Source organism: Pituophis catenifer, unplaced genomic scaffold (assembly GCF_029215685.1).
Source record: "Pituophis catenifer annectens isolate HBS135680 unplaced genomic scaffold, rPitCat1.0.hap2 SCAF_9, whole genome shotgun sequence".
Lineage (NCBI taxonomy): Eukaryota > Metazoa > Chordata > Lepidosauria > Squamata > Colubridae > Pituophis > Pituophis catenifer.
Window position 1 is genome coordinate 11205420 of NW_027256889.1, and position 144179 is coordinate 11349598.

Genomic DNA, 144179 nt, shown 5'->3' on the forward strand with positions numbered 1-144179 from the left:
TTTTTAAGAGGAGGGTGGAGAATGGTAGCCTGCATTAGCATGATATCTTTGTCTGGGAGGTTTTGAATGTATCATGATTTCTTTCCCCAATTACCTCCCTTCTCCTGTTTTTATTTGAGGGCTGACATCTTTTTTTAAAATATACATGTTTCCCTGAAAATAAGACCCTGTCTTATATTTTTTTGAACCCCGAAATAAGCACTTGGCCTTATTTTCAGGGAGGTCTTATTATTTTGGGACACGTGGAGGAAACCAGAGGAAATGGCGTATGCGTTTAAATATTTTCAGGGAGGGCAAATTTTCAGGGGTGGGGGGCTTATTTTATTGCATGTGCTCAAAAGCCCGATTGGGCTTATTATCAGGGGATGTCTTATTTTAGGGGGAACAAGGTATATATTTGTGTGTGTGTGTGGGGGGGTATTGTGTGTGCCTTCCCTTCTCCTGTTTTTATTTGAGGGCTGACATCCAGCAATTAAAAGTGAAATTAAATTTAAGAAAAAGAAAGAGTAAAGAAAAGTATTGAATAGATAAATAAAAGAAAAAGAAAGGAACAAGGAAAAGAGAAAAAGGGATAAACAAGCAGCTTCTGGTTTTCTTTACAGCACTTACCAATAAATTTATCATCTATCCTCCCTCTTTACAGTTACAATTCCCTTCTTCCTATCTGAGGGCTGAAGAACTATTGGCTTACAGATGACATGAAAAATGCAGAACTTACAGGCATCAGATATAGTTGAATCTTTCAGTCCTAGCCAGTTATACAGCAAGCCAAGAATTGCTCTTGGCTCCTTCCTTCCTTCCTTCCTTCCTTCCTTCCTTCCTTCCTTCCTTCCTTCCTTCTTTCCTTCCTTCCTTCCTTCCTTCTTTCCTTCCTTCCTTCCCCTCTCCTCTTCTCATTCCAAATTATATGGCCACCCATCCCAAATTGAGACCACAATTGAGCTGAAAATTTCTGCATGAGACACTTATTAAGTTAGTTTTGCACCATTTTACAACTTTTCTTGCCACACTTATTAAATGAATCGCTGCTGCAGTTGTTAAATGAGTAACATGGTTGTTAAGTGAATCTGGCTTCCCCATTGTTTGTTGGAAGGTTGCAAAACGGGATCCCTTGACCCTAGGACACTTGAATTATCATAAATATGAGTCAGTTGCCAAACATTTGAATTTTGGCTTCATGACCATGGGAATGCTGCAACGGTTATGAGTGTGAAAAGCGGTCATAAGTCCTCTTTTTTCAATGCTGTTGTAACTTTGAACTGTTACAAGCCGAGGACTACCTGCAGCAGTGAAATTCCCCCGGTTTTATCCGGCTCACTGAACCAGTAGCGTCAGTGGCGGGAGGCTCCGCCCACCCGCCAGGATGTCATTACATCCCGTTTTTTAACCATCTGCACCAGTGGTGGGTTGCTCCCGGTTCACACCGGTTTGGGAGAACCGGTAGTAATGGCGGTGGGAGGCTCTGCCCACCTACCTGGAAGTCATCAACTACGCTCTGCGCATGCAAACTGGTAGTAAAGCGAACCGGTAGTAAAAGTAAATAAAACCCACCACTGATCTGCACATGCGCAGAAGGTTCTGTGCATTCAGAAGAGGCGCGCATGCGCTCCCGCGTGAGAACACACCCAAACCGGTAGCGAAGGTAAGTGGGTTTCACCACTGACTACCTGTACAGAATTACAAATCTGGTGGACCATTACATTCCACTAGAGAATGGCTCCATCTTGAACTTCTCCCAGGTGCTTAGACATTAATTTGGTCTATTTCAACCTGGCCTTGAAGGTCATTTGGAGGTTTTGGCTAGTCGAGCAGATGGCGATCCAGTTAATTATAAGCACTCTGACGATTGCCCATATAACACCACTGCTATGACAGTTGTATTGTTCTGTCAGCTAGCTTCCAGATGGATATTTCTAAGACCACTTTCCTTGGGTTGAATTCATCTCGTGAGTTCAAGGAGAAAATGGCTTGCTGAGGATCCCACTCTGAAAGGAAACTCATCTGCGCTGAATCTGATGTCAGATCTTCTCACTAATGGCTCCTTCCCTTTGGAATAGTTAATCCTGAATATCTATTCCTTACTACCATGTTTCCCTGAAAATAAGACCCTGTCTTATATTTTGTTGAACCCCGAAATAAGCTCTTGGCCTTATTTTCGGGGAGGTCTTATTATTTTGGGGCGCATGGAGCAAAACGGGGATCCTCTTGCCATCTTACCCGATTTCCAGCTCTGTCTCCCTAACCCTAACCAGAGGAAATGGCAGGGACCGGCTGTGCATGCAGTTAAATATTTTCGGAGAGGTCTTATTTTCGGGGGAGGTCTTATTTTTGGGGAAACAGGATACCTTTTCAAAAAAACTTAAAACTTTTAGGACCACGGACAACTATAATGCCACCAACGAGTGGGGCATCAGGTTGGTGGCAATATGTTGAAATTGATTGCTAAATTTATTTGTGGTGGTCTAAGTGGGGGAACACAGTGGAAGGTGAGTCAAAGCAAATCACTAAATCAATCAATGAATTCCTACAATTCTGTGCACTTCTAGTTGGTTGTAGTAAATAGAAATTGTAGAAATACATACATTTTCAGCCGCTGGAAGACTTTACATTTGGGAGGTATCTATGTTAGGAAAGATTGCTTTAGAGAATAATAGCATATCCATGCAGTAACACTTATACACAGCATTAATATTAATTTAAAAACCACAACCACCTCTTAATTCCTGCTCTTGCTGAAATTCTAGCCTCTATTATTAAAAATATGTTCATTTCCCACCCTTGCTTTTCGTATCAAGCTGTTCAAACACAATGCCTCCTGATGCCTGGGAAACCCGTTTCAAATCTGTTTATTGTTTACAATGAAAGGGCACACTTGCAATCACTTTCCAAGGCAGAAGGCTCTCACAGTGGTAAACAAAGGGGCATCTCTCCTTAAGCAACTGGAAAAGAAAACCACCTGCTTTTATCTTAGACCGAGCAAATAACAGAATAACAGAGTCGGAAGGGACCTTGGAGGTCTTCTAGTCCAACCCCCTGCTCAGGCAGGAAATCATCAACCCTACAAAATGATCTTGAATGTAACCATTTAATTCATTAACTACGGTAACTTTTTAACGTTCCTTCCTCATGTATTTCACTATTTTCCACTTTGGTCATATCAAAACTTACATTTTGGCACCGTTTTTAGATATTATTTGATGCCACGTTATTAGAAGTACATTATTTGGTGGACTTCTGCACTAAACACTCAGCTACAACGTCCGTTCCCTGAATACGAGATTGCTGAATTCTGATATCTTGAGGTTCCCCCCCCCCACCTTTCCTTCATCCGGAATTGCAAAGAATAAAACATACAGGAAGGAAGAGGAGAGAAATTTGCTGCAATTCACACTTTCTTGCTAGAAGAACAAAAGCATCTCACGGGGATAGTTGCGTGATCTTAAAAGGATTGGATTAGCCAGTTTTATACTATGCACAGGGGACAAATTGCCTTCCAGCTAATTCAATCTCAGTTTCAGTTGACTTGCTGGTTAATTTGATCAAGAGACACAGAGCTAGCCATTTGCATTCCCAGTATCAAGGTTTTGCTGCACGTTTGGATCCATTGGGCCATAATTTATAGTAATATCTTAGTACAAGTGGGGAAAAAACAAACCCCGGTGTCTCATTTCTGGACTTCATTGAGGGCTCATCCGTTTCATAAGTAATAGTCTCTGTCAATTGTTGGGATTATCTTTGAAAGTGACAACACTGGAGGTTTACGGTATTACTGTTTAAAAGCTGCAGAGTTTTTACAAAACCAGAGCTCAGTTTCTGAAATGTCCTAACCAGGGAAGATAATGAGATGCCAGCAGAACTGCAGTGGAGTGGAGGAGGCGGGAGTTTATCCAGAACTTTTAATATCAGCGTTGTTAATAAATGGGTTTTTAAAAAGCCAAGAGGACCCCAAGATTGCAAAAAGAATGTGGTTTTGGTTGCATGGCTATGACCGCGATGTTGACTTTTTTTTTGACAACGCTCTCCAAAAATGCCTCCAAATGGCAGTTGGTTGTTGAAGCATCTTTTTGATACCAGCTTCCTCCCTCGTGAACAGGCATCGATGTGAAGGCTCTCCCTGACAGGCAATTTAACAGAGAAAATCTATTGGTTAGGAGATTCCTCAGAGCGGAAAGGGTTTGGATCTCTGAAATCCTTCTAGAATGGTATAAGATTCTGCTTAAGGTAGTTCCGGCTGACAATTGAAATGCTTAGAAACGGCATGTCAGCTGGAATTGTCAGGCCTCAGGAAACCAAGCAGGTGGAACAGTTTCCTTTCTTGTTCCTCACCTGTAAACCGAAATCTTGCCAAAATAAAGCAACTTATTTGCTTCGCTCTAGATATTATTATTATTTATTAAATTAATTGACCACTCAACTTACCACTCGGTAACTCTAGGTGGTTTACAATATTAAATATTGTATGCTCTGAGAATTCTTGGGAGGACCCTTTCCCCCCAACCAAGCTATCAAAGTTTCATGACTACTTTGTCCTCTGGAATGAAGCCCCTCCTTTAAAACAAAACGTTAAGTTATATTCAGGGGGCAGATTACTAGGAAATCCCAGGCTGTAGATCAGGGGTGTTAAACTCAAGGCCCGCGGCCCAGATCTGGCCCAAAAGGCTGTCCTCCGTTTTCACTAGCAAAGAGGGTTGCAGGAGGCTATCACAGCCGAAAATGGAGCTTGGGAGCCTGTTTTCGCTGGCAGAGCAATCGGGCCACCTCAGGGACCCCGACACGTTGAGCTGGCCATATCCACCCTGGCCATGCCACCACCACCCTGCCCCCCCCCCCAAGGTCAAACACAACCCTGATGTGGCCCTCAATGAAATCAAGTTTGATACCCCTGATGCAGATTAACTTTGAAAGATGTTTTCAGAAATCCTGGAAGATCGATGGCTAACCATTTCTGGTATGAAAAACCAACAACATGGATACTTTCACGTAGTTACTGAAAGTAATATTCAGTTCTCTCTTTATCTTGTCATGGGCCATCACCACAGTCTCTGGAAATGGCAAATAACTAAGGAAAAGGGGAAATGTTTGGCGTCCCTTGAATGATGTGCCAATGTTTAAGAACAAACAGGTTTCACAATCAGTTTTTCTCCCAAAGACCCTCAATGTCACAGTAAAACTTGAATCCTGATAGGGCAAGTATTTCAATCTTCTGGCATTGAGCCAAATGACAGCTGTCTAGGGATGACACTTACTTTGGTGGTTGAGCTCTTTTGAGTCCAGATGTAACCATGTTTCATGGATTCATTCTGACATCTAGTGGTCACATCCTCTATTTGCACACTTGTGTTGCACATCCATTATTTGCACAGAAAAGCAATGGCAGATTACTTCTGCCAAGAAAAATACACTGGATAGATGTGCCCATAAAATCACCAGTAAATAAAGCCTTTATCTTACAGGAGAATGCCATAAACCTGATTCACACATCATGCTAAATTATAATGTGAATTTTGGTTTTAGCTCAATTCAGCATGTTATGTGAATGTAGGCACTGCGGTTTATAAATCAGGGTTTATGCTTAGTGTGTTGTATGAATCCAGACAATTGTGATTTCTTAAAAAAATCAAGATTAGGCACATAATAGCTTAGTGAGGTATAAAAACCAACCCACCCACCCACTATTCTCTGCCTGAGTCCCAGCTGATCGGGAGGAAATGGGAATTTTGCAGTATCCTTCCCCTGGAGTGGGGTGGGAATGGAGATTTTACAGTATCCTTCCCCAGCCACGCCCACCAAGCCACGCCCACCAAGCCATGCCATGCCCACCAAGCCACACCCACAGAACCGGTAGTAAAAAATTTTGAAACCCACCACTAATTTACTCCAGGGGTGGATTCTAACCGGCTTTACTACCGGTTCTCTTTGTGCGCGCGCTTCACGCACAATCGCCTCTTCGGTTGCGTGCTTCGCGCTTTGCTCAAGCGCGTTGTGAATCTGCCCAGCTGAAGTGTGGCAATCCGTGGATTGCCGCACCTCTCAGCTGGGCGAAAAAAGAAGAAATATAAGGTCGGAATAACGCAGGGGCGGGCGGGAGGGCCCAGCTCCTGAAGAAAAAGAACCGGTTCGGTGACAAAATAGCGTCACCGCTACCGGCTCGGCCGAACCGGGCCGAACCGGGAGCAACCTACCACTGATCCACTCCAATAACTTTTGCCTTCCTATTATATGGCCAAATATTCCAGGTTTACCTTTATTATTCCTGCATCCAAAACCAGTCTGATTTCACCTCATCTCTTTTTGAATGAGTTCTCTTTTTTGAATCCTCTCAACCATCGTCTCTGGCGCCACAATTCAAAGGAGATTTTCAATCATCCAGGTCATGGTTGTCCCAAAGGTGCTTTTTCAAAAGGCAAAGATGATGACTGCAAGGAATATAAATCCTTCCATTACCCAATATTCCATCAGAACTGAAGAAGCTTCTTGGATGAGAAGCAAAACATTTTAAAGGAAAAACAATAAGTCCAGTTGCCTTTTGAAAAAGCACTTTTAGGATAATTGGAAGATATCTATTTTTCTGTGTTCAGCCTTTCTGTTGTCCAGTATTCACAGTCATCTGTTACAACTGGCAAAGCCATGATCTTAACAATACACTTCTTTGTTGTCATTGTGATGTCTTCAATATTTTGTCTAGATCTGTCATAGTAACAGGCATCACTGTATTTCATGGCTACAGTTACCATCCCTGTGAATTTTTGAGCCTAGAAACATGAAACCTGTCCATTTTTAAATTTGCTCAAACATCAGGTAAGGTTGGCACTACTTATCAAGATTTTAGGATTTTTATTAATACTAATCTCAATAGAGCTTTTGTCTTCATTTTCTTTCTACCAGTACATGTGTCGGTATTTTTCTTCTTCTTTAATAATGTCACAACTTTCGATCCATAATTCTTCAAGCGATCAAATCTAATCCATTATTTTTTTCTTTCCCCCTCACTTAGAAAATCTATGAAAGCTGCAGAGCTTTCAGTTGATTATGTACTATAAAGTCATTTTTGATTCCTAGGAACAACTTAGATCAGTGTTTCTCGACCTTGCAAACCTGTGGACTTCAACTCCCAGAATTCCCCAGGCAACTGTGTAGGGTGGGTGATTCTGGGAGTTGAAGTCCACACGTTTTAAAGTTGCCAAGGTTGAGAAACATTGATTTAGATGGATTTTCTCCATGGTGGTCTGATCCTAACATGGTCCTTCAGTTCTTCCAAGGGTGGATCCATCACCACTGTAACTGAGATCATCCATTTTACTGCTTGTCATCCTCTTCTTGTCTTTCCCTCCAGCTTTCCCAGTGTTAGAGTCTTTCTCAGGGAGCTAAGTCTTTGCATAATATGTCTGAAGTCGGATAGTTTGAGTGTAGTCATTATTGCCTAAAGTTATTATATAAATCCAACTTTCGTTCCATAGACTGTGTTGAATATAGTTATATAGATGATAGATATAGAGAGGTTTAAATTCACCGTGAGAGCTCACCAGTGCAAAAAGGCAGTGCTATACTGCAGGGCAGTGGTGAAATCCAATTTTTTTTACTACCGGTTCTATGGGCGTGGCTTGGTGGGTGTGGAAGGGGAAGGATATTGCAAAATCTCCATTCCCACCCCACTCCAGGGGAAGGATACTGCAAAATCCCCAGTCCCTCCCCACTCCTGGGAGAAGGATATTGCAAAATCTCCATTCCCACTCCACTCTGAGGCCAGCCAGAGGTGGTATTTGCCGGTTCTCTGAACTGCTCAAAATTTCTGCTACCGGTTCTCCAGAACCTGTCAGTACCTGCTGGATTTCACCCCTGCTGCAGGGGTTTCCAACCTTACCAACTTTAGGATTTGTAACTCGGATTTGGTTGAACAGAGTATCCCAAACACAACACCTTGCCAATGAGTTGGGACTACAGCTCCCATAATTCCTAGCCAGCATGGCCCATGCAACAAGCCACTTTTAGGAACAGCTTCTTCCCAATCTCTAAAGCAGGGGTCTCCAACCTTGGCAACTTTAAGACTTGTGGACTTCAACTCCCAGAATTCCTTTGCTGGCTGAGGAATTCTGGGAGTTGAAGTCCACAAGTTTTAAAATTGCCAAGGTTGGAGACCCCTGCTATACTGGACATCAAATGCACTATCCCCTCCCTGTCACCTTCGCTCATTCATTCTGCTGCGGTCAATCTCGGACTCCCGGAGACACGCCCCCCCCTCATCCCGCCCCCTTCTGAAATCCCAGCCTATAGAAAAAGAACTTTGAGAAGAAGGCGGACCAACCGCGCTCTCCAGGTTAGCGCAGGCGTATACCCAACCAAAAAAAAAAACAACAACTAATATAAAATGCGTTTCCATCGCGCCCGCCCGCATTCCTTGCCCGCCTCTGGCTCCGCCCTTCTCTTTCCCCCCCGCCCCACTTTCCGCTTATGTTTTAAGCGCGCGCGCGCGCCGGCTCCATGCGTTCGTAGTCTGGTTTTCGTCCCGGCCTCGCAAAGATTCTTCTCCAGACGCGGACGGGCTCTTTTTTTTTTTTTTATTTATTTGAAAGAATAAAGCCTTGGGAGGGCTCCGCGTCCACGCGCCTGCGCAGTGGACAGGCCCTGTGGAGGGTCAGTATCTGGAATTGGGGGCAGGGGAGGGGGGGCTTTTCCTGGGCCTGGCCCGGGAGGAGGAGTGTGGGGGGGGGGACGCTCTCGGGCAGCGCCTGTCAAACGTCTGAGCCGGTCTGCTTCGTGCTGGGATAACAGCTGCACCGGGGTTGGCCCTTGACACGGGTACCGGGAGGGGGGGGAAGGCTCTCCCCCCCACCTCCTCGGACTACAAAGCCCATCATTCCCGGCTGGAGCGGCTTTCTGCGCGGGGATGAATCCGACCCTGGATCCTCAGCGGGTGGGGGGACTGGACACAAAGCGGCTGTCATTGCTTGCCTTTTCGGGGTCTCCCCCGACCCCCGCGTTGCCACGTGGACGCCTGAGGGGTGGCGGCTGCAGACGAGCAAGGGGTGCCCGGATCTCGTGAGAACCACGAGGCGAGACATCCAAGCGGCTGCTCGTCAGCTGAGTTTCTTTTGGGAGCCACCCCGGGACGCCCTTTCAGCGAAGGGTCTGGTGACTGGTCCTCCTGCATGACACCCCCCCCCCCTCTCCCCGTGCCTGGAAATGGGTTGGTTTGTTGGGTAAACTGGGTGCAACTGGTCGTGGGAAAGCAGCAGCCCTGGAGAAGTCAGCAGCCTCTTGGGAAAAAAGGTCCAGGAGGTTTTGCGCTGGTGGCCCTAAATGCGTGTGCGGTTCTGGGCATCATCCGTGTCTGATCTCTTCTGTCACTCTTTGGCCATCTTTCCTTTTTTCTCTTAGCTGGCTTAGACAGTGTTTCTTAAACTCTTGTCTCTCGAGATGCCTTCCTTTCTACTTTTAAGTTCATTTTTAAATTTATATATATATATATATATGTATATGTATATGTATATTTGTCTATGTAAGTTTCGGGAAGAAACCCGAAATATTAACTATACACGTATATGTATATGTATATATGTAGGTCTTTGGTTATTCGGGTTTTCTCCCGTGCAAAATTGGAAGTGTCTTGGCGACGCTTCGACTAAGTCTCATTCGTCATCTTCAGGCTGGTGTTTTCGGCTTCGTGCTTCTAGGAGCAAATTTGTTTTCTGAGCAAACCTCAGAAAACAAATATATATATATGTGTATACATACACACACATATCAAATTTACATTTTGCTGATAAAGAAATAAAGGGAGACTAGCATAGATCTATTTCAAGCTATTTAGCTCTCATCAGCTAGCTATACCCTTACTCGGATTCGAACTTGGACTAAAAAGTATGAACTTGGTATAAAATGGTTTGTCGTGAATGCGACTGCTTGAGGGCTCCTGGATTGGAGCTGAAAGGCGAAAGGGAGAAGCAGTATGCTCCCTCTCATATTGGGGTAGACCAGGTGCTTCGATAGAAAAACACTTTTTATATATATATGTATATATGTATCCCTAGTGCCGTGTAACGGGGTGAGCTCCCGTGACTTGTCCCAGCTTCTGCCAACCTAGCAGTTCGAAAGCACGTAAAAAATGCAAGTAGAAAAATAGGTGGGAAGATAACAGCGTTCCATGCGCCTTTGATGTTTAATCATGCCGGCCACATGACCACGGAGACATCTTCGGACTGCGCTGGCTCTGGCTTTGAAATGGAGATGAGCACCCTAGAGTAGCACATATGTTTGAGGGGAACCTTTACCTTTATATATATATATATTTGTCTTGGGGTTCCCCAGAGGTCCTCAGATCACATTTTAAAAAATACTGGCTGAGGAGGATAACATGGATGAGGGAAAACACCATGAAATCAGCGATGTGAAAATTAGCATTGATTAAATGTAATGCATTTAATTATGTTCAGTCTTTCTCTTGTGCCTTTTCATTCATTCTCCCACCCCCAAATGTGTGTCTAATTGCAACCTTGTTTTTTTAGTGAGATAGCCTCTCTTAGATTCAACTCTTGTTTCCAAATTCCTTTGTGGTTCCTGGTTGGTAATTCACTGGGATTCTGTTCAAACAGTGACGTGAAATATCTCTCTCATTTCTAATTATTGTAGGGGATTTGTTGTTGTTCAAGAACCAACAAAGCCCAGTCCAGAAGCTTTCATCTTGTTCTTGAAATAATTATTGTTGTAAAAAATGGAGGATAAATCTCTCAAAATAGCACAGAATGGGACCATATTTGGTGTGGAGGAAGAAACCTGGGAGAAGAAAGATTGAGTTTTAAAAAATGGACCAGATTCAGCTGGGATTTTGAGGGGAATAAAAATGCCCTCTGTTTTTCCCAATGCACCCCAATGGGAGAGGCAGTAAGGCAGTGACTCCGGTTGTTGACACTGCTCCATTCTAAGGCCTCCCTTCTCCCTCTAGGTCACATGGGACAAAGTGGAGCACATGCTGCCCACCCCATGCTTCTCAGTGCACACCTGCATGTACGGTTATTGCTCCAGAAGAAGCTGTTACTGGCCTTGTGTAACTTTTTGGCAACCCCTGTTAAGTTAGGGAGTAAAGTGGTGGGGATTTCAAGACGCAGGTTCTTCTGGTTCCCCACATTACCTGTGATAACATTCTTTGTCATCAACTCTGCCTGAAGGTGTATCCCAGCCTTTAAAATATGATGAGGCAAACAACTGGGAAATTCTGGAACATCATCTTTGGCAGGTCTTACCTTCTACATCCCCTCTGATTTTTCACGGCAGCATTCCTGTTTATTGAATTATTATATTGTTTTACTAAATCTTTATCCCTCTCACTTCTGATCTAAAAATATTCTCTTGTTACTTTTCTCTTTTCCTGGCTATGCTTGACAAGAGTCCTTCAATGATTGTGTGTCCCTCCCCAGCTGCATTGCTGCTTGTGCTTATATGAATTTTCCTTATGTGAAGCCTCTTGCGTGACCTGCATGAAAGAATTATGCATCCTATATTGCTTTTTCCATGATTTCATTGAGAATATTATGTTACACCTCTACAAGACCCTATATTATCTATCTTTCCGCCTACCCAAACATCCATTCATCCATCCAATTTCTATATCACCTATCACACATAAGTGACTCTAGGCGGTTTATATACCTATAACTGAGGCTTTCTTATTTCAGATTTTTAATCTGATGCAAAATATTTATTGCTGCTGTCTTCTTAATCTTTCTCCTGATCCATTGTGCTCTTCGTTTCTTTTAATGTATGATGGGCCCATCTTGTGTTCTTTTGTGGAAGAAAAAGATATAAAATGAATTAGCTAATTGCTCCCGTTTCCACTCTGTTCTTTAGCCTCATATTGATCTGGGAACACATGCGTTTTGCTGTCTCACGATCCTCTTAATAAAACATTGTTTTTCAACCTTGGTAGCCTTTAAGATGTGGGTCAAGGTTGAAACACACTGTTTTAAAGAAAATGAAGGATTGTAAATAGAACAGTCTTTAGTTGTTCTGGCCTTTAGTTGTTCCGATCTTTAGTTGTAAAGTCTTTAGTTGTTCTGACCTTTGTCAAAGTGAATAACTTGGTACTAAGTTATGTATTGTAGAAGCCATGAAGCGTATAGGTACATTTGTGGTTAATTCCTTAAAAATGCTAGTTTATGGGGAGAGGCAAAAGTGGAAAGTGACTCTAATTTTCATTAGTATCTTATTTATGAACTGGGAGCATGGTGCTTTATTTTATTAAACAGTACTGCATATATAAGCAAAGTAACTTGCAAAACATAAAGACAAGTGCAAAACAAGATTATAGTGTAATCTTACATGGAAAACAAATGGGCAGCACAATCAATAACAAGTTAAAATTGAACTGTGGCTTTAAATCTGCAAGATATACAATAAATATAATCTTGTTTTATGTTAAGAGATACTTATCGGTCAGCAAGACTGATTAAAGCCAAAACCAATAAATCAGTAGCAATATTTTATGAAATTCAACTTGTTTTCTTTTTTTAGACATTGAAACAAATGAAGTACATTTTGGTCACAGGCGGTGTCATCTCTGGGATTGGAAAAGGAATCATTGCCAGTAGCGTTGGGACAATCCTCAAATCATGTGGATTACACGTCACTTCCATTAAAATTGACCCTTATATTAACATTGATGCGGGCACCTTCTCTCCTTATGAGCATGGTAAGACAAGATGAAAACCTCTTATTGATATAGCAGCAAGGGCTGAGTATCTCCAGATTCTAGTACTGAAGGTACGTAGAGTAGAGTAGAGTAGAGTAGAGTAGAGTAGACTAGACTAGACTAGACTAGAATAGAATAGAATAGAATAGAATAGAATAGAATAGAATAGAATAGAATAGAATAGAATAGAATAGAATAGAATAGAATAGTTGGGAGGGACCTTGTAGGTCATCTAGTCCAACCTCCTGCTAAAGCAAGAGACCCTATACTCGTGATGGTGAACCTATGGCACCCGTGCCAGAGATGGCACGCAGAGCCCTCTCTGTGGGCACGTGCACTATCGCCAGCTGCTTTTTCGGGTTCCGGTGCGCATGTGCACGATAGAACCCGGGAGTGCAGCTGGTCACCGCACGCATATGCACCAGCCAGCTGCTCTCTTCTGGGTTCTGGTGCTCCGGCGCGCATGCGCTCCAATTTCGGCACTCGGTGCCGAAAAGGTTAACCATCACTGCCCTATTACCATTTCTGACACATGGCAGTCTTGTCTCTTATTTCTCTACTTTAAAAAAAATAGAATACGGTACAGAGAGTCCAATCTGTGTATTGCGCTATTTTATATTATTGATATTTAAAATTTTTGCTTTTGTTTTTATTCTATTTTTACTTTCTTTAACATCAGCCCCTCTCCTAGTCATGTCTATAAAATGGGCAGCCGTATACATGATAGATACAACACATTGAAGTCCACTCATCTTAAAAATGCCAAGCGTGAGTAACACTGCTGTAGATGGTTCAGGCAACGAAAGTGACAGGTGGCAGAGTCCTTGCTGGGGTTTGGTCTACAGTGGGCAGCAAATGTTGATGGCTCCTTCAGAAGGTTGTACAGTAGATCCTAGGTACTAGGATGTTCAGCTGCCATCGCCATTGCTAACCAATCAGGAATATATTAGACTTGGGAAAGGTGTTTTGGAGGACGCTTTCAGGACACAAACATGGATATGGGAGGAAGGCGACAGAAAGCTTACCTGTAGTTGTCATTTTGTTGTAGGTGAGGTCTTTGTGTTGGATGATGGAGGAGAAGTGGATTTGGATCTGGGTAACTATGAACGGTTTCTTGATATCCGGCTCACAAAGGACAATAATCTGACCACAGGGAAAATATACCAATATGTCATTAACAAGGAAAGGAAGGGAGACTACTTAGGTAAAACTGTGCAAGGTAAGGTATTCAACATGGATTCATTCTCCTTTGACTGCCCCCTTTGGCTGGAGACTTTGTTTAATTTCAACCACAAAGATCATGGCTAGTAGTTTATGTACTCCAGCTACTGTCCCTCCTGGTTGTTTTTAATAACCTGGAGATGAGAAATTTGAGTCCAATTGAAAACATTCTTTAAAAAACATTTCTTTCCAGTACTATAAATAATAATAATAATAATAATAATAATAATAATAATAATAATAATAATAATAATAATAATAATAATAATAATAATAATAATAATAATTTTATTTCTATACCGCCCTTCTCCCGAAGGACTCAGGGCGGTGTACAGCCAATTTAAAAACACAAGACACAACAATAATTAAAAATTAAAATAATTAAATAGATTTGGCCGATTTAAAACCCCAAAAATTAAAATACCCCAATTTAAAATTATTATATTGACAGCCCTGCCTGGCGGAACAACAGGGTCTTCAGTGCGCAGCGGAACACCCGGAGGTTGGAGATCTTACGTATTTCCGGGGGCAGTTCATTCCACAGGGTTGGGGCTCCCACAGAGAAGGCCCTCCCCCTGGGTGTCGCCAGCCGACATAACTTGGCTGATGGCACCCTGAGGAGACCCTCTCTGTGGGAACGGACTAATAAATAAAGAAGAGAATAATGGTTAGAGCAATTCAAGGATGTCTTTAGGGAGTGGTCAGAAAAATTTAAGATACCGGCCAAGCTTCATAGTGATCAAAGCTTCATAGTTTTTATGTGTTGTCAATTGCATCATTAAAGTCGCCATCTTGACTTTTTTGACCTTACCCTGCTGAAATCCCTGGAACACCTAACACTATTCTGGTTGTATTTGCATGTTGCTATAAGCCAGACAGTGGAGCGTTTAGGATTTTCACTAGGGAACATGTTCATGAAAATGCAGTTCACACTAGCCAAGAGGAAATGGTCAGGTAACCTTATTGGATAAAATAAAATAGCCCAATTGGTTAGAGTTGGATAGCATCCAGATTGAATTAATCAAATCAAATCGTCAGAAATTCACCAAGAAATGAATGTTCAGGGTTAACATGAGATGATTCTAATTGAAACCAAGTATGTAGCCAGAAATTAGTGAAACAATATCTTTTTTTTAATTATTATTTTACAGTTGTGCCCCACATTACTGATGCCATCCAGGAATGGGTGATGAGACAAGCACGGATCCCCGTGGATGATGATGGCATGGAGCCCCAAGTCTGTGTGATAGAGGTTGGTGTCCACGGCCTTCTATGTCTCTTGCCAGGATTTCAGACAAACTAAACCTGTAAGATATTGGTTGATGATTAGCACCTGGGTATTGCTAAAGGTACTGAAATCCATTACCGTACTTTATGGTCATTCATCAGCACAAGACAATTCATATGCAAATATTCAAAATATCCAAAGGTAAATTGATAATGCCAGGATAGCTGGGGGCAATATGCTGACTCTATAAACCACTTAGAGAGGGCTGTAAAGCAGGGGTCACCAACCTTTCGGACCTCAGGGACCACTAAATTCATACTTTTAAATCCCGCGGACCACTAATATGATCTGCTTAATGACCGGCTGGGTGGGAATGGCTAGGTGGTCATGTGACTGGGCGGGCATGGTCAACTCAATGTCACTCACATTGAGCGGTGCCTTGCCGGCCTCTACTCACCCCTCCCCTCCCAGCCCCTCCTCACCTGCCTGCTCAGGCTCCTTAGTGCCCCAACAGGAAGCAGTTGTTGGAGCTAAGCAGCCACCGTAAGAAAGAGTTGGCAAAAGAGCTCAGTTCAAATTGGGTCTGACTGAGAAGGAGGCTCAGCAGAAGCACCTCACTGAGGACTAGGAGCATAGGCTTTCCAAACAGAGGGAAGACCTGCGGGAGTGCAAGGTCAGGTACCGGCGCCTGGAGGCTCAGCGGACTGAGATGGTCAGCCAGTTCCAGGCCATGATGCAGTCCCACTGGAACGAGGCCCTCCGGCTCTTCGCCACCAGTGACGCTTCCCTCCAGCCTTTGCCCAAAACCCCGCACCAGGAGGCTGAAGCAGACCCCAAGTCGGAATTTCTGCCCCCCTCCAACCCACACAAAAAGACCCTGAAGGGGAAACTCTCTGTAGCAACACAACTGTTCATTGCACGTATCCGGCCGAGGGGCTGTAATTTGAGGACCCCTGATTTAGTGCAATATAAAAAATGCAAATAATTTTTCTGCGGACCACCAACATTTTCTCGTGATCCACGGACCACCAGTTGGTGACCGCTGCTGTAAAGCACTATGAACTGGTATATAAGTCCAAGTGCTGTTGCTATTGCTGTAGTTAAGAAAAGTACATGAAAGGGATTTGGCTGAAATATGGTTAAATCTGAATATGGTAAAAAGGGATGTGGGATGACGACAGAATTTGTGCTTTGAAGAAAAGAGCATTGCATTTAATTTTAGATGTCTGTATTTTAGCTCGGAGGAACGGTGGGAGATATTGAAAGCATGCCTTTCATTGAAGCCTTCCGCCAATTTCAATTCAAAGTCAAGCGAGAGAACTTCTGTAATATTCACGTCAGTCTGGTTCCCCAGGTAAGATTCCATAAGGCAGTTCCATACAGTGCTGGCCCTAGAGAACATCAAGGTGGCTCTTTTCTAAGGCTTTGGGTTAGGATATCTTGTTTGTTTTATTGTTTGTTTTATTAAATTTATATACCGCCCTACTCCCGAAGGACTCAGGGCGGTGAACAGGCACAAAATAAAATACATAAATACAAAAGTTAGAAACATAATTATAATGAATTAACATAATTAATCTTGTGAAATAAAACAAGATGATTACTGCTTGTTCTGTTTTTAATCATCTGAAGCTGTTTGTGGAATTGGGGGCCTAGAAAGTAGACAAATGAATAAACAGATTGCAAGGATGACCTGAAGGTTTTCAAAGAGGTTGGGAAATCAATCTGATCTTAATTTGACACATTGTTGTCTTGTTTATATTTCTTGGCTTGGCTCTATTAGCCAAGTTCTACAGGAGAGCAGAAGACAAAACCCACTCAGAATAGTGTTCGTGAACTTCGGGGCCTCGGTCTGTCACCAGATCTAGTAAGTTTTGCTACGATGTATGTAAAAAATACTGGGTGGATTTCAAACTGCTGTCAGGCCGAGGATGGGAGGATGTTCTTCAGCGATTTGAGAAATATAAAATAAATGGCTGTGAAAGAGATAATAATCTGTTCACAGAAGCTGAGAAAGCATAATGCGGTTAATTGTCCTTTGGTGAGCTAACCAAATTCTGTTTGAAGGCTAGATTTAAGCCTTGGGCAAATCTTTTGAAGGTTTCACATTACTTTCTTTGCTAGATTGTGTGCAGATGTTCCACACCTCTGGATACCTCAGTGAAAGAGAAAATTTCCATGTTTTGCCACGTAGAACCAGAACAGGTAAAGTTGCTTCAAGTTAATATAGTAACTTTGGACATATATGTGTCTTTTCTGCAGGCTTCTGATTTCATGGAATAGTTTCGGCAGGGACGCGGTGGCTCAGTGGCTAAAATGCTGAGCTTGTTGATTGAAAGGTCGGCAATTCAGTGGTTCGAATCCCTAGTGCCACGTAATGGGGTGAGCTCCCGTTACTTGTCCCAGCTTCTGCCAACCTAGCAGTTCGAAAGCATGTAAAAAATGCAAATAGAAAAATAGGGACCACCTTGTGGGAAGATAACAGCGTTCTGTGCGCCTTTGGCATTTAGTCATGCCGGCCACATGACCACCAGACTTCTTCAGACAGCACTGGTTCTTCAGCTTTGAAACAGAGATAAGCACCGCCCCCTAGAGTCAGGAACGACTAGCACATATGTGTGAGGGGAACCTTTACCTTTTTAATTTTAATTGATTAATTTTATGGGTAAGAGGTTTTAAAATTGGGAAGCCAAATTGATTTAATTATTTTTAAATTATTTTAATTTTCATATTGTATGTATTTTAATCCTGGCTGTTCACCGCCCTGAGTCCTTCGGGAGAAGGGCGGTATAAAAATTTAATAAATAATAATAAAAATAAAAATAAATAATAGTTTCTGCATGCACAGAACAAATTGAAGTTACGAACTCCTATGTAACTTATTAATTATCTAGAAGAAAAATGCATAGGATGGATTTTCAATCATTTATCACCAATTCACCGTGTTGACGAATTGTAAAACAGGTGTTGAAGCATTACCTGTAGGCTGCTGGTTGCCTATCTTTCCTTTTTATCAAAGCTTGGGAGACCCGCATCTAGGTCAATGCTGTGCAGCAGATTTTATGTATATAAGCCCCCTTTTTATCCAGTTAGCTGAGACGTGCAATACACCTTATTTTGATTTTCTGTTTGCCAGAGCAGCAGTTAATTCTGTGCATCGTTGCGTGTATTTGCGGACACGGCGCTAAGATCCTAGTAATATTTGCTTAACCAAATAATTTGCTTTTGCTTCAACAGGTAATCTGTGTCCATGACGTCTCTTCCATCTATCGGGTTCCTCTGTTGCTAGAGGAGCAAGGAGTGGTGGATTATTTTAGACACAGGCTCAACCTTCCCATTGAAAAGCAGCCCCAGAGAATGCTGATGAAGTGGAAGGAGATGGCAGACAGGTGAGAGTTACTCTGGGCAAACAGTAATTCTGGCTAGTTTCACACAATACACTAAACTTTTAAACCTAAGACAACAAAGCACAATGACTGTGCAGTTTGATATGCTCAAAGAAAGCATATTGCTTGCAAGGATGGCCTGGTTACCCCAACCAGCTAAGGCAACCACTGGATTCCCACAACAATGAGCCACACGGCACCCAAATTTAGATTGCCGTATTGTAGACCGCATCACTTCAGACCACAGATGAAAAGGATAGGACACGGAATCCCCCATTATAATGGTGGAGCCAAAACGGCGCAGTGGTTAGAATGCAGTATTGCAGGCTGACTCTGCTCACTGTCAGAAGTTCAATTCCTTCAATCCTAACGCCCAAGGTTGACTCAGCCTTCTATCCTTCCGAGGTTGGTAAAATGAGGACCCAGATTGTTGGGGGCAATAGGCTGACTCTAACCTGCTCAGAGAGCATTGTAAAGCATTGTAAAGTGGTATATAAACACTATTGCTATTGCTATTTTTTTAAAGGATCTTTTGGAGATAATGTGCTGGACTAGTCTATCTCCTGACTTGAAGATACAATTTGTTTAGCTTGACTTTGGCTGAGCTAAGTTTTAGTTTGCAGAATGTCTTTAATAACGCCACCTCTGCATCCAAGCGCATAGTGTACCTTTTTAGATGTTACAGTCTACTTGATTTGGACAGAGAGATGGGGGCATATACATTTAAAAATAAACAAATTTAGCAGTGTTAATAATTTGCATTTTATCCAATCTACTGAATGGTGAGGATTTTGATGGGGGGTGGGTAATGGTGATGGTGCTGTCAGGGTTCCAAGTAACACCCCCAACGAAAGAAAACTCCAAGGCTTGAGTTTTCTCAAAGTTACATTTTATTAGAGATGTCATATTGGCACATCTGGGAAAACCCGAATCTGAAAGTTTCCAGGTTTTCTCTACCCAAAGAAAAGTTCAAGTCCCTGCCCAACACCACATGTCCATCACATGGTCCAGTCAAAGCACCGTCCCAACGGGAGATACCTACCTCCCAGTTCCAGCCCTCCTGGTGCAGGGCAAGATGTCCTTGACTCCCAGAGAAAGGAATGTTGTTATGACTATATATCACCCCGGCTCTATACAATTCCCCCTCCCAGTTTCCCACAGTAGTAAACGTGGCAGGTTTGAAGGCCTAGTGCAAAAGATGGCTTCCAGGCCTGACAGGTGCTTTGAGTTGGAATTGAGTCTTGGTAGTTACGTGGACAAGTCTGTGTCATTTTCAAGGTAGCAGTTTCAGAAATGGTTGCTCTGGCCTTCTTCCTAGGGCCGAGGGTCAGTTACCCAGCTGGTTTTTGTGCCTATCCATGTTTCCCTGTTTCTAGTCCAGTGTATTAACCAGTAAGCTGTCTTGTGAGAGGATAATGTTATATTGGCTTTCTCATTCCATCCTTTTTGATATTCACTTTTTAACTACGTGGTTTTGGTTTTTTACACAGATACGATCGCTTATTGGAGACCTGTTCTATTGCCCTGGTTGGCAAATATACAAAGTTTTCAGATTCATATGCTTCCGTCATAAAAGCCTTGGAACATTCTGCTCTAGCAATCAATCACAAACTTGAGATAAAGGTATGCTTTTTCCACTGACTGTCCTAAAATATATATATATTTTTTACTTGCTTGGTTTAATTTGAAACTTAAAATCTGTATGGGTGTCTCCCCTGAGTTGATAACTCTTATTGCATCTAAAATGCTGTTACTTCTACTACGTTTACCAACAGCAGCAAAAAACCAGCCCACCTCATATATTTCAGCAATTTTAGAAATTATGGCCCTTATCAATGTGATAACAACAATGCAAGCATTGTGTAAGAAAATCTTTGGGATGTTGATATTGTGTCAATCCCCCAGTTGGCTACTACTGTACACTTTTCCAGAGCTATAATAAACACAATGGGGAAAATTGGATCAAAAGACCCACAGTACACCAGCATTTCTTTTTTTTTTTAATTTGATTTATATGCCGCCCTTCTCCGGAAACTCAGGGCGGCTTACAATGCGCTAAGCAATAGCCTTCATCCTTTTGTATATTTATACAAAGTCAGCTTATTGCCCCCACAACTGGGTCCTCAATTTACCTACCTTAGAAAGGATGGAAGGCTGAGTCAACCTTAAGCCTGGCGAGATTTGAACCTGCAGTAATTGCAGGCAGCTAGTCTTAATAACAGGGTGCTTTAGACCACTGTACTACCAAGGCTCTTTCTTAGTGTGGTTCAAGGACTCCTGAGGGTCCCTTAAGACCAGGGGTGTCAAACTCGATTTCATTGAGGGCCGCATCAGGGTTGTGTTTGACCTCGGGGGATGTGTGGCATGTGGGCGTGGCCACGATGAGCTTGGCCAGCTCGACATCACTCGTGTCAGGAGCGCTTGTGGTGGCCTGAGTTCTTGTGGCCCTCCTGAGCTCCGTTTTCACTGGCATAGGGTTGCAGGAGGCCACTACAGTCGAAAATGGAGCTTGGGTGAGCCATGCGTGGCCCTCCTGAGCTCTGTTTTCACTGGTGGAGGCATCGCGGGCTGGTCCTTTGCTGTCTCCAGGACAACCCTGTGGGCCAAATCTAAATACCCTGTGGGCCGGATCCGGCCACCAGGCCTTGAGTTTGATACCCCTGCTCAAGACCCTCTCGGATTCACGAAGTAAGAACTATTTACCAGATATTAAAAGATATTTGTAGAAATGTAAAACATATCAATCTTATTATTTTTTATTTGTTAAAATAGTTTTTCATGAACATTTTTATGTTGATACGTTTAATATTATTTTTACATGATTCAATAAATATTCTATAAATATGTTAATACAGTATTAATCATCGTAACCTACAGAAACAAATGGTTTTGGGGTCCTTCATAATTTTTTAAAAGCGAGGAGGGGTCCTGAGAGCGAAAAGTTAAAGATTGGCCTGGGGAATTTCTTCTGTTCCTCAAAAGAGGACTGAAAGCTCTCTAAGAATCTTGATTGCTTTGAAGGCATCATGATGATGTGATCATTTAAATGATCTTTTTTTTTTGTAATCATTAGCTTCCTATAGCAATGTTTTTGTTGACTTTTTTAAAAAAATAATTTTTATTATTTTTTCTTTAAAAACAAGAACAGAAACACAAAACATAAGCGATGTTTTTCATTGATTTTTTTTAAACATATTTTTCTTTAAAAACAAGAACAGAAACACAAACATAAACTTCCATTTTACAAGAATTTCATATCGGTCTTCTTTTAAAATTCACGTTTTTCCTCTCCCCATCTTTACATATACTTGTGGTTCCCTTGTTCCTTATTTAGGTATATATTTCTTTATCCGTTATACATATTATTGTATCTATATATTACTTTACATACATTGTCTGTTTAGTGGCATTAGTAATCCTTCTTACTTGCTGTTCCTGACCTCTAGCCATTTATACCATTTATTCCATATTAAATAATATTCCGTTTCATCTTTTTCTTCTATCCCTTTTGTCAATTTGTCCATCTCTGTTTTTTGTCGATTATTAAACTATTTTAAGATGAAAAAGCCTCCAAGGTCTATAACTTGGAACAGAAGTTGTTGTTTTTTTAAAAAAAATACAAATCATAAGGATCATTGTTTGGTCACTATTTCGTCAGTTAATAGAATAATCAAGGCATTGATCAACAAACATTGACATTCAAGATCTAAAAGTAGACAATCTTTCTTTCTTTCTTTCTTTCCAGTATATTGATTCTGCTAATTTGGAACCAGTTACATTACAAGAAGAACCAGTACGATACCACGAAGCTTGGCAGAAGCTTTGCAGTGCTGAGTAAGGCCTTCCTTTCTATGATGAGAACATGTCTCCTCATTTTATTGAAGGTGTTTTTGTACTTCTCCCAGCAATAACTTCATTTTTATTAGGCCAGACTTGTTGAGACAGTGTTAAAATAACTTCCTTTTAATGAGTTAGGCACCGGGCCTTGTTTTCTGTTTCTGAACAACAGGATGACGTATATCAGAAACAAGTTTATATTGCTGGGTCTAATTCAGATTGTTGGGGGCTATATGTCAGAGTATGAATATTCATAGACTGGAAAACAGCAACAGATCAGCCAATGGGGACTGTTTGGATAGACATGGTAACAGGTCAGCCAATGGGGACTGTTTGGAAACTGAAACATAGTCTTTGTTTGTATGGGGCCATAAGAGACAGTTTGGAGTCTGGGCGTGGCTTAGTCTTTTTTTGTTTGTTTGTTTGTTTAGTGGAGTTTTGGTTCCAGGTGGTTTTGGTGTTCGAGGTACAGAAGGAAAAATCCAAGCCATTTCTTGGGCAAGAAAGCAGAAGAAACCTTTCCTAGGTGAGAAAATATGCTTGAATGTTATTTATTTTTTTTTGTACGGAGAAAGATGTAGCAGAACTTTAGTTGACAAGGCATTGGGTCTATACCAGTGTTTCTCAATCTTAGTAGCTTGAAGATGGGTGGACTTCACGCTGGGCGATTATGGGAGTTGAAGTCCACCCATCTTCATGCTACCAAGGTTGAGAAACACTGGTCTATACTTTGGTTTCTGTGTCCAACATTTTCTACCTGTCCAGTAGGACCAGGAGAATGGGTGCCTTCCAGATTCTTTCAATTAATCAGTGTCATCTCGAGAGAGATAAGAAGGATGCCTTCTCTGTCACGGCACATGCCCTCTGGAATAGCATCTCTGCAGAGATGCATGTGACCCAACCTTGTGATGTTCCCAAAGTCTTTAAAAACTTGGCTTTGCTCCCAGGCCTGGGGATAGAATGGTTGTTGAGTCCGTTGAATTTTCTTTGGCGTGTTGATGTTTTGTTTCCTCTTGCCCATACGTGATCTTTTTCTCATAGTTCTTTATTACAGCATAAACCATGAGTTCTCAAACTTTTTAAACAGAGGACCAATTCACGGTCCCTCAGACTTGGGGGCCTGGATCAGCTGGGTGGGCGTGGCTAGGTGGTCATGTGACTGGGTGGGCATGGCCAATTTAGCAGTCCATTAAGCAATACACACAAATTAAACAAATTAATTTGTTATGCTCCTGGGGGTGGAAAGGTGACTAGTGAAGGGATGTAGCTGCCTTGGGGTGTGTGTGAGGGACTTCTGTTTGTGTGTGTGTGTGTGTGTGTGTGTCCTTCCCTCCCTCCTTCTCTCTGGAGGCTGGGGAATTTTTGGCCTCCCAAGGCCTCAGCGCGTTCCGTTTTTGGCCTCCTTGGCCTCCAGAAGGCGGGTGGGGGCTGGTAGGTAGGTGGGACGATGTGGACGGGGCAGCCTCGTCCCATGCGAGCCGGATTAATGGCTTCAGCGGGCCGTATCTGGCTTGCGGGCTGTAGTTTGAGGACCCCTGGCATAAACTGTTGGATGGCCTCTAAAGTTACTCCAATCAACCAATCCATCTCTCTATTGATTAGATAAATAAAAATCAACTAATTGCTTTGAATGTGAACCAGAATTGAAATGGTCCTTTTCTGTACCAGCTTGCTTGAAATGATAAGTTAAAAGAAATATTGTTCAGTATTATCCCAAGAAACCTCTATCTGATTTCTTGCATTCAGACTGATGCTTAATTGTAAGGCCATAAATCAGTGTTGGGATGCTGCCGGTTTAACAACTGGTTCGGTGATCGTGCACTTTGCGTGCGCCTAACGCACGCTGTGCACACAGTTTTACAAATACTAACCTGTGTTACCACTTGGGAGTAACACAGCTGAGCTGCAGCAATCCGCTCTGCTGCACCAGTCAGCTGGGAAGATAAAGATAAGTAAAGCGCAGGGGAGGAGGGAGCGAACCGGTTCTCTTCCCAGCTGATCGTTGGAGCTACCGGTTTGTCTGAACCGGTAGAATCCCCACCCCTGCCGTAAATTATCCCAAAGGTCCTCCTGTACCTGATCTTCAGCTGCTTATGTAGAGTCTAATAAAGAAGGATAATAGGAATTTGCTGGGTATTAGAGAATACCAGTGCATGTTTTTTTAAATATATTTCCTTGCTCGGTTTTCTATAGGAGTCTGTCTGGGAATGCAGTTGGCCGTTGTGGAGTTTGCCCGCAATATCCTTGGCTGGCAAGGTAAAAGTGTGGGAAAATAAACATTTGGGCCTGTCTTTAAGAATGTTAATCTTTAAAATCGCTTGTGATATAATTGCTGTAGGGCAGCAGTATACCGGGAACATTTAAATCGCAATAAAGCTTTTTATACTCGTAAGGTAATGGTACCTATTTCACTTTACCCAGTTTTTTACAAGAGTTTATAAAGGGATGAGCTTTTAATTCTCTAAATTGTTTGCAATACAAAATATAAAACTCCCATGTTTTTATTGCTTTGTTTACTAGCCTAAGTGTAGAGGTCTTAATAAGAAAGCACCTATTTACAAATATTCAAACTTAAGTAGTGGATTATTAAAATATACAACATGGTAAGTTAATGATTTGGGTAGGACTGCCAAGGTTGGAGACCCCTGGTATATGTGAAGCGTTTGCTCTGAGTCTTGCGTACATTGTCATTAATACTAATTAACGGAAAAGCTGCTTTCTACTGGAAATGTAGATTTTTTTTCTTAAGACCCGAGAATTTATATGATCAAAGCCTATTATCCACAGATGCCAACTCTACCGAATTTGACCCTAAAACTACACATCCAGTGGTAAGTGTGATGATACTTTTTTAATCCATTGTGATTTCTTTTTATGTATACCAAGAACATTTTCTTCCTTCCCTCCCTCCCTTCCTTCTCACAACAATTATTTTGAAAGGAAATGTAAAACATGGCCTCATCAGAATGAATTATGATGAAAATAATCAGACTTCCCCATAGTATTATGATTGATGAACTTCTGTTAAAATGTTATCTCATATTTGAAGTTAGGTGTTTTTCAGAGAGTTGCTCTGCCATTTTTTTTTTTTTGTAGATATGAAAGTCCATATTTTATTTTATTTAGAGCCAGTGAATCTCTCAATTTGACCAAATAGGATGTGTGTTACATTTACTTGACTTTCTATTCAAGAGTGTTTTAGATACCTTAAAAGTAAACTTTTGCATGTTTGTATATGTGTATGGGTATGTTACCTATGCATATACTGTTAAACTTTACACACCCACATGAATACACTCTAAAACTCATGGTACACATGAAAAATACTGTATTAGCTGGTAGAATTGGGGTTTAAGCCCTTTGATTAAGCTCTGGATTACCAATGCCAGAAACCATTAATTTTGTTTTTAGATGCTACTAAACCCGTGTAAATGAATCAGTTCACATATTTTGTTTTCCTTGCATACTTGCTTAACATTCTTAGTTGTCTTATTTTCTCCTCCATCACATCAACCTCTTTGACTTCTCAGGTAATTGACATGCCGGAACACAATCCAGGTCAAATGGGTGGAACCATGAGGCTGGGCAAGAGAAGAACCATCTTCCAAACCAAGAACTCAGTCATGAGTATGCTTTTCTTGGCCTTCCTTTTTGTTCCCCCCCCCTTCCTTTCTTTTGACTCCTGACTCTATTTTGATTATACAATGCCTAGGCTGCCTTAACATATGGGAAATTATAGCTAGTGGCTGTCCCACTTTCCTAGGACATTTGGGGCAACTTTGATGACTTTGGTAGTAGCTCGACAAAGAAAAAAAAATATATACCTCAAACTTTGTATTTTAAACTTAAGTATTTACTAGACCACCCCGTAACCCCTTGGGTCATCGTTTCAGAGATACTTCCTTGCCAGATTCCTCAATGCTTTCAGCAGTGGTATAGAGCTGCTAGTGCCATGATGGCGAACCTATGGCACGCATGCACAAAGTGACACGCGAAGCCATGTCGCCTGGCCTGTGCGGCCTTGCCTGTTTATCGTCCGGGTTTCTGGTGCACATGCGTGCATGACGATCAGCTGTCCATGTGCACGGCAGTGCCAAAAACCGGTGTGTGCATGCACGCCGGCCAGTTGATTGTCAGGCGTGCATGCGTCCTAGAGCCCAGAAGTTTGGCTTTTCAGGAGCGTGGCCCCGACGAGTGTGTGCATGCGTGACGTTTCTGGGCAACCTTTTCAGCATTCAGTGCCGAAAAGATTTGCTATCATTGTTCTAATGTGTAACTTGAAAAGTTTTGTAAAACTCAGGGAAATATTCAGAGATCTATCTGTCTTGAAAGTAGTCCATGTTGAACTGTATAGCACACTCAAGCATCAGGAGTCGACTACAGGAAATGTTTTATGACATTTAGAATTATGTCATAAAATGATTTAGGATCATGTTTAGGTCACAAAATGTTTTGTAAACGTGGCCACATTTCAATTCCACGGGAGAGTCACGGGTCCCGGATTTTGGATGCGTTCTGTAAACTAGCTCATTTGAAGCACCTTGGTTCCAAATGTTTTGCCCTGCGATGCATTATTTTGTCAATTAAAGATTACAGGCACAAGAGTTTTAGTATATAGATAACAGCAAGCTATTGTGATAGCCAGTTAACAATTGAACACGTTCACAGAGGAAAAGTCAGTTTGCGGTTATTAGTTGTAACGTGAAACTCCAGGTACAGAGAGGGTATATGACATCACCGAATAACAGCTGCTGGGGAATCACAGGTGGGGAAAGCTATTGTCTTCGCACCATTGATGGACTTCTGGTTCAGATGAAAAGCTTAGAGATGTAGCATATTTGAGAGCCAGTTTGGTCTAGTGTTTAAGGCACCAGGCTAGAAAGCAAGAGACAGAGAGCTCAAGTCCCGCTTTAGCCATGAAAGCCAGCTGAGGTGACTTTGAGCCACTCCTTCTCTCTCTCAGCCCAACTCACCTCATAGGGTTGTTGTGGAGAAATTAGAAAGAGGAAGGTTTCTTGATTCACTGCCTTGAATATTTGCGAAAATAATAAAGGCGGGTTATAAATAAATGAATAAATATTAGACTAGGACAGGGATGTCAAACTCAAGGCCTGGGGGCTTGAGCCCACAGGGTGCTTAGATCTGGCCCATGGGGCCACCTCCAGCCCACAGGGTGCTTAGATCTGGCCCATGGGGCCACCTTGGAAACAGGAAAAGGCCGACCCGCAGTGCCTCTGCCAGTGAAAACGGAGTTCGGGAGGGCCACATGTGGCCCTCCCGAGCTTCGTTTTTGCTGGCAGAGGGTTGCAGGAGGCCGTCGCAGCTGAGAACAGAGCTTGGGAGCCCATTTTTACTGGCACAGTGCTTGGGCCGCCACAAGTGACCCCGACACGAGTAACATCAAGCTGGCCACATCCACACTGGCCACCCCGCCCCCCACAAGGTCAAACATAACCCTGATGCAGCCTTCGAGTTTGACACCCCTGGACTAGAAGATAGGCTCATGCATTCTTTCTTTGGTGACATTTTGATGAACACAGGAACTGCTTTCTAATAAAGTTTTCTGTAAGAGGAAGAAAATCAACATTATATCAGGAAAAGGCAAAAGGAAGGTATGGCATTAATAAGTATGGCTAATTTCAAATAATCAAATGGCCATGTATTTTTTTCCACCAATAGGAAAACTGTATGGAGATTGTGATTACTTGGAAGAAAGGCACAGACACAGATTTGAGGTATGGCTACTTGTAGTGGAGAGAGGCGGTGGGGGGACAATGACGACAACCCCCTTTTTCTCCACAGTCCAGTTTTTTTAAAAAAATCACCTGGTGTAATCTTCTCTTCGTAGGTAAACCCAGAGCTGAAAAACTCATTTGAAGAGAAAGGTATGAAGTTTGTGGGCCAGGATGTGGAAGGAGAGCGAATGGAAGTGGTTGAGTTGGAAGGTGAGCAGTGATCTGTCACCAGAAGGGTTGCTATTGTTAATTGAGGAAAAGCTTTAGGGGTTTCTCTGAGATTTGTGGAAGTGATCTTTCCTTAGATACTGTGTTTTCCCGAAAATACGACCTACTCCAAAAGTAAGTCCTAGCTTGATTTTTACACGTGCGGCCCAGAGGTGGGTTTCAGCAGGTTCTGACCAGTTCTGGAGAACCAGTAGCAGAAATTTTGAGTAGTTTGGAGAACCGGTAGTAAAAATGCTGACTGGCCCCGCCCCCATCTATTCTCTGCCTCCCGAGTCCCAGCTGATCGGGAGGAAATGTGGATTTTGCAGTAACCTTCCCCTGGATTGGGGAGGAAATGGAGATTTTACAGTATCCTTTCCCTGCCACGCCCACCAAGTCATGCCCACTAAGACATGCCACCCCCACCAAGCCACACCCACAGAACCGGTAGTAAAAAAAATTGAAACCCACCACTGGTGCGCCCAATATAAGCCCTACTCCCAAAATAAGCCCTAATTAAGACCCCACCCACTCCAGGGTGCACGGGTAAAAATTAAGCTAGGGCGGGGATGGGGGGGTGGAGCTGCCCTACAACTTAGCTTCGGACAGTTACAGCCAGGCAGGCCTTGCACACCTCGGCCCATTTCTCCTGCAGCTGGCAAGGCATTCCTAAAGGGTTCTGTAGCCAATAACAGAGCTCCGGATTGATCTGGAGCTCTGTTATCGGCTACAGAGCCCTTCAGGAAAGCCTTGCTGGCTGAAGTTTCTGAAGGCCTCTGACAGTGAAAAGTGTTTCCCCCGAAAATAAGACCTGGTGCCTTTTTTGGTGGCAAAAAATAATAATAAAATAAGACAGGGTCTTATTTTGGGGGAAACACGATAGAAAAAAAAAAGAATTGCTGTAGTAGTTCTTTAAAAAATGAATTTCAGTGAGGTCCTTGGTGCTCTCTGAGCTTGGTTTTCTTTTTCAGTACCAAACTAGGTAACATCAGTGATTTACCCAGATTGCAAAAAACCAACCAAGCTCAGAGAGCACTAAGGACCCCGCAGTTCAACCCTGGGTACAAATATTCTCTTCCATAGCTACACACCTCTAGCTTTTTATACGATATTCATGTAGACTTATGAATAGTTTTGGCCATTAAGGTAATAAAGCATGCTTTATTTTCTCCTCTAGAACATCCATTTTTTGTGGGGGTTCAGTATCACCCAGAATTCCTCTCCAGACCCATAAAACCCTCTCCTCCTTACTTTGGCCTCCTCCTGGCCTCCGCAGGAAAACTTTCACATTATCTCCAGAAAGGTTGCAGACTCTCTCCCAGGTAAGTCCAGCCTGCTGTATACTGTTGGAACTTGCTTTGGGAGTATGTGAACTCAGGTTTACATCCATCTGGCGCTGGAGCCTTCATGATAACATCCTTTTCCCTTGCACAGTATTTTGTTTTCTGCATCTAATCAAATAAGTATTTCTCTTACTTCATATACTGTATTTTTCGGAGTATAAGATGCTCTGGAGTAAGATGCACATTACTTTTTGGGGTGGAAAACAAGAAAAAAAATTCTGCCTCTGCCTACCAGCATCCATTGATATTCATCTGACTAGTGCCCTTGCAGCAAACAGCCTGGTCAGCTTCAGAACGTTATATCAGCCTGATTCAGCACGAGCAGCTGATTGGCGGTTGGATCTGCCTCCCAGAATACTGCCAATCAGCTGTTTCAGGATCCGGGGATCGCCACAGCCCATCGCCACCTTCACACGTTGCGTTTTTGGCCTCCACGCATTGCATTTTTGGCCTCCACACGCTCTGCTTTAGACCCGTTCCAGGCTGCGGATATCGCCAGAGCACATTGCCACCGATCGCTGCCTCTGCGCATTGCATTTTCAGCCTCTGCACGCCCCATTTCTGGCCTCTGCACATTGTGTTTTCTGCTGATTCAAGGCTGTGGGGATTGCCGCCACCACCGATTCCCGCTACCTGGAACAGGCCGAAAATGGGACGCACGGAGGCCAAAAACGGGGCATGTGGAGGCCAAAAACATGACATGCAGAGGCCAAAAATGTGACGTGCGGGGGCTGTGATCGGCAGCGGTGTGCTGTAGCGATCCCGGCAGCCTTGAACAGGTTTAAAACGGGGTGTGCGGAGGCTGAAAACGCAATGCATGGAGGCCAAAAACGCAACGCTTGGAGGCAGCAATCGGCAATGTGCTGTGGCAATCTCCACAGCCTGGAACGGGGCTAAAACGGAACATGCGGAGGCTGAAAATGGCTGAAGGGTGAGGGCTGGCAGGTGGGCAGGGCTTCGGCAACATTTGGTGTATAAGATGCACAGATATTTCCACCCACTTTTAGCGGCGGGGGAGGGGGAGTGCATCTTATACTCCAAAAAATATGGTATTTGGTCTTTAAAAAAAAAAAAATGGTTCAGATTAGCCTGTCAGCAAAAACTTTCCAAGACCCTTGTGGCCTATCTAATTCTGTGTCCTCCTGTAACAGGTCATTATGTTACAAAACAAGAATGGGCCCCCACTATATAAAAAAAGGTTTTTATACAAATACAGCCAAGCAACCTTATCTTCAGGAATGTTGAGACCTCCAGTGTTTGCTGTAGATTGTAGTCTGTTCTTTCTCTTGATTTCTTTTGCCTCAGTGGCCAGGAATTCTAGCTGAACCAGTAGACCAGGAACAGAATTTTGTTTATGTATGTAAGAGAAATCCTGTTATTTTTCTAACAACCTGAATTTTACAGGGATACCTATAGTGACAGAAGTGGAAGTAGTTCCCCTGATTCTGAGATCACAGAACTGAAATTTACTGCAGAGAATCATGAGTAAACTGCTGGTAAAATCTTTATTTTTCATTTTCCGGGTTTTTAAAATTTTTGTTTCGCTATTTGCTTGCATCACATTTCCTGGGACCAGCATTGTAGTCAAAATTACCAGGTTAAAGAGTATTTTCCAAATACTGATACACACACACACACACACACACACACACACACATACACATACACACATATAAATAGCTCTCTGTGTGTATGTATGTTCCAGCATAACCCTGGAACGCCTCGAGCAATTTCAGCCAAACTTGGTACACAGATGACTTACTCTCTGGAAAAAAATACTTTGGGGATAAGACACCCCTAACACCCCTTCTGTGTGTGTGTGTGTGTGTGTGTGTTCCAGAATAACTCTGGAACGCCTGGGCCGCTGAAATGAAAAGGAATGAATTGTATCTATAGTGTCAGATCACAGTACTTTTGACAGTGATAGTGTGCATTTTGGATTCAAGTTCTGTTAAGATACAGCCTGTTGTGCCTTAAAATGGCTTCAACTGTACAGCACAGTGGAGTTGCCATGGTAACGGCTTCACGATACTCCACAAGGGGGCTCCCTCTGGTAAGGGGGGATTGGTTCTTAAATACCGGGGCAACGCTGGGTTATCAGCTAGTTTGATATAAATATCTCTGATCTTCCTCTTTTTCTCTCTCTTCATCCCAACCTACCCACCATCCAGGTGTTTGGAAATTCTTCACTGGACAGCCATACGTCCTGAGGATTTTGTAGATCATGTTATTATAATTGTTTTTATTTTTGGAGGACATCTTGTCGTTACTTTTATTTTTATTTTTTTAAAAAGAAAGTATTCCGAGAACCTGGCAGTCCTGCTTTAGTTGTGCTCAACTGTGAACTTTCAAAGTGCAGAAGCTGAGGGAGGGGAAGAGACATTTTGTTTTAACAGGCCATTGTAAATGCTCGCAGAAGAGGCCGCGCAGAATCTCTGTTCAGGATTTTGATGCTTCTCCATTGTTGGGAGGGGTAGATTATATTGTCGGCATCTCAGTGGAAAGTCGTGCAAGGCAGGCCATCGCAAGCTTCTAAGGCAGAAGTTTTCAAACTTGGCAGCTTTAAGACTTGTGGACTTCAACTCCCAGAATTCTCCAGCCAGCATGGCTGGAGAATTCTGGGAGTTGAAGTCCACAAGTCTTAAAGCTGCCAAGTTTGGGGACCCCTATTCTAAAGTATTCTAAAACAAACCGGTGCTACACTTAACATTGCTTAACCTTTCCGAAGAGTATAATTTTCCTGTTCACGAGATACAGTGTACTCTGATGCTAAGCAAATCTGGCCACACATTCAAAGATGTTTCAAAAAGATGTGAGTGGGTCAATTCCCCCCCCCCCCCCCGTGCACCCCATTTTACGCATTCACCAGAGGAGCATGGCTTCCTTTAGTTCAGCTTCCTGAACTGATTCGATTCCTTGCATCAAGGGGGGGGTGAGGGGTGGGGGAGGGTGTGCACGTGTATGAAAAAGTGACTTTTCAGAAGTTGCCTTTTTGCACCTCTCATTGAGAGCTTCGCCTTGGACTAGAAAGAAGCACCGAGGGTCTTATTTTTCGAAGAGAGACCACCCTGTGCAGAACGAAGAGCTCCTGTTGGCGTATGAGGCTGTCCCAGGCACCTGTTTTTTTTTTACAAGGGGAAGTATGCCTCCAGGGACACGCAGATGCAGCCGTAGGAGAGTGAAAGGATGAGCCTGCAAAGGGGGCGGGGGGGATTGAAGGAAAACATGGTTTACGATCTTTTCCCAGTGCAGGTTATCAACTACGTTTTCCAGCAAGTTAGGTGAAACAGTGTGTTAGTGCAAATAGATTGGATGTACAGATCCTTTTCAGTTCATTAAAACTTTGGGAAAACAATTGGTTTGCCCCGTGTTGTTTATATAACTTGAAAACTCTTTTTTTCCCCCATGCCCTCTCCATTTCTCTTATTTAAAGAGTGGAATTTCTTTTGAAATTAGATCGTATTGTCCCTTCCTTCCTCCCTCCCTCTCTCCCTCCCTCCCATCACATTGTCCCTTCCTTCTTTCCTTTTCTTCCTTCCTTCCTTCCTCACATCACATTGTCCTTTCCTTCCTTTCCTTCCTCCCTCCCTCCCTCCTTCACATCACATTGTTCCTTCTTTCCTTCCTTCTTTCCTTTCCTTCCTCCCTCCCTCCCTCACATCACATTGTTCGTTCCTTCCTTCCTTCCTTCCTTCCTTCCTTCCTTCCTTCCTTCCTTCCTTCCTCCCTCCCTCCACATTACATTGTCCCTTCCTTCCTTACTTCCTCCCTCCCTCCCTCCCGATCAGTGGTGGGATTCAGCCAGTTCAGGTGAACCGGTAGTTAAATTGCTAACTGGCCCCACCCCACCCCTTCCCACCCCGCTCCTTACAGGTGTCCCCACGCGCCCCATTTTGGCTCCCAGGTAAGTGCAAGGAGGCCTATTAGGCCCAAAACGGTGTGGTGGTGGGGAGTGCGGTGTGCCATCCCCATGGCCCGTTTTTGTTCCCAGGAGACTGTAGGGAGGCCTACTAGGCCCAAAACGGGGCACCGGGGGGGGGGGGCGCCTGTCCACCATGGCCACGCCCACCCAGCCGGTCATTAGTATACAGAACCGGTTGTTAAATTATTTGAATCCCACCACTGCTCTTGATTATTGCTGATACTATACCTGGAATACTAGAAAAAGATGGTAGAAACAGTACCATCCCAACTCCACTGTCCCCAAATCACACTAAGGGCCAACTGAAAACTTCCTGGGACCCATTGCCTAATGTTTACTCAAGGAATTAACTTAGTTGCTCTTCCTTAACCCACGGAAAGGAGGTCGCTATTATTATATAATCTGAAACAACCACCCACATAAATGCTGGTCTGGGGGTTCCGACAGATGCCTTAATTAAATCATGAGCCTCAAGCCAAGCTTCAAAAGTGCTCTCGAGTTGCCAGCTGGTGGATGTCAGTTAAAGAATACTGTACCATAATCCACGTTTGGACTTTTAACCTGCTTGAACAGCCCAGCAGTAACTTCCTGTTTTTTTGTTTCTAAGGAGAGAATTGCCGATAGCAGTAATAGGCACACAGTGAAAACAGGCAGAAGAAAGGGCAGGTTAGAGAAGGGGGGTGATGGGGAAATTGCCATGTTAATATAGTTGCAAATAATGGTTCCCCCCCTTTAAATACCGATAACATGAAATGTATTGATGCACAACAGTGCGTGTACAAAAGATGATTTCCATCACTTTCATCAACCCGACTGGTTTGATAACACACACACATCCACACAGAGAGGAGGGAAAAATTGCTTTCTCCACTCTACATGTATTGGAAAGAGCAAAGCAGAGCCTAATAATGGCCCCCATTCTCCTGGCACAAGATGACCGTAGGTAGATCCAAGCTTTTAACTGGGGCCGCGTTTTCTTTGCCCAGGCATGTATGTAGCTGTCCTCCAGCTGATAATGGATAGCATGGCTTAACGTTACGAGATGACGCAGCATTTTGTGCTGTTATGCTGCAAACGTATCTGCTGTTGCAGGTTTTCTTTCTCCTTCAGCAAGTCGCCTGTTTTCAATTCCAGCTTCTTGATTTCCTCTGTCCATTTCTGGGAAATTTACAAAGTCATGGTCATTCCCTTCCCCATAATAGCGGTTTTGCACTATTTGTTTTGCAAGCTGGACTCTGGTGATGGCATCAGGAAAGCCAGAAAGTCTCTTAAAATGGTAAGGAGATGATCTGGCTTGCCCTTGTTTCTTGAACGATTTTAGCGGGGGCAATGTCTTCAGTTATTTTGGAACACCTTAATCTATTCTGCAGAAGGTTTACTTAAAAGCAGAGCACTGTAGCAGGAAAAAAAAATGCCTTGGATATTTTAATCGTTGGGTTGCTAGAGAGAAGGCCGACACAACCATCATCAATAGCTGAACTCTACCTATGATTTTAATTTGAAAGGATTTAGCAGTTTTATCTTTCTGCTGGCCTTTGGGAATTTTAAACTTGCCTTTCAATGACAAAAGTATTTATTCCTGACAAAAACAATCAATTTCGATACAAGCCTCCAAAGCCCCCCAATTTTGTATGTTGGGGAACCAGAAGCTATTTCTTATGTGCCACAGTGGCGCAGTGGTTAGAGTGCAGTACTGCAGGCTACTTCTGCTGCCTGCCGGCTGCCTGCAATTTGGCAGTTTAAATCTCACCAGGCTCAAGGTTGACTCAGCTTTCCATCCTTCCGAGGTCGGTAAAATGAGGACCCAGATTGTTGGGGGCAATAGGCTGACTCTGTAAACCACCTAGAGAGGGCTGTAAAGCACTGTAAGGTAAAGGTTCCTCTCGCACATCTGTGCTAGTCATTCCTGACTCTAGGGGGCAGTGCTCTGTTTCAAAGCCGAAGAGCCAGCACTGTCCGAAGACTTATCCATGGTCATGTGGCCAGCATGACTAAACACCAAAGGCACATGGAACGCTGCTACCTTCCCACCAAAGGTGGTCCCTATTTTTCTACTTGCATTTTTTAAGTGCTTTTGAACTGCTAGGTTGGCAGAAGCTGGGACAAGTAACGGGAACTCACTCCGTTACGTGGCACTAGTATTTGAACCACTGAACTGCTGACTTCTCCATTGACAAGCTCAGCATCTTAGCCACTGAGCCACCACGTCCTGTAAAGCACTGTAAAGCGGTATATAAGTCTAAGTGCTATTGCTCTTGCTTATCGGATGGCACTTTCAAACTTAGTTCTTTGTGTGACAGCTAGAATTTGGTTTGTACGTCCCCAAGCACTTTATACAAGATGTGCAAAATCTGAACGATACCTGCCGGCACCACTCTTGGATAGCGCTTCCAGAGAGGGGTCCTTGGATGCTGCCATCTCGCCTCAGGTACACCTCCCCCTGATCTGTTTCATACAGGAGGGGTTCTGCGTGCGGCTTGGGAGGATGGACGCTCAGCCGGATGACTTTGAGAAAGATGCCCGTGTCTTCCGCTTTGATAACTGGGATGAAGCTGAGCGTGTAGGCGGTAGGGAAAACCTGGGGCTTGAAGGTTTTTAAAAGAGAATCTGTCAGCAGGCGAATTCGGTCTTCTTCCTTGTGGTCGCACTTGGCGCCACGCACCAAGCCGTTGTCCTCAACTCCCACGAAAAGACTGCCCCCTTCACTGTTGAGAAAAGCACAGGTGTACTTCCGCAAATGATGCTTTAGCGTTGTCGTCAGGTATTCTCCGCTCCCTTGCTTGAATTCCACATTCCGTGTCTCCCCACCAATGAAAGCTCCGTAGAACAGACATTCTCTCCCAACAATCTCTTTATGGACAATGGCACTGTCCGAGCGGGTGCTGTTCAGAAAAGTCACTGGCCAGTCGATCAGTCTCCAAGGGTAGCGGACGCTTTTTCTGATGGGATTAACTCTGTTGTCATTTGCCAGTTGCTTCCTTCTCTCGGGCCCTGACGGTCCTCCTAGCAGACCATCAGATCTGCTCCCCATGGAATCACTCTGTAGGCATGATGAGTAAAATTCAAGCGTATAATCAAATGTCACCAGTAAAAGGACTTGCGGCTTTGCAAGAATGTAGGTTCCTGTTTTGGTTGAGCAATTGTGATAAAAATTACATACCCGTATAGATCCAATATTTCCTGTTGTGCTTTATATACAAACATTGGTGTTCAAACGGGGAAGGAAGAGCTTAAGTGCAGGGGCTGTAATTGTTTTTCTATTCTAAAAGCTGAATGGCTGTCCCAAAGGTGCTTTTTTTTTCAAAAGGCAACTGGACTTTCTTTGTTTTTTCTTGAAGAACTTTCACTTCTCATCCAAGAAGCTTCTTCAGTTCATGAACTGAAGAAGCTCCTTGGATGAGAAGCGAAACATCTTCAGGGAAACAACAAAGTCCAGTTGCCTTTTGAAAAAAAATAGCTTTGAGGCAACCATGACCTGGATGACTGAATGGCTGTCACTGCTGAAAACTCTGAAACCAGGGAAGAGTTTATAATTCAAGATCTATACTGAGTTTGTCTCCTTTGTTGGTTTAGAACAGCCAATTGTTAATATGTATAGCACATGGGATACCTTTGGGTCTCTGTGGAGGAATCATAATTACATCCTAGTATGCCATTGGACATATTTTCCCCAAACTTTGTGGCTAGTAGGGTCCTCCCCCCCTCCCAAATAACTCCTGTAAGTTCCCTTCAGAAGTGGCCAAAATTGTGGAAACCTTTTGGGAAAAGTGTATTTTTGAGGTTTGATGGCTAAAAACACCACAACTTTTTGGAGTTTCAAGATAATCCTATTCCACTGCTGGAATGGCCTGGGAATAGCCCGGAGCTTAACCCAATTGAAAATCTATGGAGCCAACTAAAGAAACTTGTTAGTCAGAAGCAACCCAGCAATAAAACCCAGTTAATAGAAGCCATCCTTCAATCTTGGTTTCACATTAGAACAGCTGCAGAACTAAAAGACTTGGTTCACTCCATGGGAAGACGTTGTAAGGCCATAATTCATGCTAATGGTTACCCAACTATTAACTGACATGATAATTTTTTTATATCTCATTTTTTCTATGGTGATAATTTTTGTATATCTCATTTTTTCTGTTTCACTTTTCTTCTTTATACTGTAACTGCTATTCTAATAGCAAATCCTTCATAAAAGTTATTGCATTACATTCTTGATTAAATTATCTTTCCATTGACATATAATTTTATGGTACTACTCCAGAAAAAAGTGGTGTTATTAGCTAGTTTTAAGAAAATACACTTTCCCCAAAAGGTTTCCACGATTTTGGCTACTACTGTATATGGTTTAGCAATTATGGGTGTAGCAATCCAATACATTTAAATGGTGTTTAGATGTACCACACTGAGGGTGAGGCTTATAGAAAATAAGTCAGTTTGGAAGTATAACCATGACCGCATTTGTCTAAATTTCATATTGTCCGTTGGCATCAATGTGCTCTCTGAAGGTTATTGCAATAACTTGGGAGTTATTTAGCCAAATGGAACCACCGTCTCCAAAGAACAAATCTGTTCTGTGTTAAATCTGTTTGAAGTGACACTTAAAAGCTGAGTTTACCCTGCCTGCTGCAAATTAAACCTTGCTTAAGGGAACATGGAATTGTGGCGTTAGACTTGAAAGAAGGTAGCTGGGTCCAGGCAACATGCTAAATCCCAAATCTTTTAGGGACTATTTTTTAAAAACAAAAAAACAATTGCTGCCAAATGTCCTGTCTGCAAACAATGCCTAGATTTACCGTGACATGCTTATTTTAGTGCATGGTAGATACACAATTAGACTATTCTGCTTTAATACTATTTTAAAGGAATATGGAAAAAAATCTAGATGTGCTAGAAATATTTTGTAATACATGAAGGTGGCCTCTGTTATGTCATGGTGAATTAGATTGGGTGCTATTGTTTTGCTGAGAGGGAAAAGATTTAGGGCTTATGTGGCAAGGAATAAACCCCCTAATTAGAATAGCCAAGCTTCCCCTTGCTATTATGGTGCAAGGAAAACATTTATTGTTATTTATTTCCTTGCAACGGAGAGAAAAAAAGCAAAAGGCATACATTTCATGCACCTTGCTTCTTGCACATGTATGTGTATCTTTCATGTATGTCTGCTTGGATAAGGGGAGGATTCCGAGAACTTTAAGAACCAGTTCACTAGTGGACTTTGGCTTCTCCACTATTCCAGCCTTTCATTCCTACTAAATACCTTTCATTGTTGATTTTAAACGGAAGTTTGCACAGGTATTTTAAGTACAAGAATGATCTGGCTGGTGCAGTTTGTGTGATTCTTGATTTCTGTCTTCTCGGTGTTGCATAGGTGAGAAGCTCTTATATATGCCCAAGAATTTAGCTTGGAATCTGTTAAAACTGTTAAAACTGTTAGCTTGGAATCCCTAGTACCGTGATGGTGAATCTATGGCACGTGTGCCCGAAGTGGCATGTGGAACCATGTTGCCTGGCATGTGTGGCATCGCCCATTCCTCTTCCGGGTTTCTGGTGTGCATGCACGTGCGATGATCAGCTGACCTTTTTGCATGCAACAGTTCTGGAAACTAGAAGAGCTGGTCTTCCTTTTTCATGCGTGAGCATGCGTGCCAGCCAGGTGATTGTCACGTGTGCATGCGCACCAGAAACCCGGAAGAGTAGCTGGCTGAAACCGGAAGTTCAGTAGCTGAAACTGGAAGTTCATTTTCGGGCATGTGCAGGCACCCGGGTTGCAGCTCAGACCCATGCGCGCTCCCTTTTTGGCATTCAGTGCTGAAAAAGTTTGCCATCACTACCCTAGTATAACAGAAGAGTTAGCTTTCTGGCACCTTACCTCTCTGCTAGTTTTGGTAGCAGTTGCAGGCTTTTTGCCTTGTCCCACCACAAGATTTTTCCCCTTCTGCACAAGCTCTTTGGAGAGGTTGTGTTCTGCCTCCGAAACAAGGAGCAGTTGTTTGAGGACTTGCTCCAGGCTGATTTCTGTGGCCACCTGAACATAAGCGTAGGCCTGCTTACGTTTCTTGATCACTTCAATATCGTATCTTTGGAGCGTGACGCTTGCCATACTGAGGATGTCCTTCAACATACTGCCAAGATCTTCGCTGGAATGTTTGGGGTTTAAGTTTCCAATGTAAAGGACATAGGTTTGGGTCTGACCAGAATGAACATCTTCCTCAGTTTTTGCTTCTTCCAAAGTTGCTTCTGGAATCTGATCTATGTTGCCGGCTACTTGTATGGCTTCTACTACGATTTCTGGAATGACTTCCGTTTCCATTTTTAAGCCTTAATGAAAGGTTTGCATTTGGCTGTATTTCTCAGGGGTTGCTAGATGGAGCACAGAAGAGCTTATTAGGTCATTCTACATGGGTCTTGCTTGAAGCTATGAGTAATACATGATTCAAGAATGATCTCTTCTCTTATGGCTTGCTTCTGCGAAGTAGAAACAGAATTTTGCTCTTACAAATGGCCAAGGGCATAAAATCTCTGTATGGAGATCAAAGCTTATGGGAGAAACAACCCCCCTCCCAAATGACACTTAGGAGAATGGGGGATGTTAATTGTAATCTGGTCATAGGAGTGTCAGGGTTCCAGGTAACACCCCCAACGCAAGAAGACTCCAAGGCTAAAAGTTCCTCAAAGTTCCATTTTATTAGAGACGTCATATTGGCACATCTGGGAAAACCCGACTCTGAAAGCTTCCAGGTTTTCCCCACCCAAAAGAAAGTCCAAGTCCCTTCCCCTGCACCCACATGTCCACCACATGATCCAATCAATGCACCGTCCCAACTGGAGATGCCTCCTAGTCATGCCACTCCAGGTGCAGGGCTGAATGTCCTTGACTCTAAGAGAAAAGTTATTATGGCCAGATATCTCCCCAACTCCATACAATCCCCCCTCCATTTCCCACAGCACTAAGTATGGCAGCCCTGAAGAGCCAAAGAAAAAGATGGCTTCCACGGCTGACAAGGAGCTTGCTCCTGTTGTTTCTTAGCAGCTATCTCTCAAACAGAGTACGAAAGTTTGCAATCAGATTTGATTTAATAGATCATATAATGAAGATTCAGATGTTAAGATTTATGCAATGACCTAATACTTTTTTTTCAGTGACTATTCTATTGAAGTTTTCCCACACTTCTCCTAAGAAGCTTCTTTAGGATGAAGCAACTTCTCTCTTCAGGAGACATTAGTTACACTTAGTTCTTTCTCCTAAGTAATTCTGATACTTCAGGAATAGGTTTAGCTACAATGATTGGGTCATCTACTCAGGGTTGAGCTTCAAAAATTTTAGCAAGGGGTTTTCTGCCTGGTTGCTGGGTGGGCATGGCCATGGTGGGCGTGCCCTCCCTGGGCTCCGGAGGCTATACTTGAGCCTCCGGGAGGGTGAAAATGGCCTTCCCAGGCTCCGGAGGCCCTCTGGAAACAGGCCCGTTTCTGGCCTTTCCAAACTTCCGGTAGGCCCGTTTTTCGCCTGTGCATGCCCTGCACCTACCTGCATCCAAAAGGGGCCACGTGGGGACTCCTGGGAGGGGCAGGGTGGGGTGGGCAGGGCAGGGCCAGCCAGGAGTGGGATTTTGGGGTTCTCCGCACTGCACAGAATCCGAGCTAGTGGTTCTCCCGAACCACTGCGAACCCCCAGCAGCCCACCCCTGCATCGACTTAATACTAATTCCAGCTTGAATGTTTATTCTGTCCTTTACTAGAATGTTGAGATCTGCTCATGGTTGGAAAAAAGGGAAACATTATGAATTCAGGAATTGGTTCCATATGTGCATCTGCTCGGATATTCTTTGCCTTCCCTTTCTCATCTTTCTTAATTTCACCAAAATCATTTGGGCCAGGTGGAGAAGTCCTTCCTCTGTTGCTGTTTTTTTAAAAAATTTGGGAATGACAACTCATTGTCCTGCTGCAAGTCACTCACTGGGTCCATCTGCCTTGTGTCCACCCCATGTTTACCATACCTCATCATGGCCAAACGTCAGAAGCCTGTTGTGACTATACTTGATGAAAAGAGGTGGAAAGATAAGACTGATGAAATGGCCTGAATAAATGGCAAAAATGAAAACAAGCTAGTTGTCGTTTCTATTACTAAGCTTATAGCACAAGTAACTTGACACTCTACTCCAAGCTGTACAAACTTTGTCTTACCTTCAGTTTCACATCCTTAAAAACCTTGTGCCATAGGAGGAGTTGGTTCTCATACATTTCTTAATAGCTCCAGGTTTGTTCAAAATTGTGCTGCTGCTATTTCTCAGGCGTCTATTCCAAGTCTTTCTTAAAGCGTTTAAATTGTGAGGTCATAGATGTTCTTGTGACAATTCTAACATATTCGCTTGAGCCCATGGTAGACTACACGGTTAGGAGGCGTTTCCCCATGTAAAAAGATGTCCCTTATTGGTTCTAGTCTGAACTTTTTTTAAAAAAAAGAATCAATTTACAGAGATATTAGAACTATTGGAAAATAATAGGTGTTGCTATTGAAACTAACCAGTTTTAAGACTGGTATTACTTTAGGTGGTAAACAGTGTTTAGCAGGGACTGTCAAACTCGATTTCATTGATGGCCGCATCAGGGTCGTGTTTGACCTCGGAGGGGCGGTGTGGATGTGGTCAAGATGGGCATCAGAGGTGGGTTTCAGCAGGTTCTGACCAGTTCTGGAGAACCGGTAGTGGAAATTTTGAGTAGTTCGGAGAACCGGTAGTAAAAATTCTGACTGGCCCCGCCCCCCATCTATTCTCTGCCTCCCAAGTCCCAGCTGATCGGGAGGAAATGGGGATTTTGCAGCATCCTTCCCCTGGAGTGGGCTGGGAATGGAGATTTTACAGTATCCTTTCCCTGCCGCGCCCATCAAGCCATGCCATGCCCACCAAGCCACACCCATAGAACCGGTAGTAAAAATTTTTGAAACCCACCACTGGTGGGCATGGCCAGCTCATCACTCGTGTTGGGGGCGCCTGTGGTGGCTGAGCATTCTGCCAACGAAAACTGGCTCCTGAGCTCCATTTTCACTTGAGACAGCTTCCTGCAACCCTCTGCCAGTGAAAATGGAGCTCGGGAGGGCAGTCCGCGGCCCTCACAAGCTCCATCTTCATGGGCAGAGGTACCGTGGGCCGGTCCTTCATCCGCTTCATCTGCGGGCCAGATCCGGCCCCCGGGCCTTGAGTTTCATAGCCCTGGTGCATAGCAAACCTGTGTCACAATCTGCTTCCACTGTGGCCATTAAGCAATTGCCAGTCATTAAGTAGTACTATAGTGCTAGCTATATTTTATTTTTATTTATTTATTGAATTTGTATACTGCCCTTCTCCCAAAAGGGACTCAGGGCGGTGGACAGCCAAAATTAAAATACATACAATACAAAAGTTCAGATAGCTAAAATAAAATCAATCGGCCTCCCAATTTAAAACCCCAAGTCTATAAAATTTAAAAATTCCCATTAAAAAACCATTTAGGCTAGGCCGGCTTGCTGGAATAAATAAGTCTTCAGGGCCTTACGGAGGTCTGGGATCAGTTGTATTCTAGGAGGTAGCTCCTGGAATACTACATACATACATATATATAGGAATATATACTGGAATATGAATATATATATATATATATATATATTTATTTATTTATTTATTTATTAAATTTTTATACCGCCCCCTCTCCCGAAGGACTCGGGGCGGTGAACAGCCAAAATTAAAAACACACAATACAAATATTAAAATGCATTAAAACAGAATTAAATTATCTTAGGCTTCACCAATTTAAAACCCCGTTACCCATAAAATTCACCAATTAAAAATTTTTAACCCAGCCCGGCTTGCTGAAATAAAAACGTCTTCAGGGCCCGGCGGAAGGTCCGGAGATCCGGGATTAGTCGTATCCCTGGGGGCAGCTCATTCCAGAGGGCGGGTGCCCCCACAGAGAAGGCTCTTCCCCGGGGGGTCGCCAGCCGACATTGCCTGACAGACGGCACCCCGAGGAGACCCTCTCTGTGGGAGCGTGTTGGCCGGTGGGAGGTTATCGGAGGCAGAAGGTGGTCTCGTAAATAACTGGGTCCTAAGCCATGGAGCGCTTTGAAGATGAGAACCAACACCTTGAAGCGCACTCGGAAGACCACTGGAAGCCAATGCAGCTCGCGCAGGAGAGGTGTCACGTGGGAGCGCCATGCCGCCCCCATAAGTACCCGCGCGGCCGCATTCTGCACCAGTTGGAGCCTCCGAGTGCTCCTCAAGGGGAGCCCCATGTAGAGAGCATTACAGTAGTCGAGGCGGGAAGTAACGAGGGCATGAGTGACCGTGCATAGGGAGTCCCGATCCAGAAAGGGGCGCAACTGGCGTATCAGGCGGACCTGATAGAAAGCCCCCCTGGCCACGGCCGTCAAATGCTCTTCTAAGGACAGCCGTGCGTCCAGGAGGACACCCAAGTTACGCACCCTCTCCGTGGGGGCCAATGTCTCGCCCCCAATAGTCAGCGATGGCACCAGCTGACTATATCGGGACGCCGGCAGCCACAGCCACTCAGTCTTGGAGGGATTGAGTCGGAGCCTGTTCCGCCCCATCCAGACCCGCACCGCCTCCAGGCACCGGGACATCACTTCAAGGGCATCGTTGGGGTGGTCTGGGGTGGAGATGTACAGCTGGGTGTCATCAGCGTACAGATGGCACTGCACCCCAAAACCACGGATGATCTCGCCCAGCGGCTTCACATAAATGTTGAACAGGAGAGGCGAGAGGACCGACCCTTGTGGCACCCCACAAACCAAGTGCCTTGAGGTCGACCTCTGCCCTCCAGCCAACACAGACTGCGACCTGTCGGAGAGATAGGAGGAGAACCACCGTAAAACAGTGCCTCCCACTCCCAACCCCTCCAACCGGCGCAGCATGATACCATGGTCGATGGTATCAAAAGCCGCTGAGAGGTCTAATAGGACCAGAACAGAGGAGCAACCTCTGTCCCGAGCCCTCCAGAGATCATCAACCAACGCGACCAATGCCGTTTCCGTGCTGTACCCGGGCCTGAAGCCGGACTGGAACGGATCTAGATAGACGGTTTCCTCCAGGTACTGGGGGAGCTGTCGCGCAACCACACTCTCAACAACCTTCGCCAGAAAGCGAAGGTTGGAAACTGGACGATAGTTTGCTAAAACAGCTGGGTCCAGAGAGGGCTTCTTGAGGAGGGGCCTCACCACCGCCTCTTTCAAGGCGGGAGGCAAGTATATATACACATACACACACACACACACACACATATATACTATACTGCATTTAGTATCTTGTGATTGACTTGAGCCAACAGAAACCCACTCGTCTTTTTTAAAATTTTATTTCATTTATAAACAAAATCATCAGAGTAAGTGCAGAAAAGAACATTGGCAGGATCCTTCCTGCTACCTGCCGTAGGCAGTGCTTACAGAAACAGTATTCTGCAACCAGGCAGTAATAGCAGAAACAGGTGGCCTGCCCCGGGGGGGGGGGAGTGGGGGGAGGGGCTAAACTGGACAACCAAGATGGTGACCGAGTCGCACCATTCCAGCACGTCACAGTCACTGCTGGATCCTCCTTTCTGGAATTGGTTTATTGCCTGTGAATTTTCATTCTTTTGTTTTAGAGGCCCTCTTGCTTTGCCTTCTGAGCTTCTCTTCCGGAAGTGTTTGGGAGAGGAAGAAGCGGCCCCGGGAAGGAGCGGCGGGGTGTGTAACTTGGGCAGAAAGAAATGCTATGAAAGGCTTGTACCTTTGCCTAACCCTTTTTCCCAGTTCAGGAATCAGAGCAGGTGAACAGCCATGGGCAACTGAGTCTCAAGCATTCATTTGTCTGCATCCCAAAGAACAAGCTGCTATGGTTATTCTGAAGGATTTTTTTTTTTTTAAAAAAAGCATCACATACTTGCTTTCCAGACACAAAGCACACTTCAGTGGAGGACCTGGAGAAAAACCAGAATTGTGGGGCACCGGGTTATGGCCTCCTCCTCCTTCTCTTCTCACCTGCCAGCAGCAAAACCTCTCTAACTACAGGACAATGGGGACCATCCACTCAAGTGCCATAAAAATAAATACATTATTTTCCAGCATACACATACGATTCAGGTTTTGCTACTGAAATTGGTGGACTGACGTGAAAAAAAGGAGCCGCATTTCTGCATCTCTCTGCTATCCTACCTGCCCGCCAGGTAGGTAGGTAGCTAGCTAGCTAGCTATCGAGAAAATTCTGCCAGGGTGAAGTGGGAGATATATTAAATGGTACCACGGTAGAAGAGGAGATGTCGAACTCCCCAGAGGAAAAGTTAAAATGGTTGCCATCTCGAGAGCCAGTAGAAAACGCTCAAGCTGCAGGGCAGGAGTGAGGGGCAGTGGGGGGTGGGGGTGGTTTGTTGCTTAGTTGTTATGCTCTGTGCCACTTCAGTATAGGACCACATGCCTTCCACCGTCCCGGCTCCCTTGTAGTGTTGGAATGGTAAACAACACAAACGCAGAGCCGCTGCTTGTGTCAAAATAAATAGGAAGAATTGTCTGCCTATCAGCCAGCAATATGTGTGTGTGGGTTTGTGTGTGTGTGTGGAGGGGGAACAGCTTGAGTCCTCAATACAGGAAGAGATTAACAGCACCAAGTGAGAAGTAAGAAGTGAGATCTGCAGGCAGGGAGTGCAGCTTGCTGGATAGGGGTCCTGCAAAAACTCCCACCCCACCCCTGCACCCAAGGGAGTGCATCATCTGAAGAGCAGCAGCCGCTTGTCCTCCTCAGGTGGCTTCTTCTACTGAGTTTCTTCTGCAGGGCACAGAAAAGTGACCTCTTGACGTCCTCCTCCCATTGCATGAAGAGGCTTCTCGAAGAGAGCAGCAAAAGAAGAGGCTGTGATCAAAAGAGACGGGCCAAAACAGCCGAGTCGAATGCAAGGGCGGCCTTGCCACAACTCCGCCCACCGGAGGCATTCTCGCCCGTCAGATACGGTCCCAGAGGCCACCAGCGGAGAGCTGAGGAAACTTCTCCCTTTTTTGTGAGAGTCCACCTGAAGCTTCGTACGATGATTCGGGATGCCTAGGACCTTCCTCCTGCAGGAAGTCACCTTTCTTCTGCTGGTTAAGAAAGGTGTCCTAGTGATTCCGTGGACGCGGTGGCTGCAGAAGGGGGACACGTGTCTTACGTGCCTTTCGCGGAGAGCTGAGAGGGCCAATGATTGTCCCAGGAAGAGTCTTTTTTCAGAACTTGCCCTGTTTCAACTTATCGATGTGGTAGGTGAGTTTCAGCGCTGGCCCCAGTTTCAAGCCCATGTACTTCATCATCATGTCACTTCGCAACAAGAGTAAGGCCTTGCCGTCAATCTCCTGTAGGTATAGAGCAGAAAGAGGCAGGTTTTGTGCTGTGCCAGAAGTAAGAAGAGGCTGGGTTAGGGCGACTGCCGATCTATGAGATAAATACACGACAGGGCTGCCCCGTTTTGAAACCCCGGTTGCATAGAAAAAAGAATTTCTTTCACGTGCCTTGACGTTAGGAGTGACACTTATCAAAACCCCTTCATTGGCATGAGCTTTACATGGAGATTAGAGGCTTAGGGTTTGGCTTCTTTCTTAGCTACTTGGGGAAAAGTCTTTACAAGTGGAATTCAGCCTTTTTATAAGACTCTTCAAGTAAAGCTCCTGGGAACAGCTGTTTACATCTGTGCTGTATTAGTCTGTCTCTCTACTTCAGGGGTGTCAAACTTGATTTCACTGAGGGCCGCAGGGTTGTGGGGGGCCCTCGGGGGGGGGGCAGGGTGAGTGTGGCCAGGGTGGGCATGGCCAGCTCAACATCACTCGTGTTGGGGGCATCTATGGTGGCCTGAGTGCTCTGACAGCAAAAAACGAGCTCCGTTTTCGGCTTCGATGGCCTCCTGCAACCCTCTGCCAGCACAAATGGAGCTCGGGATGGCTGCATGCTCCATTTTTGCTGGCAGAGGCACCGCGGGCCAGTCCTTTGCTGTTTCCAGGGTGGCCCTGCAAGCCAGATCTATGCACCCTGTGGGCCTTGTGTTTGACACCCCTGCTCTACTTCAATTCTTATGCTAAGTTTGATGGTCAGATATATTCATCCTACATTGCCCAAATAAACCTGTTGTCAGCACTTCAAGCTGCATTTACTCTAGTGCTGACATAAGAAGGAGAAGCGGAGGCGTCTGGAAAGGGACGTTTGACTTTTCACCTACTTATTTTCCTTGGAGATAATATCCCCTAGGAGATGGGATGGGAGGGGGGAAATTCCTTTGAGCTGGAGCAGTAGATTAGGGGTAGAGTGACTTGGAAGATGGCCAATGAGTGCAGAGAAATGGGGAAAGGAAAGGGAGGGTTTTGGGTCAGGAAGTCAGTGTTGGCTACAATGGAGTCGGTGTTAGAATGTCGTGCTTAATAAATGGGAGTTTTTCATCAAAGACTTTGTTTGAAATGCAATTTATTTGAGACGACCTCGAAACCTGACACCTGTTTAGTGTTGGAAGGTGCCAAAGCTTTGCCTCCTCAGTGTGTCACTGAGAGACCCTGACCTTCTTAGAGGGAAACATGCCTCACAGAATTATTAATAATGTTTTAAATGCTGCCTCATCAGCAGGAACAGTATGTTGGGTGGCAGCACTTCCATCAGGAGGAAAGTGCTACCCAGGCCAAGTCTGATGATCCTGAAATCATATTTACGTGTTTTCGGAAGAGTTCTGCATGGGGTCCCAGCTGGGGGTCAGCGTCTCTTACAAACTGCATGACATCTTCTACGGTCCAGGCAGAGGGATCCCGGGTACCCAACCTTGAAGTATCTCGAGAACTCAGGTATCTGTCAGAGCCTGAGGGCACAATGAATAAATACAAATAAAGCCTGGTGCTGCAGAAGCTCAGGGAGCCATGCTATTGAAATAGCGATTTCTAAACATGTAGATTTTAAACCTGAATTTCTATTAGACATAATACCAGAAAAACTTGAGAAGCAAACTATATGTTTAATATTGCATGTCTTAACATGGAAAAGCAAAAGGAAATCAGCAAAGCCATTAAAAAGCGAAAGTTAAAATATTTTGGACATGTGATGTGACACTCAGAAAAATACGGCATCCTTCACTTAATCCTCCAGGGAAAGATTGAAGGCAAACAAGGTTCAGGCAGAAGAAGAACATCGTGGCTTCAAAGTTGCGTTCCTTTCTGGATTGGGACTCCCTACGCATGGTCACTCAGGCATGCGTCACTTCCCGCCTGGACTACTGCAATGCTCTCTACTTGGAGCTCCCCTTGGTGTGCACCCGGAGGCTCCAGCTGGTCCAGAATGCAGCCGCGTGGGGGATTATGGGAGCGATGGGGCGCTCCCATGTGACACCTCTCCTGCGCGAGCTGCACTGGCTCCCGGTGGTCTTCCGGGTGCGCTTCAAGGTATTGGTGACCACCTTTAAAGCGCTCCATGGCTTAGAGCCAGGGTTATCTACGAGACCGCCTTCTGCTGCAAATAGCCTCCCACTGGCCAGTACGCTCGCACAGAGAGGGCCTCCTCAGGGTGCTGTCTGCCAGACAATGTCGGCTGGCGACCCCCAGGGGGAGAGCCTTCTCTGTGGTGGCACCTGCCTTCTGGAACAACCTCCCCCTAGAGATACACACGATACCAGACCTCCAGACTTTTCATCAGGCCCTGAAAACTCATTTATTTCACCTAGCCGGGCTGGCTTGATCCCATCCGTTTCGGTTTTAATTTGAAATTGGTTTTAATTGGGTTGTTTTAAATTGTGGGCCGAAATTATTTAATTACCTTTTAAACTGTTTTTTAAATTTTGTATGCTCTGTTTTATCTCGGCTGTTCACCGCCCTGAGTCCTGCTGGAAAAGGGCAGTATACAAATCAAAAAAATAAATAAAAAAAATAAAATCTAAGGGACCGGTTTGGATAAAACTCAGCAGCCCTTTTTCATGCAGCTGTTGGCAAAAATAGGATTGCCAACATGATCGTCAATGTCTGATATGGCACAAGAAGATGATGTCTTAACAGCAGCAAGGATTATATTTGCACAATATTGGAAAAATGAAGAAACACCGCGAGACAAAGAGATAATTAGGAAGAAACTAGATTGTGCAGAAATGGATAGACTTACATTGAAATTTAAACAGAGAGAAGATACAGAATATTATCAAACATGGTATCTATTTTACCAGTGGTTGGAAAAAAGGGAGTGGAGATCTTTCTTGCCACAGTTGTTAAATGAATCACTGCAAGTTGATAAGTTAGTGACACAGTTATTAAGTGGCTTCCCCATTGACTTTGTTTGTCAGGAGGGGATCACATGACCCCGGGATACCACAACCGTCATAAATATGAGTCAGTTGCCAAGCATTCAAATTTTGATCATGTGACCATGGGGATGCTGCAAAGATCATAAATGTGAAAAATAGTCATGAGTCACTTTTCAGTGCCACTGTAACTTCTAACAGTCCCTAAATGAACTGTAGTAAGTCGGGGACTGCCTATATTTGCACCAAATGCTTCTAGAGGGATAATAGAAGTGCCGCTTACTGCTTTTAATCATATCACCCTTTATTAAGAGACTTTTTCTTTCTTTCTTATCTAACTTCTAATCATGTCACTTACCTAAAAAAAGAAAAGAGGAAAAGAGAGAGAGAGAGAGAGAGAGAAAAGGAAAAGCAACTCAGAACAACAACAAAAAAAGAGAAATCATCCATCCATCATCTCTTGATATGATTAAAAGTTAGAATAAGTGATCGAAATAAGAGAAGGGGGAATATTAGTGTATACATTTTTATATCATAAAATGAAAGCAATAACAAGAGAAAACGTGGAATAATTGAACAGTGACAGAGTATAACTTAATACAAGTTTGTATTATTATTGAAGGGGCGCGGTGTCTCAGTGGCGAAGACGCTGAGCTTGTCGATCGAAAGGTCGGCACTTCAGCGGTTCGAATCCCTAGTGCCGTGTAATGGGGGTGAGCTCCCATTCCTTGTCCCAACTTCTGCCAACCTAGCAGTTTGAAAGCACGTAAAAAATGCAAGTAGAAAAATAGGGACCACCTTTGGTGGGAAGGTAACAATGTTCTGTGCACCTTCGGCGTTTAGTCATGCCGGGCACATGACCACGGAGACGCCTTCAGACAGCGCTGGCTCTTCGGCTTTGAAACGGAGATGAGCACCGCCCCCTAGAGTTGGGAACGATTAGCACATATGTGCGAGGGGAACCTTTACCTTTTATTATTATTAGAAATATATAAGCGGATTGAATGTAATGATTATGATTAACCTGATTAGTTTTATGTGTATTAGAATGTATGACACCCAGGTGCCACAGTGTTCCATGTACTTGTTTGATATCTTTATAAAAAATAAAAAACTTGGGGAGGGGGGAAGGAGTACTGCTTACTGCCCAAGATTCATGAAGTCCCTGCCCCCCTGTTAGTAGGACAAAGGTAAAGCTAGACTGCTTCATAGAAGGAGGGTTTTGAGGTCTCTTACCCCCAGCACTCAGCCTATGCCCAGCAGGGGTACTGCACTGAGTGAGGCTGGAGGGCTGATGAAGGTGTCGGTATCCCTGAAGTCGGAAGTCCCTTGAGTTCCGAATGGGACTGGACACGCTAACGGCATTCAAGGCCGAGTCGATCGGGTCCAAGCGAGGCTCCAGAGGACCAGGGAGACTATCGTTCAAGACAAAGGTTTCACCTGAAAGACATAAAAGCAACTGGTGAGAGAGAGGCAAGCAACAGCAATGATGCTGCGTGTACACAAAACGTTTCAAGTTGTAAGTCAACAGCAACGTGGAGCAAATTTACTCAGCTAGATAGTTGGGGAGGGGGAATTAAGTTTGCTGCTTTGTATCAAGTTCTTCGAGATAATTTCTCGAGCACCGGTGGTGCAGTGGTTTGAGAGCAGTACTGCAGGCTACTTCTGCTGCCTGCCGGCTGCCTGCAATTTGGCAGATCAAATCTCACTAGGCTCAGGTTGACTCAGCCTTCCATCCTTCTGAGGTGGGTAAAATGAGGACCCAGATTGTTGGGGGCAATAGGCTGACTCTGTAAACTGCTTAGAGAGAGCTGTAAAAGCCCTGTAAAAGCGGTATATAAGTCTAAGTGCTATTGCTATTCTCCCTACGTAACCAAGTTCAGTCATTCTCTTCATGACCTAGAAGTTCTTCTGCATGGAAAACAGTAGATGCGTTCATCCTGGAGAACCCCTGAGATTTCTTTGACCAGCCAATGCAGTGGAAAGGCCAAGCCTTTTCTTGCTAAAGGAGACCATCTTAGCATTCCCTAGGCATGTTATGGCATTAAAACAAAAGCACCAAGAATCCTATAACTTTGGTTCTGCTTTTTCTTTTTCTTTTGAAATAGGAAGCTATCTAGACCAGGGGTCTCCAGCCTTGGCAACTTTAAGACTTGTGGACTTCAACTCCCAGAATTCCTCAGCCAGCTTTGGGAGTTGAAGTCCACAAGTCTTAAAGTTGCCAAGCTTGGAGACCCCTGGTCTAGACATTCCTTCATGTAAATAGTGCTGCTTTTTTGTCCTCGGGTGCCAGCTCTTGGACAGAATAAATATGGAGCATTATCTGGCACCCAATTCCTCATTTCCTTATTAATTAATTATTTATTTATTTATTTATTTATTTATTTATTTATTTATTAATTAATTAATTAATTAATTAATTAATTAATTAATTATTTTTTCCAATTTATATACCGCCCTTCTCCCTGAGGACTCAGGGCGGTGTACAGCCAGAATTGACAACATGAAATACAAATATTAAAAAACAGTTAAAATATATATAAATTTGGCCCCAAAATTAAAAATCACAAACCAATTAAAACATTTAAAAATTTCTTCTTAAGCCAGCCCGGCTTGCTGGAAAAAGTGGGTTTTAAGGGCATGGCGGAAGGCACTGAGGTCTTGGATTCTCCTTATCTCTGGGGGCAACTGATTCCAGAGGGTAGGTGCCCTCACAGAGAAGGCCCTCCCCCTGGGGGTCACCTTCTGGCAGGAAAGTAAATTGTGGTTTAAGGAAGAAACTCTCCAAAAACCCTGAAGTCCAGCAGTGAAACATTCAAGCCAAATTCCAACAAGCAGCCATTTCTCATGTGCTGCTGTTGATTCAACGCTACATGAAGGATGCGGAGAACAGCTTGTGCCAGTAATGCTTCTGGACCACATACGCCATGGAGCCCTCACATCTTGTGTGTGTGAGATTTTGATCCGCCAGGCTATGGTATCGTCTTTAAAACATCCCCAAAGGAATGTCGCACATTGGTCGCCCAATGGCGTCAGAGTGTGTTCATGGTTCAGCTAATGAGATAAGTTCAAGTCACTTTAAAAAAAAAAATTCACACCTTACTTGAGCTGCTCATCATCAGCTTTTAAACATAGCAAAACAAGCCACAGTCCATAAAAACTTCCCCTTTAGTATACAGAACAACAGAATTGGAAGGGAAATCAGAGATCTTCTAGTGACACCCTCTCCTCAAGACCCTATACCAGTGATGGCTAAGCTTTTTGCCGTTGCGTGCAAAAAGCGGGGGGTCGCGGGGGGAGGGTCTTTTGTGTATGTGTGTGCCCACACCCATAATTCAATGCCCCTCTGCGCTCCCCCTGCTTTTGGCATGCGACGACAAAAAGGTTACCGGTGGGCCCAGTAGGCCCGTTTTTCGCCCTCCCCAGGCTCCAGAGGCTTTCTTGGAGCCTGGGGAGGACAAAAACGCCCCCCCACTCCTCAGAGGCCGGAAACAGCCCATTTCCCGACTTCTGGTGGGCCCGGAAGGCTTGAAAATCAGCTGGCCGGCGCGCGCATGCACGCTGGAGCTGAGCTAGAGCAACGCTCTTGTGCCCACAGATATGGCTCCGCATGCCAGCTATGCCACGCGTGCCATAGGTTCGCCATCACGGCCCTATATCTTTTCAGACAAATGGCTGTCCAATCTTTTCTTGAACACCTCCAGTGATGAAGCACCTACAACTTCTAGGGCCAAGCCATTCCACTGATTAACTGATCTGTCAGGAAATGTCTCCTAGGTTTCTTCTCTCCTTGATTAGTTTCCATCCATTGCTTCTTGTCCTGCCTTCAGGTGCTTTGGAGACTAGGACGAGCCCTCTTCTTTGTGGCAACCTCTCAAGTATTGGAAGACTGCTATCGTGTCACCCCTAGTCCTTCTTTTCATTAGACCAGACGTACCCAATTCCTGCAACCATTCTTCATATGTTTTAACCTTCAGTCCCCTAATCACTTTTGTTGCTCTTCCTGCACTCTTTCCCACGCCTCGACATCTGTTTTATATTGTGACGACCCAAACTGGATGGCAATATTCGAAGTGTGGTCCTGCTTTCCTGGCACTTTCCTACTGAAAGCAAGGCAAATTACTGCAAGCATAAGAAAGTACTATTTTCCCTCCCGAAACAGTTGTAAAGGCTTCTGTGCCCATTGTCATATGGCAACACCCATTCATAAATGAGAAGAAACCTTTTTTTACTAAGAAGAAATTATTTGCCATGAGTGGCAAGCAAGAGATTACTTGTCTGGCAGAAGCTGACGGGACTCTCAAAGAAGCCAGATGTTATGGATGTTGAGGGATCACTTACTTGTCTTAGTAAACAAAGAAACAACATGAACTAAGAGTTCAATGAGTTCAGAGACCTGTTCCATCCAGCCATGAATCCTATTCCCAAGTATGTCCTTAGATGCTCTCTGGGAAGCTCACTAGAATATGAAGGCATTGTTGTTGTCCTCAACAACTGGTATTCAAAGGGCATAAGAAACACATTCCATGCAGTTATCATGGATAAGAAATAGTGACAAAAATTCATGGGGCAACAGGCCTAATTTTGCCTTACAAACCAGTAGGCATAAACGTCAGATGGGAACTGAACATTCATCTTCAGCCTACGAAATGTCTTGCAAGAAGATCCTTCCTGTGCTTGCTTGCACTGGGAAATAAGCTTGTGCTAGAGAAGACTATTCACCCCATCTTCACAGAAATGGTAGAACTGATCACATGCAAGAATTGAAAGGCATTGTGTCCATCTGAACACAACCGAATAATGCCTTGTATGGGGACAAGAGAGGCTAATATTTTATTTCAGGATATTGTGATTGCTGGAAGAGCCATGGTGGCGCAGTGGTTAGGATGTAGCATTGCAAGCTAACTCTGCCAACAGCCAGTAGTTTTTGACTGGCTCAAGGTTGACTCAGCCTTCCATCTTTCTAAGGTCGGTAAAATGAGGACCCAGATTGTTGGAGGGCAATAAACTCTGCAAACTGCTTAGAGGGGGCTTTAAAGCACTGTGAAGTGGTATATAAGTCGAAGTGCTATTGCTACTGCTATAAAGTGTAGAAAGAACCTCCGTTCTGGTAATTTAAATTTATAGATGGCTTTTGTTCTTATAGTTATGCACAGATAATGGGGAGCACAGGGATTAAGGAGCTGTTAGAGGGAAGGAAGGAAGGAAGGAAGGAAATGTGCTTCCTTGCTGTGGCCCACTGTCTGCCATCCTGCTTGAAAAAGAAGAGTAGAAGGCCATGTCTACAGCGCGCAGCTGAGCTAGAAGTAGGACGCGGACATGAGCGTCAACCTATGCTGCTTGTTAAAGGAATAATATCAGCGAGGCTGGGAAAAGAGGCTGTGCTCACCTTCCAAAGGGTGATGGTCATTCTTTGGTAACTTGGGGGAGAGAGGAGCACTGTATGGAAGGAACTCTTGGGAATACCTCTTTGTACCCCGGCCTGGACCCAGTAGAGAGCCGTCTAACGAAATGCTCCTGTCTAGGAAGAGAGAACAAGCCCTGCTTAAGATCAGCACACCTTCTTTGGGAAACGGACGTTCTGCCTCGTATCGGCAGAATTGCCATACTACATGGCCTGGTCATTGGCTGCCATAAAGATTCTTTTTCTTCTTCCAAATAGCTTACACCAGCATCTATAATTCCACCAGCAGAAACAGCTGCATTGCCGAACTGAAGGATGATTTTGAAAACTCTGGGTGTAACCAACCATCTCATTTATTGGTTCTGTACAATTGGAGAATTTTATGAAAGGGGCAAGTAGCATTTCCAGGGTGAATAATTGCTTCCTTTGGAGAGCTTTTAATTTTTTTAAAAAAAGTCTTTTTGTTCTCCTAACTGAAATATGGGTGTACCATTTCCCGTGTATCTTAATTCTTATGCCAGAGATGGGGACTCTACTGCATGGTCTTAATAGAGTTGGGGAATGACAAAATGCCTCTTTATCGTTAATTTGATCCCCTCAGTTGTTTTGTGCCATTGCTGGTTTCAAGCTTCCTGCACACCATTATTCCTTGATTGTTTGCAGTGGTGCTTTTCAAAGTGATTCTTAAATGTATTTTTGCTCATCGCAGGGAAATTTCAGAGCCCTTTGTTTGGCTGACTGGGTAAGCTTCAGAATATGAAGCTAAATTCCAAGACAGCTATTTGTGAAAATCATGTAAAGCTCAATATTAAAATACACAAAAAAGCTACAAAATATTCAACATTTCCTTCTTCATGCAATGTCTACTTTTCTAACCCAAGTTTCTTAAGACTGGCACTGGTTGGTATTAAAACATATGGGACCACACACCCCAAGAAATTGATTAATTAGATTTAAAATTTACCAGTGGTTCTCTAAATTAATTTAGTATCTTCTGTGAATTTCAGATATACAAAAAATGCAATCCCCATCTTTTTCATATTATGTAATGAAACCATACTTGTTCTAATCTTATTTTATTTTTACTGGAATTATTGGCTGCTCTAATCAGAAATGGCTCAGTCATGAACATTTGAATCGCTGTAAGATGGATCAATAACAATATGATAAAAAGGAACAAATCAATAATATTATACAACCTATATATAGCACCTGGGCATCTGATGATTGGCCACCTCAACTGGTCAAATGTGATATCTCCAAGTCATTCTAGCAATATAATCCTCAAGTATTATGTCAAGTCACAAATGGGAAACTCACACCCAGCTTATTTCAAAAACTCACATACCACATCTTTGACATGTCAAAAGGAATTTGAGGGCAAGCATTACTTTTCTTAAAGTTGTTCAAAAATAAGATAAATAAAGTGAAACTTCAACTTAATGGAACCCCAATTTAATGGATTTTGGATGCAACAAATTTCCATCCAGAGATTCTCCTGAAATAACTGACAAATTTACGGCATCTGAAGTAGTTTGGATATTTATGCTAATGATGCAAGTGATACAAATGAAATAATCGCAACGAATGAGGTAAACTTCCATTTCCACAGATATTTGGAGTAATTGGCACTCTCCCCCCCTGGGTCTATTCAATACTGGTCTATTCAATCAAACTTTTATTATAACACATTGCTTTTTAGTTTTCAAGTGAGCTATCTGCCATATTAATCATCATTGTCGTCACCAACAACCCACGAACAATAGTAAGTCTGTCATCGTATTTTTGTCTCAGGTAACGTACTTGGAACATAGAATGTGAGGCACTTAAATAATATCATTAGAAGGAAAGGCCCTATCAATATGTTCTGTGTTGTATCAGGTAACATAAAATGCATACAGATAGTCCTTGATTTACGACTCGCTGCTTAGCAACCATTCAAAGTTATGACGGACTCCGCCAAAGGTATTTTATGACCTGATTCTAAAGTTCAGACTGGAAAACAGGAACACCCCTCTCTTCCAAAAGTTACGTGACTACATGTCAAATACTCAGCAACCAAATTGCATTGCAGCACGTTTTACAACATTTTTGCTAAAACTAGCATTTACTTCTGGTTTTCAGGAAAAAAAAATGCCCCATAGCAAACAATGGGTTCATTTTACAACTACGGTGTTTGCTTTAAGATTCCAATGGCCACTTTTGCACCATGGCATTTGCTTAATGATGGCTGCAAAAAAGGTAGTAACAGGAGGTCACTCATGTGGGTGATCGGTTTAATGACTGAGTTGTGAGTTACAACTGAAATGGGTGGGCTCCGTTACGGTTGTAAGTTGAGAACTACCCGTATAGCTTTGCTTCAAGTTTAAAAGGTGCACACAGGAATAGGCAGGTGGTAGGAATAGGCTCAAAATGATAAATGCTGGACAACTGGTTTGGAATCTGTTTGGGGAAACACTGTACTCCACCTGCAGAGATTTCCACGAAAGCTCTCCACCCCAATCCTTACCTGGTAGGTATTTGTCATGGTCGTATTCTCTGGAATGATGCATGTGGTGCTGAGTGAAGGGCTGGTTCCCAAAGAGGTTGTCACTACGCAGGTTGTGGCAAAGTTTCTCAAGGAAACGGAGGACGTAAGTAATGCTATTCACTGCTGGTAAGTTTAGTGTGTGCTGCTCATGATCAAACACAGCTGAAGGAGGAAACCAACAGAGCCAAATATATAAAAATGTTACAGAGATGACCAGCAAAACTCAAATCCTCCCCCTTCCTGCTGTCTGCTTGTCATTCAGTCTAATAAAATGCCTTCAATGTTCCAGCCAGAATAAATTAGAACGTTACTCCATTAGACTAGGATGGGTGTCGGCAACCCGTGCCTCCGGAGCCGCATGCGGCTCTTTGGGCCCTCTGATGTGGCTCCCTGTCCTGTCAGTGGTTGGCCCTGCCCCTTGCCCCCCACCCATTTTTTCTTTTTTGGATATTTTTGGAAATCCGGGCTGGCTGAGGAACGATCGCCGGTTGTGGCGGAGGCTTCCCTTCGTGCGACCCTCCTCCTCCTCCTCTCGTGACCCCCTGGCCGGCTTTGGCTGAGCTGAGAGCGTGCGCATGAGCGGAGAGACCCTCTTCAAATGAGTGCCAAAGCACAGGAAAGGGGCGCACGGGGTGGCCGGGCGCTTAAGGAGGAGGGGGAGGAGGGAGGGTCATGTGACTGGGTGGGAGTGAGTGACATCCAGTTGGCCACGCCCACCCAGGTTTTGTGGCTCCCGGTGTGTTTTTTTTCTATGGGAAACGGGTCCAAATGGCTCTTTGAGTGTTTAAGGTTGCAGACCCCTGGACTAGGACATTATATGCAGGGGTGGGCAATCATAATCCTTTTACTATTTGTGGCCTTCAAGTCCCAGAATTCCCGAGGCAGCCAGAATTCTGGGACTTGAAGTCCACAGGCTGTAAAGGTAGCCACAGTTGCCCACTCTTGCTCCAAAGCACATGATGTTGCATTGCTACTATTAGAACCTCACGGCTAGCAGACATACTTCCCCGGAGATATTTTCCCAACAAAGCAGGACAGATCAACGTGAGCGTTACCTGAAATAACCTCTCCTCCGTGGCCTTGCTTAAGGAATGAGAAGACAGTTTTCTGGTGGTAAGCACAGTCAATGCAAGCTTGGACTGCTTGCTGCAGGACTACGGACGCTCGAGCCGGACCGAAATGGTCAGGCAATTGCTGGATTTTCTTTTTGTCCAGATGAGGCCCGGGGCTACCGTTTTTATTCAAGTAGATGCAAACTGGGGGAGGGGGGAAGAAACAGAGTAGAGAAAGGAGAAGCAAACACATTAGAAACCCTCAATACTTAAATTTGAAAAAAGCAGAGATAAATGTCTTGTAAACTCTGGATCAGGCAACAGTCCCTTAATTTCTCTTTTCTGCAAATGAGTTATCTAACCTGGCTGAGTTCCAGAGAACAGATCCATGTGCTGCATTAGTTTTTGAGAGTCTATATGTCCTGAAAATTGCTCTTTTTTTCCTCCATTATATAATTTAATTTGCCAAAAGCGGCTTAATAAACCGTGAAGATGAGAGGCTGAGACTCAAGCAGCAGAAAAGTGTTGTTTCTCAACCTTGGCAACTTTTAAGATGTGTGGACTTCAGTTCCCAGAATTCCCTCATCCAGCATCCCTCTGTGGCGAACTAAATGAAAAGTATTGCACCTGTATCTGCAACAGCCTTGCCCCTTTTAATTGTGTGGGTCTCCTGAAGATTCCTCAGGGTGAGTGATCATACATAGCTATGTTTAAGAATCCATTCAGCAGGCTCTAACAGAGACATTTTAACACCCGCAAAATGGATTGTTCAGCGCATGTCAAACATTCAGATTCTGCTCCTTTACAATAGTGAAGATTTATCCTTAATTGGTTGATTTATTCCTAATGCCTGAACATGTGTAAATACAAAATGACTCTTTTAAAACAATGTTTTCTAGTCTATGAGATTGCAAGGAAGATATATTTTCTTCTTCTTTTTACATGCTGAGGAATTCACCTTCAAACACTGTCTCATAATTCCTGGAGAAATTGAGGTTAAACAGGTCAGCCACAAAGCACTCCAATATTTCTAGTTTGATGCCAGTTACATGAACACAATGTAAAGACTCAAGAAAAGAATTATTTTGGATAATTATTCTTTTGCCCTAGCTATTTTTTTGCTCTATCGTATGAAGTTGCTACTTTCAAAAAAAAAAAAAATCTCCCTCGTTGGGTTTGTCATTCATTTATATATTTGTTCATTTATTCAATTTCTAGTTCCATCCAAGTGCTAAATGACTCCAGGTGGCTTACAAAGAGCATGAATTTGAAAATGTCAAGATACTGTAAGGTAAAGATAAAGGTTCCCCTCGCACATACGTGCTAGTTGTTCCCGACTCTAGGGGGAAGTGCTCATCTCTGTTTCTAAACTGAAAAGCCAGCGCTGTCTGATGACAATTCCGTGATCATGGTGTCTGCAAGACTAAATGCCAAAAGCGCACAGAACGCTGTTACCTTCCCACCAAAGGTGGTCCCTATTTTTCTACTTGCATTTTTTACGTGCTTTCGAATTGCTAGGTTGGCAGAAGCTGGGACAACTAACGGGAGCTCACTCTGTTATTCGGCACTAGGGATTCGAACCGCCGAACTGCCGACCTTTCGATCGACAGGCTCAGCGTCTTAGTCACTGAGCCATCGTGTCCCTTTCAAGATACTGTAATAAATTATAAAATCAAGATAGTAGAACAGCCACACCAGAGGAAGAGAAAACTCAAAAAATACATTGCCATTGCCATGCGTTCCCTAATCATCCCAGCAAGCTGCCTGCGGGAGGAGCCCAGTTTTTTTAAGGCTTTTCTCAGAAGATAGCAGGAACTTTCAGAATTAATAGGAGGCCGTTCCTTACCTGTAGGGGCCTGCATAGCAGAACTGGGAATAGTAGCTGCATCTTGTGGTACCGTACTTGTGTCAGGCTCAGGAGTGCTAGTTGTCGGGGAAGTGGGTGCTGGATTGAGTAACGTTCGCTGCTTTCGCTGCAAGAAAGAAAGAAAAAAAAGTCCCAATGGCTTTCAATGGAGGAACAAAGTCTACTAGGTAAAAAGGAAGAAGTTGTTCAGAACTGTTGTGGTCCGCCAGCAGCCTAAGGAGCTGGCAGCGGAGTCGGACAGTGAGGAGGCTGGGGAGGAACATGGGCCAGCCCTGGAGTCAGGGGAAGGTCCGGACAAGGGCTCTGCGTCGGAGGCAGAGATGGGGCCAGGGCCATCGGGGAGTGATGCACAGACTCCAGAGCCTCCAGAGGCTGATAGCAGAGAGGCAGAGAAACAGGAGGAGCCTGTTCCTAATGCACGCATGAGAAGAAGGCAGAAGACAAGAGCAGCTCAAGCAAAGAGGATAACTCAGGAGTAAGGCCAGGAGATTATTGGCCCCTCCCAGAAGGCTTAAAAGAGCAGCAACTGCTCTTGGGTTCTTTGAAGAAAAGCAACGTTGCTACATTTGTTTCTTGTTGGTGTTTGTGGGGCTTTGCCAAGAAAAGTCTTTGGCAGAGTGCCAAAGAAGTTAAAGGTTTGTGATAAGGCCGGAGGATTTTTTCTGGAATTAATCTAGACTAAACTGAGAATGAAGTAATTCTCAGATGTTCTAATAAAATAGGTTTGTTTAGGACTGATTGTGTCTGGTAATGACTACTTGGGCCTAGTCACAACAAGAACTGATATTACTGCATCAAGGATAGGCTCTCAGGAACATAAAGAGGAAATGGTATCCCTGTGACAGAAGTGTACGAAGCCTAACGAGCAAGAAAAATGGCTTGAGTCATCAGCAATCACCATGGGGATTGGCATAAAAATTGTGATTTATAGCGGCGACAAAGATTTTAAGCAGTCGCCTTGGCTGCCTTTGCTTCCTGCTTTTCCTCTACGGAGCTTGAAAGCAGCCTACACAAATCCTGACCAGTCCACGGCCTGCTCAGCTTTAAAATTAAAGCTCTTTCAAAGGTTTCAATCGTGGGGAGTCCTTCTAGTTTATTTTAAGGTAGCAAGTGAGGAGTATACGAAAAGTGTATTTAATCCAATGTTTTTAATTAATTGCCAGCTTGGTCTGGTGGTTAAGGTGCTGATCTAGAAACCAGAAAACCACGAGTTCTAGTCTTGCCTTAGGCATGAAAGCCGGATGGCTCACTTTGGACCAGAAAACTGTGACTTCTAATCCTGCAATAGGAATGCAAGTCAGCTAGGTGACTTTGGGCCAGTCACTTTCTCTCACTCCAACCCACCTCACAAGAGTTGTAGGAAAATTAGGAGGAGGAAAGAATATTATATATGTTTGCCATCCTGAGTTATTTATAAAAAATAAAGTTGGAGTAATCAGCAAGCAAACATTATTCTTCCATCGTTGGACATACGATAATCTTCTTGCAGTGGCCATATTAAAGAGGGAGGGCTTATATTCGATAGTTCAGCCCTGCACATTGACCACCTACCTTCCCACCAGGCTTTGGCCCCCTCTTTTTGGGGAATTTTAAAGGCTCCACTGCCTTGGAAGGGTTGGGGTTGGGGTGGCTGGTCAGCACCTTGGGTGTCCGGCCTCTTTTACGACCAGGTTTGCGGCCTCTTTGTCCAGGCAGATGTTCCAGGATGCTCCTTGTGGTGTTGTGCATGGTGCCTTTCTCGGAGATCACGTCAGGGGGCGGGAACGGGGTCTTTGGAATGACAACTGGCATAAAAGAGGAAGGAGAAGAGACGGTCATGGACCACCACAGCCTCATTCAAAAGACCGTCTGGAGGACCAAACACAACCTAATCACTCTGCGGGTGTGTTTACAGTAATGCTTAATCTAGGGGTATCCAACTTTGGCACCTTTAAGACTGGTGGACTTCATTTTCTAGAATTCCCCAGCCAGCAGGACTGGCTGGAGAATTCTGGGAGTTGAAGTCCACCGGTCTTAAAAGTTTCCAAGATTGGACACCCCTGGTTAAACACTTTGAACTTTTTTCTAAAATAATTACTTGTTTTGTACATGAGTAGTTCTTTTAATCTGTCTCCGTAAGGAAAGAAATGTGACAATTGGTTAAATCAGCAAAATGAATGGACATAATTGAAATAATGTCAGAGTTTTACTACATTTTCAACATGAACCCATTTTATGAACATGCACCCAAGTGTTGTATGACAAGCTTTAGCCATACACCTTTTTTCATCCTACATTGTTTTCATTTGATGAGAACATCTGGAAGATTATTTTTCATGGGACGGTTCAGAAACACGAAGTCACTCAACCTGAGATAGACTGTCTAGAAATAGAAATAGAATAACAGAGTTGGAAGGGACCTTGGAGGTCTTCTAGTCCAACCCCCTGCCTAGGCAGGAAACCCTACACCACTTCAGACAAATGGTTATCCAATCTCTTCTTAAGTGTTGGAGCATTTACAACTTGTGGAGACAAGTTGTTCCACTGATTAATTGTTCTATCTGTCAGGAAATTTTTCCTTAGTTCTAAGTTGCTTCTCTCCTTGATGAGTTTCCACCCATTGCTTCTTATCCTGCCCTCAGGTGCTTTGGAGAATAGCTTGACTCCCTCTTCTTTGGGGCAGCCCCTGAGATATTGGAAGACTGCTATCATGTCTCTCCTAGTCCTTCTTTTCATCAAACTAGCCATACCCAGTTTCCGTTCTTCATATGTTTTAGCCTCCAGTCCCCTAATCATCTTTGTTGCTCTTCTCTGCACTCTTTCTAGAGTCTCAACATCCTTTTTACATCGTGGTGACTAAAACTGAATGCAGTATTCCAAGGGTGGCCTTACCAAGGCATTATAAAGTGGTATTAACACTTCACTGTATATATATATAGGACTTGCATTCCTATTTCAGATATATATATATATATATATATATATATGAAAGGAGACTGAAGGAAATCCAAAATTAGAATATCCTTACAACATGTCCAGTCTCTGTTTGTTCAGGGAGGGGAAAATTCCATATTCTTCTAGGAAATGGTCTTTGCTATCAAATCTTATGTACTTTCAAGGGATTTCTCCTGATGTCCTACCCAAAGTGTCTGTACATACTTAAAAGGCAGGATGCTAATGATTTCCACATGAAATATCTCACCATTATATAAACACTATCTCTTTTCAACATGTAGAAATACCATGGGGGATATAAGCCAACACTCTGCAATCTGTACAGCATCAAAGTGTACTTTAAATGAGCCATAAAATGATTATGAGCTATCTCCAAGACAATGCTAATATTATATTCCATGACTGCCACAAGACCAGGGTAAAGTTCAATCCAGGGGTGAAATCCAGCAGGTTCTGGAAAACCGGTAGCGGACATTTTGAGCAGTTCGGAGAACCAGCAAATACCACCTCTGGCTGGCCCCAGTGGGGAGGGAATGGGGATTTTGCAATATCCTTCCCCCAGGAGTGGGGAGGGAATGGAGATTTTGCAGTATCCTTCCCCTGCCACGCCCACAGAACTGGTAGTAAAAAAAATTGGATTTCACCACTGGTTCAATCCCTATTTTCAGTCCCATATTAGTTATAGGGCATTAAATAATCCTCATGTATCAAAAATGGAGCTCACCAAATAAGTCTTCTATGCTCAGTGTTTTACCAAAATAGAACTCTTAAACTTGAAACAGACATTAGAAATCTCCCTTGTCATAACTTTCTTGATGAGTGCTAAAATCTATCTTCTTTATCTCCAGAATGCATTGTTTCAAGCATCTAATACTTTCTTACCACCAACAACAAAAAAGCTTAAGGGGAAGTGAGTACAAATTCAAGAATATGATTGAATTTGGAATGTTGCAATCCAACAATATTAAACCTACTGTTACTTCCATTACTTGGAACAGCATACTTGACCGATTATGGACCATCAAGTCATTTTTCAACTCATTTTTGATTCTCTCCATGACAATCTGTCTTTTAGGTCTTCCAACTATCACTCATCCCCACTGTAACTAAACCCATCAACCTTGCTGCTGGTTATCCTCTTCTTCCCTTCCCTTCCACTTTTCTCAGCATTCAAGCCTTCTCTAGCGAGCTAGGTATGATAGTTTCAGCCAGCAGGAGGATGCATATCTACTATATGAAATCCACAAAATCAGTGTTTCTTAACCTTGGCAACTTTAAGAGGTGTGGACTTCAACTCCCAGAATTCCCCATCCAGCATTGCTGACTGGGGAATTCTGGGAGTTGAAGTTCACATCTCTTAATGTTGCCCAGGTTGAGAAACATTGCACAAAACCATTGGCCAGAATGCTCACCTGCTGATACTGTGGAGCATGTCATCCTCAAAGTAGGGGTAGCACCCTGCCTCCTTGCATTATGCAAGGTCATTAATATTGTTTTCTTCTATTGTGCTTTTGGTTTTAATTATTCTGGGCATTCAAATCTTTTCTGATTCCGTTCAAGAAAATAATTGCGATAGGTGCCAGGTGCCTCATTCTGAGCAAGTTCCAAGAGTCTGCAATAATTTATTGCCTAATGTTAATAGCACCAATGAAAAACAGGATTAGATGCCTCTGTAGACTATTATGGAATGCTGAATGTTAATGCACAAATCCAAAATAAACTCATGTTGAATTTTAGGGATCTTAATAATTGTATTTTTATTCATCAAATTTATATAGTTGCCCATCTCACAGAAGGTGACTCTGGGCAGCGTACAATAAAACCAATTATCTGGAAAAGTGGAAGAACCTGCAATTATCTTTGGTAGGAAGAGTAGCAACAATTAAAATGAACATACTGCCAAGATTATTGTATCTATTTCAGACAATTCCGATAAAATTGGAAAAGAAATACTTTGAGGAGCTTAACAAAATAATAATAAGGGAAAGAGCAAAATTGGTTTGAAAATGATGCAGGATATAAGAAGTAGAGGAGGTTTTGGACTACCAAATTGGGAACTGTACTATCAGGCAGCAACTTTGTCATGGATGAAAGAGTGGATTGTACTGCGGAATACAAGACTATTGACCTTAGAAGGACATGATTTACAACAGGGGTGGCATGCATGTTTATGGTATGGGAAAAATAAGATACATGGATATTTTCAAAGACACTATATAAGGAATGCATTATGATTAGCATGGGAGAAAATTAAAGAACAACACTACCTGAAGATACCAGTTTGGCTTTCAACAATGGAAGCATTGATTCACCCAAATATTATTAATATGGGAAAAATTGTAAGTTATAAAGATATTTTAAATGAAGATGGGGAACTTAAAACAAAAGAAGAAATGAGTGAGCAAGGGATCGATATAATGTGGTATTCATATGTGCAGATATAGTCTAGATATGAGAAAGATGTTAAATTACAGGGCTTTTATAAAGAATTAACAGAGTTAGATAAAATCCTAAGGAACAGCAGAGAGGGCAATAAAGAAATTGTATAATTATCTATTGGGTATGAAATTGGAGGAGGAACAAATAAAAGAGACAATGATAGCACGGGCAAAAAACTTTGGTTATACAATAGAATTGGATAAATGGCAGAAATTGTGGGATAGGAATTATAAATTAATGATGTCAACCGCATATAAAGAGTATTTGTATAAGATGTTTTACAGATGGCATTTACCATCGGCGAGGTTGGCAAAGATGTTTAAAGATAAATCAGCTAAATGTTGGAAGTGACATCAACTACCGGGATCTTATTATCATACATGGTGGACATGTGAAGAAGCAAAGAAGTACCGGAAAAAAATTAAGACCTGATTGGAAGAGATGATACAACATATTGAGTTGAAACCAGAAATATTTCTGTTAGGACTTTTACTGGAAACCTATAATAAAGAGGATGTATATTTAATTATTCATGTATTAACTGCAGCTAGAATTGTATTTGCACAACATTGGAAAAGTGGAGAGATTCCTATTGAAGAGGTGGTGAAAGGGAAAATATTAGAATGTGCAGTAATGAATAGATTAATGTTAGCAATTAAAGAGAAAGAGCAAACTGAATATGATATGGGAAGTATTTTATCAATGGTTGGAGAATAAAAATGGAGCTTGGAAATGAAAGAGACCAAAAATAAGTAGAAAATATGTCAGAGTTTAGGCAGCGTGACTAGTATTACGAGATAAACCCAGGAGCAATACATAGCACACAGCACACAGAGCCTTTAGAAAATTAACAGTGGTTTTATCTACAGCTAAATATATACAGACTTATACGTGGTAAATATCTTATCATACAGCTACTGACACAAGGAGAGCAATGAGATACACCACGAGAGAGAACATGAGAAGGGAGACGCCTTCTAATGGCTTCCCTTATATAGACAGCTTCTTACCCAGCTTCTTAAAGTGGCAGTAACCCTGCTGCCTCATTCCCATTGTATCAGCTTACAGTTGTCTCCACTTACAACCTTCCATCAGTTTACAGTTATTAAATCTACATACCCTGACAAAATATACTAAGAGTTATAAATAAGATGAAAATTGTTAGTATATGTATGAAGAGAATAATGATATTTGATGTTAACAGGGTAGTATTATTGAAAGAGGCTAAGAAGAAAACGGGGAATTTTACAATATTTAAATGTGTAATGTACTTAACATATTATAAAATCAATGTTAATGTGAAAGATGTGATAAATGATGAATGATGTAGCACAGAGATGTATGTACCCAGACAACACACTGCATAAGGAAAGATGGAATGTTTTATATTTGTTTTTTTTTTTAAAATAAAAAAATAATAAAAAAAACCCCGATTATCCATACTGATTGTCATCAATCTTACCATCTAGACAAAGTAACGACAGCGGGCAAGCACATACTTTTAATATGCTGCCATTTATCATGCGTTATATGTTTTATTTTTACTTTTCTGTTTCTGTTTTTGTTTTAATAATTGGAAGCTTTGCTGAACAGTGGTCTGGATAACTTTTAAAAACAAGCCACACAGAGAAAATGTGTAAAAATGTGTGAAATGAAACGGACTTCATTTCAGAAGATACCTGTGGGTGGAGCACAGAGTCACCTAGGCCAAGACACGTATTCCCAAGAGCTAACTGTTCATACACTCACCACTCATACTCAGATGCAAGTGTGTTCCTGGAGCCGTAATACTCAACAACAAAGTCTCTAGTCCCCACATTACATCTTCTGCCACTACACAATGTGGTAAGGTACCAAGTTTTCTGTTCAACTCTCAAAACAGGCAGAGAACTGGGAAATAGTGAAGTCTAGACCAGAGGTCTCCAACCTTGGCAACTTTAAGACTTGTGGACTTCAACTTCAAAGCAAAGCTGGCTGAGGAATTCTGGGAGTTGAAGTCCACAAGTCTTAAAGTTGCCAAGGTTGGAGACCTCTGGTCTAGACCGACAAATCTACAGTTATGTCAGGGTTTATCTTCTGGCAATTCAACCGAATGAGGAGGAGGAGGAGGAGGAACAGTGATACATATCCTCTGACAGAGACATTGTTCCTACCAATTTCTGCCTGAAGCTATTCTCCCTTCCAGCCCGAAGTATCAAAGCTGACTAAACCCTTAATCTGTTCACAGTTATTTGGAAAAAAAAAATGGTTGACAGGTACGGGAAGAATGTCAGGTGCCATTTAATGTCAGATGCACATAGCTATAGTAAGTTTAAAAACAAATGAACTTTTGCATGCCTGCTAAGCACAATAAAGTTGTCTGAACGGGTGACTGCATCAACCAGAACAAAGAAAACTGGGACAAATGCCTATGGTGGTGCCCCAGTGCCTTAACTTTCATTGCCCTTGGCACAGCAATGAAAAAGAGTGCATCCTTTTTAAAAGTCTCCTTTGCTTGGCAAGACCTCCCGGCGTCTCTGCCAGCTGGAAGGGTGCCAAGGTTGAAACTCTACTCTTTGCATTCCAGATCTCTTGATAAGGCAGAAAATTGCCTCTAGTTCACAGTCTGTCCAAAGACAATTAACTCTTATGATCCTGTCTCCCAGCTGCTAAGAATGCCAGGCAATCAAGCTTCATTAGTGTTGACTATCTTTAGCAGGGGTCACTCTGAATCCAGAGTACAGCTTGATCCAGAGCGGAGCATGTTGTGATTTAAAAATTCAATACATGTTGATTTTTGCCAGTAACTTTGAACATTTGCTTTTTAACTACGGGTTAGTCCTCAACCTTACGACCATAAGTTGAGCCCAAAATTTCTGTGGCTTAGTGAGACAATTGTTAAGTGAGTTTTGCCCCATTTTATGACCTTCCTTGCCACCGCTGTTAACCACTGCAGTTCAGTGATGGGTTTCAAATTTTTTTACTACCGGTCTGTAGGCGTGGCTTAGTGGGTGTGGCATGGCTTGCTGGCGTGGCAGGGGAAGGATACTGTAAGATCTCCATTCCCACCCAACTCCAGGGAAAGGTTACTGCAAAATCCCCATTCCCACCCAACTCCAGGGGAAGGTTACTGCAAAATCCCCATTTCCACCCCACTTCAAGGGAAGGATACTACAAAATCCCCATTGACTTTGCTTGTCAGAAGGTCACCAAAAGGGGATCACACGACCCCGGGATGCTGTGACCGTCATAAATATGAGCCAGTTATGAAGCTTCTGAATTTTGATTGTGTGACCACGGGAATGCTGCGGCGGACATAAGTGTGAAAAACGTTCATAAGCCACTTTTTCCAGTACTGTTGTAAACTTCGAATGGTGACTAAACTAAATGAACTCTTTTTGTAAATTGAGGATCACTTGTGTTTCCCCTCATTTCTGTAGAATTTCTCCATGCTCCAAAACAAAGATTATTTTCCTGAGCAGCTCTGCTGATAAATGCATCCTCCTTTAAAACTAACCATTAATTTTGCTCACTGTGATCTGGAAGACTTACAACAGGGCTACAAGCAGCACCTAATCACTGCGTAACTCCTAAAGACAAGATAGCAACAAAGATTAAGCAGAAGGGCTCTATTTGAAAAGAACTGCATGGCACCTCTTGCCAGCCAAGAGATGAAAAGGCCTCTGAAGGGATCATTAACTGAGGCAAGATTAGTTGCTCGTATAGATCACTCTAAAAAATAGGAACGGAGGATCTGGCTTGCCACCTTCTCACTGTCTGAAAATTTAAATCATCACTGAAAATCTGATGCAGATGAAAAGAATGAATCTTAATCCAAATATTTTTAAAGGTGGCTAATTGTTCCTGCCCAGCTGCAATGTATGGCTGTGAAAGTTGGACCATAAGAAAGGCTGAGTGCCAAAGAATTGAGGCCTTTGAACTATGGTGCTGGAGAAGACTCCTGCGAGTCCCTTGGACTGCAAGGCGATCAAACCAGTCAGTCCTAGAGGAGATCAACCCTGACTGCTCTTTAGAAGGCCAGATCCTGAAGATGAAACTCAAATACTTTGACCACCTAACGAGAAGGAAGGACTCACTGGAGAAGAGCCTAATGCTGGGAAAGATTGAGGGCAAAAGAAGAAAGGGACGACAGAGAACAAGGTGGCTGGATGGCATCACTGAAGCAGTCGGCGTGAGCTTAAATGGTCTCCGGGCGATGGTAAAGGACCTGGAGGAACGTTGTCCATGGGGTCGCAATGGGTCGGACACGACTTCACAACTAACAACAATTGTTTCTGCGATATGCATAATATGTCCATAAAAAACTGTCATCAACATGTTTGGGATAATTATCAAGTACCGATAGATAGAAGAAGTAAAAACCAAATTATAGACTAATACATTTGTCATTCTTCATTTAGCAATCAATGTTGGGATTTTCGGAATCCCATCAGACCCCTGAAATGCTGATTCATAGTTATTCTGATGGTTACTGAAATATATGTAATGAAATTAGAGCTTTGTTTCAAAGAGAGAGTTGCTTATTACATAACAGTACATGAAGCTGGCAGCTCCTGTAAACTCAAGATTATAAAAAAAATAATCTGCTCCCTCTAGTGCTAAAAAAGCTAAAATGCTCCAGGGTTTTTGCTGCCAGCTAGCCAAACTCTAGTCCTAAAATATCAACATATACTCATTTTTCAACTATTTTCAAAGCTTGCATTATCAGCTGATGTGCTTGAACAGTAATAATCAAAGAAGGACAGTTTGCAGACTACAGATATCCCCGGAATAATTGTCTTCAGCTCTCCCACATACTTGGGATACGTCTCTCATTATCCTCAGATAGCATGCCCAACAGGAAGTGCAGTATTGCAGGCAAACTGTGCCTGCAGCCTGCCGTTTGATCCTGACAGGGTTCAAGATTGACTCAGCCTTCCATCCTTTCTATGACCTAAAGAGGATCCAGATTTTTTTTTTTGGGGGGGGGGGGCAATATGCTGACTCTGTAAGCTGCTCAGAGAGGTCTGTAAAGCACTGTGAAGCGATACGTTTAAATGCTATTGCTAGTGCTATGTTCACTCAAAGCAACCTTCTTTAGTCTGAAGGCCTATGAACCACCTTTCCAGATCCTAAATAGTTCTCTGGGAAGTTACAAATCATCTAACTCTGGCCAAGAGAAGACAGTAAAGTGGCCTGCAATAATGGGGAATTTTCAAAAGATAGATAAATGAGCAAACACACATGTCCTTCACCAAGATTAGCTTGGTTTAACAAGTAATTTAGAGTGTAATTAGCTATGTTCCATGGAATATCAGGGTTCCTGGACAACTTGAAGATGTTCTGCTGTCAAAAGCACTGAAGGTATTACTATTCTTTCTGTCACCATATTTTTTTTTTTTTTTATAAAACATGGATTTATAGCAAACACTACAACCAGGAGTGTTTACTGAAATAGGCTGAACATTACAACTATAAAATTTTCTTAATAATGCTTAATTCAGACACTGATGGAGTATGCTGGTGTTAGGATTTGTAACCAATGCAATAAACAAATGGAAAAATAAAATTAAATTAAAAAACAATTGTCTTCTAAAGGTAGAAAAAAGCTGATTTAATCCATATCAGTAATGCTGTGTTGGAGATATATATTCATTCTTGTGCAGTTCTTCCACTGCCATCTTTTTCTCCAGGGCTGTTAATTTATTGGATTTATTCCCTGCCTTTCTACTCTGGCAAACCTTTAAGGCACTTAATAAAATGGAAAATGAAAAAAGAATACAAAAAGTAAAAATACAGTAGAATGCAGGGAAACTCTCTGATCAGTGAGAATTTCTACAAACCAGAACCATTCCCTCTTGCCTTCAATGTTCCCCAATCCTAGCTGGCTATATTACAAAACACCCTGGCATACAAAGCTGACAGACAGACATATTTCCCTTATATATCAATTAGACTCTGAGACACATGGCAGATTGGCACTTTCATCCAAGATTAAATTATGGCTAATAGAGAAGTTTTACTAAAGGATCTGGAATTAAACAACAATTGTTAGGTTGGAGGAGCCACCATCACTGTTGCTTTGTCTTCCTAGATTAGGTTACACCTGAAAGGAAGAGATATCATTGGCTACCCTCCTTGGTCCTACAATGACCAAGTTGTAAAAGTAAAAGGTAAAGGTTCCCCTTGCATGTTATGTGCTAGTCTTACTCGACTCTAGGGGGCGGTGCTCATCTCCGTTTCAAAGCCAAAGAGCCAGCGATGTCCGAAGACGTCTCCGTGGTCATGTGGCCGGCATGACTAAATGCCAAAGGCGCATGGAACTCTGTTACCTTCCCACCAAAGGTGGTCCCAATTTTTCTACTTGCATTTTTTACGTGCTTTCGAACTGCTAGGTTGGCAGAAGCTGGGACAAGGAACGGGAGCTCACTATGTTACGCAGCACTAGGGATTCTAACTGCTGAACTGCCGACCTTTCGATCGATAAGATCAGCGACTTAGCCACTGAGCCAGTGCGTCCCTAACCAAGTTGTAGCATCCTCCTATTAGGTAGTACTTTAAGGATTGGCCCAGGCCATTTTCAATGCCTCCCTCTCTGATTTACTGATCGATCACATGGATATATGAGATATAGATGGGTGAACGGTGGTAGAAACTGTGATGGCACACTTACCTTTTGTTCCAGGGGGCTGTAAATTGTCACCAGTCAATGAGCACCAGCCAACAGGGAAGATGTCACGAGAATCATAGCGGCACCAGTAATCAAAGGCTCCCCTCCAGCCATCAAAAGTGATAAGGACTTCAGAACCCCGTACCTCACCAATAGTGGCTGGGCAGATGAAATGTGGGTTCTTCCTGTCTACAGCCTCAAGTTTCATCCCCATCTTAAAGAAATTCTGGGATGGAGATGGTGGCTCCTAGAGGAGAAAGACCCAGCAAACATCATTAAGTCAACCATAGATCCAGTCTAGTCATGGTTCTCAAAATGCTCTTGCATAAGGTACCATAAGAGGTCGAGATTCTGCATCAGTATGACTCAAATGCTTCACCTTTCAATTTCAGATGCATTGTGAAATTCTGGTGTTTTTTTAAAAATCTGATTAAGTTCTACATCTGAGCAATAATAGCCAGATACCATTTTTTTTAACTGACTTGATTTTAAGAAGTCATGCTGCGTGGGAGGGCTATATTTGGGAAGTTCTTATCTAAAGTTCACCCAAAGGATAACTTAGTTCAAACCAAGTTATCCTGAATGGTGACAGAACAGAGGCGTGCTGAAAGTATCAAGTGCCCCATTTGAAAAGCATTTATGGAGAACAGAAATGTCACAGTATAATGAGAGAAATAACATTCTGCTCCGTGAGCGGTATCTGTTCCATCTGGGCAGCATTAAAGCAAGGGTGTGTGTGTGTGTTTAAAAATACATCCTGATTTTTAAAAAGGAGGCTTGAACATTATGACTGCAAGTCCAGACTTCTTGAAATAGCCAGCCAACTCTTCCTCTCCTAACATTCCTTCCCTTTTCCTGTTGTCAGGTTGAATTACCGCTTCTCCCAAATGTCAAGGTTGCTGTCAGACACCTGCAATAATTCTTACTAAAACCTGGCACACTCTAAGGAAATCTAGGACTCAAGTTGATTATATAAATTTCCTTTGTTGCAGTTAAAGCGAGCCAAAAAAGATAAAGAGCAGTTTCTACCAAGCTAGAGTCCAGTCATCTATATAAGCATAACACAGCCTAAAATCTTGGCTGCCCCCGACCCATCCTGAGATCTCAATTGTTTGGTAGCTATTCTTTTCTCAAGTATCTCTCTTGCACCCACCTTAATCCTTGAATGGATTTTTCTATATTCAGCTTTCCCTCCTGTTAGCCTTTAATCTTAACACAAACACATTCACACAGAATGAATCCCGACTTACGTGATTCCATTTTATTGCCTAAAGAGACTCGGTTCTCCCAAGATTTATCTCTTCAGCCTATAGATATTACTCACGGAATCTCATCCAGAAATCCCAGCAGATGTCCAAATACAATTCAAGATGCTGATTATACATAAAGCAAGCAACTTAGGGCCAGGTTACTTCTGGGACTGCTTCTCCCTGATATAATTGGAGGTCTTCTAGTCCAACCCCCTGCTTAGGCAGGAATCCCTACACCCTTCAGACAAATGGTTATCCAACCTCTTCTTAAAAACTTCCAGTGTTGGAACATTCACAACTTCTGGAGGCAAGTTGTTCCACTGATTCATTGTTCTCACTGTCAGGAAATTTCTCCTTAGTTCTAGGTTGTTTCCCTCCTTGATTAGTTTCCACCCGTTGCTTCTTGTCCTGCCCTCAGGTGCTCTGGAGAATAGCTTGACTCCCTCTTCTTTGTGGCAGCCCCTGAGATATCGGAACACTGCTATCATGTCTTCTTTTCATTAAACTAGACATACCCAGTTCAGGGGTGGGTTCTAACCGGCTTTACTACCGGTTCTCTTTGTGTGCGTGCTTTGCGCACGATCACCTCTTCGGTCGCCACACACATGCTCAGTTCGCTCGCAAACGAGCGCTTCGCGCAAGCGCGTTGCAAATCTGCCCAGCTGAGGTGCGGCAATCCACTCTGCCGCACCTCTCAGCTGGGCGAAAACAGCAGAAATACTAGGTCAGAATAACGCAGGGGCGGGCGGGAGGGCCCAACTCCCAAAGAAAGAGAACCGGTTCGGTGACGTAATAGCGTCACTGCTACTGGCTCGCGCAAACCGGGCCGAACTGGGAGGAACCCACCACTGACCCAGTTCTTGCAACCGTTCTTCACATATTTCAGCCTCCAGTCTCCTTAATCATCTTTGTTGTTCTTCTCTGCACTCTTTCTAGAGTCTCCACATCTTTTTTACATCGTGGTGACCAAAACTGGATGCTGTATTCCAAGTGTGGCCTTATCAAGGCATTATAAAGTGGTATTAACACTTCACGTGATCTTGATTCTATCCCTCTGTTTATGCAGCCTAGAACTGTGTTGGCTTTTTTGGCAGCTGCTGCACACGGCTGGCTCATATTTAAATGGTTGTCCACTAGGACTCCAAGATCCCTCTCAAAGTTTCTACTATTGACCAAGGTACCACATATACTGTACCTGTGCATTTTGTTTTTCTTGTTTTGTTGTTCTAAATGTAGAACCTTACATTTTTCACCATTGAATTTCATTTTGTTAGATAGCGCCCAATGTTCAAGTCTGTCAAGATCCTTCTGTATCTTAAGCCTATCTTCTGGAGTTTTGGCAATTCCTGCTAGCTTGGTATCATCTGCAAATTTGATGCGTTCCCTATAGATGGTTTCTGCCTGCCCCATCAGATTGGAGAGTGGACAAGCTCTGGTCCACAAATGAAACATGTCTTCTCTATCATGGCACTTGTCCTGGGGAACAGTCCCCTTCCAAATATGGACAAACAGTCAGTCTTCCAGAAGCACTGGACCAGGGGGCTAAAAGAGTTGTCATGTGGGTGCAGTTTAATCTGTTAAGTGCTAGTGAAATTCTTTTAGGGGCCTTGACTTGGTATTTTTTATGTAATGGATTGTGATTATGTTCAGTTGTTATCTGTTCTGTTTTTATATGTGCCTTGGCAGATGGGCAACTGTATAAATATACCAAATAAATATATATTTTTCCAACAAGTGGCATATCAAGCAGAGGTCGCTAGACTTATTTATCACAACAAATGGAACCAGGTGGTTTCAGGGATCAGAAAGGCTGCATGCTACAGTACCTTATGGAAAATCCGAATGGGAGCCATTTCTGCTCCGTTCAGAGTCTTCAGAAGAAACATAGGCCAAGAGGAAGCATTCAGACGAAAACCTGAAGCGGAGATGGAGGCTGTTAAAATAGTAGCTGCAACGAAGAACATCCTAGCAGTCATCCTTCCATTATGAAGGCACCAACGCAACATTCAGTAATACTGATCTCCCAGTAACAATGTTACTAAATAGTAAATATTTTCACAGTGCATTAATCTATGAAAAGTGTAAAGGAAGTACAGAATTTACAGACATGAGAAACAGAATGGAATCATCCTGATAAGAAAACTTCAGTGCAAAATGGAATGTTCATCCTTGTAATGGCAATAAACAAAGGGAGCCAAAGGAAGTGGTGCTGATGTAACAGTTCAATAAAACAGAATCATTATTACCGTTTAATTTTAACGTATTTTACCGCCGATTCCAATAACACCACCTTACTCAGATAAACAGTAAGAATTATATGAAAAAAAAAAAAAAAACACTTCCAGACCAGTAAGTCAACAAATGTTCAAGGAATAATCAATTATGCATCTCATGAGCTACTCTGGATCAAAAGCCTTCAAAATATTTAAATTTAGTTTAACCGACTTTCAGACTAGCTGCTATCCTAGTTTCCTGTGATAAGGACATCATCACATAAGAACGACCAGACTAAGATCTTTTGCAATCAATACAGCAAACAAAAGAAAGCCCTCGAGATGGCTAAGCAGTCCTCAGCTAGTATTTATCTGAGGACCCAAACTGTTGGGGGTCATATGCTGACTCTGTAAACCACTTAGAGAGGGCTGTAAAGCACTATGAAACGGTATATAAGTCTAAGTGCTATTGCTATTGCTAGCACGAGTTGACTTGCTTACAACTTGGGGAGTAATTCCTTGGAATCCACCACGGACAGCAAAGGGGAAAGCAGAATTAACCTCAGCAAATTTAGGAATCGATAGGAGAATGTGCTTTTCAGGAAGACAAAGCAAGACTCTTCACATTTGCAGGAGTCTTCTGTTAGATATGGCAAGAGCACCAGGTGCTTGTGGTTTATTGAAGTCATGAGGGATTTTTCAGGAGCCAGGAGCTTTTCTGAAAACGGTGAGTGATTTATATAAAAGAGATGGGACTTCCTCTACCAACACTAACCACAACAAAAAGACAATTAGTAAAACAAGAGGCCTCCTGGATTAGCAAACAACATATTTAGAATAGAATAGAATAGAATAGAATAGAATAGAATAGAATAGAATAGAATAGAATAGAATAGAATAGAATAACAGAGTTAGAAGGGAACTTGGAGGTCTTCTAGTCCAACCCCCTGCTTAGACAGGACACCCTTACACCACTTCAGACAAATGGTTATCCAACATCTTAAAAACTTCTAGTGTTGGAGCATTTACAACATCTGGAGGCAAGTTGTTCCACTGATTAATTGTTCTCACTGTCAGGAAATTTCTCCTTAGTTCTAAGTTGCTTCTCTCCTTGATTAGTTTCCACCCATTGCTTCTTGTCCTGCCTTCAGGTGCTTTAGAGAATAGCCTGACTCCTTCTTCTTTGTAACAATCCCTGAGATATTGGAACACTGCTATCATGTCACCCATAGTCCTTCTTTTTCATCAAACTAGACATACCCAGTTCCAGCAACTGTTCTTTATATGTTTTAGCCTCCAGTCCCCTAATCATCTTCTTTGCACTCTTTCTAGAGTCTCAACATCTTTTTTACATCGTGGTGACCAAAACATGATACAATATTCCAAGATCCCTCTCACAGTTACTAATATTGAGCGAGGTATCAAATATACTGTACCTGGGCATTTTGTTTTTCTTGCTTACATGTAGAACCTTACTTTTTTTCACTGTTGACTTTCATTTTGTTAGATAGAGCCCAATGTTCAAGTCTGTCACAAACATCGTATTTGTAAAAACATCATATGCCCAGGATACTGTTCCTGGTACTGATGAAAACAGTAATCCTCTTTTGGGCCAACTCACCTAAAGGAGGTTGGAGCATCCCACCATTTTTTTCACAGTTGCCAATGGGCTGGATTTCTGAAGAATCTACCAGACGCCAGAAGTCGTTCTTGTTGTCACTGCCATCGAGACGTAATCGGAGACGGGCACCTGTCAGCCCCACCACAGCAGCAATACAAGTTGACGTGGTGTTTCTGGGATCTTGGGCTTCTAACTTCATGCTGATCTTGAATTCATTGCTGGGTGGGGCGTAAGACTGAGGAGAACAAGGCTTTTGGTCACACTTCATCTTTTAGGCAGTTCATTTTATGCTCTTCCCCAAACTCCTCTTCCTTCCTCCTCATTCCCTACATTGTTCCTGGCTTCTGAACATCAATGAAATTTTTGGGGCTGTGATTCCCAGTCAAGTATGCAAAAGAGAAATTAACAGGATAAGGACAGGGGGAAGAGAGGAGAATCCAACCATCAATGGAAGATTAATTCTCTTCAACTGAAGACATTTAAATCTAAACTTTTCTCCCTCCTTTTGTTCTTCAGTATCTTTTGAGGTAAAACAGGCAAAATTTCATACTCCAACCAAACGGTCCCACTTTATTACTACTAAACCAGTTCCATGCTTACCTTCTCCACTGAATGCTCTTGAGGTCATGGTAAGCTGCCTTATGCAAGTCAGACAGACCATTCACCCAATTCCCATGATATTGCCTACTCTGATCCCATTGAACTGAACATGCTAGGAATTACACCCAGTGCCTTTACAAGCATATTACATCCGACACTTCTGCAGTACCCCAAAATCTTTGCTTCTTGTACTTTCATTTGGCAAACGATATTAAAACAATGGGCATGCTAAGAATTATACATTGACTCATTTTTTGGCAATTATTCCCTTTGGTTACTACAGTGCATAAAAGTGGCTTTTATTTTTAAAATTCTAGTCAAAGACAATACCCAGCAGGTCATATCTGAGCTCAGATATTATGACAATAATCCTGTTTAATTAACGTTTAGTCTAAAGCAATTATTTACATCAAGTCTAAAACAATCATAATGTGCTATGAATGCGTATGCAATGGTCTAGGTCCTTTCAGGCTAGTTCCTCACATTGTCAGTGTTTTTTCTGTCTCTTTCCCTCTAATAGATTTCAATCTTAAAAACAAGTAAAAGCAGTGTGGAAAAAAAGAGGAGAGGGAGAGGTCACAAGCGGGAAGCAATAGTGAATGAATTCCCTTTTCCTGGAGTTATTTTGTAAGAAAAACACAGGAAATGTCTTATCTGGATGTACAGGTAGTCCTCGACTTACAACCATTCATTTAGTGACCATTTGAAGTTACAACAGCACTGGAAAAGTGACTTATCATTGGCTCTCTCACTTCATTGCACACTTCCACACAATCATTGCAGCACCCCCGGGGTCAAAATTCGGCTGTGTAGCAACCGCCATGTGTTTAGGATAGTTACTGTGTGCTGAAAGTCACGTAAATGCCATTTGCATTTCCTTCCCCAGCTGGCTTCCCACGAGCAAAAGTCAAGGGTGGAAGGTGGATTCGTTTAACGGCTGTATGATTCACTTAACAACTGCAGTGGTTCAGTTAACAATCACGGCAAAAAGACTGTAAAATTGAGCGTGACTCAGCTTTTGGAAAGTCTGGTCCCAGCTGTGGTCGTAAGTCGAGGACTACCTGCACCCTTAGGTACACACAGCCCATGTTAAATCAGCGATACCTGCGAACTAAGGTTCCTGAGCTATTTCATCAACTCTAGAACTCATAGTGCACCTTTTTTTTTCTAGTATAGAATTTACAACCGGGTACCTGCTTTGTTTGTTCTTCTCCCACCAACAGAAGGCAGAGGAGTCTATTCCATACTTGTATAGGAGCCGACTAGAAGCAGACCCCTTCATCCCAACTCTTTTAGAACATGGAATGCTCCATTACCTGCTTGAAGCAATGGGCAGGAGCTGGGATGGAACATGTCTCTTTCAAGTATTTATCCCAGGCAAAATGACCTGAAGAGAAGATGGAGAACAAAAGTTGGCTGTGACGAAAGGTTTGGAGGCACGGTTGAAAAAAAGCCACTCGGTCTTTAATAAACAGTTTGTCGCTCGGCTGGTTACCGAGGGCCCTTTTGGCCTCTTTGTAGGGAAAGAAAAAAAAAATCAACTCTTTTTCAACAATTCTTGGTCTGGATGAAGGTCTGACACATGATAAATTACCTGGGCATTAGTCATAAAAGGATCAGGAGAGAATGTTTAACTTAGCCAAAGCTTAAATCTAATTTAGTTTTTAGTTTATGTGCTGCCCTTACAGCATGTTCCAGTTTCATTTTCCCAGGGACACACAGCAGTATATTTATTCTAGCAAGTGGGTTTTCTTTTGTAGTGGAATCAGAGTACATGCTTTTATATTCTTCTTCCTTTATTCTTCATAAGGTGTCCTCCATGTCTTTGGAATCCTGGTATTATTGCATACTATTAAAAAGATTGCTGCTTACTTGTTTTTTTAAACATTCCATCCCACTCTTAGCTAACAAGTTTCCCAAACCAGCTTGTAAATATCAGAAGTAAAAGCATTTCTGCCACAAATAGCTTCCTCATCCAAACAAAGAATTCAAGATGGACTGTTAGGGTTGAATTACATGTTATGATGTTTGAGACATGGCAATGTAAATGGAAGCTGTGAATCAAGTTCCTTTCTCTAATGTCTACTTCAATGTACTGACATTTTTTACACTTTCTGTATCATTATAACAAGATTTCCCTTGGCTCATCATCCTCAGGGATATGTTTATAATACTGGTGTCAGGATATGGGGTATCATGAATTCAAGAAAGAGGAGAAGGGAACACACAAACCTGACATTCTCATGTTATCTAAAACAGGTACTTCTCTGTTTAATTGGTAGGCAAAAGAATATAGTAATATTCTTCCAACAGTTGTGTAAAGGTAAAGGTAAAGGTTCCCCTTGCACTCTAGGGGGCGGTGCTCATCTCCGTTTCAAAGCCGAAGAGCCAGCGCTATCCGAAGACGTCTCCGTGGTCATGTGGCCGGCATGACTAAACGCCAAAGGTGCACGGAACGCTGTTCCCTTCCCACCTATTTTTCTACTTGCATTTTTTACATGCTTTTGAACTGCTAGGTTGGCAGAAGCTGGGACAAGGAACAGGAGCTCACCCCGTTATGCAGCACTAGGGATTCAAACCACTGAACTGCCGACCTTTCTACTGACAAGCTCAGCGTCTTAGCCACTGAGCCACCGCGTCCCTTTTAACAGTTGTGTACTGTACTCTTAAAATGAATTGGCCTATTTAATATACGAACAGAAGGAAACAGTTTAGGATGCAGAGTTGGATCTCAATACAACACAGCTACTGTGTTCACAAATCATGCTAGGTCAGCATTTTCCAATGATGTGACTATAAACTTTAGAGATACATTTGATTCAGATACAGGGCGCTGACATTAGAAGCCAGATATGATCATGGTGATGCCATGCCCCAGAGTTCTACAAGATTTTCAGTCTGGCAAAAGACTGTCATTTATAACAGAGTTGGAAGGGACCTTGGAGGTCTTCTAGTCCAACCCCCCGCTTAAGCAGGAAACCCTAACCATTTCAGACAAATGGTTGTCTTATCTTAGATCATATATACTTATGTGATTGTCTTACTTGAATATAAATATTTATTATATTATTATTATATTATATATGTTATATTGTCTTAAATAGTTGTCTTATCTTAGAACATATAATCTCAGATCATGTGACTTCTGGCTGCTTTGAGTTAGATTAACGTGATTATTACATCAAGATTTGGTAATAGCAACAGTCAGCTGTTGAATATGGATTGTGCATAATAAGAAGGCAATGACATGTACAGAGTCTGAAAATGATTTTGTAAAGGGACATAGAATCAAAAAGGTTGCATAACCTTATGCTAAACAAATGTAAAAAGAGGTTGGCTAATTTGGGATATTTTGTGATTCAGACCATCACATCAAACCCTAACATGATTTATTTGATTGGGTATAGGTTATTCTATGGATAATCCTATTTCATTTGATTTAGTGTTTACTATGGTGTATAAGCTGAGCCAGTATGAAAAGTCAAGTATTGTACTTTTAACAATATCCATCTCAAGTATAGAACTTCACACTTTAATAATTTCCACATGACCTTTTAATATAGCAAAAAAAAAAGTTTTTTCAGCTTATAAGAGAATTAACAAAACATCATTTGTTTTTATAGTTTTTCATGCGACAATTAGCTTCGTTACATTTTGATAATCATCCAACTGTTTTCAGTGGCAACCTGCCCTCTTTTCTCTAAGGGCTTGTTCATATTGCCAGCTCCATATGGCTCATACTATGGGAATGCAGCAAAATTAACTCAAAAGAAAAGATACAAATAAACTCACATAAACAGCACACACGCACATACATATATAACATATACAAGCCAATTAAATAAGCATATCCAGCCTAATAATGTCTCCACAGTAAACAAAATAAAAAGGCAATATTCTTCCCTACTGTTGGTCCCAAATATTAGATATTAGTAGTAAAGCAGTGAACCCTGGCTTAAGGGTTTCAGTTAGACATCATGGGCCAATAGTGATAAAAAGGCCATCCCTCTAAGAATCCAACCCTCCTTTTGAAGCTATCTGGACTAATGACCACCACTTTATCAAAGTCAACGAGCTGAACAGTATGGCTTGCACAAGAGAAGGTCACCATCAGAAATTTGATAAAAGGGTTTACATCAGGGGTGGGTTCTAAATTTTTTTACTACCGGTTCTGTGGGCGTGGCTTATTATTATTATTTTTTTAAATTTGATTTATATGCCGCCCTTCTCCGGAGACTCAGGGCGGCTTACAGTGCGTTAAGCAATAGCCTTCATACTTTTGTATATTTATACAAAGTCAGCTTATTGCCCCCACAACTGGGTCCTCAATTTACCTACCTTAGAAAGGATGGAAGGCTGAGTCAACCTTGAGCCTTGGCGAGATTCAAACCTGCAGTAATTGCAGGCAGCTGGTCTTAATAACCAGCTTAATAACAGGGTGCCTTAGACCACTGTACTACCAAGGCTCAATTTTGTGGGCATGGTTTGATGGTCATGTGACAATATTTTAGGATTTAGCAGAGGTACTGGTCTACCAGGCTTTTAACTGCTTGCAGAGCTGTACTAGTCTACCCATTTGTTTTTGGAGAGCACTGGTCTACCACCACACTGTCTTTTACCGCTGATCAGCTGTAGGGCGGCCCTTTGAAGCGCTGCAGCAAGAGTTTAAACAGCTTTTTTTCTTCTAGCCGATCAGCTGGGACTCGGGAGGCAGCGAATAGTTTGGGGGTGGGGCCAGGAAGAGGTGGTATTTACTGGTTCTCCGAACTACTCAAAATTTCCACTACTGGTTTGCAAGAACCGGGGAGAACCAGTAGCAACCCACCACTGGTTTACATCCTTCCCACATATGAAGCCCTGGAACCTCTAAAAGGCCACTAGTCCAATTGTTGCTAATAACCTGAAGTTCACTACTATAGCATTCCCGATAGATGGCTCCCCAGCCTCTGTTTTGTTAAAAAAAAAAAAAAGGATTCCTTTTATAGATACCAAGAGGAACAATTATATAATAGACAATTATATATATATATATATAGACTATAACAATTAGTCTGCATATATATACAGACTAACTTGCGACTATAGGCTGTTATGTGGGAATTAGATGAGACTTTGCATATCTAAGAACAACAACAAAAAAGTCAATAACTATGAGCCAGCGAAGAAAACATCTCATCTTGCTTTGGTTCACATATATCGTGTTCATCAAAATGGCAGCAACTTCAAGCAAAGAATGAACATAGAATCACAGGGCTGGAAGGAACCTTGGAGGTCTTCTAGTCCAAGGCAGGAGCCCTTATACTATCCTGGAAAAAATGGTTGTCCAATCTTTTCTAGAAAATCTCCAGCGATGGAGCACCCCCAACATTGGAAAGCAAGCTGTTACCACTGATTAATCGTTCTCACTGCCAATTATGCTTATAGAAATATGCTATATCTCAGATGTTACCACCTTAAGAGTTGAGCTTGTGTGCTTATATATATACATTGAGTTCTGAGGCCATCAGAGATATTGCACTCATTAGCTATAAGGTAAAGGTAAAGGTTCCCCTTGCAGATATGTGCTAGTTGTTCCCGACTCTAGGGGGCGGTGCTCATCTCCGTTTCTAAGCCAAAGAGCCAGCGCTGTCCGAAGACGTCTCTTTGGTCATGTGGCCAGCATGACTAAACGCCAAAGGTGCATGGACTGCTGTTACCTTCCCACCAAAGGTGGTCCCTATTCTTCTACTTGCATTTTTACGTGCTTTCGAACTGCTAGGTTGGCAGAAGCTGGGACAAGGAACGGGTGCTCACCCCGTTACGTGGCGCTAGGGATTCAAACTGCTGAACTGCCGACCTTTCGATCGACAAGCTCAGCGTCTTAGCCCCTGAGCCACCCCGTTATTAGCTATATGCATCCTTATTGAAGTTCACAAACTGCATTTTTGCAAACGGCTTGCCCCAAACAGATGCCTATGATTATGATTTCTTTATCAGCACAGAGACCAAGATTCCGCAGGTAAAAGTGCCTGTTCTATAGGTGCTCAGAGGTCTCTGACATCTTTTTCCTGAACTCATTTAAAAGAGGTAAGGAAAATCTCTACTTGAAACTCTGGAGCTAGAATTAATTTTAATTAATCAAATTGAGTGAGTTACATATAAGGCAGCTTTGTGGACACTTTAAATGAGATCACTTCATCTATTTGTCATTCCCTTTTCTGAAGAATTATGTCCTAATTCTCCAACGAAGAAAAAAAGAAGACAGAAACATCCATACCTTGATACTGAGAAGGGGGTTCAGATAGACGTCCATACTTGTGCTTTTTGCCATCTTTCCAATCTATTGCTAAGATCATTAAAGTGAGTAAAAAGAAAATAACCCCACATTAATCACATTACAGTATTATGAGTTTTTTTTCATGTAAGCAAACATGCCACATATTTACTAGGGCTTGGACAAATTCAAAGCATCTTTCACCTTCATTGTCAGACATCTTCCCTCCACTAAGCAAATTAAGTCAGCTTTTTTTTTCTGGCCCTCAATCCAAGGGGAAAAGGATACAGTACCTGCATTCCTTCAGACCACCCTGTTCCGGTTTATGTAATTTTTTATTTAAAAAATGTGTAAGTCTGACTATCTTCTACACGATAATCTTAATGGTGGAAAGGAAACGAACAGAGAAATGACTGAGCAACTACACTGGGGATCCAGGATCCAGTAGACCTGCAGGATTCAATCTGGGTCGGTCACCAGGACTGGAGGTTTTGTCTTCCAAGCTTTTGGACTCATGCTGGCACCCATCTTCAGGGAACTTCTCTCTAAAAGTGTGTGTGGTATTTATAGTGCCTGTTTTAAGTGGTTGAAGGCCTATCTCACAGAGCTATCTAGTGCAGTCACTTTTAATCTTTGTGAATCTTTTTTGAAAACTTAGGATGTCTCAAATTTTCCAATTTTCAATTTTCAAACATTAGGGGTGCTCACAAGTTGTGACATGTCTTGGGGATTGTAAAGATATTTTGGTTACTTTAATATAATTTAGATGGTGCTTGGTAAATAACTACATAAATGTCATAACTTGTTAACATTTGTTTGTTTCATTTGAGTGCCACATCATCTTCTGAAACTCTCAAGCACCGCCACAAGACAGACATACAGACATGTCCAAGGGTGTGTGGATATATCTGCAGGATGGTGGGATAGAATCATGGCAGAAGTTCCACCGTGTGTGTGTGTGTGTGTGTGTGTGTGTGTGTGTGTGTGTGTGTAAGAGAGAGAGAGAGAGAGAGGGAGGGAGGGAGGGCAGGAGAGAGAGAGAGAGAGAGAGAGAGAGAGAGAGAGAGGGAGGGAGGGCAGGAAAGAGAGAGGGAGGGAGGGCAGGGGAGAGAGAGGGAGGGAGGGAGGGAGGGAGGGCAGGAGAGAGAGAGAGAGAGGGAAGGAGGGCAGGAGAGAGAGAGAGAGAGAGGGAAGGAGGGCAGGAGAGAGAGAGAGAGAGGGCAGGAGAGAGAGAGAGGGCAGGAGAGAGAGAGAGAGAGAGGGAGAGAGAGAGAGAAGGCTGCCATATGGGCTAAAGAGGTGTTTTTTTGACTGTAATACTGTCTGACATTTTGCAAATGTATCCCCCCCTCCCCCCCGGGTTAGGGTTAGGCTGGCAAAACCAGGAGTCAGCAATCTAATGCCTAGACATCATGGCATGCTTGGTCTACAGGCCTCCATAATTAAATAAAAACACATTTATTCATTTTCAATTAAGTGCCAAACGAGACACGACGTTTCACAAGACCTTAAAGTGTTTTCATCTGAAAATTCTAATACTCTCTCTAGACGTTGTTGGGGAACTATTTGGCCTATTGGCTGCACCAAACTATTTCCTGACTTTCAAAAGGTGAAACTGTATTTGCAAGCTGTCACTGATTTTGAGGGAAACAAACCCTGATGAGGACAGATGTTCAAAAGTGAGAAAAGAGAAGCTGCTGCCAAAAAAAAAAACCCACCCCTGCGACGATGACAACTCCTGTATATCCTCCAATGGCTTTCGAGAGAGACACGTGCGCGGAGAACGAGCTGCCTGGTTAAAAACACAGGTGCTAGTTCTGAATTGTATTATATAGTAGTCATAACCAGAGACCACAGCAGCAGTTTCAGCTGAAGGATTTGTACTCCGTGAAAATGATGATAAACTGAGCACGAGAGGCTTACATCCGTAGAGGCTGGGCTCTGTCTTAACTAATCAAGCAGCATCTTTACTATCCAGGGCTCCAGCGGCTTCTCAGCAGGCTCACCTGGATTGCTCTTTTCCTCCATAAACTCTCATTTTAAGGGGCAATGCGGAGGGCAGAGGGGGAGGGGCTACCAATCCTGAGGGAGGAGCCATCAGAGACCCAAAAGCAATTCAAAGCAGGAGGAAGTTAAAAGCGGAGAAGCAGCGAGCAGCAGCAGCAGCATAAACCTGGCATGAGAAATTGTTCCAAAAACCCTTCTACTTTCTGTAGTAAATGAAGAGTGACAACAGTGGAGAGCAGAACCTGTGCTTTTCACTACAATCTCCTCTTATATTATTCTGGGTAAATTTAGCAGAAAGCTACACAAACAAACAAACAAACAATTTTGGTTTAATCAGAAGCTCTTCTTTCCTTCCAAAGATGATGAGTTGTGTTGGGCAGGAGGAGGAGAAGGCGGCAAAAGAGAGCAGTAAACAGACAAAGAGTTTTAAGGAAAATCTGCCTGGCGTGCATATGCCACAACCCAAGCATAATTTCTCTCGGAGAAGAAAAGATTACAGCCGCTAGAGGAAAGTACTGTGAGGTAGCCTGGCTGTTGGTTTCATGCCTCATTAAAAGGCAAGGAGGCATCTGCCAACACAGTACTGGCTTGCACCATGCTGGGATTGTAAGCATATGGTGCCAAAGAGGCAGTATGGGCTCAAAAAGAGCTCCCTTCAGCCCCTTCACAGAATGGCAAACTAGGACTGCCTTAAAAATGTCATGAGGGCAAAAAAGTGTCACTGATGAGCGAGAAGGTAGGGAGTTTGCGGGGGAGAAATCCAAAAGGTGGCCAGCCACTACAAGTCCTAGGCCCGTGATGGCGAACCTATGGCACGCGTGCCACAGGTGGCACGCGGAGCCATATTAGTGGGCACGCCAGCTCAGCTCTGGGGCGCATGCGCGCGCCGGCCAGCTGATTTTCGGGCCTTCTGGGCCCACCAGAAGTAGGGAAACAGGCTGTTTCCTGCCTCTGGAGGGCCTGGGGGAGGTGGGGAAGGCCCGTTTTTCTTTCTTACCTGGCTCCAGATCCTCTCTGTGTATCTGGGAACAGCGAAAACAGCCTTTCCCACTCCCTTGGAGGCCCCACAGAGGCTGAAAGGGCCCATTTCCCCACTCCCGGTGGGACAGGAAGTGACTTTTTTCCTGTCCCCAGCCTCCAGAGACTCCTAGAGAGGCTCCTACAGACTCCTAAAGAAGCTCCTAGAAACTCCTAGAGAGGTTCTGGAGGCTGGGGACAGCAAAAAATGTCACTTCCTGTCCCACCAGGAGTTGGGAAATGGGCCCTTTCAGCCTCCGTAGGGCCTCCAAGGGAATGGGAAAGGCTGTTTTCGCCGTTCCCAGATACACAGAGAGGATCTGGAACCAGGTAAGAAAGAAAAACGGGCCTACCAGGCCATCCTGTGCCAGGAGCGGGGGGTAGGGGGGAGGGGGTTGCGCACACATGCGCGTGGGCACGTGTGCGCGTGACCCTCCCCCTCCCCCCCCTCTCCTGGCACGCGATGGCAAAAAGGTTAGCCATCACTTTCCTAGGCAAAATAAGCGAATGGTCGGCATCACTAGCAGAGCATTCATTACAGCACTGATCTTTGGTACTAGTTACATACATATAGGAGAGGATGACAGTGTTTTTTTTTATTCCTGAGAACCAACTAGAGCAGGGGTGTCAAACTCAAGGCCGGGGCCCGGATCCAGACTGCGGGTGCTTAGATCTGGCTCATGGGGCCACCCTGGAAACAACGAAGGACTGGCCCAAGGTGCCTCTGTCAGTGAAAACAGAGGCCCTCCTGAGCTCTGTTTTTGCTGACAGATGGTTGCAGGAGGCCATCACAGCCGAAAATGGAGCTCGGGAGCCAGTTTTTGCTGGCAGATAGCTTGGGCCGCCACAGGTACCCCCGACATGAGTGACGTCGAGCTGGCCACGCCCCCTGGCCACGCCCACTCCGGTCCGCCCCCCCCCCAGGTCAAATACAACCCTGATGCGGCCCACAATGAAATTGAGTTTGATACCCCTGTGCTAGAGAACCATGGTGAGAAAGAATACGGGATTAGACGGACCTGATTTAACCTAGAAAAGGGTCATGTTCTTATCGAAAATGTTTTCACGATAAAAGATAAAATCCTATATAGTTTTACTTGAGAGCAGCTCCTTGCCTTTAATGAAGCCAACAAACATATTTATTGCAGGAATTAGATTTGTCTAAAAGAGTGTTAGCATGTATGCAACAGAGGTAAAAAGGATGAAACAACAACCACCACCCAACAAAAGGCATGAAAGAAGAAAGGGATGCAAATTAACTTGAAGTGGTTTTCTAGCTTGCTGGTATTTACAGTAACCCAATGACCTTTTTATCTGGATGTTTGCTTAAGAGCATACACTCCCTTCACCAATGGCCTTATTAATGTCTCATGTCATTTTACGGAAGCGATTAGCAAACCGAATGTTACCTTTCGGAGGGTTTGGCTTACAACTTACCTTTCTGAGGGCTTGGCTTCCGCATTATATTGCCTGATACAGGGCCTCACTCTGCAACTGGCTTAGGTTTACTAATCTGAAGAGGACTGGAAGTAAAAAGAGAACACAAAACTGTCTTGAGAAATGGTCAAGAATTTTAAGCAGCCCTACTACAAATCAAGTTCTCTTTAATTCCAAACTTCAAACCAAATATTCTTTGCAAACATCTGTATTTTAGCTCCAGGGTTTATGAATGAATCAACTACTTGTAACCATTCCATTCCGGGGTTTTTTTGCAGTGTTTTTGTTTTGGGGTTTTTTTTGCAGGGGAAACTGCCTTAGCTGCTTTGTTATTTGTTATTGCACTTCCTTTGAAGGAACAGGTTTATCATTCATAGATTTTTGTTTTTTAAAAAATCCATCTTTTTCCCCCTGCTTTGTCAAGTGGTGTCTGTGGCTGAGAGTCCCGTTTGTCAACCTCATACAGTAGTATATATAATCTATGACCTCACCAGAAGCCAACAGGTGACTATCAGTCACACTTCCAGAATAGACTATGGTAAAGCAGGTTGTGTATAATCTCAACTCTGGAATGCCCTTTAACCTGAAACATACATGTTTGAATGTCTTATGCAAAAAATTAGATACTTGTGTGTTGATGTAAAAGGTAAAGATAAAGGTTCCCCTCGCATATATGTGCTAGTCATTCCCGACTCTAGGGGGCGGTGCTCATCTCCGTTTCAAAGCCAAAGAGGCAGCGCTGTCCAAAGACGTTTCCGTGGTCATGTGGCCGGCATGACTAAATGCCAAAGGTGCACGGAATGCTGTTACCTTCCCACCAAAGGTGGTGCCTATTTTTTCTACTTGCATTTTTTACTTGCTTTCAAACTGCTAGGTTGGCAGAAGCTGGGACAAGTAACGGGAGCTCACCCCGTTACGCGGCGCTAGGGATTCAAACCGCTGAACTGCCAACCTTTCGATCGACAAGCTCAGCGTCTTAGCCCCTGAGGTGCTGTGTCCCTGCTGTGTTGATGTATAACATCCTAATTTGGTTATTATATTTTAATGTACATTTTTAAAATTCTTGCAACTCAATTAGATTTCCCTTTATATGACTTTTAAGGATCAGAACAGAATCCTTTTATTCTTTAACCAAGAATATGCTCACTAAGTTCAAAATACTTTTTTTGGAGCCTATGTGTCCAGGAAAATTCCTATTAAAAACCTTTTGGAAAATAACCAGGATTTATACGTATCACTATCCCATATTCCCAGGAACTTCAGGGAATGTCCAGCAAGCCCTTCTTATGAGTTGCTCCCATGCAGACTTCTTCTCGATGCCTGGCCTCCTCTTAAAATTGCAAAATAGCAAAGAAAATGGGAAGGCTAGAACAGGCCAAAACACTTCTGGCAAGCAGCCCGGCCAAGCCTGGAGCTAAGAGACATGCCACGAGGCAGGGAGCAAATGTAATTTTCCTGGCTACTAAAAGTCTCTTGGCTGTAGCTTCTGCAAGGACAGAGAGGGGAGGGTGGTAGACTGTTGGGAAGATGGCAAGAAGCAGTGGTGAAATCCTCCGCCACCAGTTTACTGCCCATGCAGTGCACGCCAAACGCACGCTGCGCGTGGAAAAAGGAGGCTTGACAAGTTAAGTAGAACAGCGAGTGGGGGGGGGGGAGAACAGCTGTGCCATGTGATTTAGCTTCGCTAGAAAGCAAGATTTCCTGCTTTCTAGCGAATATAAACCGCACGGCCCAGCTGTTTGTCGGAAATACCAGTTCGGATGAACCGGTAGCTTTTTTTTTTTTCTACTGGTTTGCCCGAACTGGTGTGAACCGGTAGCATTTCACCCCTGGAAAGAAGGATCTTACTTAGCAGAAGATGACTATACATTCTAAGAAAGGAAAACAAGCTTGGTTCCTTTCTCACTGTTGATGTTAAAGAATGAGATCATGTGCAAGATTCAGGATTCATGAGCTTTAACAAATTCCACTACAGCAATTACTGCGTGCACTTGGAAAGACCATCTCTCTGACCCTCTCTTCTCTCACTGCCAATACCAACACCGCATTAGGAGAAGCCCTGCTTTATGTCTGCTCACAACGTGCTCAATGGGACAACAGAGAATAGTTCCAGCAATTCATTACTCAGTACAGTTCCCTAGATACAGTTATCACAAAGAACTGGGAGCCTCCTGTAATTTCTGGCACAGAGTCAGATGCCTCCAATAGTAGAGAAGCTGAGCTTGTGTGTGTATACATATTATTCTGAATGGGAGAAGACTAACGTACTCACACGGTCACAGGGGCCTATCAGAGTTGGAGGGTGAGGGGAACCACACAGCATGAAGAGATTCCTGGACTGCTTTGCTCTTGTAGACCCAAGAGCAAAACAGAGCAGGAGCCAACTTTTTTGAAAGAGTACAGCAGTGGAGAGATAGAGAGAGAGAGAGTAACCTCCAAGAAAGTGTGAGAATTCAATTTATTCTGATCCCTAGAAGACACTAAAGTTGTTAACCATTTTCAGATTAGAAATAACTGGGGAAGTAAAAGCTGTGAATTCTAATTAGGAGATGTTCCCTTGTCTGCACATATTCTTGCAGATCAAGGGTAGAAAGGGAGTGGGGGAGGTGGGGGGTTGCGTTAAAACACATTTTAAAACTTTGCCTTGTTCTGAGAGGAAGAAAAAAGCATTTCCTTTATACCTGAATATCAAATACTCACTAAACATTCTAAAAATATGATAAAAATATCTATATTTTGCTGAGCATTAGAAGAATCAAGGGCGCATGAACCCAATACTTCATTTGGACAAATGTATATTTTTCAGCACTTTAAAGTGGGCCTCAATCAAATAACAATACAGTTATGAAATGTATTTATGAAACACTGTTTTAGCTTGTGTTTTACATTTGTTACATTTTGTTAGTGTGTTAATAAACTTTTCACTGTTTTACATTTGTTACATTTTGTTAGTGTGTTAATAAACTTTTCACTGTTCCTTGTAAGCTGCCCTGAGGTTCAGGGAAAGACTGGCAATTATATTTTCTAAATAAATAAATAAATAAATAAATAAATAGAAATTGACATTAAGACATATTTAATGTAACTGCCTGGTTTCAAGAGAGCCAGTTTGGTTTTGTGGTTAAGATATCAAGACTAGAAACTGGGAGACGGTGAGTTCTAATCCTGCTTTAAGTATGAAAATCAGCTGGGTGGCCAGTCATTCTCTCTCAAAATAAACCCACTGCACAGAATTGTTGTTGTGGGGAAAATAGGAGGAAGGAGTCTGCCACCTTGAGTTGTATGTGGAAAAAAAGGTAGGGTAATAATAATAAAAGAGATAGCTTTGCCAATTTAAAAAATGCAAATCACAAAATAATCTTAACTGATTTATCAGTTAGGTCGTCTTTGTAGAATAATCAGTGTTTGGTCACAAGACTTTAAAGTGATAGACCTCCCAAGATATTTCATCTCTAAATTTGACAGAAAGCAGAAGGATTTTGCAACATCTGAAGCATCTCAGGAAAATCCATCAAAAATATATACTAACCAGATAGGCAGCCTTCAGCAACATTGCAAATGGCCAGTCTTAGGAGAGGAAGCCACGCCTACTTCCTGTGAAATGGAGACAAAAGGGAAAGATAATTCACAATTAATGGAAAGTGTTAAGTCTCACTTTTAGCAGTTCAGTTTATTTTCCTTTTCACTTTGCTTTCTGGATAAAAAAACATCTTTGGAAGCCCTGGGTACTTAACCCTATATCATGATCATGATAATCATTTTAACTATTGTCTATCCACTGCAGGATGAAAGCCTCTTCCACATGTTTCCAACCAATATGGTCTTCGACTTTCCTTTGCCAATTGGGCCCACAATACTTGCTGATGTTGTCGATCCATCTTGCTTTAGGTCTCCTTCGTGGATGCTTTTTACCAGGTGGGATCCATTCTTTGACTGCCTTGGTCCACCTGCCGTCAGTTCTTCTTGCTATGTGACCAGCCCATTTCCATTTCAATTCTTTTACCCTCTTGATGATATCGTATATATTTTTGTTTGTTCTCTAATCCATGTGCAGGTCTTTCTATCTTGTCTTGTAATGCCCAGCATGTATCTTTCCTATCTATGGTATAAATACTGGGTTTACAACATTGAGTCTTCCCTCTGGCTCTGCAGACTATCAGCAAAGCCACTGGAAGGCACAAAATCATCTACTATATATTAAAGTGAGATGCTTAAATATCTTGGGAGCTAACTCATGGTTTACATGTAATCTACACACACACAGAGAGAGAGAGAGAGAGAGGGGGGGGGGAGGGAGGGAGGGAGGGAGGGAGACCCTCTGTCTTTTCTCTTATTGTGAGTAGTTTGGAAATCATTCTTTTCCACAAAGAATTTAATTCCCACCCCAGCCCATTTCCCAATGCAACAGCTATAGGTTATTTTTTTTAAAAAAAACATCAATCACACATTATCTCAAGCTATGTGACAAATGTTACATCTAACTTGGCTTAGACTGAGCACCTTTAAGTGCCACTTAATCAAGGTAGGATTCTTAGGGGTCATTCAAATAATGTTTCAACTGTTCATGAATGCAAGAACATAAAGCAGGAGATGGGGAAGGAATGCCAGACTTCTGGCGGATCTAATCCAGCCGTCTTTTCTGCATAGGAGACAGTCCAAATCTCCTCTGCTGTTTTCCTCACCAGCAAGTGCAGAACCCATTAATGATTATAGCCAACCAAAGGCAATCCCCCCTCTACGAGTTTCTCTTTTCAGAAACAAGCCTCATTGGCCATGACTTAATTTACTGAATAATGCATTGTACAAAAAGATAGTTTTGCCTGCCCTAAAACTGCCCAGTTTACTTGGTGGCTCAATGACTAAGTTGCTGAGCATGTCGATCGAAAGGTTGGCAACTCAGCGTTTCGAATCCCTAGTGCCACGTAATGGGGTGAGCTCCCGTTACTTGTCCCAGTTCGAAAGCACGTAAAAAATGCAAGTAGAAAAATAGGGACCACCTTTGATGGGAAGGTAATAGCGTTCCATGCACCTTTGGCATTTAGTCCTGCCGGCCACATGACCATGGAGATGTCTTTGGACAGCGCTGGCTCTTTGGCTTTGAAATGGAGATGAGCACTGCCCCCTAGAGTCAGGAACGACTAGCACATATGTGCGAGGGGAATCTTTGCCTTTACCTCAGGGGTGAAATGCTCTGAAGTCTGCTACTGGTTCGCTTTGCATGCACATGCACAGTGTGTGCCAAATGCACACTTTGCACACATGCATGCGCAGTGTGTCCCAAACACGTGCTTAGCATGCATGCGCATCGCAGGTGATACCACGCAGTGCTGAAAAAAGAGGATTAAGAAGCCTTTTCTAAGGTAAGTAGAACAGCGAGGGGGGAGACAGCTGTCCTGCGTGATTTAGATTTGCTAGAAAGCAGGATTTCCTGCTTTCTAGCGAATATAAATTGCGTGGCACAGCTGATCATCGGAAATACCGGTTCGCCTGAACCAGTAGCATTTTTTTACTACTGGTTCACCTGAACTGGTAGCTTTTATTACTACCGGTTCGGGCGAACCGGTCTGATCTCATAGCATTTCACCTCTGCTTTACCTAGTAGTTCTTATATTATGAAAAAGAAAGGAAAGGTTCTCCCTAGTAAGTCTCTGCAGCATGCATAAATATGTACATTAAGGATGGACAATCTATTGGCTTCAAGATTTTTTGAAATACAATTCCTGTAATTTAACCACTGGCCAGACTGCCACAGAAGTGTAGTCCCAAAGCCTCTGGAGAATGGTATACACAGGTGACAATTTTGCAACACTGCAATGTTCCCCTCATAGTCTATTTCAGATTTAAACTCCCCACAAAACCCATTCCAAGTTAATTTGAGTTTGAGCACTCACAGCCTTATATTAAAGAGAGTTATTACTTTTGGTTTTATTGTACAGGGACAAGTAAACTATTTTGTGAGCTTAACTTTAAGAACAAAACAATCAGAACTGACACTAATCTACAGAATCACCTCAGTCTAAACTGAATGCTAGAAGCAGATACCTCAGCATTGTTTCATTTAATCCAGGGATCAAGTTTTATATCTCTTTCCAACGTGAAATTAAATTATATAAAACACAAGAGGCATTTTAATAGCAAGGGCTTTAGATAGTTTTATTTCAGCGAATGTAACCACAGCTACCTTCCAATATTTGGGCTCAGAAGGCAAGTCTTCCATCTGAGAATCTGTAACTTGTTCAAGATTTGCTTTTTCTTCTGAAAAATAAACCACAACCGAAAATCACAGCTTTTCTTGATGAAAAGATAGGTTTTCCATTGTCTTGTTTAAACTGCCCTTTCTTATAAAGCAATTTCATTTTGAACTGTGCTTAGTGGTCTGGAAAACAAATTGTTCATTTTCTTCTTTCACAGCATGATAGACGGAGTTCCACATTTAAAAAAAAATATTTATCTCTCCTTATGGAATTTAAGGCAACCTGCATAAGGTTTCCAGATAATCTCCCATCCATTTGCCAACCAGATTAAAACCTCCTTATCTTCAGCAAGGCAGCTGCATCGGGTACCTCCAAACAATTCATAATTTTAAAAAATTCTATTTAGAGTGAGTGGAAAAAGCTGAGGGAAGATTTTGAGGAAAAAAATGGCCAGGCAAGGAAAAAGAGGATCTCTTCTTTATGCAAAATGGCAAAACAATTGAGATCAAAATCTCATTATATCCTTTTTTTTATAGATATATTTGGCACTTTAACTATATATTCACTGTGCATCACTAAATCAGAAAAAGGTTCAGTCATGCAATAGCTTCAAACATCTGAACTACAAAATGGATGATTGTCCATCCAATTGTATGGCCTTCATTTCAGTAATATGGAATTGTCTCAGGAAGAATAGCTACCCCTTTAGGCCTCTTTTAATATTTATGTTTAGCCAACACCAATCCTTTCGTTGAGAGATTACATGTACCCTGTTCCTGACAGGTAAGACAAATTTACAGTTGAATGAATAACCATCAAGACAGAGCAAATTAAAGGCCAAGCAAGTTTTAAAAATCAAAGGGACTACTAAATCTAGCCTATCAAGGGAATATACCACAGACCACTGTTAATAGAGCTCTTTACCATAGACGTACCCCGGACTTAAAATAGCTTTTGAAAAGTAAGTCCCTTTCTATGTGGATGAATGTAGAAACTTTATTTTGCACATCAATCTATTTCTAAAAGAAAATACTGCCATCCATCAGTGATATTTTTGGCTGAAATTCAAACATGTAAGGCACATTTAAAATTAAGCATCAGGAAAAAAACCAAAACCCAGAGTTTAAATTTCAAAAAGTAACCATGATACGGGCATCAAAACTGTAACAATCCGAAATATATGCACACACATCTGTAAACAAAATGGCTGAGTTCATACAACACGTTTAAACAATTCTGTTCCAAACTAGTGCCTGCATTCATACAGCATGCTAAGCTTGGCTGCCTGTAATGCTGATTAGTTTTCTGCAGATTAGTGTGTTTTGTTAACCCAGACCATTGGGTTAGTTGACAGTTGAAAATATTATGCAAAGCCACAAAATGGATTATCTGGTTTGTGAAGTGGCCAATTCAAGTTAAATCTGCAGAAGTGTGTTTGTGTGTGTGTGTGTGTGTTTGTGTGTGTGTGTGTGAGAGAGAGACCTATTTTTTTCCAGTAACTAGAATTGTTACTGTATTAGTATTATTACATTTATTATGGCTGCCCACTCCAGACAATTCTGGGTGGCTTACACTTGCCAAATGCTTCCCAAGAGGGAGATAATTCACTTAATAATAAAGTTGGATTTTTATTTTTTTAAAAAAGAACCAAGTTAAAATCATATTTCCTCTATTTATTCTTAGGATGCCTTTGTACCCCGAAGGCCGCTTTCCTCAGTAAACCCCCGTCCATCATTTTAATCACAAGAAAGAAAGCCCAAAGCATGCATCTGACTATCCCAAATTGCTTTTTGGTGGGGCGGGGGAAACAAACATCAAACACTTAGGGAAGGTTTCTGATGAATCTCTGAATATCCCAGAGCCAGGTAGAGGATAAGAGAGGAACCAGAGGGGAATCCTAATCACAGAGGAACAAATCAGGAGGGGGGGGGGCAAAAAAAAAAAAAGAAAGGATTCAAGAAATCTATTAGGAAGAGACAAATTTTATCCTAACTCCTGATTTCTGCAGCAGGAAAGAAAAGTGACTCCAGAAAGCCCACCATGAAAAACAACTCCCCCTTGTCCTGCTTTCATGTCACCCCCCCATTTCTTGCTTCCCCTTCCCCTTCATTTAGCAACCCTGGCCCACAGCTTCCCCCTTTCCACCCCCTCACCCACCGCCCCCATCAGGCTCCTTTCCAGGACCCCTAAATCATCCCCCCCTCAAATTGCATCCCAGGACAGCCCCTTCACACGTGCCTCCATTTGGTGGGGCCTCCTTCCCCAAAGGAGCGCCCCTCCAGATGGGGCTGCCCCTTCAGATCCTCCCTGGGGTCTGTGGGGGGGGTCTCTCTTGGGGGGACCTTCCCCTCCCCCCTTCTCCCCCCCCTCAGGAAAGGAGGCCATGGTGCCTCAGGATGCCCCACAGAAGGCCAGGCGAGGAAGAAAGGCTCGGCTTCCCCCCCTATAAGACGAGGCGAAGGAGCCAGAGCAGACCCCCCGTCCGAGGAAGCGAGGGGCTGCCCCCCCCGAGGCAGGGACCCCCTCATCATCCCCTCTCACACCACCCACTCACACCACACCACAGGCATCGCTCAAGCGAGGGAAGCGCCCACCCCGCAGGCCCATCCGCGGCGGCCGGGGAGAAGGAGCCAACCAAGCCCGCCGAAGAGAGAACGGGCCGGCCGCTGTCACTCAGCCAGGATGGCCCGGGCTGCCCCAGGAGGGCTGGGCCTACGCGGGGCGGAGGCGTCCCGTACCCGGCGGCCAGGCCGCCTCCGCCTCCTTGAGCTCGTGTTTCCCCACGCGGCGGCCTCCTCGCCCGCGGGCTCACCTGCGGCCGAGCGCCGGGCTGCTTCAGTCCCTCGCCGCCGTTATCGCCGCCGCCGCCGCCGCCATGTTCCGAAGCGCAGGGAGGTGGGGAAGGGGAGGGACGGGGAAAGAAGCCGCCTGCCCGGCCCGACGCCGCCCCCTGCCGCCTGAGGAGGCGCTGGGGAGGCCGGCCTGAGGGATGCCAGGCCCGGGCCTCTGCGGGGCAGGCGAGCTACGCGAAGGGCCCGAGCGGCCAAGCGGAACGGGCTCGTTTCCCCGTTTCTCTCGCTTTGGAGGTGGCTGCCCCCGCTATTGTTCGCGGAGGCTCGGGAGAAGGCCGGGCCCTTCTTTCCGTTTGGGTCCCCCTTTTTATTGGAATGTTATAAATCTCGATCCAAATCTTGTTACTAAAAGTGCAGATTTCAGCGCAGGAGTGTTTGTATACACACACACGCACATATACATATGAAATATATATGAAATCTATCTATCGATCGATCGATCTATCGATCGATAGATCGATCGAACGAACTAACTAACTAACTAACTAACTAACTAACTATAACTATCATCTATAAGTTTGGGATATATAATATATCTATATGTATATATACATATACATATACATATACATATACATATACATATACATATACATATCCCAAACACCCACCCACGTGTGTGTATATATATATGTGTATATATGTATGTATCATCTCTTTATCTATCTATGGTTCTTCCCTCAGTCCCCCAATCTTACTGTAACATTATAACTCTTGAGCCAGTGGATATTTCAGTGCAGATTTCAGTGCAAGAATATTTTAAGTTTAGGGTTTTTTTTTATTGTAATGTTTAAAGGTTGATCCATTGTATTACTTTAATGAAGGTCTCGATGCAGTAATATTTAAATTTGGCGTGGTCCTCTCTTTTATTGGAATGTTACGGAGTAAATCTTGACCCGTTGTATTATTTCAGCGCACATTTTAACGTTCAGGTTTGGTGGTATTTCTTTCCTCTTTTATTGTAATGTTATAAATCTCAATGCATTGTATTATTTCAATACAGATTTCAGTGCAGAAATATTTAAATTTGGTGGATTTTTTTTTGGGGGGGGCGGTGGAGATCTATAGATAGACTTGTATCTGTTGCCTTCCCTGTGTTTTTCCTGAACATACCTAATATTCCTTCCTACTCCTGTTTTTCCCACAACAATAATCCTGTGAGGTGGGTTGGGCTGAGAGAGTGTGACTGGTCCACACAGGCTGCTTTCATGGACTAGAATTCACCATCTCCTGGTTTCTTACCTGGTGCCTTAATCACTGGACCTATGAAGAGCCAAACATAAATTTGGGACATCCCTGTGGCTATCTATGATGGGTGGTCCAGAATCAGCTAAGGATGCTTGTATGTACTGTATATCAACATGAATATAGGTGACCCTTCCCTTAGCTGTATTCTGAATCAGGGTAGAATCAATGTGTTGCAAGAGTGACTGGCATCAAGTTTTAGCCTTTATGTCTGCACATAGGGCTGTGGAAGGCCCCTTCTCCCAGGATTATGGTACCATTCCCTGCAACAATCTTATAGAAAAGACCTCTGGCAGCCCAATCCTCTGTTCAGTGCGGGACCTGCTCAAGTTACTGAACACAGAACAAGAGATGGATGATTTTGCTCTCTGAGAATTTGAAGAAAAATTAATAGTTTTCAAGCTGTTCTATTTTTACTAAGTGATGATTATAACATTGTCTTGACAATAACTGACCTACTTGAGAGATGTTTGAAGTATTGATGTTAAAAATAAATCAATATTTCATGTAGGGAAAATGCGTACATTGCTACATACCTAATATAAACTTTACATGTGTTTAGAGGAGAAAATGATTGATTTATTGAAAGATTAGATTTATATGCTGCCTTTCAGGAGCTCAAGGCAACATACATAGCACTTCCTCCTTTCTTTCCTGTGAAGTAGGTTGGGCTGAGAGAGAATAACTGGTCCAAAGTAAAAACTATAGAATATAGAGAATTAACAATGTCAAATGCAGTTAACTTAATTTAAATAGCTTTTACATTAAATGTAATTTAATATTTGTTTGGTCCTGCCTGCTTTCTGAATCCATCAAAAAGGCCGTTCAGATACCATTAGGCCTTAAAATTTGGTTAAAGTTAATGAGAAACCCCCCCCAATCACTTTCTACCACAACTCTGGAAGGTACCTCATGATTTATGGTTTTATAAAAAAAAATCATCCACTTTGACACTGTGTGTGTGTGTGTGTGTGTGTGTGTGTGTGTGCGCGCGCGTGTGTGCCATTATGGATCTGACTTGTAGGAAAAAGGTAGTAATAATAAGCCACTTTTTTTTTTCATGGAGTTCCCTATGTAATCATCACTAAGATCTCTTTAGGTCAAAGATCCATATAATCAGAAGAACTAATTCACTTAACCACAAAAGAAACGGAAAAGAGCAAATTAAAAAAAAAAAGAATAATACAATTAAAATTAATCAACTGACATTAAATACTAAAAAAAACCTCAAGCTAGTATACCCAGGAGCAGACGTAATCACTTATTAATGAGACAAAGCCAGACTATAAGCCCCCTTACGGTGATTTCAGTTGAGCAAAACTTGGCTACCCTTCTTGAAATTTCAGTCGACTGTTGTGAAATTCTCACTTGACCCATGCAGATGGTTAACTAGCCGAAGCATTAATATGTCAAAGCTTTCGTTTTGTAGAAGAGGTATCCCAATAGTGCATGGAAGACTGGTTCAATTGTCTGCTTTGGACAGGGGCAGCGACAATCTTCTAAGCCCATGTTCTGTCTCTTTTCTACTACTGGGAGGGCAGGGCTTTGAGACTAGCCAGAGAAAAGGCTATTCTGTGAAGAACAGGATGGAATATTTGTAAGATAATTAGCAGGGGTGAAGGGTCTTCTGAGCAATCCATCTTTATATTAATGAGGAGTTTGCTTCCATGTCAACAGCCGATATCTTGATATGCTTTAGGCAGTGTTGTGTATTAAATGTGAAGCTCCAGAAGCTTAAAATGGAAGGGATACCTTCCTTATGCAAAAGATCTGACACAAAGAAAGGGAAGTCTTTATGTGCCATGTGTATATCTTGGTGCTGTTTGGGCTAGCACTTCCTAAGGAAAAGAGCATTTAGCAACAGCTGGGAAATCTGTTCCAGTCCCTTACAGCTCAGCCTCCATCTGTGCTTGTAACTGTCGAGGGCCTGCAAATACATGCATGTGTGTGCGTGTGTGTGTATGGAGAGACACGTTTCAGTGCAAAGAAGCTGGTTGGGTCCCATTCTCCAACTCGGGTCTGTTCCTAGTTTCTTTCTGCTGTCTTTTTTGTGAGGCCCATGAAAAAAAAAAGAAAAGAAAAGAAAAGAAAGGAAGTACACATTGAATTTTGTTCAGAGACCCCCTCAAGAATCTGTCTGCAACAGGGAGAAAATTATTCTGTTTATGTATCTTGAATCCAAGTGCTCCATATGGAAATATGTAATCACTGAGATTTACAGCTTGGTTGTCTCAGAGGCTTGCAAGTGAGTAAAAGTACTATACAAATAACCCTTGTCCCAAAGGAACAGAATCACAAGTAGCAAAAGAAAAGAGGTAGCGTGTGTTTGTGTGTGTGTGTGTGTGTATGGGAATGGGGTGGGGGTCGGTGAACAAAAGAAAATGAGAAAAATGGAAAAATAAAGTAGTAGAATTAAAGTAGTTCCAGGTAATTCAGACAGCCATGAAGTCAAAGAGAATTTATAATTCTCTTTGTTTCACCCTCGGAAAATGTTTTCTGCTCCCCTGGGAATGTATATTTTAATGGCAAGCACAGATGTCCCTCATGCAGCAATTTTCTCTCACTTTCCAAAGATGTGTTAATTTTCTGCATTCGTGGCCCTACTGTTAAATTAAAACTTGCAGCAAGACAAAAATTAGTTCTTAAAAATTAGCAACTCCCTACCCCCACCCGCGGTAGAGGTTTTCGTTTCTTAGGAGAAGCCAGATACAGAAATAACTAACTCAGGCATTCTGGATTGGCAGTCCTTTATGTCAACTTTCACTCTTGTCGAAGTTTATTCAACATTAAAAGAGAAAAGCTTTTAAATGATTGGTTTCCCTTTTGTCACATTTTTGCAGTATCAGAAGTGGGAATACTGTATTGCAAACCTCTATCATTTTGCTTTGTTGACTCAGCCTTCCATCCTTCTGAGGTCGGTAAAATGAGGTCCCAGATTGTTGTGGGCAACATGTAAACCGCTTAGAGAGGGCTGTAAAGCACTGTAAAGCGGTATATAAGTCTAAGTGCTATTGCTATTGCTATTCTTCAACCAGGAGTGAAATATTAACTAGGATTCATGAACCAGAAGCAAGCAAATATTGAGAGAAAGTGGGCCCGTTTGGGTTTTCTAGATTATGTCACAGTTTTCCAAAATGGCTCTCACAGAGAGATCTTACTTATTCCAAGAAGGTTGGGTACAATCTGACATGAGCACCAAAAGGAAAACTGACATGGTTGGTTCTCCTCTCCCCTCTTCAACTAGGACGTTTTTTTTTAAAACCACCCTGGGTTTTCAATCAGAATAGAGCTGGAAGGAGCATGGAGATCTTCTATCTAGTCAATCCCATTGCTCAAGCAGAAGATCCTATACCATCTCAGACAAGTGACTGTCCAGTCTCTTAAAAACCTCCAACGATGAAGCACCCACAACTTCTAACGGCAAGCTGTTCCACTGGTTAATTGTCCTTACTGTTAGGAAGTTTCTCCTTCATCCCAGGTTGTTTCTCTCCTGGATTAGTTTCCATCCATTGTTTCTTCTCCTGCCCTTTGGTGCTTTGGAAAATAAGTTGACCCTCTCCTCTTTGTGACAGTCTCTCAAATGTTTGTATTTGAGAGGCTGCCCCAAACGCAACTATTTGTAGTTGCATTTGTGTCCCCCCCCCCGGGCAAGGCGTTGAATGAGCCAAGGTGGCGCAGTGGTTAGAGTGCAATACTGCAGCTACTTTGGCTGGCTGCTAGTTCAGCAGATCAGCGGATCAAATCTCACCAGCTCAAGATTGACTCAGCCTTCCATCCTTCCGAGGTGGGTAAAATGAGGACCCAGATTGTTGGGGGCAATATGCTATTTAGTATACTGTCTTTGGTGTAAGCCGCTCAGAGTCCTCGGAGAGTGGGCGGCATAGAAATATGACATAATAATAATAATAATAATAACAACAACAACAACAACAACAACAACCCCAATTTGCTGTAACTACAGGTGATCCTGGAAAGTAACACAGAGGAAAACATGCATAGGATTTCATTGAAGTGTCATCAGAAGAAGCCAAGAAATTAATCTTTAGGCACCTTTGACATGAATTGACTGTTCATTGCAAGATCCACTCAAACACCAGAAGAGACCATGTTCTACAAAACTCTCCTGAAATCATGCAACCCTATTTGGAATGTTAATGATGATAGAAATCTTTCATATCTTACAAAACAAGAATTAAGATAGGGAATTTAAAGGTCAGGCATTTTTCCAAATTCTTGGAATTGCAATTTTATGCCATCAGAGGAGGAAGGATGGATTAAAATTATAATTGTTAAATAAAATGAGCTGCAGTTACAATGGATGAACTCAGGAGTGAAATCCAGCAGGTTCTGACAAGTTCTGGAGAACCAGTAGCAGAAATTTTGAGTAGTTCGGAGAACAGGCAAATACCACCTCTGGCTGGCCCCAGAGTGGGGTGAGAATGGAGATTTTGCAATATCCTTCCCCTGGAGTCGGGTGGGAATGGAGATTTTGCAGTATCCTTCCCCTGCCACGCCCACCAAGCCACACCACACCACGCCCACCAAGCCACTCCCACAGAACTGGTAGTAAAAAATTTTGGATTTCACCACTGGATGAACTCCTTGTAAGACCGTCTTTCCTTTGCATCTGAATACTATGTTTATTTGGTTTCTTAATTGGCTGAAACATGGAGTACAAATCTAGACCTTGACCGTTAAAATCAGAAATTGATATAAACAGTAGAACTGTATAACTGACTACTCTGTTTCTGCTTTTTTTGTCTTTGTGGTAGGCTCATGGACTTAATCAGGACCAGAAGGTGAGTTACAGTTTTCTACCTGCAGTGGGTTATGTTTTGAAGTTGTCCTTGCAACAGTGATCCTTCATTGTTAATTAAGAGTAACCATCATTTCCTCTGAGATCAGGGCAGTAATAGCATATAATTCTCTATAAATGTCTATAATTCATGTCCCAATGAAATTTCCTTCAAATGCTTTTATACAGTTAATGGCACCCTGCAAAGACCCTTGTGTAGAATGCATTGCTTGTTTTGAACAAAATCATTCTTTGACTTTAATGAATTTAGTGCACAAACTGCATTTGCCACCCGGACAAAGCTCATCATATTAGAAGTTATGGATGGCTCTGAAATAAGTTCACAGCTCTCTCAAGGATTCAACTGGACTTTCTTGTTTTTCTTTTGAAGACGTTTCGCTTCTCATCCAAGAAGCTTCTTCAGCTCTGACAGGATAGTGGGGAATGGAAGGATTTATATTTTTTGCAGGCAGCTGGTCATTCACATCCTTTTAGAGGGCCTTTGAAGCAGGTGGAGGTTTATCTGTGTCCACAGGGTCACCTGAGTAGTGCTCCTGGTCCATGTAGTCTGCAATCCCCCCCCACCTCTGGAAATCCATTCCTACTCCTACACCATTCAAAGAGTGTTCATCCCAAATTGTATAGTTAAAGTCTGTAGAGATTCTCAGTCATCCAGGTCATGGTTGACCTGGATGACTGAGAATCTCTACAAACTCTCTCAAGGATACACATTTCTCCACCATACAGTGTATTTGTTAATTCACCTGTTCTAGGTGAGTTTTTCTTAAGATTGTTGTAGTTTCAGGCTTTTGTCATGGGAGGATTAGTTCATGCCTTATGGAACACAAGGATACAAATTCCAAAACAAAAATTGGCAACTAGTGGCATTCCAGTTTTGGCTGAATGATAATTCCCATAACCTCTAACCAAAATGGCCAATAGTGTGGGATAATAAATTAAGCTACCCAGAGTTACTTGGATAGTGAATTGAGTGGCCTATAAATTTAACAAATAAACGAATGAAAAATACTCATAATATCTGAAGGATTGCAAATGCTCCACTATTGGCCTGCCTTTAATAAAGCCAACAAATATGCTTATGTCCTTATGAAGATGGTTCTTTCTTCCTGTGGAAATTGCAATTAGATATTTGACGAAGCCTTTTTCAAAGGAGCCACAGCTCTTCTCTGGCAACCCCCTTTTTCTCCTGCAGAGTTTGTGTTTGCTGCCGAATGTCAGCCTGCGGTTTAATTTAATGTTATTTCAGAGCCCAATCCTGCTGTAGAATGAAGGTGAGTGTGACAGCTGACTGAATGAATTTGTACAGCATGGAAAGGTGGAACAAACCTTTCACTGCCTGAGTTTATTAGCACATTTCACGTCTCAGTTTACGAATCTTCTCTTTCAAGCAATAAGAAAATTTTCAGTGACGCAAGGAGCTTCCTACATGAAAAAGGGGTTGGAGGGCCGTCTGTTCCCATAGACTGTTTCACTAATACTATGACTTGTCCTTTCCCTCCTCAAGAGAAATGCTGCTTGTGAACATCATGCCATGTGCTCTGTCCTGCTGTTAGCCATTTGCTTCTGTCATTCTAACTGAAAAACAAACCACAGAAAATTAAAATCAACGTATATTAAAAAGGAGAAGGGAAAGATTTTTTTTAAATAAAAAAATACAATATTAGCGATAAACGGTAGAGGTATCGGTCTCCTTTACGGTAGAGCTGTGTTGAAAATTCATGCATTCTTATAAATTGTTGCATTTTTTTCAGCTTTCCAGTTCATTAGTAAAACAAAGCAAAAAACAAAACAAAACAAACCCCACCCCCCAAACAAAACCTCCTCCTGATTTTCTTCCTCTCAGAGAAATAGGAACATGGAATGTAAGAATTCGAAGGGAGTTTGGAGATCATCCATTTCAACCCTTGGACGTGCAGAGATCCATCCCTGCAGTGTCTTTTGCAGCTGGCTCTTCGGTTTTTATTTGAGTTGGCCATGGCGAGTTGGCCCATTCCGTGAGGAGAATCTACCATTCATCAAGTCAATCTTTTTCACTGTTGAACAGCTTCTACTATTAGGCATGTTATTTCCTTCTAAATTCATTTATTGTTCTATCTTCAGGTATAATAAACACTACTATGTGTTCTATAAGAAGACAGTTGTCAGGTTTCCAAATTAAAGGTACCCAGAACCTCCAACCATTGGATGTACTACAATTTGTCGGTGTTCTTCCTAAAATGCATAGCTCAGAAGAGGAGACAATATACTAGAATGCACTCTGCCTGATGTAGAATAGAGAGGAACAGTGGGTGACACTGAGCTGTCATGTGTCGTGTGTGCACACAGCATTAATGCAGGCAAGGAAAGCAAATACTTGAAGCTACCATAGTGCTATCCCAAAGAATGTCTATGTTGCAGTATGTTAATCAAGGCTTCTGGTCTTTTTTTGACAAATCTAGATCAATATGACTCCAATGGGATTTTTAGGAATTAATTCCCATTCATTAGAATTAATGAATGTGGTGTCAGATCTTACATTTCCCTATGGACATTAGGAAATATATATTTGTCTTATCTTTTATCACAACCAATAGAAGACTTGGCTGGTGAGACCATACCTTGAGTACTGGGCCCGATTCTGACCGAGACATTTCCAGAAAAATATTTAATAGAGTTAAGAGGAGGGCAACAAAGTTATAACAGGGAACTGAATCCATACTCACATGAAGATAAACTGAAAGAACAGGGGAAGAGCATGAAGAAAAGAAAACTTGGTGGAAACATAAGGGAAACTCCAAGAACATTTTCTACAGCCACAGAAGTTAGGACCAAAAATAATGGGTATAGCAATAGCGATAACACTTAGATTTATATACTGCTTCATAGTACTTTACAGCCCTCTCTTAGCGGTTTACAGAGTCAGCCTATTGCCCCCAACAATTTGGGTCCTCATCTTTCACCTTGGAAGGATGGAAGGCTGAGTCAACCTTGAGCCTGGTGGGATTTGAACTGCCAAATTCCAGGCAGTCGGCAGTCGGCAGTCAGCAGAAGTAGCCTGCAGTACTGCACTCTAACCACTGCGCCACTGAGGTATAAATTTTGCTTAAATTTAAGATTTTGCTTAAATATAAGGGAAAACTACTTGATATTGAGATGTGTACAACAGTGAAACAGTTTACTTATGGAAGTTGTAGATTTTTCATCTTTGGGAGTTTTTAAGAAGAGACTGGACAGCCACTCTCCAAGCTGTCTTAATTGATTTCCCTATGCATTGCAAACGATTGGACTAGATGATCCTTGGGTCTCTTTGAACTCTACCATTATATGATTATTCTATGAGATGTCTTGCTGACTAAATTTAGGCTAGAGACTGCCAGGTGCAAATGCCCTCAAGCAGGATGTGGTAGCAGAGTTTCATGTACAGTATAGCAGTTTCCTGTGCTGTTGCTGTCCCTTTCCTGGTGCTGAAGTGAGATTCATCTGATACTCTGGTTGTCTTTTGTAAGTATGTAGAATAGAAGAGAAATCTTAGCCTTTTTTTTCCAGGCAGGAAAATGACATGAGTGGGCTATGACAATGTTTACCAGCCCACTGGCTTTTCAAAGAGTAAGCAGAAATATAACTGGCCAGTCAATTAATCTATTAATCAAGAACGCCCTCCCCAGAGATATGTGCCTGGTACCAGTATTGTAATTTTTCTAGCACCAAAGATAATATGTTTTACCAAATAGTTTGTGAATCTATTTTAAAGTTATCAAATAAATATACAACTTGGTCTGATGCAATTTATTAAACTGATTCAACAATCTTTTGATTCGGAAAGCTGAACTGAATTAATTAATTGGGTTGATTTGGTTATCCCCCCCCCCCACCATCTGTTTGATTTAGAGTTATTTTGATTTGGAGAATAGATCTGTAATGTGACTGAACTGCGGTACTAGATGTGGTATATTCTTCATCACCACCGTTATCACTTTTGAATGGTTGTACTTTGTATTTTATTTTACTATGTTACTTTTGAATAGTTGTACTTTGTATTTTATTTTACTATGTTACTTGTACATGAGATAGAATATAATCTTTGATACTCTAGAAGTGTAATGAAAACACTGTTTCCAAACCAGCTCAAGGAGGCAGCAGCTCCTTTCTGACTAATGTTAGTTGGTCTTATTAACTTTCTAGAAATCAGGATTTAGCACAGATTCCCAGTCTTCAATCCATGGCCTAGTTTGCATGTTAAATAAGAGGAAGCCCCATTGGGTAGACCAGACCAAAAATCAACTCCACAGAATGACTAGAACTATACTTCACTGAGAAATGTTACAATAGCAGAATCTTGCAAGTCTGACTGTGCTGTACCTCCTAATAGCTTTGATTTAGGGAGATGCCTTCCTGAACTGTTTCTGAATGTTATCTCATTGCTCTGGATTTTTTAAAAAAACGTCTCAGCCCCTTTTGCCTAAGTAATGATTTCTGCATACTTCTCTCATCACCCTTATTCTCCACAGTTCGTTTAAGAATGGCTTATTTATTAAGACGTGATTAGCTTCAGACATTAGATGACATCATAAATCATGGTTTGCAAATCACAGTAGCTGGATTCTTAAAACATACTAACTCAAAGCAAAAATGCAATGTCTTTTTATGATGTCTGAACCTAGTCTGGCAGGTTTTTCTCCCCCCTGAGCTTTTATCAGCGTTGAAGTTATGTTTGAAATGAACTTGGGAACTTGGCTTCAGCCCACAGAACTACCCCCAAATGTGTCTTGGTTGCACTTCTAATGAATAGCACATATATGCCATTAGCCTGATATGGTACCCATGCATTTTGTATTTGGAATTCTGCGCTCAGATGTAATAAAACCTTTTTTTGAGGATCCAAGGAGGTCTGAACCATCTTTGTGCATTTTATGAGCAGCTGTGAATGGCTTTTCAGAGCTTCTGAATCATAGATGAAGTCGGTTACAATTTCCCCCCCACTACATGCTTCAGTCCTGCTCCAGAGCCTGATACGCAGAGGGGTAACACTGCCAAAGTAAATGTGCATAACACGATAAAGAGCAGAACGCACGGTTTCCTTGGCAACTGAATCTTTCAGGTAATTTGAGCACTTTGGTGCTTCAAAGGGTAAGATGTATATATTTTTCTCCAGTGGAGGGTGCTAGATGTTTACTTGATAGTAGGATCTTCCTTATCCTCTCCTATAAAATCTGGAAGCAAGTCCAGTTAGAGAAATGTCTACCAGGAATCTTTAGTGCAGCTATTCAAACTGGCTTGCAGGATTGAGTTTTAACTTGCTGCAGGTCTGTAAAGTGCAAATAATTGCTGTTCAATTAATCCTAGGCTTCGTGATTAATTAAGCAAATTCAATCCTATGTATTTATTTCTATTGTGCTTTCTATCAATTGGTAGCTGGGATAGCTTATATATATATAAAAAGAAAACAAACATTGACATTAAAAACATATTACTCTAAATATCTTTAAAAAAAGGGGGAAAGTAAAGTTACACTTCTATCAAGACTGTCATCTGCATCGGTCTCCTACAATCAGTGGCCTTTTCCATATAAAGAAATGAAGTTCTGTCATTTGCCAATCAACATAGGCACACTGAATTCCTACACCATAGTAATCCATGACTTGTGTAATCATTCAGTAACAAAATTTACTATGATCAGGTGGGTTTCCACAACTTGCCAAGATAAACTACCGTTTTCTATTCACAATGGCTAAGTTCCTAAAACACCCTAAACCCCAAATCCCACATGTTGAATGGCACATGTATGCCACTCACCTGATCCAGTACAGCTGTATTTTATAATTGGAATTCTGCACTCAAATGTAAATAAAATCTTTTTTGGCCTCTGAAACCTGGAGGCTGTCTAAAGGTTTTGTATGTCCTATGAAGAACTGTGGATGGCTTTCAAAGCCTTTTAACTCACCTCTGGAATCTACAGTAGTTGCTGTCTCTCAACACCCCCTGATCGTGGGGTGAAATTTGGTGCCAAAGTAGCTGGATTTTAGTGGCACATTTTCATACCTTGTGGGGGAGCTGAAAGCATGATGGAGCCTAGCCCACCCCAAACAAGTATAAAACTAAGTAGTGGTGAAATCCAAATTTTTTTACTACCTGTTCTGTGGGCATGGCTTGGTGGGCGTGGTGTGGCTTGGTGGGTGTGGCAGGGGAAGGATATTGTAAAATCTCCATTCCCATCCCATTCTGGGGCCAGCCAAAAGTGGTATTTTCCGGTTCTTTGAACTGCTAAAAATTTCTGCTACCAGTTCTCCAGAACTGTCAACACCTGCTGGATTTCATCCCTGATAGACAGTATATATTTAGCAGTAGGTAACCTGATTTCTTTTGATGATACTACCATGTTTTCCCCAAAATAAAACTGGGTCTTATATTAATTTTTGCTCCAAAAGACCCATTATGGCTTATTTTCTGGTTAGGTCTTATTTTGGAGGAAATACAGTACTAAACGCCTCTGTGTGCTGATGATCTTAACTGGGGCTTATTTTGGGGGTAGGGCTTATATTACGAGCATCCTGAAAAATCATGCTAGGGCTTATTTTCCGGTTGGGTCTTATTTTCGGGGAAACAGAGTAATCATTGGATCACTTTCTATGGGATTCAAGAAGGTTGAGAAACCCAGTTCCCCAAACCCTGCCCTTCGTCTCACTGAATGGATTTGCGGCAAATTTTTCAATGGGGTTTGCTTTTCTTTCCAAAGGCAATGCAGGATCCATGTCTATGTTCCCCCGACCACTGTTTATTCTTACAACTTAGCCCTATGAACTTTAGATGAGCTAGCAATTGTATTTGCATAATATTTATAAGAATACGGAAAAAAAAAATCAGAAGCAACTGGCTTCTGTTGCTTTCACTGGATAAACCGGAGGCTCAAGAAATGGAATGGGCTGCTTTGATAATGCTGGGACCATTTTCTTCGCGGGGTCTCCCTTCCTTATTAGCGTTATTTTTTTTCCATGCACTTTTCCATTTTGTCAGAAACTGATAGCAAAACGGAGACTTCTCCCCAGGAAAAAAAAAACATAGTTTGAAATATCAGTCTGGTTCTGCTCTCACTCGCTAATCCAAACGCCCTCTGATCATGATAGACCGAGTCTCCTATTGAGGAGCAGTTGCACTTATTTATTTATTTTTTAAATGCAGCATATATTGCAAATGTCCCATCTCAGCATTTCAGGGGTCCTTTGCTCCTTTCAAAGCCAGTGCTAACATTGTTTGGAGCAGCCTTCCATTTCAGACACTTTATACCATTAAGATTGAACTCCGGCTCACTTATCAACGGGACATTCTGTCACCTCAGCAGAAAAAGTGACAAGGCAGCAAAAGTCCCCGAGGAACCTAACTGAGGTTTTCTTCCAACAGCCTGCATTACCATTGGAGAACATTTTAAGGAAGCTTTTGAAAGATACAGTATGAAGCAGGGTGGCCTCAAAAATGTGCTACCTGAAGATGGAAGAAAGTCTAGGGCAGTGTTGTTGAACCTTTTCGGCACTGAGTGACAAAACGGGAGTGCATCAGTGATGGGTTGCTCCCGTTTCATCCTGTTTTGGGCGAACTGGTAGTGGCAGTGGCAGGAGGCTCCGCCCACCTGCCCAGATGTCATCAAAAATGCTCTGCGCATGTGCAGAAGTGCCACATGCTTGTGAAGTGAGTGCGCATGCCCGTGCGCTACCGATAGCGAAACGGTAGCGCCGGGATTTGAAACCCACTACTGGAGTGCGCGTGTGCACACGCCAGAAACCGGAAGAGTAGCTTCCAGGAAGATGGTCCACCTGGTCTGGTTTCTGGCATGCATGCATGTACAAAGACCAGCTGGCCAGTGCACATGTGTGCACCGGAAACCGGAAGATTAGCTTCCCGATGCGCAGAGCCATCTCTCCGGGCACACAAGCCAACGCCCGTTGCTCATCCAGTTTCCGGTGCTCCCGTGCACATAAAGACCAAGTGGCTGGCACACCGGAACTCTGAAGAGCAACGGGCGATGGCTTGCATGCCCGGAGAGATGGCTCTGCATGCCACTTCTGGCACACGTGCCACAGGTTTGCCATCATGGGTCTAGGGCTTTTCAGATTGCTCCCCTTCAATGGTAGCACAACCATGCCCATTTTAAGGCTATCTTCTTTAGCGTGTTTCCTACAGAGTACTTCTGTCTTCCCTGCTCCCTTAGGGCAAGGACAGAAAAGTCAGAGGTTCCAGCTTTCTGTGAAATGACATTGCTTCCTTAATAACTTCCTTCGGCTGTTCACCGCCCTGAGTCCCTAGAGGGAGAAGGGCGGTATATAAATTTAAATATAAATAAATAAATAAATAAATAAATAAATAAATAAATAAACAAACTTGACATGATCTTTTGGAGTTTGAAGCGTTTGTCTTTAACGAGCTTGGGTTCAACTCAGATGGATCTGCTCTGCTAGATGCAAACCCAATGAATAAATCATTCCAGGCAGGAGTCCAAAATTCTCCCTATGGCAAAGTCATAATAATATTTGCTTGATTTTGACTACTAGGGGGATACAACCACTGTGCTTTAGTCAACAAACCACAACGTGGCATGAAGTGTGAACCAGCCTCTACTTAGATGGACTTTCCCAGATTTCATGCAGGGAAGGCTTCCCAGATTTCTGTGAAAATGCCAAGAACTGGATATAGGAACTTCATGCAAAATATGAGCTTTTATCAGTAAATTTCTACTCTGGCCACATTGCAATTAGATTCACACTGTTTGGGGGATTGTTCTAATATACACGGACACATTCCCTGGTGGAGATCTACTACTCGTACCAGCTAACCCTATTTTTATATTTTTTCCCCTTAAGAATAAGAGGGGGAAGGTAGGAACCTGGGAGGAACAGAAGCGAAGTCAATGTCATCTCCCCTCACCTACCCATTCCAGTAACATTTTATGAAACGGGCAGAGTACCACCAGAAACCAGCATCTTTTGGCTGTATTCTGGTAACGTACTGAACCTTGTCAATTCAGATAAGATCCTACATTCCCAAGACACACTTTCCTTTTGATTTTATAAAATTCTTTTGTGGCTTAGGGTATTGTTAAACCAGTGGTGGGATTCAAGTAATTTAACAACCAGTTCTCTCCTCTAATGGTTTCTTCCAATAACTAGTTTGCCAAACTGCTCAGAAAGTTAACAACCGGTTCTCCCAAAGTGGTGCGAACTGGCTGGATTCCACCACTGTGTTAAACCCAGAAATGACTTAATTTCAACACCAAATGAAGATGGTTGTGTGTGAACTCAGCTTTTCTCTGTGCCCCATCTGTGCAGCAGAGTAGCTGTACACAGATCTAACGAATTTGGGTGCTTCCCCACTTCCCTCCGGCAGCAAAAACATGAGTTATTGTAATAGTACAACTTTGCCTACAGAGGGACCCAATGACCAGCCAAATTCGAAGAACACAAACCTGGGTGACTGAACGAAATGAAAAAAAAAAAAAAAAAAGCCAAAGTCTTTATTCACGTTTCAAATTCTTCTACTGGAAAGCGCGAGAAAGCTTCATTGTGGTTCAAACTTTACCAGGGAATGGCAATGGCAGTTCTTATGTCAGATGGGTGAAATAAACCAGCATTCCCTGTCTTTGGATTCAGTTAAAACATCATTGCAGAAGCTGCCCTAAATTCTGCAATTTCAATACTTTGAATTGAACAGGAAGATGAGTTGTAAATCACGCCAATTGATCAACCACTCCGTTTCGAAGCAGGGGAAACATTTATGATTTGAGTTTAATTTTTTCTGAGACTTCCGGCTAACTTTTTGGAAGAATTAAGGGGGGGGGGGGAATTCTTGCCAGGCTGCATTGAACAGCCATTCATTTTGGCAATTAAGTGATTAAATGGAATCTTGTCAAATTGGGGGAAGTTTTATTTATTTATTGGTTCGATTTATATGCCGCCCTTCTCCAGAGACTCAGGGCGGCTTACAATGTGTTAAGCAATAGCCTTCATACTTTTGTATATACCTGCTTAGTAGGGCTTTCGCCCCCCCCAAAGCGGTGTTCTTTTTTATACAAAGTCATCTTATTGCCCCCACAATCCGGGTCCTCATTTTACCTACCTCGGAAGGATGGAAGGCTGAGTCAACCTTGAGCCTGGTGACATTTGAACTTGCAGTAATTGCAGGCAGCTGGCAGCTAAGTGCTACTTAACAGCACTTTAGTCCGCTGCACCACCAAGTGGTTTTAATATCGGAAATGGGGGATACAGTAAATAGAGAGAAGTGTTGAATAAATGTCCTGCTAACCACTTCCTGATCTTAAATGGGTCTGATCTCTAGCATAAAACAGGAATGTAATTTTGGTGAGCTCAAGGACTCTCCCCCCCCCATACTCCCCCTCCCCCCAGGAAGAGTATGCTAAAGACTGCATTGTACAAAGAGGCTTGGTGACATACTTGTAAAAGCAGCAATGTGTGTGTGTGTGTGTGTGTGGTTAAACATATTAAACATATTAAATAAAAACATGATTTAATTTTACATTCTTGCTCAAATCACAACATGCACACATTATCCACGAGTCTCTTATCAATATCCTTTAATCAGGTTTATGTATTTGTTTATTAGCTTTACATCCTGCCTTTCCTTCAGGAGTTCAGGGTAGTTACAGGATTCACTGCTTTGGTCCACATGGGTTAAGGCGGCACTGCACTGTTGCAGCCCAAGGTTGCCCCTTTTGTAAATGGAAGTAGCGCACAAAACGAACAAGGGCAACTTTGGTCTGACCAAAAAAGTAAGACTGAAGAATGGCAGAACAGCCTTCTAGCAGAAGGTCAGCATCTCAGCACCCACTTTTCTGACGGCGGGGGATTCTGGGAGTTGAAGTCCATACATCTTAAAGGTTGCTGAGGTTGAAAAACATCATTCTAGAATATTAGAAATACCTGGTTAATCCTTGCTAGCACAGCATAATCGATTGATTTACACTCCACTTTATTTATATAACACACAACCACTCAGCGTGGCCCAATTTATGTTATGTATGCAGCTCTTGGCATGCCAAATAGAACTGCAAAAGCCATCATCCCCAGTCAGACTTATTGTGACCCATGGAACTTGGCATTTGGAGGATACTAGTTTCTGCGGTGTTATATACCCCCCCACATCTTCTACAATATGGTTGGACGAATGTGAGTGACTGTCGAAGGGGGGGGTATGTGCATAATGGTTAACTAGGATTATTACTAACAGTTGTTGAGTTCACTGTCGAACCTTTGTGGGTTCATGCCAGTGGTGGGTTGCTCCCGGTTCGCATTGGTTCGCAAGAACTGGTAGTAAAAATTTGTAGTAGTTCGGAGAACTGTAATAACTTTGGCTGGCCACGCCCCCGAACCGGTCCCCAGCCCGGTCGCTGCCTGCTTACCCCGCCCACCTCATCAGAGGCTTTTTTTTTTTACTTTTAAAAGCATTTTTTCTACAACCTCTTTGGCTGAAAAAATGCTTTTAAAAGTAAAAAAAAAAAGCCTCTGATGATCGTGCGGCTCAGCTGGGATCATCAGAGGCTTTAAAAAGCATTTTTCCTACAACCTCTTCGGCCAAAGAGGTTGTAGAAAAAAAAATACCTTTAAAAGCTTCTGACGATCCCAGCTGAGTTGCCTGATCGTCAGAGGCTTTTAAAAGCATTTTTTTTCTACAACCTCTTAAGTGCGTGCATGAAGAGAACCGCTAGTAAAGCTGGTTGGAACCCACCACTGGTCGGCTCCATAGATTTTCAATTGGGTTAAGGTCTGGGCTATTCCCAGGCCATTCCAGCAGTGGAATACGATTATCTTGAAACTCCCCCCCAAAAAGTGGTGTTATTAGCTATCAAACCTCAAAAATATATTTTTCTCAAAAGGTTTCCACAATTTTGGCCACTACTGTACATGTCAGTGCTGTCAATGGTCATCACAGAGGGGAGGGCAAACCTTACCCATCTGCTATTGAAATAAAAACAAAACTCTAGGAGCAAATTAGTTGCCATGACTTGGGAAATTCTGAGGTCTGATGACGTGCTATTTCTAGATAAAATTGGATCCTTTCTCAGATGGTTTAGAACACTTGAGAAGAACAGGCTCCGTTCTACGGGCAAGACCATCGCACGAAGAGTGCAAATCTCAGCAGAGAGACTTGCGGCCTCTCACTTCTCATGTTAGATGTTGGAACAGGTCCTTAATTCACACACACACACACACACACACACACACACACACACACACACACACACACAATTTATTTGTATATTGGTGTTGAAAAGGAGGTGAGAACAAAGAGGTAATTTCCAGAGGTGTGGTGCAAGTGGCATAGAGGTATGCATTACATTTCAACTGTGGGGAATAATTCTTTAAAACCGGGGAAATTAGCTTCAACAATGATGATCTTTAACAGATGCATTCTTTATTGAGAATAAAGATGCATGCAGAATAAACACACATGCCTCAACTTACAACCATTCATTTAGTGAAGCCCAAAACCACTGATTGGTTTTCCCACTTACAACTGGTATAGCATCCCTATGGTCATGTGATGGTGAGTTAGGCCCTTGGCAACTGGCATATACTTATGATGTTGTCATGTGATTGCCATTTGCCGCTTCCCAGCTGGCTTCTGACAAGCAGTCAATGGAGGAAGATGGATTTGCTTAATGACTGCTTGATTCTTTTACCAGCTGCAGTGATTTACAACAGAAGAGAATGTCATCAGAGTTGGAAGGGACCTTGGAGGTCTTCTAGTCCAATCTTTTCAGCTCCAGGAGCCCTCAGGTAGTCGCTATCACGACAAACTATTTTGTATCAAATTTCTATTTGCTGATAAAGAAATAAAGGGAGATTATTATAGATCTATTTCAAGCTATTTAGCTCTCATCAGCTAGCCATACCCTTACTCGGATTCGAACTTGGGCTGCCTGCATATTAGGCAACTGTATTAACCTCTGAGCCACAAGTTCTCCTCCCTTTATCAGCTGAGCCAGAGGAGAGATTAAGTTCAAATCCGAGTAAGGGTATGGCTAACTGATGAGAGCTAAATAGCTTGAAATAGATCTATACTATTTCTTTATTTCTTTATCAGCAAAGATAAATTTTATATATATAATATAAAAAATTAAAATCTCGGGTGTTTTCCCGCGTCATGTTAAATAAGTTAGTTAAAATGTTTAAAATTCTGGTTAAAATCCTAGCTTAAAATCTTCTAAAAATCCTTACAGAGCACTCTGCAAGGTCCTTTAAACAGAGTGCTCTGTAAGGATTTTTGTAAACATTTTAACTAACTTATTTAACATGACGTGGGAAAACACCCGAGATTTTAATTTTTTGCATACACACACCCGCGAAAACTTAAGAAGACAGATATATTATATATATACATACATACATACATACATACATACATACATACATACATATATATATATATATATATATATATATATATATATATATATATATATGTTTTCTCAGGTTTTCTCGTGTGTTTGTATGTAGGTCTTTGGTTATTCGGGTCTTCTGCCACGTAAAATTGGAAGTGTCTTGGCGACGTTTCGACGAAGTCTCATTCGTCATCTTCAGGCTGGTGTTCTCAGCTTCGTGCTTCCAGGAGCAAGCACGTGCTGGAAGCACGAAGCCGAGAACACCAGCCTGAAAATGACGAATGAGACTTCGTCGAAACGTCGCCAAGACACTTCCAATTTTACGTGGGAGAAGACCTGAATAACCAAAGACCTACATATATATATATATATATATATATATATATATATATATATATATATATATATATATATATATGAATATATGTGGGTATATACATAATTTTTATTTAATTAGTCATGTTTATGTAGTACATATTGGAAGTGGTGACCCTTTGAGAGCTGTAAGCAATGAAATTTCATTTTAATGTATGCCGATTAGTGTATATTCAAAGTGACAATAAAGTTATTCTAAGTTTAAGTCTTTCAGACAAGTGGCTGTCCAGTCTCTTAAAAACCTCCAATGATGGAGCACCCACAACTTTTTGAAGGCAAGCTGTTCCATTGGTTGGTTGTTCTAACTGTCAGGAAATTTCTCCTTAGTTCTCTCCTTGATTAGTTTCCTTCCATTGCTTCTTATCCTGCCTTCAGGTGCTTTGGAGAATAGGTTCACCCCCTCTTCTTTATGGCAACCTCTCAAATATTGGAACACTGCTATCATGTCACCCAATATACCCAATTTACCCAATATACCCATCTAAATATACCCAATTCCCACAAATGTTCCTCATACATTTTAGCCTCCAGCCCCTAATAAGCTCTGTTGCTCTTCTCTGTATTCTTTCCAGAGTCTCAACATCTTTTTTTATATCGTGGTGACCAAAACTGGATGCAGTATTCCAAATGTCGTCTTACCGAGGCCTTATAAAACAGTATTAACACTTCAGGTGATCTTGATTCTATCCCTCTGTTAATGCAGCCTAGGGTTGCATTGGCCTTTTTTGGCAGCTACAGCACACCGCTGGCTCATATTGAAATGAAACAAACATATTTTTGTTTTACAAAAAGGTTTAAAAATCAGGTATGACTCACTTCACAACTGCTTGGCTTAGCCATGGAAATTCTGGTCCCAATTGTGATTGTAAATCAAGGACTACTTATACACATACTTGCTAGTTTATGAACAGTTTGAATATTTGTAATACCTGATCTTTTTCTGCCACTTTTATTGGATGATTGTGAGTGTTAGTATTATGAGAGAGGAAGAAAAATGAAATCCCATGCTTGTCATTATTTATTAATATCATTCATTATCTTCCTATCCCTTTTCTCTAATGTTAATTGTGCATGTGAATTGTAGAAGTAGATGCACTTATATTGACACCTACACATTGAAGCAGAAATTTATATTTTGGCTTGGTTGATGTGTCAAGTTATCAATCCCACTAGATAGACCAGACTCCAAAATCAATTCCCTAAGAAGTTTAAAACTCATTTTTATCAAGACTGGCTATAATAACAGAATCTTCCAAATCTTATTGTGCTGCATCTCTTTCCCCCTTCAGTGAATTAGGGAGGTATCAATCTGAGCCATTTCCAAGCATTATCAGGGCAATCTGGACTTAAAAAATGTTTCATCCCTTGTTGCCTTGGCAACAGATTTTGCATACCTCCTTCAAAGTCATCTTCCTCTACAGTCTATAGTATAAAACCCAACCCATGTGGTTAGTTTCTCGTTCAGGATGTTGTTCAAACTCAGCAAACTAAATTAATAAAACTTGGTTAAGTTAACCGTGGGTAAGCTTGTTGTGTGAATGGTTAAACTTTAATCCTTGGGGCAAATTTCCTTACTTCCATATATATTTTGGCATATATTATATACATTTGAATTAATACACTATAAATATTTTACATAAAGCAAATATACAGTATCTACTTCAGTGCGTTCTGAAATAAAGTAAACTCGGGTAAAAATATCTAAGGATTTCCTCCTTTAGGAAAGTGGAGATCACCCAGCAATACAATACGTCAATTTTCCCAATTTCAGATTTGTAAACCTGATTCAGATTTTGGTGCCAGACTTTACTGGCTGGATCATACATCATGCTAAGTTATAATCTGGTTTTGTTTCATTTTGGCCTCAGTGTGTGGTGAAACCCATGTGGTTTGTAAATTATGATGATGGCTTAGCACGATGTGCAAACCCAGGGAAACTAAGCAGGGGTGGGCCTGACTAATATTTGAATGGGGAAGCATTAGGGAATTTCAGGAAAAGAGAGTAGAGCAGGAAATTAAAAGGAAGAAAAAGAATAAGGCGGTGACAAACCATCTCCGTACTTGGCTAAGGAAAAAAATAATGGATAGGTTTTGAAACCATCAGGAGACTTAAGTCAAAGAAAAATAACTCTTAACCCCTCTCCTAAGCATTAATCAGGCTCCCAAATATAATATCTTGATCTTTTTCCAGAGTTTGTTGAATTTTTAGCTCTTCTTAAGCTCCTTTTCAGACATTTGGAAAAGCTAACTATGGAGGCAGGATGGATGTTTTGAGCATTCTAAACTCAGGGGTGAAATCCAGCAGGTTCTGACAGGTTCTGGAAAACCGGTAGCGGAAATTTTGAGTAGTTCAAGAACCGGCAAATACCAACTCTGGCTGGCCCCAGAGTGGGGTGGGAATGGAGATTTTGAAATATCCTTCCCCCAGGAGTGGGGTGGGAATGGAGATTTTGAAATATCCTTCCCCCAGGAGTGGGGAGGGAATGGGGATTTTGCAGTATCCTTCCCCTGGAGTGGGGTGGGAATGGAGATTTTGCACTATCCTTCCCCTGCCACGCCCACCAAGCCACGCCCACAGAACATGTAGTAAAAAAATGTGGATTTCACAACTTTCTAAACTCCTCCTGTTGGTAAGAATTTTTTTTTGCAGAAGCTCAGCTTTCTGAGTCCTCAGCTTTGTAGTCCTCAACATATGACTACAATTAAGCCCAACATTTCTGTTGCTAAGTGAAAATGATTGTTAAGTGAATTTTGCCCCCTTTTACGACCGTTCTTGACACAGCTGTTAAGTGAATCACTGCAATTGTTAAAGTGAATCTGGCTACCCCACTGAAGGTCAGAAGGTCACACAAAGTGATCTGCAACCGTCATAAATATGAACCAGTTGCCAAGCATCCCGATTCTGATCATGTGACCATGGAGAGGCTGCAATGGTCGTAAGTATGAAAAAAGGCCATAAATCACTTTTTTTCAGTGCCCTTGTAACTTTGAACTGTCACTAAACAAATGGTTGTAAGTCGAGGACCCCCTGTAACCTTGTCACCAATAAAACCTGTGCAATCTCATCTGGGTGGAAGAAAAATGGAGCCAGCCCTCGTCTCTTTTGGTGGCTTGATTTTCTGCATCCTGAACAGTGGTGGAATGCTGCCGGTTTAACAACTGATTTGGTGAACGCACGCTTTGCATGCTCATGTGCCTAAGGCGCTTGTGCGCAGCGCTGAAAATGGAGCATTTAGAAGCTCAGTTGCTTACTTCCAAGTAAGCAACGGTAAGTAGAACAGCAAGGGGGGAGGAAAATCAGCTGTGCTGCGCAATTGAGATGAGCTACAAAGCAGGAAATAAAGGACAGGATAGAGAGGGGGTGGGTGGGCGGGTCCAAATGATTGTCGGCACTATCGGTTCGCCTGAACTGATCCGAACCGGCTGAATTTCACCTCTGATCCTGAAGGTCTTCAATGTCCCCTGATGCTCTCCTGAACTATGAACATATGGATAAATAGCATTCTTCAGAGGAGCTGTTCAAATAACTGGCATGCTTTGCAAACGTAGGGCAGCTCAGCAGTGGCTCAGCGGTTACAACACTGGGCTTGTTGGCTGGAAAGCCAGCAGTCCAGGTTCGAGACCCGAGCACCATGCGGACGGGGGGTTGGGGTGAGCTCCTGTCCTCGCCCCAGCTCCTGCCAACCTAGCAGTTCGAAAGCATGCAAATGCAAATAGATAAATAGGTACCACTTCAGTGGGAAGTAACAGCATTTCGTGATGTCATGCTGGCCACAGGATAGTGGAAATGTCTTTGGAAGTGCTGGCTCAATAGCCTTGAAATGGAGACGAGCACCAAGTTACGACTAGCAGAGTAAAAGCCACAGGGATGCCCCCCACCCCTTTTTTTGCAAATGTAGTTGTTTGTTTTTCTCATGGCTAGGGCAGGCATGGTTTGCTTTAAAAAAAGGACGAGGAGACCATGATGAGGGCACGAAGGCTGCGGCATGCTATTCCCAAGCAAACTGAGCCAGCAGAGAAGATCATACAATCCCCAGCGGAGAGGAGGCTGCCCGGTCACCTCTCAAAATGCTCATCCCACCGGACCCTCCTCACCTGAAAATCCTCTGCTCGTCTGAGGTTACATTCCACAACTGGTCTCTTACTAATATCATTAAGATTCCTTTTCTGGTGCCTCCATAATAAGCGAAGGCGGGGATGCTGTGATTAATGGAGGTTTGATGGATGAAGCCCCCCTGTCACCATTTAATACCTGTAACAATAGATTCATTAACTGGGATTAGTTTCAGACATAAGCTTTTCTATACCCATGGCTATTACTCACTCAGTTCATTAACGGGACAGCATTAGTTCTGCTACCTTTGAGCAGGGATACATCCTGCATACCAATTACATTTGCTCCCTTTACTTTCATGGATTTGGAAGCGGTTCTATAAAGAGCTGGAATATCTTAATTCAGAGCTGTCAAGGAACGCTGTCTGGCTTTGGTTCCCCCACCCCCACCCCACTTGCTCTCGACCTTAATTCCTAAGGTGTAGGATGTTAAGTTAGGTGCCAAATGGAAAAAGGAGCTTCTTGCATGCCCTTGGCTCTTCCTTTCGAAGGCAAGGATTGTATTAACTGCTTAAAATGGACTGCTTAAAAGCAGGGGTGGGCTTCAAAAATTTTAGCAAGGGGGTCTCTGCCTGGTTGCTGGGTGGGCGTGGCCATGGTGGGTGTGGCCTAGTCGGCCTCCTGCACTATGGTGGTGGTGGGGGCGTTTTTGCCCTCCCCGGGCTCTGGAGGCTTTCTTTGAGCCTCCAGGAGGGTGAAAACGACCTCCCCAGGCTCCTTCCCGGTCTTCTGGTAGGCGTGTTTTCTGGAGTGTGAATAGGACTCAGCCATTGACTTTTATAAACCACAACTTTTGGTTTCATACATCTAAAGCCCAGCAAACCACATTAGAGCTTGGTGTGTAAGGGAACACAGTCCAATTATTGTGGTTCAGGACAAAGGACACAAGCTGGGGAGACTTGAAAACAAAACGTCCCAAAGCTTGTGGGTTTGTAGAAGCAGAAATATTGAGCTTTGTGAGTAGGCAGGATTTTAAAATCCTCTCTCTCTCTCCCTCCCTCCCTCCCTCCTCCCTCCCTCCCTCCCTCCCTCCATCTCTCTCTCTCTCTCTCTCTCTCTCTCTCTCTCTCTCTCTCTCTCTCTCTCTCTCTCTCTTTTGAGCTCAGCATACTAAAGCTTGGCAGGATGGAATTATATTAAGCGTGCTTTTAAATTTTTAAAGGTTTCCTTACACCGCAGTTTTTAGAGGCACCAGATTAAAATTGCATTTTACAAAACTCAAAAATCGCTCCACTCTAATTGTGATGTTACCCAGGGATGAGCCAAAAACGGTTGCAGAACTTCCATATTCATAAACCATCGTTTCTCAACCTTGGCAATTTGAAGCCCGCTGGCTAGGGAATTCTTAGAAATTGAAGTCCACATATCTTATAATTGCCAAGGTTGTGAAACATTGTCACAAAACAGTATACAGTTAGTCCTCGACTTCTGACCGCAATTGAGCGCAGAATTTTCATTGCTAAGCAAGGCCGTCGTTAAGTGAATTGGGACTGATTTTATAAACTTTTTTTTGCCATGGTTATTAAGCGAATCACAGTGGTTGTTAAGTGAATCATGCTGTCATTAAGCAAATCTGACTTCCCACATTAACTTTGCTTATCCGAAACTGGCTGGGACGGTTGCAAATGATGATCACGTGACCTTGGAATGCTACCAACTGTCATAAATAAGTGCCAGTTGCCAGCTCCCCCAAATTTTGATCATGTGACTACGGGGATGGTGCAATGTGTCAAACCTGAAGCTGGCCTGTAAGGCCACCAGGCTTCAGAGTGCCTGGCACTGTCCCCTGTCCCCCAGCCGTGGTCCCCAGCACCAGCAAAACCCATAAGGCAGCCATGGAAGCCCGCAGAGAAGGGGAAGTTTGCCCATCAAAACGTCAAAGTTCCCCCCTCCTGCTGAAGGGGAGGGGGCAGGGGTGGGCTGCTGGGGGTTCACAGGGGTTCGGGAGAACCTCTAGCTAAGATTCTGTGCAGTTCAGAGAACCTCCAAATCCCACTCCTGGCTGGCAGCCCCAGCCAGAGTCCCCACACAGCCCGTTTTGAATGCAAGTAAGTGCAGGGCGTGTGCGGAGGCTCGGGGAGGGCGAAAAATGGGCCTACTTGAAGTTCAGGAAGGCCAGAAATGGGCCCGTTTCTGGCCTCCAGAGCCTGGGGAGGCCATTTTCGTCCTCCTGGAGGCTCGAGGAAAGCCTCCAGAGCCCGGGGAGGGCAAAAACTCCCCCCCCGCTGTGGTTCAGGAGGCCGACTAGGCCACGCTCACCATGGCCACGTCCACCCAGCAACCAGGCAGAGAACCCCTTGCTAAAATTTTTGAAGAAGGGAGGGGGAAACTCTGGCGCAATAGGTGCCACTGCTGGCAGCTGGAGATAGCAGCACCGAGAGCAAGGGCAACCCGATGGTAAGTAAAGCCATCCATCCGTTCGCTATCAAATACAGACTAGTGCAGCCCCAGACAGAAGCCCAGGGAGAAGTAGAAGCCATCATAGACATGGGCTGCACTCGCTGCCTGATCAGCCTTCCCCTCTGTCAGAAGCTAGGCATCCAAATGAAACCCCTAGCTAGCCCCATACGCTTTGAGGAAGTCGACGGATCCCTCATTGGGGGAGCCTCTGCCACTCTGGTCACCGAGCCGGTGCGATCACCGATGGGCCGCCATTGGGAACTCATCCGGTTCGTGGAGCAATGCTCAGGAGTGCAAGGATCAATTGCCAGTCACCGTTTTTTCAGTGCCATTGCAACATCAAACAGTCACTAAATGAATGGTTGTAAGTTGAGGACTTCCTGTACCTATAAGAGGGACTCAATGTTTAACAAGCAACTTTTGTTGTTACAGATTTGGTCAATCACCTGATATCAATAAAAGAAGTTGAGACTGACAATATAGTGTTTTGTGGTTATTTGAAGGCTTTTTGTGCTTGAAATACACTTCCTCAATCTTCAGCTGACATTCTGCATTATTATTATTATTATTATTATTATTATTATTATTATTATTATTAGTCATATTTCTATGCCGCCCACTCTCCGAGGACTCTGGGCGGCTTACACCAAAGACAGTATACTAAATAGCATATTGCCCCCTAACAATCTGGGTCCTCATTTTACCCACCTCCGAAGGATGGAAGGCTGAGTCAACCTTGAGCCGGTGAGATTTGATCCGCTGATCTGCTGAACTAGCAGTCAGCTGAAGTAGCTGCAGTACTGCACTCTAACCACTGCGCCACCTTGGCTCATTCAGAGCTACTTTCTGTGAACATTTACCACCTTTAAAGTGCTCCGTGGCTCAGGACCTGGGTACTTGCAGGACCGCCTACTACCACCAATAGCCTCCCACCGGCTAGTACGCTTTCATAGAGAGGGGCTCCTCCGGGTGCCGTCGGCCAAACAATGTCGACTGGCGGCCCCAGGGGGAGAGCCTTCTCTGTGGAGGCACCTACTATCTGGAACGAGCTCCCCCCGGAGATACGGAGGATCCCGGATCTGCGCACCTTCCGCTGCGCTCTAAAGACCTTTTTATTTCACCAGGCGGGCCTGGCCTAACTTTCTCCCTCTTTTTAAACATTTTTAATGTTTTAATATTTTTTAGTATTTTTAATATTCAAAGTTTAAATTTGTTTTAAATTGATCGGGGTTTTAAATTTGTCCGGGCCAAACTATTTAATTCGATTTTATCTCTGCTTTTTAAATTTTGCATATATGTATTTTATTGTTGGCTATTCACCGCCCTGAGTCCTTCGGGAGTAGGGCGGTATATAAATCAAATAAATTAAATTAGAATTTGTTTCTGGGGTATTTTTGGAACGACTATGCATTGATATTGTTTTAACGCATTGTTTTTATCATTGCAGTTTCATCACGGGCCTTGTCGTCTACTTTGTAAATGATTGTGCAAGAAACGGCATCTGAACGAACAAAGAAAGACTTGCGAAAAGTGGGATGGCTAGGGTTCCTGCCCACCATTGAGCCATTGTATGAAAAATAGCGGAAAGATGGTAGACTTTATGGAGCCTTGACTTTAGCTGACAGAAATCTGATGGCGAGAGAAAGGATACGATGACGTTCGCTTCACGAATGTCTGCAAACAGGTTTGGTGCCAAAAACAAGCAAGCAAGCAAATAATCAAATATTGTTTCTTAAGGTAACACACATTATACAAAGGTTAGTCAAGTTACATTGGCACCTGAGATAATAAAAACACAAGAGCACAACAATGCAAAATGCAGTTTCTGTAATAGTAACATCACTTAACTGTACTTGGTTAATCCTCTGAAATGTTGGACTTAGTTCAGAGCTTGGGGTAGTATCAGGAAATCTTATCATTGTAAACTAGACTTGGAAGATCTACCCATCTCTTGCTCTCTCTCTCTCCCCCTCCCCCCTCTCTCCCTCCCTCCCTCCTTCCTCTCCCTTTCTCATCCATTATCTATCTGTCTATCTACTCATCCATCCATCATTTATCTATTGTCTGTCTGTCTGTCTATGTATCCATCCATCCATCCATCCATTCATCCACCCACCCGCCCACCCACTCACCCATCCATCCCCTCCCACTCTCCCTCTCCCCCTCTCTCCCCTCCATCCTCCCCCTCTCTCATCCATTATATGTCTATCTACCCATCCATCATTTATCTATTGTATGTTTGTCTGTCTGTCTATCTATGTATCCATCCATCCATCCATCCATCCATCCATCCATCCATCCATCCGCTCTCTCTCCACAGTCATCCATCCATCATTTATTATCTGTCTGTCTATCTGTCTGTCTGTCCGTCTGTCCATCCATCCATCCATCCATCCATCCGCTCTCTCTCCACAATCATCCATCCATCATTTATCATCTGTCTGTCTATCTGTCTGTCTGTCCGTCCGTCCATCCGTCCATCCACCCATCCATCCTCTCTCTCTCCACTATCATCCATCCATCCATCCATCATCTATTGTCTGTCTGTCTGTCTGTCTGTCTGTCTGTCTGTCTGTCTGTCTGTCTGTCTGTCAGTCTGTCTATCTATCTATCTATCATCATCATCATCTCTATTCATTCCTTGGAAGAAAACATGCTGTTTTGTGTCATTGCTAAAAAAAAAAATCTATATAAACCTGACCCATGGAGTTGAGCTCCACTTCTTTTTATTTCCCCCCCCTTCCCCCAGACTCAGCAGTAAAACAATTTGCTGCCCTTGCGTGCCTCCCCAAATCTGCAGCCAGAGGCAGCCACCTCATTCTGCCTAATGACAGCGCCGGCCTTGCTACTGTCACTCTCCCAGCTGCCAGAGGCTCCAATGCACGGCTCTGCCTTCTCGCCTTCATTAATGCTGCTGGCATGAAAAGAGGAAGAGAGAAAGCGAGTGAGCGAGTGTGTGTGTGTGTGTGTGTGTGTGTGTGAGTGTGTGTGAGAGAGAAGCATTTTGTTCTTTGGGGCTCGGTGGTTCAAGTGTTTTGAAAGGGCAGCGCTTCTCCAATGTGGGGGCTAATGATAATCTAAATTAGTTATTGGAAATAATTACCGCGGCTTTTATTGTGCCAAGCCGAGCAGCGCCCTGGAGAGCCGTCTCGCGCAGACACAGCCGTGCAACTAAAAGCTTTGAGGCTTCATTAATATTCAAGGAGAGCTCTGCCAGGCCTCCTTCGTTCCCTTCTCCTGAACGAGCTTGGGTGAGGCTCGCCTCGAGTGAAGGAGGGAACCAACTCAGCAGGCCAACCTTGTGTCCCGCTTTCCCTTCAGGGAACCTATCCCTCCGCCCAGCCGGCCTCCTCTTTGAACCCGACAGGGGATGCAATTGCAAACTGGGTTGCCCTGGTGGGCCCTGCTGGGGGAAACAGGTGGGTTTTAGGAGATTGGCTCAGTCTGGGGGCAAAGTGGCTTGGAGAAAAGACGGGCGGGGTGGGGGTGGGGTGGGGGAAAACAACTTGGTGGTGCCAATGGTGGATGTCCTTTACAGTTGCTTTTTTATGATATGGTGGACAAAACAAGGGTTGCATAATTAATCAGCCTCTTTGCCTCTCTACTTTCCGCTTTCTGTTTTCTCCTTGTACAGTAAATCTCCCGGCAGTGGTTCAGTTGGATCCTTTGAATGAGGATGAGCGGTTAAAACTATGCTTGAATTATTTGCGTTCCCAGGGAGGGAGGGAGGGAGGAAGAGAAGATGAGTTTCCCTGGATCAGACCAATGCATTAAAATGTTGCTTCCCACAGACTTCAACCAAATGTTTCCACAAAGACCACAGATGGATGCGGCATATGGTTGGCCCTTAGTCAGGCAGGGACCGGGATTCAGAGGGATACTATAGCAATAGCAATAGCACTTAAGACTTATATACCGCCTTACAGTGCTTTTACAGCCCTCTCTAAGCGGTTTACAGAGTCAGCGTATTGCCCCCAATAATCTGGGTCCTCATTTTGCCCACCTTGGAAGGCTAAATCAACCTTGAGCCTGGTGAGATTCAAACTGCCAAACTGCAGACAGCCGACAGGCAGCAGAAGTAGCCTGCAGTACTGCACTCTAACCACTGCGCCACCGCGGCTCATATTCCCTCTGAGCACAGAGGTTTCACTTAATTCAGGAGGGCGGGCAAATGGAGAAGAGCAAGGAATAGCATCCCTTTTTTCCTTTTCTTTAGCAAATCTTCCGCCAAGTTCAGCATCATTGTTTAAATGGAGGAAGAGGGACGGGACTGGACAGCATCTTGTATAGGTTTTATTTTTCAATAATGGTTTTCTTGTTCAGGAGAATTTGTGGGGACCTCCAGACTGTAGACCTGGGATTCGAGCCACAAGCTCAGCCCTGTTTTGGGGTGTGTGTGTGTGTGTGTGTGTTCCAGAAGCAGCAGTGAAATCCGGCTGGATCTATCCGGCTCGCATGAGCCGGTAAGGCTGGTGGCAGGAGGCTCCCATTTTTAAGGCTCCCACTGCATCCCATTTTTAATGCTCTGCGCATGTGCAGAAGAGGCGCACACCAGGGGTGAAATCTACTTACCTTCCTTACCGGTTCGGAAATGCACATGCCATGCACATGCCACATGCATGCGCAGACCCTCTGCGCATGTGCAAAACCTGCGCATATGCAGAGGGTAAAAAACAGATTACTTCCTGGTTAAAACCAGGAAATAACAACACCCAGGCGGGTGGGCGGAGCTTTGTGCCACCATCGCTACCGGTTCTCCGAACCATCTGCTACAATTGTTACCAGATCGCCCGATCCAGTCCGAACCGGGAGCATTTCACCCCTGATGCATGCACTCACATTTCCGATCCCGTAGCGAAGGTAAGTGCATTTCACCGCTTTCCAGAAGAGAACAAAAACTGGCAATCAAAGCAATAGCAATAGCACTTAGACTTATATACCGCTTTTACAGGGCTTTTACAGCCCTCTCTAAGCGGTTTACAGAGTCAGCCTATTGCCCCCCAACAATCTGGGTCCTCATTTTACCTACCTCGGAAGGTGGAGTCAACCTTGAGCCTGGTGAGATTCGAACTGCCAAATTGCAGGCAGCCGGCAGTCAGCAAAGGAGAAAAAGAAAACAAACAAAGCTGAACCAGGGATAACAAGGAGCAGAGCTGGACCATTTTGGATTGCCGTGAGTACTTTGCAAGATGGGGCTTCCTGGCTTGGGCTTGTAGTGACTTATGGGGCTTCCCATCTTCTGCACGGGCACTAATCATCCAGCAGCCAGAATAAAGCAGGCTTCCAGCAAAAGTTCACCCTTGTTCTTTAGCAAAGATGGATGCCTAGTAGCCTCCGTAGGTCTGAGTTCAAGAACTGGTATTTTATTTTATGTTATTTCCTTCTTTCTTCCCTATTCCTGCTGTGCTCTTGCTTGCCCTGTTAAAGCCATCTCGCAAATAGGCACTTATAATTCCTGGTCAGGTCTGCTAGCGCGAGCCAGTAATGTGTCTCCCTGGGAAGGGAAAATGGTTTCTTGAAAAAAAAGAAAGAGTTATGAGGAGTAAATTATTTAACCTAACATGACTGACTGGCTTGCTGGCTGCTGCCCAGTCGTGTTCCTTATGGCGAATGCTTTCTAGGAAAGAGAAAGGATGCAGCCGGGTTCTTTCCTTCTGAAGCTCCTGACCCCAAAGTGCTTGTGCGTCTCGAAAGTTAAGACTAAATGGAGGTAAAATTGAAATGGATGACTTGCCATCCGCGTATGGCAGATGGGGCTGACTCAGACTATCCTGGCAAATTTCAGCGGTACAGTTATTTGGGATGAGAAGCACACCCGAATGATAGGATAAGCCTTAAAAATAACTATAATGCCAGGAACGCCTAATTTCTAACAGCTGGAGGATTACGCCTAGCTTGCTGTAAGGGTCAGGATCTGGTTGGTGGGGAGGGGTTTTAGAGTTAGGGTAAGGGTGACTTTGGTTTAAAGCAGGGGTGGGCAACTGTGGCCCTTTTACAACCTGTGGACTTCAACTCCCAGAATTCCCGAGACAGCTTGGCTGTCTTGAATTCTGGGAGTTGAAGTCCACAGGTTGTAAAAGGGCCACAGTTGCCCACCCCTGCTTTAAAGGCATGAAATGGCTCCCTTAAAGCACAACAAGAGCCCTGATGGAGCAGTGGTTAAAATGCAGTATTGCAGGCTAATTCTGCCGACTGCCAGGAGTTCGAGCCTGACCGGCTCAAGGTTGACTCAGCCTTCCATCCTTCCGAGATGGGTAAAATGAGGAACCAGATTGTTGGGGAGCAATCGGCTGACTCTGTAAACCGCTTAGAGCGGGCTGCAAAGCACTGTGAAGCGGTATATAAGTCTAAGTGCTATTGCTATTGCTATGGTGATGCAGTGGTTAGAGTGCAGTACTGCAGGTTACTTCTGCTGACTGCCAGCTGACTACAATTTGGCAGTTCGAATCTCACCAGGCTTAAGGTTGACTCAGCCTTCCATCCTTCCGAGGTGGGTAAAATGAGGAACCAGATTGTTGGGGGTGCAATCTGCTGACTCTGTAGACCATGTAGAGAGGGCTGTAAAAGCACTGTGAAGCAGCATTTAAGTCTAAGTGCTTTTGCTATTTCTCAATCTCAACAACTTTAAGGTGCTGGATGAGGAATTCTGGACTTGGAATAAACTTTATTGCCACTTTGAATGTTCTCTAATCGGCATATATTAAAATGAAATTTCGTTAAATGCAGTTCTCCCACATTCCATAGACACTATATAAACATGACTAAATAAATAAATAAATAAATAAATACATTGCATATATCCACATCAGGGGTGGGTTCTAAATTTTTTTACTACCGGTTCTGTGGGTGTGGCTTATTTTATGGGTGTGGCTTATTTTATAGGTGTGGCTTGGTGGTGGGGTAATGTGACTGGGTGGGCATGGCCAACTTTTTTTTTTTTTTTTACTTTTAAAAGCATTTTTTCTACAACCTTAAGAGGTTGCAGAAAAAAATGCTTTTAGAAGCCTCCAACGATCATGCAACTCAGCTGAAGAGGTTGTAGAAAAAATGCTTTTAAAAGCCTCTGACGATCCCAGCTGAGCCGCGGGATCATCAGAGACATTTTTTTTTAACTTTTAAAAGCATTTTTTCGGCCAAAGAGGTTGTAGAAAAATGCTTTTAAAAGTAAAAAAAAAAAAAAAGCCTCTGATGAGGTGGGCGGGGTAAACGAGCAGCGATGGGCCGGGGACCAGTTCGGGGGCATGGCCAGCCAATGTTATTACCAGTTCTCCGAACTACTACAAATTTTCACTACCGGTTTTGGCGAACTAGTGCGAACCGGGAGCAACCCACCACTGATCCACATATATTATATGACACAGAGAAACAACACAGTCTAGTTCAGATGTATAGATGTACCTGGCGAGAAAAGTCCACCCATCTTAAAGTTGCTAAGTTTGAAAAACGCTGATGGTAACCCATTTTGTCATTTAACTCCAGCTCTGGAAAGGATTAAAATGGTTCAAAAAGTTTGGATTTCCCAACTTTAGGGGATTGGGTGGGATGGAGTGGAGAGAGATACAGAAGAGATGCTGGTGATTGTACAAATCCTTGACTCACCACAACCATTCATCTAGTGACCATTCAAAGTTACCACAGTACTGGAAAAAGTGACTTATGACTGTGTTTCACACGACTATTGCAGCGTCCCCATGATCATGTGATCAAAAGTTGTACACTTGGCAATTGGCATGTATATATGATGGTTGCAGTGTTCCGGGATGATGGGATCATCTTTGGAGACCTTCTGACAAGCAAGGTCAATGGGGAAGTCAGATTCACTTAACAGCTGTGCTGCTAGCTTAACAATTGCAGCGATTCCCTTAACAACCGTGGCAGGAAAGGTTGTAAAACGGGTTAAAACTCACTTAACTCCCGTCTTGCTTAGCAACATAAATTTGGGCCCACTTGCGGTCATAAATCAAGGATTACTTGTATGGACTCTGGGCAGGGGCGATATTCACTTACCTTCCCTACTGGTTCACAAATGTGAGCGCGCACATCCATGCATGCACACAGCCTTCCACACATGCGCCCGCCCTCAAAAACGTGCCTAAAAAGGACAGCATAGAGCTGGGGCACAGGGGGAGGGGGGGCAATTTCCGCTACCGCTTCAGCTGAACTGGTACGAACCGCCTGAATACCACCTCTGACTCTGAGGTACATTTTTACCTCTCTAGTTTGGCATTATTCAAAACATGGATTCTGAATTCAAATAAATGAATCTGTTTGGATTCAAAGAAGATAGGGATGGGAACAGGAGTGGGTTCTACTTACCTTTACTACCGGTTCTCAACAGGGCCACGTGTGTGCGCGTGTGAGCGAAGCTTCCTGATGATGTTGGGGTCGGTGGGCGGAGCTTCCCGCCGGTTTTACTACCGATTCATGCGAACTGGTCTGAACCGGGGGCAACCCACCACTGGATGGGAAGCTTTTGAGGTAGTTATCTCAGCCCACTTTCTCTGTGAGGCTTCAGCCCTCCCAAAGCACTGCCTCCAACAAACAGAACATATTGTGTCTTCTGATTTCGAAGTTTGTTGACTAACATTATGGGATGGGGGAGAAGCTTCCTTAGGAAAACATTGAGAGAAACTTTGCCAGTACAGTATCCTCCCAGACCTCATTTTCCCTTAATGGACAGTCAACTTTCTCTAGCAGATGCAAGGCAACACACAATGTTTGTGCATCGTGTTTCTTGTGTTGATTGACAGAGCTGACAATCAGAGAGACTAAACAGCTATATATTTTTAGTCTGCAGCTGGGGCATCTCATTCTTGAGGACTTTGAAAGGTTGATTTGGACCATAAGAACATTAAAAAAAAGAAAAAGAGTTCAAGGTGACCAGTTTTGCATTTCTCTTTCTCCCAAAATGGAAAATAGAGACGACTGATTTGCATGAAATGTGCGAGCTCTTATTTAATATCAGAAATGCAAACTTACAAGGACTCTGTGAGTGAAATGGACATCTATTACAAGAAAAACCTTTCCTGGAGAAAATGATGATGGGTATCTTCCGTCTCTGCTCTCTACTCTCAGGAGACACGAAGGGTTGATGGTCAAGTTAAAAGCTGAAAGCTCCTGAAGCTCTCCTGAGATCTAGCGTCTTGATTTTTAAACAAGTCTTGGACAGCTTTTCAAAAAGAGGACATTTTCAAATACTGTACATCTTCCCCCTGAGTAAAGTAGGTTATACATTCACCTTAATTAAAATAACATTCTCTTCTCTTCATGGCCAGTCCTAGTGAAATGAAGTTCACTGAAGGACTGAGGAGAAACAAGTGAGGAGTGACCTCATGAAGAAGAGAATGAGAGACTGAAAGAAAAATCTCCTGGAAGGAAGAGAAGTAGAATTAGAAAATCAGAGTTTAAAGATTGTTATGTAGCATAGATAAAAGGCAGAAGCTCCTAGGAAATTTTCTTGACAACTGAGTAGTCCATTCAGTGCACAGGTACCGTATATGTGGTACCTTGCTCAATAGTAGTAACTGAGAGACGGATCTTGGAGTCCTAGTGGACGATCACTTAAATATGAGTCAGCAGTGTGCAGCAGCTGCCAAAAAAGCCAACACAGTTCTAGGCTGCATAAAGAGAGGGATAGAATCAAGATTACGTGAAGTGTTAATACCACTTTATAATTCCTTGGTAAGGCCACACTTGGAATACGGCATCCAGTTTTGGTCACCACGATGTAAAAAAAGATGTGGAGACTCTAGAAAGAGTGCAGAGAAGAGCAACAAAGATGATTAGGGGACTGGAGGCTAAAACATATGAAGAACGGTTGCTGGAAATGGGTATATCTAGTCTGATGAAAAGAAGGAATAGGGGGACATGATAGCAGTCTTCCAATATCTCAGGGTTGCCACAAAGAAGAGGGAGTCAAGCTATTCTCCAAAGCACCTGAGGGCAGGACAAGAAGCAATGGATGGAAACTAATCAAGAAGCAACTTAGAACTAAGAAGAAATTTCCTAACAGTTAGAACCTAAAGCTCCATCTCAGCAGAAAAAAATTGTTTTTGCTTTAGGAATTACAAGGGACATTTTATATTTAAAAAAAAAACACTAAAAACAAATAACTGGACATTTCCATAAGTTTTTTTTTAAATGTTCAGTTGCAGATTATATTGTATAAAGAACTTAGTTCATAAAAGAAGAAGTTATGAAATCCCTGCTCAGCTCTTGTCAGGTGTTCAGAGAGCATTTCAGAGTTTCAGACATTCTCTCTTCAAAGCCTCCGTTACTGAATGCAGGCCTGAGGCTTTGATCTATGGCCTGCATAAACAGAGATATCAGGATGGCCAGAAAGCATGGGGAAATTCAAGGAGTCACCACTGCAAGGGTTTTATATATATAATGAGAGACATGCAATGCTTCCAAAACAAAATGCATAGACTCATATGCTGCCTCCAGCTTTCAGTTAAACCTAATTTTAGCCATCAAACACCTGCCAAATTGATTTTATGGGCTTGATACCAGTTAATCACTTTACATTTCAAGCTCTAGCAACATTTGCAATCTACTAAACAAAACTCTGGGTCCGAGGTACACCTGCAGCAAAAATGACTAGGAAATGAGGCAGCTGGAGTTGGAGGTGACAAAACAAGCTTGGGAGGGTCATCTCATTTTGTGTGTGGGGGGAATCTGGCTTCCTTAGAATATATGTTTTGATTAGGCCAACCAATGGAAAGTTTGGAGAGGAGTTACAAACTCTGGAAATTTCAAAAGCCCTTTATTAAACCAATAGGTTAGAAGTTGTAGGAGAAAGGTAGAAGTTACAGTAGGTGATAAGGAAAGTATGGCTGATGTTTAAGCCAGCGTTTCTAAACTTCAGCAAGTTTAAGAGGTGTGGACTGTAACTCCCAGAATTCCTCAATCAGCATGTCAGCAACAAACAAGTTGGGGAGGGAGTTCTGAATGTTGGGGGTCTACATCTCTGAAAGTTGCTGACGTTTAGAAACACTGGTTTAAGCTAGTTTATAAAAATCAGTCATGGACTGACCTTAGAAATGAACTACGCAGTTGTCAAGGACATTGAATTTCAGGGGAAAAAAAGATAGAAATAACTGGTGGAGGCATAGATTACAGCTTATATTGTTTGCCTAAAGTGCAAGGTGTGCAAGTTGTCTAGAACAGGGGTCTCCAACCTTGGCAACTTGAAGACGTGTGGATTTCAACTCCCAGAATTCTGGTTGAAGAATTCTGGGAGTTGAATAGAATAGAATAACAGAGTTGGAAGGGATATTGGAGGTCTTCTAGTCCAACCCCTGCTTAGGCAGGAAATCCTATACCACTTCAGACAAATGGTTATCCAACCTCTTCTTAAAAACGTCCAGTGTTGGAGCATTCGCAACCTCTGGAGGTTGGAAGTTAAGTTGTTCCACTGATTAATTGTTCTCACTGTCAGGAAATTTCTCCTTAGTTCTAAATTGCTTCTCTCCTTGATTAGTTTCCACCCATTGCTTCTTGTTCTATCCTACCTTCTTTTCATTAAACTAGACATATCAAGTTCCTGCAGTTGTTCTTCATATGTTTTAGCCTCCAGTTCCCCTAATCATCTTTGTTGCTCTTCTCTGCACTCTTTCTAGAGTCTCAACATCTTTTTTACATCGTGGTGACCAAAACTGGATGCAGTATTCCAAGTGTGGCCCCACCATTATAAAGTGGTATTAACACTTCACATGATCTTGATGCTATCTCTCTGTTTATGCAGCCTAGAACTGTGTTGGCTTTTTGGGCAGCTGCTGCACACTGCTGGCTCATATTTAAATTGTTGTCCACTAGGACTCCAAGATCCCACAAGTCTTCAAGTTGCCAAAGTTGGAGACCCCTGGTCTAGAATAGATCTCTAACTGACATTTCTAAATTGAAGGAGAATTTCCAAACATGCCAATTGCATCTTAACAGGTAAAGAGAAGGTATTAAATAGTCCCCAGTTCTCTTTAACAACTTGCTAGGAAGAAAAGAACAAGCCTGTGTATTTCCCAGTTTTGGAAATACAGATCCCATCGATGGATATCAGCCATACTGTTATCTTCCCCACATTCTTTTTAAAGAAGGTCCTAGCATTTTGGTCAACACTTCCCATTCAACCACTGAGGACTTCTGCAAAGCTTCAAGCTTCAAGCTAACAAAGAGGGGAAACAATGATTCACAGGTAGGCGAGAATGGTAATGTAAATATGAAAAGGGTCTAGGACTCTAGGACAACTTGCATCACAGCCAACTTGCACCATGGCCGGCTCACCACGGGACAAGAATTACATTACTATCAAAGAAGTGGTGAAATGGAATCTTTAGAAAAAGGAAGCAAAAGGAATGACGAAAAAATATTTAAATTATCTTAAATAATTAAATTGGATGAATTGTTGAATTGTCAGTTGTTGAATTGTCTCATGGCAAGTTATGCCAGGATGAGTTGGCTGCAGTGAGTTGTCCCATTCTGGCATGAAAAAGCAGTCTCAAAATGTTCAAAGTCAAGAATAAGAGATGCAATAAGAATATTCAATAAGGATATCTTCTCTGTATATATTCTCGTTTGCAAACAAAGTAAGCTCTCTGGCAGTGTCAGGTCTGCGCAGATTTTAATGTTCTTTAGTTCCAGGGTTGAATTTCTGGCATGTGAAGATTTCTCAGCTTGAAGTTTGACAGCTTTGTACTGTTTGACCATCATGCAATAACAGGTGGAAAGGTTGGTGATTTTGTTCTGGTTTTCCCCACTCTTATTCTTCTAGGTTTTGTGGGTTGAAGCTGAGGTACAATTGGCAGTTGGCATAAAATAATCCTGTAGAGCAGGGGTGAAATTCAGCAGGTTCTGACAGGTTCTGGAGAACCGGAAGCAGAAATTTTGAGCAGTTCGGAGAACCGGCAAATACCACCTCTGGCTGGCCCCAGAGTGGGGTGGGAAGGGAGATTTTGCAACATCCTTTCCCCAGGAGTGGGGAGGGAATGGGGATTTTGCAGTATCCTTCCCCTGCCATGCCCACCAAGCCACACCACACCCACCAAGCCACGCCCACAGAACCGGTACTAAAAAAAAATTGGATTTCACCACTGCTGTAGAGCATTTACTCATTTTTAAAAACACTGCAAAATTGGATACCCAGATTTTGTTGGGTTTTTAAATTTTATTTTTCAGGAACAATTATGGGAGTTTCCAGGAAGCTGAAGATCTCAGGAAGTCCAGAGCATGGCCACTCCTGCACTAAGCCAAAGTGGGTGAGTTTGTTTTAATGCTAAGCTAAAACCAGATAAATTACATGATGGCTTAATATTATATGTAAATGAGAGACTCAGAGATACTTATGGGAAGCAGAATGAACCTGCCATTGGTTTCCATTGATCTTCAACTATCATTTAATGAGATCTTCAGGTTGTTTTGCTCTCTGCTTTGAGGCTTCCAAGTTGGGTGGTATAAAATGGACAGAAGGTATCCATTTAAATAAAGGAATGTCATCTGGATTTAATTTTGTGAAGAAGAAAAATCTGCTACATTAAGGTGCATTTCTGCCTTGTGGCATCTCCTCAGCTGCTTCTATTTTCACCGGCTGGATGTTAGGAGATGTTTCTGATGGCCCTTAATTCCCAGGAGGAAATTAAATGGCGTTGCAAAATTATTTCATCATTTGTTGCAAAGGCGTCGGAATAGATGGATTGGATTCACCGATTTTTTTCTTTCTAGAAACAGGAGAAACGCTCCCACTGTGTCATTGTCCTTAATAAACGTGACACTCGGAATTGCTTGCTGCATAGCTGGGAGCTCCTACCTTCAAGGATCATGGCCTCTGCAAAGAGATCCTGGATGGGTCATGCTCCTGCCACATTACAGCAGTTACTAAAGCCTGCCAAGTGCTCTGTACATACCTGTTCCCAGAGGTTTCACCCCTCTCCACACTGCAAAAGAGAATAAGTGCCTCAGTGTAAGGCTACCTGTCTGGAGTCATCAATGCTTGGCACTTCCTTTGCAGAGGAATGAGCCAGCTAACTCAATCAGCGGCACATGTGGCACCGGCAGAAGGATGGGCAGGGAGCACATCATTACCATGCTTGTTTTACATGTGAGGGCCCTTCGCTCGTGGTCCTCCTGCAGCACCAGAAGCCAGTCTTAATGAGAGGCAGAATTCAGCCAACCTCTGGAATTGGCTTCCATGCCAGCATTGGGGGTGGGGATGTGGGCAGGCAAAAGGGAACCTGTCTGGCGGATTTGCATTGGCTGCTTCTGCTAACAAAAGACATTGCCCAACCTTTGCCAGCCGTTCTTTTGCATGTGCGGGGACACACAGACGCACAAGCACACACACACATGGACGCAAGCTGATCATTCCAGAATGAATATGCACCTTTATTGTGTCATGTAGATTTTCTTTTTTGTAAAAACATGCAAACCTGCCTTGTTGCTTTAGATGAGAAGTTAAGACATTTACAGAATCACTCGGCTGGTTATTATAAGAGCCGCTCTTGTCATTTTAACAAGTGGTGATTGATTCTGCTCTTTGGCCCCTTCTCTCTCCTCGCCATCCTGTCTTCCTTTTGTGTTGTGCTGTTGTTGAGAAATTCAGCCTCCAGAGATGGCGGCCCTGTTTTTACTGCTTTTTCAGAGCTTGTAGTGGCAGGGTTTTTACATTCATAAGTTAATAAACAAACGGAAAATAGCCTGATTTGCTTGTAGCTCAGCCTTCTTGCAACAATACTTTCTGGGTTTCGATTTTGTTCGGCATGGAAGGGAGCTCAGCAAAAAGCCTCCACTGGTGTTGGCTGTGGGAATGCCTTTGCCAGCTTCAGACTTACCAATTCCTGACTGAATCACATGGGGCAGCTTTGGGAATTGGTGCTACGAAAACACCCATAGTATAATTGGACTTCCTGCATGGGAATGAAGGGAGGTAGGAGAAGAAGCAGAGCAAAACAAGGGGTACATTCCCAAAACTGCCAAAGTTGAGAAATAAGAAGCCGCTACACAACGGTTGACTCCGAAAAGCAGGAAGGCGAGGTCCAGGTTATCCATCTGGAAACCAACCTCCACTGAAAGCAATAGCACTTAGACTTATATACCGCTTTACAGTGCTTTGCAGCCCTCTCTAAGCGGTTTTACAGAGTCAGCCTATTGCCCCCAAGAATCTGGGTCCTCATTTTACCCACCTCGGAAGGACGGAAGACTGAGTCAACCTTGAGCCTGGTGAGATTCAAACTGCCAAACTGCAGTCAGCCGGCAGTCAGTAGAAGCAGCCTGCAGTACTGCCCTTGAACCACTGCGCCACTGCGTCTGGGTTGCAAGGAGATGCTTGATGATCAACTTCTCTGTAAGCAGTATAGATTTCCTAATACTCTGCAATAAATCTATGATCTGACCTGTTGTGCCTAAGGGAAGAGAGTTTAATCAACCCACTTGGTCTGAAGCCTTGACCTGTACTGCAATGGGCAAATCTTGGGCGTGTGTCCATTCTTGCTAAATAAGCTGATTCCACTGAATGTAAGAATTTAGAGAGCTCATAACTCAGCATGATATGAACGCTCACAGATGTTCTGGGCAACCTGTTATGCCAAGGCGGGCAATCTGTCTACAAGGTAAGTAACCATGTTATGCCAAATGGGCAACAAGTGTTACTTCTTTTCTTGTCATGCCCCCAATTATCCACTCTGACCCCAATTGCAAAAAAAAAAATAAATGTATTCTTTCCTTTTGTTGGGATATGGATAAAAATTATAGCATTGTACAAGTCCTTAACCAGGTTTAACATTTAAAAGCAAAATCGAGACATGCTCGCCTTCCTGATGCGATCCAACTTCTGGCATTTCAAATATATAAGCCACAGCTTCCTGCTGCAAACGAGTCCTTCTCCCTTATATGACACAATTGGGATTAATAGCTTTGATGTTGTTTCAAATAAGAATGTTGATTACCCAATCACTTGGTCTTTTAGGCAATTTTTTTTGCGACCAGCAAGCACATTAATAGTTATTAGGCATATGCAGAGGTTTAATTTGTACCTTCGATTCAGAGGTGATTCCGTTGAATCGTCCTTTCAAATTGAATCTTCAAGTTGAATTGCTGAATCGATTCAATGGATCAGGCTGGATAAGTTCAACTCAATTAGCAGATTTAGTAGCATGTGTGTGTGTGTGTGTGTGTGTGTGTGTGTGTGTGCACCCACATTCTTTTATCAGCTTAATTTAATAATTCTGATGACATATTGGAATTAGTCTTTGATCTGAACCACAACTTTGCACACCCCCAATCTTTGTTGCTTTGGGGGTGGGAGGGGGGAGAAACTCAGATTATAGGTGGCTTGGGATAAAGGAATCTTGTAACATTAAGATTTTAACATCCCAGCCACCACTTAGAAGCCTGGCCTTGGGTCTGTCCCTTCATAATTTATTCTTTAAAGCAGCTGTATAATATTGGCTGGGGTCACATAAAATGCTTAAACTGGTTACTGAATGTATGTGTTTTCAGGGTTTGTACAATACACCAAATCATAGCTTGATTTTGCAAGCATATTAAGAGACATACAAAGATACATACGAAGACATGAATCAAGCTGAACTTGGGGCAGAAACATAACTATTAGGTCTTTAATCGGACTGTGCATCACTTTGACTCTGAAAATGAAAAGGTCTTTTGAAACATGTATGGTTACAAAGAGAACGCCTGACTGCCACCCAGGTGTGGGCTGCTGGGGGTTCACAGGAGTTCGGGAGAACCTCTAGCTAAGCTTCTGTGCAGTTTGGAGAACCCCTGAATTCCACTCCTGGCTGAACCTCCTCCTGTTCCTCTGCCTCTCTGCTGTCTGACTCTGGGGGCTCCGGAGTCCATGCATCACTCCCAGATGGCCCTGGCCCCATATCTGCCTCCGACGCAGAGCCCTCGTCCGGGCCTTCCCCAGCCTCCAGGACTGGCCCATGTTCCTCCCCAGCCTCCTCACTGTCTGACTCCGCTGCCAGCTCCGCAGGCTGCTGGTGGACCACAACATTTTACTTTCCAGAAAATGAGCGAGGGTCCCCCTCAGAGGCACTTCCCATGCCTCTTCTGTTTCTCTGGGCTGATACCTTTTGCAGGATGGTTGTCTACAGTTTGGCTTTTCTTCCTTTTTCCCCAAGGACATTCCCACATATCTTTCCACTAAGGAAGAAGCTTCCATCATGTTGGAATAAGATATTCATCTGAGAGCAACAGCAAATGTCTTTGAACTGAACCGCAACTTGGAATCATTGTTGTTTGCTCCAATGGCAAATCTTCCATTTTCTTCCCCTTGTCTACACGAATAAACACAAACAGGGAATTAATCCGTTTTTACTTCCAGTATAATGTCGATCCAACTTCTATCACCATTCCAACAAGGATGTAGGAAATGGCCAGGCTAAGCCTGAGGGTGTCAGCATTCTGATGCTGCCATAAAAAGACGAGGCTACTTATTTCTCTGTAGATAATATCCCCTAGGAGATGGGATGGTGGGGGGGAACATTCCTGTGGGGTGAGATCAGAAGCTGGGGAGACTGACTTGGAAGATAACCAATGAGAAGATGAGAACTGGGGAATGGAAAGGGAAGGGTTTGGGGGTCAGAGGGTTAGTATCGGCTACGACGAAGTCAGGGTTAGATCTGTCGTACTCAATAAATGGAATATTTCAGCAAAGATTAATTGTTTGGGAGTGCAATTTATTTGAGATGACATCGAAACCTGACAGAGGGAGGGGTCAAAAGCATCATCCGCCTTGAGTCTCTTCGCACCCACAAGAGATCTAAATCCTCCTATCTTTTTTTTTTTTTTGCTTTAATTTATATGCCGCCCTTCTCCGGAGACTCAGAGCGGCTTACAATGCGTTAAGCAATAGCCTTCATACTTTTGTATATTTATACAAAGTCAGCTTATTGCCCCCACAATCTGGGTCCTCATTTTACCTACCTTTGAAAGGATGGAAGGCTGAGTCAACCTTGAGCCTGGTGAGATTTGAACTTGCAGTAATTGCAAGCAGCAGATGTTAATAACAGTGAATTAGTCCACTGTGCTACCAAGGCTCTCTTGAATTCTGTTGACTCTTTATCTACCGACAATTTGCTTTGAACGTTAGTAGTTCAGATTCTTGCAGAGAGCATTAACATACAAAGAACCTGCATTCATTTGAATTGCCTGGACTGCTGATTTCCTGTGCTTGACAAAGAAACTAGTTGTAACTCTGGTGATGAAGTGGACTGCATGTGTATCCCAGCATTGACACCAGCTTAATTCTCATGGCCTTTTTGTCCCCAGTTCCCCTAAACAATTTCTCAACCTCTTCTTCCTACACCCACTTGAGTAATCTGCCACACATCTAGTTCAGATGAAAGATTTTGTTTTCCCGCCTCGAGACACACCCAATGCTTACGGGGGAATTGCCCAACAAGTCTTCATCACTCTGCCAATTCCAGTATCTGGATTCCATTTTGCCAGCTGACTTTTACATGCCTTTCAGGATGGAATCGGGCCACTTCATGGCAAACATCTGCTTGGAAAAATCAACAATTAGCTTAGCAATGATCTTCTGAGGTTCGGGAATCCTCCCTTACCTCTGCCTCAATTTTAATGCTACGTCCCAGGGAGGCAGTGGTGAAATCCAAATTTTTCTACTACCGGTTCTGTGGCTTGTGGGCATGGTGTTGCTTGGTGGGCGTGGCTTGGTGGGTGTGGTAGGGGAAGGATACGGCAAAATTTCCATTCCCTCCCCACTCCTGGGGGAAGGATATTGCAAAATCTCCATTCCCACCCCCACTGGGGCCAGCCAGAGATGGTATTTGCCAGTTCTCTGAACTGCTCAAAATTTCCGCTACCAGTTCTCCAGAACCTGTCAGAACCTGCTGGATTTCACCCCTATCTGTTAGGGAGGTTTTATACTGACCTCTTTGAATTTGGGAAAAAGCAGGAAAAACTGGTTTAACCAGACGTGCAACTTTTTTCGGATTGAGAGTTATCCTCTGCCACAAGTTCACGGCCCAATTTCTGGTCAGAAAAAAAAATTGATCTCAAATAAATACTTAGTTTTTAGATAATTGTAGGTCGTGATGTGCCACCCTTCAGGACTGTCCCTTGTTTTCCCAGCTGTGATTCTAATAAATGCCATTATTCTGTCTGTTCTACTTGTCTACCACAGTCTCGGCTTTTGTGTTTTTGAAAACCCTAGGCGATTGCCTGCGCTCGCCTTTAAAGAAGCAATTTTACAAGACTGACTGAGTTGCCAACAGTGTGTGTGTGTGTGTGTGTGTGTGTGTGTGTGTGTGTGTGTGGGTGGGTATCATTATGGAATTGTTGAAAGCAACACCCCTGGAACACTTTGAAAGCGGTGAATAATGTGGGGAAATGTGAATTGTGCCCAAATACCCTTTCCTGCTGCTTTCAGTAACAGGTTCTGCATTGGTGGCCCCCCCGTTCAAAGAGACCTCAGCAAAAACACTCTTGAGATATCTGGGGCTGCTGACATTGCTTAGGAATGGTGGCTGGATGTGCACATAACATCTAGTCAAAGATTAAGACCCATTGAAGAAGGAAGAACATTGGTGCAGCAGGGTATGTGAGGCTCAGGCTGAGAATACAAGGCCAAGGTTAACCATACTCTGAATTGTGCTTCAAATATATGGAGCTTGTGAAAATGGCAAAGGGAATCCATTTGGTCAGGAAAGAAAACAATAAAGAAGCATTGTGAAGTGGCCCAAAGATCCATACCTCCCCACCAGTGGTGGGTT

The 144179-nt window shown here is 43.0% G+C and overlaps 3 protein-coding genes across 8 annotated transcripts; 1 reads left to right on the plus strand and 2 right to left on the minus strand.

The window, feature by feature from the left end:
• The first annotated feature begins 8546 nt into the window (after window positions 1-8546).
• On the plus strand, window positions 8547-32994 carry CTPS1 (CTP synthase 1). 3 transcript variants are annotated; one of them, XM_070950179.1, is made up of 19 exons: window positions 8547-8631; window positions 12505-12682; window positions 13731-13901; window positions 15055-15155; window positions 16369-16485; window positions 16915-16998; window positions 17256-17336; window positions 18369-18520; window positions 20008-20140; window positions 22263-22351; window positions 22786-22880; window positions 24548-24610; window positions 25142-25185; window positions 25885-25981; window positions 28034-28089; window positions 28203-28299; window positions 29474-29618; window positions 31044-31135; window positions 31811-32994. In XM_070950179.1, the coding sequence occupies exons 2-18, from the start codon at window positions 12517-12519 to the stop codon at window positions 31126-31128; spliced, it is 1776 nt and encodes a 591-aa protein (XP_070806280.1). In that variant the 5' UTR covers window positions 8547-8631; window positions 12505-12516; the 3' UTR covers window positions 31129-31135; window positions 31811-32994. The 3 variants fall into 3 exon arrangements, with proteins under 3 accessions (XP_070806280.1, XP_070806282.1, XP_070806281.1); XM_070950180.1 differs by lacking the exon at window positions 8547-8631 and adding an exon at window positions 8767-8796; XM_070950181.1 differs by lacking the exon at window positions 13731-13901.
• A 1602-nt stretch (window positions 32995-34596) lies between these two features.
• Window positions 34597-39868, minus strand: SLFNL1 (schlafen like 1). The gene is made up of 3 exons (XM_070949893.1): window positions 39428-39868; window positions 35924-36601; window positions 34597-34719 (listed from the first exon to the last, which is right to left on the minus strand). Exons 1-3 carry the CDS (start codon window positions 39866-39868, stop codon window positions 34597-34599), a joined length of 1242 nt encoding a protein of 413 aa, XP_070805994.1.
• A 5030-nt stretch (window positions 39869-44898) lies between these two features.
• On the minus strand, window positions 44899-98169 carry SCMH1 (Scm polycomb group protein homolog 1). Of its 4 annotated transcripts, none has more exons than XM_070949500.1 (16): window positions 98083-98169; window positions 92606-92670; window positions 89077-89162; window positions 84619-84687; window positions 79679-79749; window positions 77763-77997; window positions 75755-75843; window positions 72682-72925; window positions 62298-62440; window positions 60636-60762; window positions 58793-58993; window positions 57717-57899; window positions 55193-55324; window positions 51040-51243; window positions 48239-48381; window positions 44899-46900 (listed from the first exon to the last, which is right to left on the minus strand). In XM_070949500.1, exons 3-16 carry the CDS (start codon window positions 89099-89101, stop codon window positions 46775-46777), a joined length of 1992 nt encoding a protein of 663 aa, XP_070805601.1. In that variant the 5' UTR covers window positions 89102-89162; window positions 92606-92670; window positions 98083-98169; the 3' UTR covers window positions 44899-46774. The 4 variants fall into 4 exon arrangements, with proteins under 4 accessions (XP_070805601.1, XP_070805600.1, XP_070805602.1 ...); XM_070949499.1 differs by having other exon boundaries at window positions 62208-62440; XM_070949501.1 differs by lacking the exon at window positions 55193-55324 and having other exon boundaries at window positions 62208-62440.
• Window positions 98170-144179: the final 46010 nt, after the last annotated feature.

Bases quoted from the DNA above. Each gene is read 5' to 3' on its own strand.
- SCMH1 (XM_070949499.1), bottom strand. From the start codon at position 89,101: ATGCGGAAGCCAAGCCCTCAGAAAG. The intron at 57,900-58,792 runs GTAACGCTCACG...TTCCTCCTTCAG, and splicing joins CGGAGGAGAGGTTATTTCAG to CTGTGTTTGATCATGAGCAG. The intron at 55,325-57,716 runs GTAAGGATTGGG...CTCTCTTCCTAG, and splicing joins CCATGACAAATACCTACCAG to ACAGGAGCATTTCGTTAGAC.
- SLFNL1 (XM_070949893.1), bottom strand. From the start codon at position 39,868: ATGGAAACGGAAGTCATTCCAGAAATCGTAGTAGAAGCCATACAAGTA. The intron at 36,602-39,427 runs GTAAGGTGCCAG...TCATGCCTACAG, and splicing joins CTACCAAAACTAGCAGAGAG to AGTGATTCCATGGGGAGCAG. The intron at 34,720-35,923 runs GTATCGTTCAGA...TAAATTTCCCAG, and splicing joins TCCAAGAGTGGTGCCGGCAG to AAATGGACAGAGGAAATCAA.
- CTPS1 (XM_070950179.1), top strand. From the start codon at position 12,517: ATGAAGTACATTTTGGTCACAGGCGGTGTCATCTCTGGGATTGGAAAA. The intron at 15,156-16,368 runs GTTGGTGTCCAC...TCTGTATTTTAG, and splicing joins CCCAAGTCTGTGTGATAGAG to CTCGGAGGAACGGTGGGAGA. The intron at 24,611-25,141 runs GTAAAAGTGTGG...TATTATCCACAG, and splicing joins CAATATCCTTGGCTGGCAAG to ATGCCAACTCTACCGAATTT.